The 111,623-nt window shown below is 52.3% G+C and overlaps 9 protein-coding genes and 1 pseudogene across 19 annotated transcripts; 5 read left to right on the forward strand and 5 right to left on the reverse strand.

Annotated features, from left to right (window-relative positions):
• The first annotated feature begins 3,309 nt into the window (after positions 1 to 3,309).
• On the forward strand, positions 3,310 to 20,620 carry SMG9 (SMG9 nonsense mediated mRNA decay factor). 3 transcript variants are annotated; one of them, XM_081119763.1, is made up of 14 exons: positions 3,352 to 3,617; positions 6,908 to 7,063; positions 8,951 to 9,025; positions 9,114 to 9,378; positions 9,462 to 9,559; positions 11,674 to 11,786; positions 14,060 to 14,171; positions 14,977 to 15,072; positions 15,478 to 15,563; positions 16,507 to 16,613; positions 17,587 to 17,694; positions 17,873 to 18,001; positions 18,311 to 18,455; positions 20,114 to 20,620. In XM_081119763.1, exons 2-14 carry the CDS (start codon positions 6,914 to 6,916, stop codon positions 20,190 to 20,192), a joined length of 1,563 nt encoding a protein of 520 aa, XP_080975889.1. In that variant the 5' UTR covers positions 3,352 to 3,617; positions 6,908 to 6,913; the 3' UTR covers positions 20,193 to 20,620. The 3 variants fall into 3 exon arrangements, with proteins under 3 accessions (XP_080975890.1, XP_080975889.1, XP_080975891.1); XM_081119764.1 differs by lacking the exon at positions 6,908 to 7,063 and having other exon boundaries at positions 3,310 to 3,617; XM_081119765.1 differs by lacking the exons at positions 3,352 to 3,617; positions 6,908 to 7,063 and adding an exon at positions 7,906 to 8,070.
• A 1,400-nt stretch (positions 20,621 to 22,020) lies between these two features.
• On the reverse strand, positions 22,021 to 24,582 carry LOC308548020 (interferon-inducible GTPase 5 pseudogene; annotated as a pseudogene). The gene is made up of 2 exons: positions 23,979 to 24,582; positions 22,021 to 22,664 (listed from the first exon to the last, which is right to left on the reverse strand). The product of its transcript is annotated as an interferon-inducible GTPase 5 pseudogene (transcript).
• A 3,173-nt stretch (positions 24,583 to 27,755) lies between these two features.
• Positions 27,756 to 29,138, reverse strand: IRGC (immunity related GTPase cinema; the record flags this gene model as incomplete). The annotated part of the gene is made up of 1 exon (XM_081119586.1): positions 27,756 to 29,138. The coding sequence occupies one exon, from the start codon at positions 29,136 to 29,138 to the stop codon at positions 27,756 to 27,758; it is 1,383 nt and encodes a 460-aa protein (XP_080975712.1).
• A 3,964-nt stretch (positions 29,139 to 33,102) lies between these two features.
• Positions 33,103 to 44,302, reverse strand: LOC308548021 (uncharacterized protein; the record flags this gene model as incomplete). Its single annotated transcript, XM_081119037.1, has 9 exons — positions 33,103 to 33,895; positions 35,917 to 36,063; positions 36,281 to 36,445; positions 37,333 to 37,464; positions 38,566 to 38,706; positions 40,417 to 40,560; positions 42,714 to 42,851; positions 43,105 to 43,206; positions 44,248 to 44,302. The coding sequence occupies 9 exons, from the start codon at positions 44,300 to 44,302 to the stop codon at positions 33,666 to 33,668; spliced, it is 1,254 nt and encodes a 417-aa protein (XP_080975163.1). The 3' UTR covers positions 33,103 to 33,665.
• A 7,682-nt stretch (positions 44,303 to 51,984) lies between these two features.
• On the forward strand, positions 51,985 to 64,218 carry PLAUR (plasminogen activator, urokinase receptor). The gene is made up of 7 exons (XM_081118243.1): positions 51,985 to 52,193; positions 54,076 to 54,186; positions 55,275 to 55,418; positions 60,685 to 60,840; positions 61,402 to 61,536; positions 62,698 to 62,844; positions 63,664 to 64,218. Exons 1-7 carry the CDS (start codon positions 52,139 to 52,141, stop codon positions 63,915 to 63,917), a joined length of 1,002 nt encoding a protein of 333 aa, XP_080974369.1. The 5' UTR covers positions 51,985 to 52,138; the 3' UTR covers positions 63,918 to 64,218.
• Positions 64,219 to 69,743: 5,525 nt separating this feature from the next.
• On the forward strand, positions 69,744 to 84,556 carry CADM4 (cell adhesion molecule 4). 2 transcript variants are annotated; one of them, XM_081118625.1, is made up of 9 exons: positions 69,744 to 69,866; positions 80,072 to 80,218; positions 80,550 to 80,702; positions 80,955 to 81,089; positions 81,448 to 81,612; positions 81,726 to 81,816; positions 81,964 to 82,136; positions 82,908 to 83,036; positions 83,518 to 84,556. In XM_081118625.1, the coding sequence occupies exons 1-9, from the start codon at positions 69,803 to 69,805 to the stop codon at positions 83,625 to 83,627; spliced, it is 1,167 nt and encodes a 388-aa protein (XP_080974751.1). In that variant the 5' UTR covers positions 69,744 to 69,802; the 3' UTR covers positions 83,628 to 84,556. The 2 variants fall into 2 exon arrangements, with proteins under 2 accessions (XP_080974751.1, XP_080974752.1); XM_081118626.1 differs by lacking the exon at positions 82,908 to 83,036 and having other exon boundaries at positions 83,518 to 84,544.
• Positions 84,557 to 86,473: 1,917 nt separating this feature from the next.
• ZNF428 (zinc finger protein 428) lies at positions 86,474 to 94,409 on the forward strand. Its single transcript, XM_081119953.1, has 3 exons — positions 86,474 to 86,891; positions 88,258 to 88,460; positions 93,745 to 94,409. The coding sequence occupies exons 2-3, from the start codon at positions 88,385 to 88,387 to the stop codon at positions 94,254 to 94,256; spliced, it is 588 nt and encodes a 195-aa protein (XP_080976079.1). The 5' UTR covers positions 86,474 to 86,891; positions 88,258 to 88,384; the 3' UTR covers positions 94,257 to 94,409.
• Positions 88,499 to 90,447, reverse strand: SRRM5 (serine/arginine repetitive matrix 5; the record flags this gene model as incomplete). The annotated part of the gene is made up of 2 exons (XM_081118990.1): positions 88,499 to 88,503; positions 88,836 to 90,447. The coding sequence occupies 2 exons, from the start codon at positions 90,445 to 90,447 to the stop codon at positions 88,499 to 88,501; spliced, it is 1,617 nt and encodes a 538-aa protein (XP_080975116.1).
• A 1,286-nt stretch (positions 94,410 to 95,695) lies between the features above and the next one.
• On the forward strand, positions 95,696 to 109,746 carry IRGQ (immunity related GTPase Q). 4 transcript variants are annotated; one of them, XM_081119946.1, is made up of 4 exons: positions 95,696 to 95,812; positions 102,736 to 102,858; positions 103,317 to 103,848; positions 105,091 to 109,746. In XM_081119946.1, exons 3-4 carry the CDS (start codon positions 103,319 to 103,321, stop codon positions 106,424 to 106,426), a joined length of 1,866 nt encoding a protein of 621 aa, XP_080976072.1. In that variant the 5' UTR covers positions 95,696 to 95,812; positions 102,736 to 102,858; positions 103,317 to 103,318; the 3' UTR covers positions 106,427 to 109,746. The 4 variants fall into 4 exon arrangements, with proteins under 4 accessions (XP_080976072.1, XP_080976073.1, XP_080976074.1 ...); XM_081119947.1 differs by lacking the exon at positions 95,696 to 95,812 and having other exon boundaries at positions 102,678 to 103,007; XM_081119948.1 differs by lacking the exon at positions 95,696 to 95,812 and having other exon boundaries at positions 102,678 to 102,987.
• Positions 95,833 to 102,930, reverse strand: ZNF576 (zinc finger protein 576). Of its 4 annotated transcripts, none has more exons than XM_081119952.1 (3): positions 102,809 to 102,930; positions 101,770 to 101,870; positions 95,833 to 100,219 (listed from the first exon to the last, which is right to left on the reverse strand). In XM_081119952.1, the coding sequence occupies exons 2-3, from the start codon at positions 101,852 to 101,854 to the stop codon at positions 99,792 to 99,794; spliced, it is 513 nt and encodes a 170-aa protein (XP_080976078.1). In that variant the 5' UTR covers positions 101,855 to 101,870; positions 102,809 to 102,930; the 3' UTR covers positions 95,833 to 99,791. The 4 variants fall into 4 exon arrangements, with proteins under 4 accessions (XP_080976078.1, XP_080976077.1, XP_080976076.1 ...); XM_081119951.1 differs by lacking the exon at positions 102,809 to 102,930 and adding an exon at positions 102,387 to 102,565; XM_081119950.1 differs by lacking the exon at positions 102,809 to 102,930 and adding an exon at positions 102,238 to 102,565.
• Positions 109,747 to 111,623: the final 1,877 nt, after the last annotated feature.

Below are 111,623 nucleotides of genomic sequence, written 5' to 3' on the forward strand. Positions count from 1 at the left end.
TAAGTATCATCCCTACATTAACAGTTCCAAAATTTAGCATACTGTGGTTATTGATAAAATGATGGCACATCTGAGATTTGCTTTAAAAGAAAAACTGTAGGAAAAAGTGTGCTTGTGTGTAAGAGGGGAAAATAGAAGAAACAAGACAAGTAAAATGTAGATGACTGTCAATACTGGGTGACGGGTATGTGGGTGTTCTTTATCATAATACTTTTGTGTATGTTTCTAAAAAGTCAGTAAAAATTCTGTATCTACAAGCCCTGGCTCCTCCCCGAAACTGTGACCACTTACTTGATGTCCAATGTGCAGCTCAAAGAAGTTCAAAAACTGTCAATTTCCCATCAAGACTACTCCTCCCAATCTCAATAAAAAGCATCACTTTTCATCCAGTTAGCCAGTTCCAAAACCTTTAGGATAACTTGTAAGTCATCTCTGATTCATGCTTCCTCTCACACAATCCTCTTCCTGAGTCACCATCATCTCTTGCCCAGGCAGGGACATCAGCTTCCTCATCTCCTGTTTCCACCCCTGCCCAGCTGCAGATCATTCTCCTCAAAGCAAGCAGCACTGTTTTTATTTAACTTTTTTTCAAATAGATAATAATCATATGGTTTAAAAACATAAAAGTCTTAACAAGACTTCCTCAAAGCCCTGATCCACATCTGTCTGTAACCCTCACCTCCACAGGCAACCACCATTATTAATTTTTGGTGTTCACTAGAGAAATCTTTACAAAACATACATCACAACACACTGGTCCATGCTCACAGCTCTCCAATGGCTTCTTGTTACACTTGTAAATTAATTGCAAAGCCCTTACGGTGGTCTCCAAGATTCTATATAACCTAGTTTCTCTCTGTATCTCCATCCCTAAACAACCCTGCCTCTCTTCCCCTTCCTCTGCTCCAGCCACTCTGGTCACCCTAACAATCCTTAAATAGTCAGGCCCGTTCCACCTCCTCAGGTCTTTCCACTTCCTGCTCTTCTGCATCTTCATATGGCTCTTTTCCTTACCTTCTGCTCCAATGTCACCTCCTCAGAGCAGCCTTCCCCAACCACCTGTCACTCTCTGTGACCGCTGTCACTCTCAATTCCCGTAACCTGATTTTCTTTTCTTCCCAGCATCTTTTACCTGACATCATCTACCCCACTAGAATATCTGCTCCCAAAGGGCAGGTGCTCTGTCCCATTCACTATAGGATCTCCAACCTACAGCCATGTCCGGCAGATGACTAGAGTTCCATAATTCATTCAATAGACTGAATTAATTAAATGAACAGATAAATAAAGAAATGAATAGATCATTTGGCAATGACTCTCTCTTTTTTTTTAAATATATCTTTACTGATTTCAGAGAGAGGGAAGGAGAGGGAGAGAAAGAGATAGAAACATCAATGATGAGAAAGTCATTGATCGCATGTGCCCTGACCGGGAATCGAACCCCGATCGCCTGGATCGTAGGTCGAAGCTCAACCGCTGAGCCACACCCAGCTGGGAGGCAATGACTCTCAAAATCCCCCAAACATCTATCCTTTAACCCAGCAATTCTACTTCAAACAAGATATTCTACTGATAATACCACCATATACATGCAATCAGATGTCCAAAGACATAAAATGAAGCAAATATTTGTAAGAGCAAAAGTTCAGAATACAAGACTCTTTGGGTACTTGACTGACTCACCACTAGGCAGGCTACCCAGTGCCAGGGAAAGAAAGAACGTGGTCTGGCCTGGAGTTAGACAGGCTTGCTGCTTCCTGGTTTTGGTCCTTCAGCAAGGTCCTTCTCCTTCAGATGCATTTTCTGCATGTTGAATGAGGGGGGAAGGTTGTAGTGATATATATAAAATAGAGCCTGGTGCACAGTAGGCCCATGGTCAGTGCCAGCATCCGTATCTTCCCTTAAGTCATTTCTATCTCTGAGGGTTGCCCAGGTGTGAAAGTGGCATGAAGGGTGAGCTGGGGTTGAGAAATTCAAGTAAGAAAAACAGATACGACTTAAGATGAAGATGCTAAAAAGGGACACTGATAGACATAATACAAAGATGGCCTGTCATGTGTATGTCCCTTGAACACCCACAATCTCCTGGAGAATCCATAAATGACAGGACTCTCAACTCAGTCTGTGTGATGGGTATTTTCACCCAGCCCCTGGCAGTCTGGAGAAATGGTTCCACCAGGCACCAGTGCTGAGAAAATGGCAGCAGGGATGAGGCTCGGAGGGGAGAGGGTGACGCAAAACCAATCACTATCATTATCATCATAAATCACAAAACAAGGACAACATATAGTGTTACTACTGTCCTGGGCACTTCCACCCATTTAACTCTACCAATTACAATCCTAAAATAGCTAGGCATAGGTGCTGTCACTTTCATTTTAGAAATGGGGACATAGAAGGCAGAGAAGGTTAAAGAACTTGGCGAAGGTCAGCTGCCTTATATGTGAGCCCAGGCTCAAGCTCTTAACTGCAATGCTTTGCTATAACAGCAGCTCCAGAAGGAAGCTGGGAACCGGTGTTCTAGCAATGTAATAACAGAGCAGAAGACTTACTTTTATTGTGTATCTCACTGGTTGCTTGAATTTTTGTCAGAATGTACGTGTTCCCGGTTCAAATACAATTAAAATTAAAAAAAAAAAAAGATTTCAAATGAAAATGGAACATATGCATATACCTTACATACTTCTCTCTTCTCTTTCATTCACTTGGGGAACCACCCACCCTAGCCAATTTGGGCTGCGCATGCGCTCTCCAAGGGCCTGCCCGCAAGCTTTTGCATTTTCGACCCTTGACTGGATTCCTCTGCCATCGAGGCCCCGGGGGGATTTCATAAGTGGTCCTGTTCCCACCACTCTGCGTCTCTCTGGATCCCTTTAGGGTTCCGACCTGCCCGTCCCTGTCGCCTCTCCTCCCACCTCGGGGAACTCTGAGGCAAAGCCAGTCTGGACCTTTCGTGCGGGGTTCCTTCCGCCTGCAGTGCCCTCGCCGGCCCTTCAGGTCCCAACCGGACCTGCACCCTTTCCTCAGTGCCCTGAACCTCCACAGAACGGGAGCACACGCTTCCAGAGCACACTTCAGGCCAGAGTCATTATTGTACTCTCAGCACATACTTCGCCCAGGACACAGAAATTCCTCCCTGCCGCCCCACCCCACCGTCTCCCGCCGACACCACTGAGGAGGCGGGACCCGAACCTGAAATCTCCGGAGCCGCCCTCTCTCCGGGGCTCTCTTCTCAGCACACCCACGCCTGCCTCCACCCACGCGCACGCGCACTGAGTCGGGGCCGCCCCCGGAATCCGCATGCGTGTTGAGGCCAACCAGCTCCAACAGCGCATGCTCCGCCGGGCGCTCACGCTCGCGGGACCTGAGCTCAGCTAAGGCCCCGCGATAACTCCTCCTGCTCTTCCTCCTTCGGGCCGGCCTTCTGTGGCTGCCGCTTCCGGGGTGCTCAGGCCGGTTCCGGAGTGGCCGGTCCCTGCTTTCTTACTCTCTCTCCCACACTCCTGGCCTTTCAGACGCCATTTTCGAGCGGGGGCGTGCTGGTGGAACCTCCCCACCCCACCCCCGTCACGGAGAAGGCGCTCCGCGTCCTACGAGCCAATCAGCAGCCGCCTTAGGTAAGGGGCCTAGGTGCCCGCGCGCGGCCCGCTCGTCGATGGGGGCACTTCAGGGCCCGCCCCGTTCTTGACCGTTAAACCGCCGCTCGGACGCCCGCGGGTGTGCTGGCTGGAGTACTGAGCCCAGAGCTGCGCGTTACGTGCGGGCGTGGCGGGACTGGGGTGGGGATAGGCGGGAACTTGTAAAGAGGCACTTTGGTTCTGGGAGCTCCTAATAGAGAGGGCTTGTAAACTGGTTACAAAGGATGCGAAGGTCCTTCCGATAACGTGTCAAGAGAAACCGAAGTTGTGGGAGGACCCTCGCAGAGGGCCTGCAGGCAGACCCTTGAAGAGCAGGGAGGTACGCCAGGTGCCTTCAGATACTGTGGAACTGGAAGCTTGAGTCGTAGGGCTCCTCATGGAGGCCGGTGAACAGATGCCTGCATAGGGGAAGTCTCCTGAATAACGTACAGGCTCATCAGTTCTGGTTGCGGCCCCATGTAGGGACCTGTAAAGACATTTAAGTGTTAGAGAGTCCTTAGAAACGCGTGTAGACTCTTGAGTGTTTCATTGGGGTTGGCGTAAATACGGAGTAAGGAACTGGGAGTCTCCCCAAATAATTTGCAGACAGACACTTGGATTCTGAGAGATCCCCCAAAGGGGGAAAGGTGCCTAAGTACTGAGCAGGCCCCTCCAAAGAAATGTGTAATTAGACTCCATTTCTGGGAGGTCACCGTGGAATCCTGTCATTAGACACTTAAATAGATTGGCTTTATACATTTTGGGGGAATCCCCAGAGAAGCTTGGAAACAACATTGAGGGTCCCCAGATTGCATGTAGGTGGACTTACTCTGGGGAACCCTCCATAAGGGCTGTTAAATAGACTCAAATACTGTAGAGGTTTGCAGAGTAACATGCAAATGGATGCTCGTTTTTCTGGGAAAGGGGCCCTCCTAGGTATGTAAACACTTCAGTCCGGGGACAGAATGTCCACTGAGGCGTGAAAACACACTTAAGCACTGCAGAGGTCGTCAGAATAGTGTCAGACACTTCATTGTAAGGGAGAAAGGAGAGTGTCCCAAGCTCTGAGGGGTATCTCCTACTGAGATTGTAAACAGCCATTTAAGCCCTGGATGAATCATTTCCATAAACATTTGTAAACAGGCCTTGTCCTCTCCCTGTCTTAAATCCAGTTTGTGTCTGGGGAAGGGGTCACACAGAGCAGTGAGAGAGGAGCTAGACAGGCCTCTACCTGGCTATCGGAATTACTCCTGCATCCTGTAAACAGATACTTCACTTATAGAAAAAGTCATCTCACGGGGACCTGTTAATGTCACTTTGTACTGTGGTAGGATTGGAGGGGATTCATTGACTGATTTAACAGGCACTTAAGAGCCAGCTAAGCAAGAGTTGGTAACTTTCTCTGTGAAGGGCTTGGGAGTAATTATTTTAGACTCTGCATGGCTACTGTCTCTGTCTCAGCTACTCATCTCTGCCATTGAATCAAGAAGGCAGCCATAGACAGTTTGTAAATTGATGGCCGTGTTCCAATAAAACTTTATTTACAAAAACAGAAGGCAGACCAGATTTGGTCCATAAGCTGCAGTTTGCCAACTTGACCCATGAGCAGCAGCAGATGGCCTTATAGTCCTGTAAACAGACAAGTACTGAGAGTCTTCCCTAGAATGAGGTGTAAACACCTGGCAAAAGTCCCTAGGTACCTGTAAACAGATACTTAAGTGGTAGGGAGTGGGTCATAAAGGTAACCTACGTTTTATAACGTGAACACTGGTGAGACCTTGGAGTGTAATGGATGACGAACCACCAGGAATGGAAGGTAAATAGACACTGAAATTTAGAAGGATACCAGATGAAAATAGGCCCTTAGATGCCGGAGCCCCACCCCACATATGCCAGTAACGGTTAATCAAAATGTTGTAGGGGGCAAGAATGGCACTGGGTGTTAGTCTGGTGGGGTCACATTGGACTTGGGTTCTGGCTAGGAAAGAATTCAGAGCCAAGACCCAAACTACAAGAGAACATTTATTTGGTAAAATTACAGAGGTGGAAGAAGTAATTTCTAGAAGAAATGGGCTTAGGAAACAAGTTATAGAGGCAAAGGAAGGGCCTTTGGGACTTGAGAGTGAGGAAGCTACTGGTAACCTGCCTGCGGGGAGGGGGGGGGATGTGAAGGGAAAGGCAAAGACAAAGGCTCTGAGCTGCTCCCAGAAGGGAGAGTGCTAGGTCCTCTGTCCTAATGGTTTTACTTAGGGGAGGTCCCAGGGAAAGATCTCATAATATTCAGCAGCTTTTCAGGTGTGTCCTTTCAGGGTTGTGGTCTCTACTGATTGTTTGGTCGGTGCCAGGTCCGGGGCCATCATTCAATGCAGCTGGTCCTGAGGTCAGCCGTGGCTAGTTTTGCCGCTTTTCTGGGCCTGAAACGAATACAACTGAGGCCTGGATGTTATCTCTAGGGATGAGAGGTCAGAGGGTCCAAACTGAATGTTGGGGGAAAAATGCTGCCCGGGGGGCTAAGTCCCACCCTATAGTTGTCCTTTGCTAGGCATCCAGGGCTTTCCATCCTGGTGACCTTCTGTACCTGGCCCATCGTCCTTGCTCTGCTCGAGTCTGTCTACTGCCTATCACGAAAAGAGTAGTTGTCTCACTGAGGATCATGTAACTGATTTGTAAGGAAATGCCTGGCAGCATTTTGAGAAACAGAATGTCCCATTTTTATGTGACTCCGAATTATATTTATGTTGAGGCAAAGCAATTAATAGTTGGGAATCGTTTTGGTTACAAGTAGAAATGTATTTGTTTCTCACTGAATCTTGAGGCAGGCAATTCACTGTTAATAGGGAAACCCCGCCCTCATATCCTGATCTACCATACCTTCCTTCCGTTAAGTTGTCTCACAGTCCAAGATGGCTGCTTGAGCCCTGGCCTCCACACCCACATTCCTTCAAGCTAGGAGGAGGAAGGAGAAAAGGCATGGCAAGCATCTGTGACGGAAAGTTTCTGAAAGCTGCCATAACTCACTTCTGGCGTCTTATCATTGGCCAGAAAGAACTTAGTCACATGGACACACCTAACTAGGCTGAGCAGTGTATCCTGGATAGTTGCATGCCTATCTCAGAACTGAGGGTTTTATTTTTTGGAAGAAGTGAAGAATGGGTATTGAGAGCCAGTTGGCAGTCTCTGCCACAGCTAGAGCTCTCTTGAAAGAAAGTGTCTTCTTAAAGTCCTGGGTGAACCAAGTAGAGTGGGGTGAGACTCTCCTCACCGTGGAATCGACCTCTTTTTCTCTGTAGGCGACGATGTCTGAGTCTGGTCACAGTCAGCCTGGGCTCTATGGTATAGAGAGGCGGCGACGGTGGAAGGAGCCTGGCCCTGGCGGTCCCCAGAATCTCTCTGGGCCTGGTGGTCGGGAGAGGGACTACATCGCACCATGGGAAAGAGAGAGACGAGTGAGTTTCTAGTCCCAGGGACAGCATTTCTGTATTCATTCATTCCACAGATGTTTATTGAGCACCTGCCATGTGCCAGGCACTAATCTAGATGCTGGGGATATATCTGTGAACAAAACCAACTGCCCTCATGGAGTAAGAGAGTAGAGAGTGATAAGGGGAGCTCTTAGATGAGGTGGTCAGAGAAGCCTTCTTTGAAGAGGTGACTTTTGAGCAGAGACCTGAATGTGGTGAAGGAACAAGCAATGACAGAAATCCTAGTGAAGACTATTCTAGGTAGAAAGAATGGCAAATGCAAAGGCCCTGAGGCCTATACCTGGTGGGTTTAAGCCAGGAGGCTAGTGTGGCTGCAGTGGATGAAGGAGGAGGGAAAGTGATAGAAGGCTGAGGTCAGAGAGGTAACTGGGACCAGATCATGTAGGACCTGGAAGGCCATGGAAAGAACTTTGGATTTCACTGGATGAAACTGGCATTGGAGAGTTTGAGACAGTAACTTTCTATTTATTTAGCAGCATGCAGTGTACCAACACTGAGCAGAGTGCTTTACATCCTTTGGGTCTTCCCGAACTTACAGCTACCCCTTTGAAGTAGAACCTCTGATAGATGCAGTTCTCACTAAGAAGGAGAATGAGCCTCAGGGGAAGGGACTTACCCAAAGTCATAGTCAGTAAGCTCTGGGGCTAGGACTTCAGCAGAGCCTTAAGCTCAGCACCATTTGCCTGCTGTAGAGAGTGTCCTGGATTGGGAATCAGAGTGTTGGTGTGGGCCCAGGCCCTGCCTTGCTATTCTCCTGTGCTTAGATGACGTACTGCCAGAATGCGCCCTCTGGGTTCTTTCTCCAGGGCCCTGCAATCTCTCCTCCCAACATCAGTGACAACCCATTGGGCCTTATCCTGGACACCTCCCTCCCGCTTCCAACCCAGGACAGTTAGACACCAGTGCTGCACATTGTGCCTCCTGAATATCTCCTACCCATCATCTCTCTACCCTCACAGCCTCCGTCCCAGGTATCATCCGCTCCTCCCTGGACCTTCTCACCTGTCACCCTCCCTGGCCTCCTGGAAGCCCACAGCCTCTCCTCCGACAGCTCTCTCACAGCCATTCCTTCCAAAGCACTTTCATGTCCTTTTTTTCCCTCACCAGAGGCCAGTGTAGAGAGCAGGATTTAAATAGGCATCTTCAGTATACAGGAAAAGAAACAGGACAGTGAGGGGTCAAGACTCCCGGGGTTAATCAGGAAGCCAGAGACAGAACAGGACTCAAACTCACGTCTCCTCTTTCTCAAGCAGGTGGGGGGTGAGTCAGAAGAGGGCAAGATGTGGGTTCAGTCCATGGGCTTGGCCAGCACAGAGCAGGGCTGAGGAGGAGAGGGTCAGAATAGCAGGTGCTGCCAGCAGCTCTCAGTGAGCACCTGCCGTGTGTCAGGTGCCACATGGACAGTTTATGAATTTTGCCCTCTTTCAGAGTCATAATAGACTCACCAGACGAGGAAACAGGCCTAAGCGAGGGTGGTTCCTTACCCAGATTCACACAACCAGCAAGCGGCAGGCCAGGTCTGTCTAGCTCCAGAGTCCTTGCTCCTTCCCCTTAAGCTTGTCTAGCAGAGGCAGCTGGCAGAGCTGTTGACAGCATGGGTTCTGGAGCCAGCTGTCTGGGTTCAAATTCTGGCTCCATTGCCTATTGGCTGTGTATCTTGGGCTAGCCAGTTAACAACCTCTCTGCCTCAATTGCTTCATTTGTAAAGTGGATATAATAGTATCTCACAGGGTTGTTGGTAGGATTGAGGGAGTTCATGTAGGAAGGCATTTCAAATAGTACCTGGCACATAAAGGCTTTCAGAGGAGCATCTAGGAGAGCCAGTGGAATAACTGCCCTCCCTCACCACAGGATGGCAGCGAAGAGACAAACACCTCCGTTATGCAGAAAACCCCCATCATCCTCTCAAAACCTCCAGCAGAGCGGGTGAGCAGGGAAGAATCTTGGGAAGGGGGAGACTGGGAGCAACTGGGGCAAGGATCTCTCCCACTGACTGGAACCTTCTCACTCATAGTCAAAGCAGCCAGCACCTCCAGCAGCCCCTGCTGCCCCTCCTGCCCCAGCCCCTCTTGAGAAGCCTATCGTCCTTATGAAACCACGGGAGGAGGGGAAAGGGCCTGCAGCTGCAACAAATGCCTCATCCCCCGAGGGCACCACCCCACCACCCCCTGCAGCCCCTGTGCCATCCAAGGGGGAGAAGGAGGGGCAGAGACCCACACAGCCTGTGTACCAGATCCAGAACCGGGGCATGGGCACTGCTGCGCCAGCAGTCATGGACCGTGAGTTGGGGCTGAACAGAATCTGGTTGGGAGCCTCACACTGACCCTCGCCTCATCCTCTATCTCCTGCTTTGTGTTTCCAGCTGTCGTGGGCCAGGCCAAACTACTGCCCCCAGAGCGCATGAAGCACAGCATTAAGTTGGTGGATGACCAGATGAATTGGTGCGACAGTGCCATTGAGGTACTGGGGGTTGGGAGTCTCTCCATGCTTGAGCTTCCCCAGGTCCCACCCTCTCACCTCCTTCACCCCCTACCTCCAGCCTCATGGTGGGCAACACCAGTCAGACGGGTTTCAGGCAGTTGCAGCAACTAGAGGGAATGGATCCGAAAGCTCTCACCGGCCAGGGCTGAATTTCAGTAGTGTTCACTAGCTCAGCTGTACTGGTTGGTAACTGAACCACTTTGATACTGGTTGGCTAAGAGGTGCACCCACTGCCACCTAGATGCCCATTCTAACTGGTTTGAATATCATCACTCCCCAGAGGTTCCCTTTCTATCCCAGTGGCCCAGCTCTAGTTCATACCTCCCATTCCTGGACTGACATACCTACCTCCAGTCTCTTAGTCTTCATTTCCCTTCTACTGCTGTTCTCCCCAGCCCCCCAGACCTGTCAGATGAGACTCCTACTCAAATTCACCCTGGTACGTCCCCTCCTTCCCCAACAGCTTGGACTTAATTAGAACAACATGCCAGGTCCATCTATTACCTGCCCCTGCCACCTCTGTGTGTCCTCTCTCACATTGATATCAACTGTGGAGTTGTTTTTTTAAAAAGGAGCCAGTGTCTAGGCCCTACCCTTTAGTGCTGTCAAGTAGAACTCTCTGTAGTGATGAAGATGTTCCATTTTTGTGTTATCTAGTGTGGTGGCCCTTATCCTCATATGTGGCTGTTGAGTACTTATCCATATATCCCAATATGTGGCTAGTCCAACTGAGGAATTGGACTTTTAATTTTGTTTAATTTAAATAGCCACATGTGGTCAGTGTCTACCATATTGAACAGGGCTAGCCCTAGATGTGCTGCTTTCATGTGTCCAGAGTCAGGCCCTGGATTAGCTGCCCTTTTTTTTTATTTTTAAAAAAGCTCTCCAGGTGAGTCTAAGGAGCAGCAGCCACAGTTGAGGATATACAGTGAGTCCTCACTTAATATCTTTGATAGGTTCTTGGAAACTTCGACTTTAAGCAAAATAACATACAACAAAACCGATTTTACCCTAGGCTAATGGATATAAACAAGAGTTTAGTTCCTATGGCATATTTCTGGTCACAGAATCATCACCAAACTTCTAAATAAAGACTCAAAACACTTCTAATATTAAACATTGAAATAAATTTTTTATTGGTCTTAAGAAAGTCAAAGGTTAATAAAAATAAAATCAGATAATTATTTTCCAACCTGCTTATTCCAGTTCAGAGTCATGGGTGAGCCTATTCCTGCAGCTCAGGGTGCCAGGTGAGAACCCACCCTGAACAGGAGCCCTTTCCAAGGCCCGCCCACACCCACACTCACACTCACTCAGACTAGAACAATTTAGACACTCCAGTGCACCTGATGTGCACATCCCTGGGATGTGGGAGGAAACCGAAGACATGTAGAAAACATGCGAACTTTACACAGATGGTAACCCTTGCTGGGAACTGATCTTTTAAATTTTTTTTCATTAACCTTATAACAAAACAATGCTTTTCAAGGACCTGCTGTATTCCTTTTCCTTGAGTAATGTCTCTTATGCCCCCTGGTGGTGAAAGTCAGCAGAGTTGGTGGCCTGGAGGTGATGGTCTCATGAATCTCCAGGACTTAAATCCCACAGAAAGAGCCAGATGGACTGATCTCCTCTTCCTGCACGCTTCTCCCTTTCTCATGCTTCCTTCCCCATGTTTTCCCAACCCAACTGAGCAGAGAGCCTCCCAAGAGTCAGCTCTGATAACCCTCAGTTACCAAGTCCTGTCTTCAACCTGTCCTTCCTTTCCTGTGCCTCCCTTCTCTTCCCCAAGGCCAAGCTTCCCTTGTTTGCACTGTGCTCCAGCCACACTGACTTCCTATTAGCTTCTCAACCATGGCAGTAACTCTCTTTTCTGCTTTGGAACTCTCACAAATGCTGTTCTTTGTGCCCCAAATATTCCACATACCCTCCCCCCCCCGACAGAGGCCCTTTGCCCAATTGGGGGCAAGAATTTTTTCTTCATATCTGATAAGGCAGGTGGGCAAGCCATGGAAGTCTGGGGCCTCTTCATTTCATTCCCTGTCCAGCAGCTGACAGATTCACAAGGGCCGCATTACTGCATCTTCCCACAGTACCTGTTGGATCAGACCGATGTGTTGGTGGTTGGTGTCCTGGGCCTCCAGGGGACAGGCAAGTCCATGGTCATGTCATTGTTGTCAGCCAACACTCCTGAGGAGGACCAGAGGTGAGGGGGCATCAGGTAGGAGTGTGAGGGGCCAGGAGGGAGGTGGCCACCCGCCTGACACTGGGGGGTGGGCCTGGGTGTTGCTAGTGGTGTTACCCAAGGTCTTTGAGGAGTTGCCTCCCCTCTCTTAGCCTCAGTGTCATCAGATGAGATCAAACAGGATTAGACGAAGTTTTTGCGTAGCGCCAAGGTAATTAGCCCCGTTCCTCCCTCCCTGCCTGCCTGGCCCCGGAAAATGGTACAGAGCCCAGCCAGGAACTGGGGTGGTGTACTCATTTGTCTTTGGATGAGGCCAACATCAGTCTCAGCCTGTCACTTACCAGCTGGTTGACCTTGGGCAAGTCACTTCACTTCCAGTGTCTCACTTTCTTATCTGTAAAGTGAGTTTTTGAAATAAGATCAGGAGACAGAAACTAACAAGAGCCTGGCACGGAGCAAATGCTCACAGATGTGGCTGAATTTGGCCTGGGAAGTAGAATGGGAGAGAGATCTGGATGGAAGGCATGGGTTCTAGACCAGCCTCAGTCTGGGTGCACTCTTCTGCATGCTGGGGATACAAGAGTAAACAGAACTGGCAAAAATACGTCTGTGGGACTTACATTTTTAATGGGGGAGATAGTAAACTAACTACTGGGCATGTTAGAAGATGGTAACAAAGTGGGAAGGGATCAAAGAAGGCAGTGTTAGGGCTAGGTTACAGTTTTAAGTTGGGTGGTTAGGGAAGGCTTCACTAAGGGGGCATTTGAGAAAAAGCAGACTTGGAGGAGGGAAAGGATTCCTGTTGGAGGGATGGCAGGTGTGAACCTCTGAGCTGGGATAGTACCTGGTGTGTGTGTGGAATTACACAGAAGCCCTGGAGCTGGAGCGGAACGAACAAGAAGGGGAGCTGGGCATCGAGTCAGAGAGACAAGGGAGGCCCCAGAGCACTGGGCTTGTCAGTCGTTATCCACTCTTTCCACCCTGCAGTCCTCGCTACACAGCGGCAAGGGGAACTTTCCAAAATCCAAACCAATATTGTCACTCCTCTACTTAAACCTCTTCAGGGGCTTCCCCAGGTTCCTGGGCCAAAGCCCCAGCTCCTCCCCATGCCCCTCCAGGGCCTGTGTACCCTCTCCTTGCTCCCAAGCCCAGTGTTCTGTCTGCTCTTACCACACTGCTCTGATCCTTATACAGGCCACCTGCCTTCTGGATTAGTCTTTGCTTCCATCCTCCACACCCCCTGCCTACCTGCCCCTTAAAGTTAATTAAAGTTGCTTAATTAGCTCCCTTGTCTCTCACCCTCAGCAGCATCATTTGCCTCTTAGGGCAATCCTTCCCTGCTCCATAGACAAATTTATTCCCACTTGGAGCGCTACACGCTTCTTCCTAATTTCTGTTGATTTTTAAGCTAGACCAGAAGGTCCATGGAAGCAGAGATTTTGTCTTTCTTGCTCGCTTCTGCATCCTGGTGTCTGGCACATACGAAGTCTTCAGTATAGTGTTAAGTGGGAGGATACCTGCTTTGTGTCAGACGACATACTAAGCACCTCAGGGAGGTGGCAGTTACCCTTCGAGAAGTGAGTACTATTACCGTGATTTTACAGATGGAAAGAGACAAAATCTCGTTGTCTAAGTCATAGAGTGACCAGGTTGAGCTCAGTGGTTTAGGGCAAGGCCCAGCTCTGCCAGCTCTGCTGTCATACCCCCAGCATCCAGCACAGGTAGAAGTGAGAGCGCCTCACCCGACGGGAGCGCTGGGAACCAACACACCGAGCAGCCTCTCCCTGTGGAGAGTTATCCGTGCCTGTTGCCAGTGCCTGGCAGAGAGCAGGTGTGCTTGGTAATTAATGGCTAGCAGTTACAAATCTGTATGTCAGACACTTCCAAGGGCATTACCTATGTTAGCCTTACAGTAACCCTGAGAGGTTCGAGACTATTGTTATCCCCATTCTACAGATGAGGAAACCAAGAAAAAAAGAGATGAAGGAATCTGCTAAAGCCATTCAACCAGGAAGAGGTAGAGCTGAGAGTTGAATCCCAGCAGTCAGGCCTGGTCCCTGTTCCTCAGCACCTCAGGCTACTAACTTTGTTAAATGAATTAATAAATCTACTTATGGGTGGGGGTGGAGTCATGTGGTAAAATATAGCCCTTGCCTCCCAGACAGCAGGGGCTGTGGATGGAAGGCTTTGTGGGCAGGCAGGGAACCATGTCACACATGCTGATTTCATGATCACACTGGAGGTGTCCAAAGCTGAGAACCAGACTCGAACGCTTCCCACCTGCTCCTCCACAGGGCGTATGTTTTCCGAGCCCAAAGCGCTGAGATGAAGGAACGAGGGGGCAACCAGACCAGCGGCATTGACTTCTTTATTACCCAAGAGCGGATTGTTTTCCTGGACACACAGGTGCCAACCTCCACTTGCCCCACCCTGCTGCATGCCACATTCAGCTCTTTCCCAGAATGTGTTAAAACCAGCACCCTGCTTGCTGCGTGTGGTTCTAGCCTAGCCAAGCCAAGGCCATGCTAGGTGCCTTTGGGCAAATTATGACGTTTTGGCCCTTAGTCTCTCGTCAGGTTTTGTCCCCTTCTCTGTGTGTGTACACAACAGCCTAAAAAATCCAGCGTAACAGTTTGAAGTGTGGCCCTAGAATCAGTCTATGTCCAGACCCTGCCTTTAAGTCTTACTTGCTGAGTAACTTTAAGTAAATTTTAATACCGCCCCCCCCTCAGTTTCTTCATCTGTAAACGGGGATGCTAAGCATACTCAGCCTCAGGATTGCAGCAAGGATTCAGTGGAACCAACCAGGCACAGTGCTTGGTACACTAATAATTTTTTGACCTAAATAATTATCAAAGTTTTGAAAGCATTTGAAACAACAACAAAAGGCTCTTGAAGGGACACGACTCATTCAAGTAAATGTTAAATTTATTAGCACTAGGAGCTCTCTCCTGTTTGGGCGTGAGGCACTTGGGAGCAGTGGCGATGTGTAAAAGAGCTGGGGAAAGGGTATCTGCTTTGAAACTCTCCTTTTGCCTCTTGCTGACTAGTGCTGTATTAATTAGAAGCTGCCTACTTGTATTTTTTACCTTATTTTGTCCCAAGAGAGGTGATGTATTTGCCTTCAACGTGGGAGCCTTGGGAAGCCATGCCCCTTAGGATCCCTGCCCACAGCCCCTTCCCTGACCTGTTTTTCTCCTCCTTGCTCCAGCCCATCCTGAGCCCCTCCATCTTGGACCACCTCATCAACAATGACCGCAAGCTACCGCCAGAGTACAACCTTCCCCACACCTACGTTGAGATGCAGGTGAGGGGCCGAGCCAGGCCTAGGGGTGAGGCCCTGCCCTTCCTTGCAAGATCTGTGATGAGGGGTTGGATATGTGTTGATCTCGTTTCTGCTTCATCGGAGCCCCCGCTGTAGGAAGAAGACAACACTGAGAGTCAGACCTGGCTCTGCCCCTCAGAAAAGTCATTTCCCGCCCCCTCCCCCTTCAAGCCTCAGTACCTGTCTCTGAAAATGGTGATTGGTCCAACTTTGCCCTATTTAGGGATGGCCCATGAGGGAAGTGCCAGCACAGTCTGGGCACACAGTAGGTGCTTAAAGGCTCTGAGGCCCTTACCTTGCTGCCTCCTCAGCTGAGTTCTATATCAGGGACCCCTCTCTGGGCAGAGGGGACCTTCATCTCTGTTGTACCTTCCCACCCACCCTCAGTCGCTCCAGATTGCTGCCTTCCTCTTCACCGTGTGCCACGTGGTAATTGTCGTCCAGGACTGGTTCACGGACCTCAGTCTGTACAGGTGAGGGGCTGGTGGGAGGGCCTCACAGGTCTGACAGGTTCCACAGAGCAGCCACAGGGACCCTTTCAAAATGTAAGTGGAGCGGGTCACCACCTCCTAACCCTCCCTCACGTACACACATTTACAACCCTCCACTGACTTTACACATCACTCAGCAAAATCCAAAGTCCTTCCTGTGCCTGGCCCACAGGGCCCTACACAGTATGTTCCCATCTCCTCCCGCTTTCCCTCCCCCCTCCATTAAAGCCGTAGTACCCTCGTGTCTGTTCCTCACATCTGTTCCTCACGCAGCTTAGGCCCTCTGCACTCCTCATCCCTCAATCAGAAACTCTCGTCCCACAGACCTTCTCAGAATCCCTCCCTCATGGCCTTCAGGTCAGCCTCAGGCCTCCCCTGACCTCCTCACTTAGCGCTCCATTCCTCACCCCCCTCGCCCTGCTGTGTTTCCTTCATTGCACTTGCCACCCCTGACAGGATGGTGTAGATCTCTCTATGGCCTGACTCCCCCATTAGAATGAATCTCCCTGGTTGCCAGGGGTTAGGATGAGGGAGGGATGGCTAGGACAGAGTCCCCAGTGCCTCACTCAGTGCCTGGCACAGGGTAGATATTTAATACAAATTTGTTGAATAAATAGCAGAAGGAGTTGACTTGTCATGTCAGTGTAAGTTCATGAATGTTGATAGCAAGGAGGCTGGAGAGGGGGCAGGAGGCCTGTGGGAAATGTCTATGCTTTCCACTCAGTTTTGCTGTGAACTTAAACTGCTCTAAAATATAATAGCATAAACTCATAAAAAATGTATACAGTTTATATAAATCCATGGATTTGTGTCTGAATTCCCTAAAATTGTGTGAGAAATCTGGTATGTATGCGACATCCCCAGGCGGTGGGATGTGGGGTGCCAGTGGCAGAGCTTTAACCCACCTCTCACCCCAAATCCCAAGGTTCCTCCAGACAGCGGAGATGGTGAAGCCCTCCACCCCATCCCCCAGCCACGAGTCCAGCAGCTCATCAGGCTCTGATGAAGGCACTGAGTACTACCCCCACCTGGGTGAGAAACTTTCTAGGGGCCAGAGGAGTAGGTAGAGGGAACAAAGGGACAAGACCAGGGACACTGGGGAAGTGGGGAGCTGGGAGGAGGGAAGTGAAAAAGAATTAGCCCTAGTTTCTCTAACGGTCCCACTTCCTTAGTCTCACCCTGGCCATCAAGGACATGCCCCTGAGTCTGGCTCTGGCTCTTTGATCAGAATGGGAGCCTCTTGAGGACAGGACCCAAATCTCCCTGTTGCTGGGTCTCTTGCATCTCCAAGTGCGGGCCTCAGGGAGTGCGTGTTGGATTGACCCAAGTGACCCTCTGCCTCCGTGCTCCCACTGTGGCCTGTGTGGCCCTCCCACATGCCACTCCTCTGCCTCTCTGGCGTTTTTTTGGTTTTTTTTAAATGAGGATTTTTTTAAATCTTGATTTCAGAGAGAGGAAGGGAGAGAGAGAGAGACAGAAACATCAATGATGAGAGAGTCATCACTGATCGGCTGCCTCCTGCATGGCCCCCACTGGGGATCGAGCCCGCAACCCGGGCATGTGCCCTGACTGGGAATCGAACCACAATCTCCTGGATCCTAGGTTGATGCTCAGCTACTGAGCCACACCAGGCCAGGCTGCCTCTCTGTTCTTACTCTGCTCTATTGATGCCCTGCTTTTCTCAGAGATCTAGGTCATCTGGGACACCCCAGGCAGGGCCTTGCCTACTTCTCTGGCCTTACTAAGACCCTGGTGCCACTTTCTGAAACACTCCTAATCATGGGGCCATCTTCCTCTCTGTCTTTTCCATCTTTGCAGCAGAAACCAGATCTAAATCATCTCTGGGTCCCCAGCATTGCCCAGGGCCTGGTGCTAACGTGAAGTTACATGTCACATAAATATTTACAAGTAATCTGAACTTGAGGGTAAGGGCAGATCTTCAAGATGAGATGGGGGAGTGTACATGGCCAAGCCTCACAGGGCCCCATCTCCCCTTTACCCCCAGTATTCCTACAGAACAAAGCTCGCCGAGAAGACTTCTGTCCTCGAAAGCTGCGGCAGATGCACCTGATGATCGACCAGCTCATGGCTCACTCCCACTTGCGTTACAAGGGTGAGGGTTCCCGAGCCACTCCCAAGCTGGCCAGTGGCGGCCTCACGCCTGGTTCAACCTCACAGCCCAGATTCCCAGACTAGTCTTCTGATCCTAGCTTGACCATTTCACACGCACCCCTCCCCCGCTCCGTCCCCTGGAGCATGGTACCTGCAGGCTCATAGGTTCTCTCCTCCAGGTACTCTGTCCATGTTACAGTGTAACGTCTTCCCTGGGCTCCCCCCTGACTTTCTGGACTCTGAGGTCAACTTGTTCCTGATGCCCTTCATGGACAGTGAGGCAGAGAGTGAAAACCCACCAAGAGCGGGTATGGCTCCCCTCGGGGGAATTGGCCACAGGGAGACGGGTGCCTCCTTGGTCTGGAGGTTGACATGGATCCACCGTGGTTAGGGGGAGACACGGTCTGCCCTGGGCTGGGAGTGACAGGGTCCCACCCTGCAGTGAGGGGAGACTCTGGCCTGTCCCTGAGGTGCTCAGACCCTTTTTCAGGAGCATGTTTCAGAGTCGTGGGAGTACGGGAAGAGCTGGCCCGGGGCTGAACTCAGGTGCTCCTGGAAGCCCAGGATGTTGTTTGACTGGGAGGAAGACCCCTTATCCTCCCACCTCAACTTTCCAGGACCCGGCTCCAGCCCACTCTTCTCCCTACTCCCGGGATACCGTGGCCACCCCAGTTTCCAGTCCTTGGTGAGCAAGCTCCGGAGCCAAGTGATGTCCATGGCCCGGCCGCAGCTGTCACACACAATCCTCACTGAGAAGAACTGGTGAGAGCTCTTGGCAGAGGGGGGCCAGTGTAAGGTGCCTCCCATCCCCCCAGTGCTGATGCAGGCAGAGGATGTTCTCAGAGCTCTCTCCGCGTTCAGTTTCCTTTTCTGGAACATTGATCATTGCTACCAGCTTGTAAGCGCCTCTGCCATGCCAAGCTACATGCTGTTTCATGTGGTGCTTTTTCTTAAATTTTTCTTTTTTCTTTTTTAGGGCTAAAGTTAAAATCAGGGTCAGGGTCAGGGTTAGGGTTTAGGGCAGAGTTTAAAAGGTTAAGTTGAGTGGTTAGGTGAGAGTTGGGTTTAGAGATAGCAGTAGGGTTATAGTTGAGGATTTAGGGTTTAGGTTTTGGGTTATGTGTAGGGTTAGGGTTAGGGTTTAAAGTTTAGGATTTAGGATTAGGGTAAGTATTAGGGTTAGGGCTAGGCTGTTAGGGTTAATGTTAGGTTTAGTGTCAAATGGTTGAGGTTAGTGTTAGAGGGTTAGCATTAGTGTTAGTGTTAGAGTGTTAAGAGGGTTAGGGTTATTTTTTAATTAAATGTATTGGGGTGACATTGGTTAGTAGCATTATCTAAGTTTTAAATGTACAGTTCTGTGATACATCAACTGTATCTTGCATTGTGTGCTCACCACCCAAAGTCTAGTCCCCTTCTGTCACCAGAGATTTGACCCCTTTATCTTCTCCATCCCCCCAACCCCCTTCCCCACTGGTCACTCCCATACTCTTGTCCGAGTCTGTGGGTCGTTTTGTTTGTTTGTTGCTATCTGTTTTATATCCCACATTGTTCCATGGGATTTCAAATCCTCCTAATTAGCCAGTGTAGTGTAGGTTTCATCACCGATTTTACTAGTGAGGACGTTTAGGCCCAGAGAGAAGTGTCACAGGACACACCTGTGGTTAGATGTCATTAGATTGTGAAGAGTAGGACGGTAAGCCCAGTCAAGCTTAAAGAAGATTTATTCTAAGGCCTTGCGTGCAGAAAGTGCAGCCTCCAGGAAAGGAAACCAGAAAGCCGTCAGGAACCACAGGACTGAGTCTTCCAGCTTTCACTGGATGCAGTCTAACTGTTCCCTCCTCATCCTCCTCCTCTGCCAGCTGGCTTTCACTCTTTCACAGAACCCTCCCCAGTGCCAGGTTTATGTGACTTTCCATGTCCACAGCCCACAGCAGGTTGGCCTCCTCTAATTTCTAAGAGAAACAAATTTGAAAAAGGAATAGCTTGGCTTGGTGCAGCCTCTATGGTTCCCTAGGTCTTTGCCGTCAGCTGTGGGAGGGGGAGGGAGTAGCAGCAGCAGGAAGGCACTCAGATGAGGGCAGCGCCCAGTGGGGAGGGGAGAATTTGGGAGGTAGAAGGGTTAGGCAGCTGATCATCACAAGACTCTGGAGGGCAGTAGACTGAATCGCTCCCCACAAAGGCCAACACTGAGTAGAGTGGGGGGGGGGGATTTGGACTTGGAGGTAGGGGCTGAGGTCTTAGTCCAGGTTCCAGACCTTCAGCTTTTCTTACCATGGGGGCACTTAGGGAATTAGGGCCATGTCCCATCAGCATTGGCGTCTTCCCTGTAGCCCAGTTGAGGCTCACATCACATATCATACGGGGGCCCAAGGTGGGTGGGGCCCCAGCCAGGGAAACTGACTGTTGATCTCCTCTCACAGGTTCCACTATGCTGCTCGGATCTGGGACGGGGTGAAGAAGTCCTCTGCCCTGGCAGAATATAGCCGTCTGCTGGCCTGAGACTGAGTGGAGGAGTGTCATGCAGGGAAACCCCTTTTGTGTCCCCAGTGGATGGCAATGGAGCACACATGTCCTCCCCCTGGTGAAGTGGAGAGTGGCAGGCAGCAGACCTGATGGATGAGGAACCGTGACTTCCTCACCCAGAGACATGAGGTGTTCAGGCCAGGCCCCCCCACCCTCAGTGGAGCATTGTTCAGGGGTGACTGAGATCGTACCCTCAACCTGGGACAGGGCAGCCCATCCTCAGTCTCCCACAGGGATAAGTGGTGGGAGGAGTCTGAATGGTTACCAAGAAGTGCAGGTTCCATCTTGACCTTCCTCTGCAGGGACAGGACTCCCAGCCCTTTCCTGTAAGGTGAGGCCCAGCCTGGGGAGCTCTTTATTGGAGCAGATCTGGTGGTTCAAATAAAAACAGTCGTGCAAGCCTATTCTGGTGCTTTTCCTCTGCTCTCGCCAGCATGCTGCCCTGGATCAGGGCACATTTGGGTCCCAACCCTTGTGGGCAGATTATCCTTGGCTGCCCACTGGAGCCTGAATGAACTTCCCACAGGGACTCATTCAGTCTCGGTCATAGAGTTGTTGGGAGCAGATGAAGTCAAGCTCCAGTTAAGGACGAAGCCCCTAGAAAGGGGTGCTCTGTTTTCTGGGATGCCATCAAGCCCCTTGTCTCTGTGTTACAGATAGGAAAATACAGTGACTACCCTTGTATCATCTGCTCTCACTTGGTGACAGTGCCTGTCTTTGGTGAAATGCCTAAACAATGTTCAGTGGTTAACAATAGAACATATCCCTGGTTAGGTACAGTTGGTTAAACATAGTACTTCCCCTTGGTTGAAGCCAATTCTACCCTTGTTCAAATACTCAGACGGCCCTTACACGTGGGGCCTACTGTTGGTTTAAATATGGTGGCTTCCTTCCTCTATAAACCTCATCTACCCTTACTTTACAATAGTCCCTACCTTTCATTTAAATCCAGACCTGCCTCCAGTTAAATACACCATGCAGTTCAATTAGTACCCTCTCTCATCTGCTTAAATACAGTGCATAATCTTAGTGTTTCCCAAAGTATGTCTCTGAACTAGTCTGGCCATCACACCCATCCCAGGTTAGTCCTGTCAGATCGTGCCGCTCCCCCCTCCCATAAAGCAGTTGGTTCCAGTCTGTCCAGCTAGTCTCATCTGTCTACCACTGCCCTGTGCCACTTCTCTGTCTCCCTGGCTTCCCCTATCCTTGGGCAGACCCATAGAGTCCTGGTGTCCATGTCATGGGGATCTAGAGCCTGTCAAGGAAAACACACAACTGAAGGGTGTGGGGCAGCAAAGAAAGCACTCGGAGGCCAGGTCAGGTCTGGCCAGAGGCGGGAGTCTGGGAGGTGTGAGACCCAGGGCAGGCTCTGGCCCTGCCACTGGCCAACTGAGACCTTAAGCAGAAACCTCCCTTGACGACCCCCAGGGCCCTTCAGACCTGTGACATTTGCTGCCCTCTTACAGAAATGCTTCTGCACCCCTGCCCCACCACCCCACCTGCACAGACACTGGTGGCCGCCTCTAGGTAGACAGCTGAGTTCTTGGCCCGAAGCCCCTCCCCTCCCTGCTTCCCAGGTGGACAGCTGGTTGATCGGGGAAGGGTTGCCAGAGTGAGGGAGGTGGGGGCCATGGCCCAAGAGGGCATAAGACTCGGCGCAGAAGTGAGACAGCACACGGGCTGGTCAGGAGAGGCAGACCTTGATTTTCTTCCCATCCCCCATACGCCCAGCCTGGGGACACAGAGCCTGTTTCCTCCCAGCCCTCCGCTTCCACCTCCAGCCAGCGTGGGCTGGAGGCTGTGGCTACTGATTGGAATTATCTGAGAGCTTGTGGTTGGAGTGGCTGAGGAAGGTCTGCATCAGCACGCTCTGGGCATCCTCAACCGCCATGTCCAGGAACAGGCGGAGCATCTGGTAGATGGTGGCGAAGGAGATGCCACAGGTGGCCAGGGCGCCCAGAACAGGCACGTTGAGGAGCTCCTGGGTGAAAGCAGAGGCATCCCTGGAGGCCTGGCCCAGCAGGTCCACCACCAGCTCCTTGGTGACCTTGGTCTTCGGGATGTGTACTTCCTCTAGGAATCTGTGCAGGGGCTGGCCCGTCTGCTCAGCCAGCTTCATGAGGGAGTCCTCCTCCAGGCCGAAGCTGCGGCGGTAGCCTTCCAGGGACTGGATGAGCCGGTAGAGGTCGCACGCCACATCCTGTACTCCCGGCACAGGACTTGGGTTGATGCCACAGGCCACCGTGGCCTCCAACCAGATGTGCTGCCGCAGTGAGGCCGCCTTCTTCTCTAGGATGGACTTTGAGAGGTTGGGCAGGGCCATCAGGAGTGCATGCCGCTTGTGGCTCTCTACTTCATTCACCACCGACTCCTCCAGCAGGCCAAAGTCATACTTGCCCAACTCAAACAAGGAGAGCAGGAAGACCTTGGGGTCTTCCAGGCCCTCCGCTGCAGGAGACAAGAGCACCGTTCAGTGGTCTCCGCACCAGGGCAGCTATGGTGTTCCAACAGCTGCCTGGGCTCAAGCACTTGCCATGAGTCTGCACAGCCCGTGGCTTAAGAGTATGGGCCGTGGAGCTGGGCTGCCTGAGTTCAGATAGGAGCCTTGCTACCCGTGTGGCCTTGAGCAAGTTACCAAACCTCTCTGGTCTGTAAAATAAAGGTGATCATAGTCCCTACTTCCTAGGGATGTTGTGGTGGTGAACTGAGTTCATGAAAATGGTGTGTGGCTTGTGCTGAGCCCTCAGTAAAGGTTGGGTGCCATCAGCAATAGGGGCCAGCAACCGCATGGGCGCGTAGCATTTGCACTGCTTTCTGCCTTGATAACCAGTACACAAGCCAATATACTTTTTTTATTTCTTAATGCAAGTGATTAGGTCTCTGTCACCTGTGACTGACAAGTGTCAACTCAGGAAATGTAGTGTAAGGCCTGACTTATGCTTTGATTGTGGAGGCATCCATTTCAAAGAGAGATCTCGAATAATAAGCTGGCCCCAAGAGCCAAGCCACCTCTCCCCACAGAGGCTCCTTTGTTTTAGAGAGTTTGGTTGATTTCAATACCTACCATTTGGGCTACTTGTTTTCTCTTCCTGCACTTTAAATTCCTGCTATTATACTTTAAATTCACCAACGAAGAGTAACCCCAGAACCCTAGGCCCCCACCCTCAATTCTAATAAAAGCAGCAACCCCAGGCCCCTGATCTCCCCTCGACCTCGCTGTATGGCCCTAGGTGTGCTGTGAAATTCCAGGTGCTGTGGGTTAATAGACCTGCATCCTTTCAAGGTTTCCTGATGGCTGTTGCTGAGGAGCAAGCATCCTGCCATCATCATGAGAACCAGGGGGCTGGTCAGCCACAGTGTTGGCTATTGATGGGCTGCGACCAGCACACAGCACGGCTGGCAGCATTCCACTGCAGGCCCGGTTCAGCCTCAAGGTGTGACCTTAGGTGACCCTTTTCCCCACTCTGGACCTCAGCTGGAAGAAGAAGGGGAAGGGCCAGGCAATCCCTCAAAAACCCACCCTCGCCTGGCCAGGCGTGGCTCAGCAGTTGAGCGTTGACCTAGGATCCAGGCAATCGGGGTTCGATTCCCGGTCAGGGCACATGCCCGGGTTGTGGGCTGATCAATGACTCTCTCATCATTGATGTTTCTATCTCTCTCTCTCCCTCTCCTGTTCTCTCTCTGAAATCAATAAAGATATATTTTTTAAAAAACACACACAAAAACCCACCCTCCCCAGGCCCCCCGGAGCGGGCACCTCACCTTGCAGCCGCTGCCAACAGTCGTCCCGGATCTGGCTGATCACGCTCTCCTCGGAGAAGGTTCTGGGGCGGCGGCTGCGCGAGGCGGCCACGTCCACGTCCACCTTGGAGCGGATGAAGTAGAAGTCCTTGCCCTGCTGTAGGAGCCTGTGGGCCAGCTGGGCATGGTTGGCAGTAAAGCTCTCGGAGGTGATGATGATGAAAAAGTCGTAACGGTCCACCAGCACCCGCTGGAGGTATTTATCAGCCTGGAAGGTGGGTGCGCCTATGCCGGGCAGGTCCCAGATGATGATGTTGGGGTACTTGGGGTGTGGGAACGGCGTGGGATCCACGGTCATTTCTACCACGCCCGTGCAGGCTGAGTTCGGGTCCTCATCTCCCAGCCCCCGGATGGCGTTGACAAAGGTCGACTTGCCTGAGCCTGTTCCCCCGGTTATGCCGATGTCCAGCCTGATGTTCTCCAGCGATTGAAGCGTGGCCTGCAACTTGGCGGCCACTGCTGGCAGGCTCCCCTCCTCAAAGGCCTCCTTCAGAGCCCCGGTGTCCTTGGATAGCTCCAGTATCTTGGACTGGCTGAGGCCTGACTGGAAGATTGGGCTTGCCATGGGCTCCCTGACCCTCAGTTCCACGTCTTTGGGACTTGATGACCTTTGGCAGGACAGGTAAGGGAGTGTTTTCACCGAGTCGCCCTCTCTTCTCTCCAGCCCTCAGCAAGCCCAAGGCATTGGCAGCATCGCCAGTAACAGTACTGAGTGGAACAATATGCCAGGCCCAGTGCTAAATGCTTTATTTTAGTTAACATTCATTCATCGCTGTCCCGCATTGCTGCTGGAGTATCTCATAAAATCCCCAAGAGCCAGAGGAGGAGCTCGATCCCCTTACTCTCCACATTAGGCAGTGAGAGGAGAGATCACTTGCCCAAAGGCCTCCAGCTAGTGCGTGGGGGGTGGGAATGGGACTGTGTTCTTCTGATCCTAGAATTACAATTCTTAAATAACTTTTAGGGGCATGAACCCTGCACCAGGCACTTTGATCAACAATATAGGTCAGTGACTAAGAGCTGGAACCCTCATCATTGCTAATAGTTTATTTAATGTTTACTCTGGGCTGGCCACTGTTCTAACCACATGCATCATTTAATGAAGTCCCCCTTTTACAGAGTAGGAAACAGGCTCAGGGAGGTCAAAGTCCCTTGCCAAATACTTTACAGTCATGGACCAGCTCCCTTTGGTGCTTTTTTCCCCCCTTGTGTTTCTGTCTGATCCTTTTGTCATGCAAACCCCCCATCCTTCCACAATTCAGCACCCATTATGTGCCAGGACCTCTTTGGGTGCTGCAGTTCCAACACCAGGAAAAGAGACCCAAGGGATCTGGTGCATTGGTGGGAACATTGCCCACCCCACTGCCTGGCTTCTGAGTACCTGTCTGCTCAGCAACCACAGCGTGCACCCAGGCACCCCCCATCCTGCCTCTGGGTCTCCAAGTCCTCACTCGTGGGATGGACGGACTGCCAGGGCTGACATGTGGGACTGCATGACTGTGTCTAGTCCCTGCCATGCCAGGGACTTACTGGGTGACGCTGAGCAAGTCATGTCCCCTCTGCTGTCTTTATTTCCTCCACCTGCGAGGGGTGGGGCGTCAGCTTCCTCACCTGTGGAATGGAGAGATGACTCCTCAGAGCCCTCCCAGCTCTGCTGTTTCAGGAAGACCCGGGGTCTTACTGTTGACGAGGTTCAGGCAGGGGCCAGCTTGGGAGGCGCCTGGAACATCAGGCTGAGCTTGAGCTTTATCTGTGGGTGGCCATGGAAAGGGTTTGAGCAGGGGAGGGAGAGGTCTGCTGTGGACATTAGTGTCCTTCTGTGGCCTTATGGGGAATGAGACTAGAGCCTGGGAGATGAGGCAAGGAAGGGGCTGGGGCAGGAGCTGGGTGGAGAGGCGAGGCCTGAGCTGGAACAGGGGCTAAGGGGGTTGAGATGGCAGATGGGGAATGGAGAGATGAAGGCAGAAGCGCCAGCCATGGTGACCAGTTGGAGACAAAAGTAACCCATTCAGTCTCTCTGAACCTTGGGCCCAGTGTGGTGAGAGCACTGGGTACTTGTGCCCAGCCTTCCATCCCAGCCACTAGTGGCCGGTGAGTCCCGTGTTTAGGGTGATGTCTGAGGGCCCCCAGGTGTCAGGATGTGGCTGTGCTTTGAGAATGGATTTGGAAAGGACCATCTGCCTTGTGCATCTGGAGTCTGGGATTCCCCTACCATGGTCCCCACACCCCTTTTGGTACAGAAGGGCCCATGTGAATCCCAGTAGTCCTGGCAGAGCCAATGAATGGGGAGGCTTCCAGGAGGAGAGGAATTCTTCTGCAAAGCAGAGAGCTCTTCGGCCAAGAGAATCAGCACCCCCCTTTCATCGTCCAGGTAAAAGTGGACCCTCTGAGTCGGGAGCTGTTTCCTAGGGTCAGGGGTAATCTGAGGCCCCCAAATGAGGTGAGAACCATCACCAGGTTCTGGAAAAGCCACAGGGTATATTTGTGAGCACCTGGGGGTGAGGCCACCTCCGTGCATCACAGTCCTGACTTTGCTGCCGGCCTTGTACACAGCTTCCAGAGCCTTCTGTGAATTCCTGGGAACTCACCCTTCTCTACCCCTAAGTCTGACCTTCCTTGACCCCTGTCCAAGCCCACAGAAGCCCCGGGCAACCCATCCTGTCCAGAACCGCCCCCCCAGTCTGGTAGTTCTTGAATTTTTTAAACATGTGGTCCTTGAATCAGCCAAAGAGTTTGGTTTCACTGGGCCACCTGGTCCAGACACAGGTATGCGCACCCAATGTGTTGCATGTTCCATCACTCACAGCCACGTGCAGCTTTCAGATCCCAATGCAGTTGCCATCACTCTCAGACCCACGGCCTTTCAGCACAATCCCAGCATTCACACACACACACACACACACACACACACACACACACACACACACACACACACACACACCCGTGCAGACACAGGAAACTCCGGTCTCAGCAAGCTACACTCAACTTAGACCCACAGCGTCAAAATCATGAGACTCACCAGGGTGCCCCCCAGTCACACACGCCAGCATCGGATTGCCACACACAGTCACACTCAGACACACTTGCCATCTTTCTGAAACGACCGTTCTAGGTGGCGCAGTTGTGCCCTCTGCCTCCTCTCTCCTTTGATGCTCAGAGAAATGGCCTGCCCACCCTCACCACCTCCTCACGGAGGCCAGCCCAGGAGACGAGTGGCTCCCCTCCGCCCACCCAGCCCACCATCACTCACAGGCAGCGGGGCTGGCCCAGGATGCCCATCCGCTCATCTGCCCACCGGCCGCCTGTTTAGCCCAGTTGCTAGGCACCATTGTGCTGATCCTGGGCACCGATTGGCTGCCCCTTTCCCCTCCAGAGGAGGCCTTGAGGACGTGGGGTTCTCAGAGAGGGATATGACATTGCAACTAAAATAAGTGCCTTAGCAGGCCCTGACCCCCGCTCAGCCACCCACAAAGGTTGACAGTTGGCTCTTGTCTGGCATCCAGGCTGGGCTGCCCTGCTGCCCCCCAAATCCCTCTTGGCCACTTAGTTCAGTGAATCCCTCTTTCACTTGAGCCCACCTGCCTCCTCTACCCCCCCCAAGGTGGCCTGCCCTTGTCACTCCCTGGGAGCCCTCCCCCCGGCCCTCAGCAGCCGCGCCCCAGTCACCACACTGGCCCCTCCTGTGGTTGGTTGGCTTTGTTAAGGCTTCGTTTGTGGGGGAGGCGGGAGGACGCGCTTCTATTTCTCTTCCAGGTCGCGCTTCTTCCAGCTGTCGAGGATGTACTTGAGGAGGAGGCCGAGCTTGCGGCGGGTGGACAGCGGGGCTTCCTCGCTGCCTCCCTCCCCGGCCCCCCGCTTCTCCACGCTGCTGTCCCCGGCTGCCTCCAGGCTGGCCTCAGGCTCGGACTCCTCCTCCTCCAGGGCCTTGATGCGGACCCGCTGGGCGTCCTCCGCCATCTCGTTGAGGCAGCCCTGGAGCATGGTGTAGACAGTGCCGAAGCTGATGCCACCGGCCACCAGCGTCCCGAACACGGGGATGCCCTTCTCGAAGGCCCGGGCCACCCGCATGGCGCCGTCGGACGACTGCGAGTAGAGCCGCAGGACCGTCTCGGGGGAGACCTCGTTGGCCAGCGGGGAGCGGATGACCGAGCGCAGGTCGCCTGCCTGTTTGCCCACCTGCTCGGCCAGCTTGGCCAGCGAGTCGTCGTCCAGGCCAAAGCTGCGGTGGTAGCCGCGCAGCGAGCGGATGAGCAGGGCGTCGTCGTAGGCAGCCGCCAGCCCGGGCACCGGCAGCGCCTGGATCACGCCGGACACCAGGGCCGTCTTGAGCACCTGCCCCTGGAGCATGTCCTTCTTCCTCTGCAGGGCCTCCAGCGAGATGTCGGGCAGCGACAGCAGGCCGGCGTGGCGCTGGTGCGCCGGCAGGTCGTGCTCCCAGGTGGACAGGAGCAGCGGGAAGTCGTAGCGGCTGGGCCAGAGGTTGGACACGAGGAAGATGCGAGGGTCGGGCACCCCGGCCGCCCGCAGCCGCTCGGCGCAGTGGCTGCGGATGTCCTGCAGGACCATGGACTCGCTGAAGCCCGAGGGCCGCTGGCTGCGGGTGGCCGCCAGGTCCTCGTCTACCTTGGTGCGCACGAAGTAGAACTTCTTGCCCTGGCGCAGGATCTCGGAGGCCAGGCGGGTCTCCACGGCCCCGCAGCGGCGGGGCGAGACCAGCAGGAAGAAGTCGTAGCGGCCGAAGTCCACCTGCTTCAGGTACTTGTCAGCGGGGCAGCCGGGACAGCCGGCCCCGGGCAGGTCCCACAGGGTCACGTCGGGAAACTGCGGGTGCGGGTAGGACGAGGGTTGCATTGTGGTCTCCACAACGCCCGTGAGAGCCGCACCGGGGTCCTCAGCCCCCAGGCCACGAAGGGCGTTGATGAGCGACGACTTGCCTGCGCCCGACTCGCCTGTGACACCCACCTCCAGGCGGGTGGTCTCGGAGGAGGCCAGCAGCTCCCGGAGGCGAGAGGCGGCCTGCGGGAGGTCCCCCGACTCGAAGGCCGTGCGCAGGGCCTCCAGCTCTTCTTTGGCCATGAGGATGGTGGTTTCCTCCTCTCCGGAGCCCTTTGAAGCAGCCATGGTGACCAGCGGCTCAGAGGGCGCTGGGGATGGGAGAGTCACAGGACCAGAGGTCCTCGGTGTCTGGGGAGAGAAGGGAGCCTTTCACGCCTCCTGGGCCTTGGGAGGGACAGGGAGAGAGAGACACCAAGGACTGAAGGAAGTCCCTCTGGCACTCCCCAGCCCTCTCCTTCTCAAACATGTGCGGGGGTGGGCATTTTGAACAGGGCGCTTTGGAGTCTGGCAGGCCCAGGTTCACATCCCACCTCTACCACTAACTTTCTGTGTGCTCTGGGGCCAAACGAGGCACCTCTCTGAGCTTGTTTGCTTCTCTGGGTTCCAGACATAATGACTGACCTGCCTCCCAAGGCACTGAGGAGTCTTTGGGATACTCCAGAAATGGGACATTTTGTGAGCAGCTGTAGGTCACAGCTGTGCAGTCTCATAAGGCCCCCCACCTAGAAGGCCCAGCTCTTAGCTTAATGCTTTTCTGCTGACACTGATTGAAATTCTCAGCATTTGAACCAGGGGCCCTGCATTTTTCATTTGTGCTGGGCCCGTAAATTATGTAGCCAGGCCTGCCAAGGAATGGGCTTAAACCCAGCTCCTGGGTTCAATCAAGGACAGTGGCTGCCCTTCTGCCACCGCAAGCAGCGTGAAGTGAGGGCGAAGGACCCCCATACCTGGGATCGGATCCTGGCTCTGCCGCATACTTGCTGAGTGGATTTGGGGCAAGTTACTTAACTTTCTGCCTCACTTTTCTTGTCTGTAGGATGAAGGTAACTATCATAATAGCAAACTTGCCCTGGCCGGTGTGGCTCAGCGGTTAGAGCTTCAGTGTTAGCACCAGCAGCAGCATTATCATTGTCATTATTAATATTTCTAGCTGTGTGATTTTGAGCAAGTCCCTGCTCTCTCTGGGCCTCAGCTGCTGTATCTGCACCATGGAGGGGAACCCTGCCTGCCTCGCACAGCTGCTGACGCTCATGAACCCCACGTGTCTATCCCTAGGCCAGCTGTGAGGACGTTCTTAGGTTCAGCTGGTGGAAGAGGCCTGACGGGGAAGAGCTCAGACACCGGGGATCCCCCTCATGGAACACCCAGCCCTGCTGTGGCTGGTCTTGCCAGGCCGAGTCCCCTCCCACGCCCTGGAGCCCATCATATGGTCTCTCCTAAGTGCCCGTGTCCTTACCTGGGAGCTTCCCTGGCCCTCCCTCTTCCCAGTCACACTCTCTTCTGGTCCATCGCCTCTAAAATACACTTCCTCATTGACTAAGATTCTTCAGAGAACCTTGAGAGAGACAACCATGTCCAGGGTCACTGTCTCCATCAGACAGACAGGGATGGAGGCTCAGACCAGACAAGTGATGTCTATGTTCAGAGTCACCACCACAACTCAAACCCAGGTCCCTGGCTCCTTCCCCCTCTGAAGAGCTGCTCTGCCTTCAGGCACACGCCTTTACCTCCCCCTTGTCTCCTTGGATGCCCCTGTCTCCACCTCCAACCCCCCAGCCCCACAGAAACGTGTCCTTATTGCATTGTTCCTGCCAGGACTGACCCCCACCCCAGTTGGGCTATTTTCCCTGTGCTATGTCCACTTCCTCCCTCACCCTGTCCCCCTCCCCTATCTCAGGGTGTGGAGCCTGGGAGCCTGGGACAGGTCCCAGCAGCAAGGGGCAGGCAGATCCATGGCCTTGGGGTGGAGTTAGGGCCCAGGGTGCTGGGGTTGGGGGTGGAAGCCGCACCCACAGGGCCTAGCTGGAGAACCCTTCCCTCAGGATGCTCACCTGCCCTGTAGGCTCTCCCTCTCCCCTCACACTCTCCCACTGGTGGGGTCTCCTCCCCTGTTAGCTCAAGGTCAGGCCTGGTTGCTAGGACCCATAATAGCAAGCAGCAGCTTATTGGTCAACCAGCCCTCATGCAATAATGTGACAGTGATGTCAGGGGGTGGGGTCTCACTGTGGGACAAGGTCCCCACCCCGCAGCTGCTCATGGAGTCACCAGTCAGTTACACTGGACCCTCAGTCCCCAACAAGGGATCCAGAGAGAAATCTTTCTAATACCAAAACTTGTTCAAACCTTGATGTAGTCTCCATGTCCAGGACAAAGTCCTCGTGTCTGAGGACTTGGCTCTGCTCAGCATCCCACCCCCTGTCTCTCCTCCATCTGGGGACTCTGTTCCTGAGACAAGTGTGCTCACACTTTCTGCCCTTACAGAAAATTAGAAATGTACAATAAAATTAAAATTTCTGCCCAAGTTAGCTTCACCCCACCTCCAAAATCCCTTTCTCTTCCTGCAGACTCCAGGAAGAGTCATTAAATCCAATTTCCTCTGCCGGCATTTCCTGAGCACCTGCCCACTTAGCCAGGAAGGATCATATCCTGGCCATTTCCCTGGAGTTCCAGTATCACAGAAACAGCTGCTGCCTTTTCCCACCCCCTCCATGGCCACCCAGGCTCCTCTGCACCCTCACCTTAGGGCAGACATCCTCCAGACAGAGGCCTGGCCAGGTAGCAGAAAGGGGCTTTTAGGGTTGACCACATATCCTGACTGCGTGATCCAAAAGGCACTTTGCCCCAATGACAATAGTAAAGGCTACTGTTTACTTGTAAGGAATGCTCCATGTGCACTATTCTGATTTTTGTGCCCGTATGAACTCTTCCATCAATTCTATCAGCAGGAACCAAGTTCTTCTTCTTGGGTCGTTTTGTGCCACCAAGCGTTGAGGTGATTTTTTACAAAGCCCAGGGAACTGTAAGGCCCCCCTTTCTTTCTCTTCAGCTCCCCTCCTCCCCCCTTTTCTCTCCTAGCCCTTCCAAAAAGTGTAGGCCATTCCCTGTATGAAATTCCTTCTGTTGAAACACCTAAGATGCTTTTCCTTGTCCTAACTGATCCCCATTAATCCCCCTTCTTCTTTGCTTATAGGACCCCGTTTTGTTGAGAATCTGAGGCAGCCATGTGCTTTCTGAGAGGCTGGGCCTCTCTCAGCCCCAGGGACTGAATCTTGATTAGAGGAAGTCAGTCGGGACAATCCATTACCTTGCCAGGGACTGGCCGGCCCAGTTCTGGGCAGTGGGCCATGAGGGAAGTAGTCTGCTAGGGGGTGGGTTTGTGGGAAGACGAGGGCTGTAGGCCACCTCTTCCAGATCCACATATGGTTGCACGAGGTCACGGTGCTGGAACTATGGCCACCAGCGTGCTGAGGAGGGCAGAGCAGCAGGCAGGTGGTGGATGACTCCTGTGAGCTGCTCCGTGAATGGCCCGAGCCCCCTACCTCCATTCTCTGTGGTTTGCTGTCCAATATCAGCCAGTCTTTACTGCTGGTGCCTCCGGCCTTTGCTTGCAGTCCCCTCTGCCTGGAATGCGCCCACCCCTGCCCCAGCCACCCGCATGGCCCTCTCCCTCACCCCTTCAGGTCTTTATTCAGATGTCATTTTCCTAACACCCCCACATAAAGTGCAGCCCTGTCCCAGCACTCCCCGTTCCTCTTCCCTGCACTTTCTCCACAGCATGTATCACCATCTGGCCTATGATATGTGACATTTATTATCTTTCTCTAACACTGAAACATAATTTCCTGAGAGCAGAGAATTTTTTACTATGTACCCCAGTGTCTAGAACCGTGCTTGATCGATAAAGGCGATCAATAAATACCTGTCCAGTGGGCGCTGAATTGTTTCAGTTCTCTTACTTGGATTTTCCATTACTTTCAGCTGAGTGGTTCCCTGCCTTCCGTCTCCTGTGAGCTTCCTGGCCTTACCTCTCCGCTCAATCCTTTGGGTCCAGTGCTGGCTCTAATGTGACACTCACGCCAGATGGAGCATTCGATCTTATGCCCACCCTGGCTCCCAGACACTGTCATCTGCAGGTGCCCTCGGGTCCCAGAATCCCCAGCCTCTCTTGGCCCCAGAGGAGAGAGTAGACCACCGCAGGGCCTGTTTGAGGCAGAAGCCGCTAAAAAAGGAAACGCCAGCCACTCAGCTTGTGCGACAAGATTCATTCAGATCTAGCGACAGCGGGGAGACTGAGTCCAGACAGAAGGGGGGCCGTAGTGGGGGTGGAGAGGGTTGCTGTAAAAACCTGAGAAGGGGGTGTATTTGATCCTCAAGCCCCACCTTGACTGCCCAGGACTTTGCTAGACCCTAAAGAGGGGGACAGGAGGAGGAATTGTTTCCCAGTGCTGGGGAGGAAACACAGCCCTGGTCTGCAGGAGCAGCCTGGTGGCGGGGATGCCCGCCCTGGGGGAAGGCGGCCTAGTCTTTGAAACCCTCCCACGTGGCAGTGTAGCCGTAGAGGTGTCTTTAATCTGAAGGAGAAAAAGGGCCTAGTCTGAGGGAGGAGGGATAGCCTTTGGGGCCCTGGTGTGAGGAAGGCTAGCCCTGGGGAAGCCCTAGCCTGAGGGAGGGGGCTCACCCCTTCTCGACTTTCTCACCAGAAGCTTCCAGGCCCCCGGGAGTGCCCGAATAAAGGGGAGCCGGGGCACCATCTAGCGGTGAGCAGAACAAGGGGGGGGGGCTCCCGGGTGAAGGGTGGCCAGGCGGGATTGCTCAGGAGAGTGCCAGGGTGACCAGCGCGGCCACCAGCACCGGCGGGGCGAGGCGGAGGCCAGGTGCTGCTCCCGAGTGGCAGTGGGAGCCGAGGACAGCGCGCTGGCTGGAGCTGCAGTCGGGCCCCCGGGCCAGCCGGTAGCCGGGGAGCCCCCAGAGCCCCCCTGTCCCGGCCGGGGCGCTGCACAGGTCACGAGAGCCGCAGCCACGCACGGTCATGTTCAGGCCACCTGCAGAGACAGAGACGGGGGAGATGGGGACATGGGGACGCGGGGACGCGCGGCACCACTGGCACCAGCCCCGCATCCTCCACCCCAGACTCTGGGGTTTCTCTGACTAAGCAAATTACCCTGAAATTCCCTCCAGCCCCTCAGAGCTGCCTGTTTCGCCGGGTCAGAGCCTTGCGGAGGCTTCGGCAGAGAAAACGGTCTCATCAGATGGGAGCCACGGAGGGGGTGGCAGGCCCTCGAATACAGGCCTTTTGGGAAACTCTGGCGCTGGGGCCTGGCCACAGCTGCTCCTTCCTTGTTATTATTTTTGCCCAGCTGTTCTTTTGACAGCTGTTCTTTTCCTGTGTCCTATGTTAATAAAAACTGACACCGGGAGGCCACTCGTTTCACACACCTCCAGCCAGCTTCGGGGACAGCGTCCCGGTGATTTCCTATGCTTCTTCAGAGCCTCATAATATAATCTAGTGTCATATTTGCATATAAATACAGGTATACAAATGTAGCCAGTTTATTGAGGACTTGGTGGAGGACAGGGAAGTGAAAAAGTCTTATTTTACCAACAAAAAACACCTCGCCACAACTTCAGGCTGTTCCTTATGGTTGAAGTGACAGGATATCTGACTTTGTGTTCAAAATAAGGTGGGGACGCAACAGGACTGGCCACAAGTGGATAATTACCAGAGTTGGGTGAAGGGTATATGGGGGTTTACTAAACTGTTCCCCTTTTTATTTATCTTTGAACTTCTCCATAATACAAAAGCTACAAAGAAATGTAAGCCTCACAGCATTGTCTGCCTTGGTCTCCTTTTGCCCTGAACTGGAATATACTTCCTCAAAGAGCCCTGTTTGTGAGACATTGTCCCACAGCCACCCTCACTCCCAGCCACCACACGTGCCCACACGCACACGCATCTGAGTCACACGCAGTTCCCCTCACGCCCCCAGAGGCCCACACGCAATCAACACAAACACACCCATGCACCCGGTCCACTGACATGTCAGCCCGCCCAGGAAACACACACACACACACACAGCGGCACACACAACACTGTGCCTACAGACCCCAGCTCCCCCGCACCGCCAGGCCCCGAGCCATGTCGATGGACGGCCTGCCCATTTCACTGAAGCCTTACCCGCACGTAACAGTCACGACCACTGCCATTGAATTTCATCAGTTCCAAGAGGCCCCCCCCATCCCCACACACACATTCTGACATCTCTGAGTAGAGCTGACTTCCTGTCTCCCCAAAGATATCGTCTTAGATTTGTTGAAATGCCATATATCACACTTGCTAGGTTCTAGAATTAAGCTGTTCAGTACAGTAGCCACTGGCCACATGGCTGTTGAGCACCTGAGACATGGCTGCTTTGAACTGAGAGGCGCTGTGAGTGTAAAATCCACACCAGATTTCAAAGGCTCAGAAGGAAAGAATGAACGGAAGGCTTATCTCGTTTATCATTTCCTATATTGGTCGAATGCTGGATATACTGCGTTAAATAAAATATATTACTAAATTAATTTCATCTGTTACTTTGTACTTTCTTAATGCGCTACTAGAAAATTTTAAATTATACATGTGGCTCACATTATATTTCTTTTGGGCAGCACTCACCGAGAAGTTATCTTAATTCTCACAACAGTCTTATGAGAGAAACTATTGTTCTCCTCTTTCTCAGATGGGAAATTGAGACACAGAGAGGCAAAGTCACCTGCCCAAGACCACCCAGCTTATAAATGGTGTAGATTCGGGATTTGACCCTTGGCAGCCTGGCCCCGGTCCTGCTTTATGCCCTCTGCTTTGTTGCCTCTCTCGTGAACTCACTTCATCCTCACAAAGCCCTGTGAGGTGTGCTTCCAGCACTCCCATTTACCAGAAGAGAAGAGTGAGGCTCAATGAGATGAAGTCACGGATCTTGGGCCGCACAGAGCACATGATAGAGGTGGGCCCCCAGCTCAGGCATGCCTTATGCAAAAGCAGTGCGCGCGCGCACACACACACACACACACACACGTGTGTTACCTTCTTCAGACACCAGGTCCAGCTGGACGCACTCGGTCTCCCCACTGGGACACCGCGTGTAGGAGGAGGAATTGCAGAGCCCCAGGTGGCCTTCAGCACATATAGGACACAGGAACTTGCTCAGGCTGCGTGAGGCCGGCAGAGTTGCTGTAGGGGGAGGGTGGCGGTCAGCCGGGAGGGCTCTCAGGCCCCCTCGGGGCCCTCTGTGGGCTCGTATAACGGGCTTTCCCACTGAGCTGGGTCAGGGTGCCTTAGGGCAGCCTGGTGGGGAGTGCCTGCCTGCTTCAACCCAGGGCAAATTCTCCTCCCGTCATCCCACCACCTCCTTAGCCACCCATCTGAGTGCTTTCTGGCGGCAGCATACTTAGAAGAGTGGGCTCCTGGCAGTTGCCTTGGCAACAGGTGGTGTTGACCCAGAAACCCAAACCAATGCTGTAGGTCAGGGCAGAGATGGAGCTGTTAAATTTGCAGTCCTTGGGCGCCACGCAGGAACCATTTCTCCAGGCAATAGAGCCACGGTCCCCTAAGGCTGGAGAGATTTGGGGACAGACTTGTGAGGATGGGCGATCATGAGCTACCACTTAACTGAGCCCCCCAATCCATCTGGGTGTCATTGTTGGCATCTACTCTGCCTGAGATCATCCCTGATACACATAAAGCCTGTCATTGTTCATCAGGACATATAGTTCAGAAAGACTTCCTTCCCCTTGCCTTTTCCCCTTGGGGTTCCAATGAACAGGTAGCTCTGGATCTGTGATGTCTCCCCAACCTGTCTTTGAGCACCTCATGCCCTTAGCCAGAAACCCAGAAACTCTGGGACCCCAGAAATGCCTAGGCTTGTACACTATCCTTACTGTTTCTATTTATACTGCTGGAATTCCTATTTATACTATTTCTGTGCGTCTTGGAATTTATGCCAAAGAAAGTCTGGTTTCTAGTTCAACTCCTCTTCCCACTTACAGAAATGCCCAGTGTTTCCCTTCCTGGGGCAGATGGACAGGGCGCTTAGGGGGCTCCCTGCCCAGAACGTTGCAGGAGCTATCAAGACGGTCACACCGTGTCTCCCATTCCACGGGCTTTTTTTGCAACGTGACTTTACCACTCCTGCATCCAGAGGCAGAATCTCTTTCCTCGCCCTATAAATCTGAGCTGTCCTTGTCACTGGTTCTGATCAACAGACTGTGGCAGCCGTGACACTGTGCGGTTCTGGGCTTAACTCTCAAGAAGCCGCCGGCTAATGTGGCATCAGATTTTAAACTCACTTCCTCCCTGCCACCAGCTTCTGTCCTCCAGGGCCGGGAAAAGGCTGCCGTGACTGCAATAAAGGCAGCAGACTCGGGAGGGCAAGGAGGGCCCTTGCTGTGTCTCAGGCCCGCTCTGCCTCCCGCCCCCAGCCCTGTCCCCAGGGACACTCACCCACGATGCCCGCTGTCTGAAGGCAGTAGCTCCTGTCCTCTGGGCAGGACAAAGAGCTGCACTGGCGGCTGTCCGAGCAGGTGAAACAGGTGGTGGCCTTAGCCTTGGTGTGGGTCTTGGTTGCACGGGGATCTGGGGAGAGAGGAAGCTGAGCAGCTGGGGGACAACCTGTGCGTGAGTGTGTGTGTGTGTGTGTGTGTGCGCGCGCACGCACACGGGCCTGGGTATGTCTGTGTTTTGAGAAAGGCGTGGGGTGCTTGGATATACACACTGGCGAACAGATGTGAACATTTGTGGATATTAGCGTGTTTCGGCGTGTCTGTGGGCATTCTGTGCTTTTGTATGTTCGTATGTTTGTACCTGTCTCTTTCCCAGTCATGTCTGCATCTGACAGCTGATGTGTCCCTGCATGGATGTTATGTGTCGGTAGGAACTGTATATGCAAAAATTCCGTGGCCCGTGTTCCAGTTTAGCAATCCTATTTTGCCCTTTCTCCTCTCCATTTGTAAATTTTGAGCTTCCAAATTGACCTCCCCCCCACCCCCATTGTGATCAGTAATTTCATTCACTGCTTGGTTTTGAAAAGGAAAACTCCTAGCACCTGGGGATCTGAGGAAGCGAAAGTGAGAACAAAGCGTCTCCTGTGTGCTTCCCTGGGCCTGAGGAAACGCTGCCCTGCCCAGGTCTGAAACGTCCCTTTCTCACCTCCGGGACGTCTGCGGTTCTGTGCAGATGTCTCGCTTAGAAAGCTGTTGCCCTGGTAAGTACTATCTCAATTAGCCTCTCTCTTTTATCGACCGTGTTCTTCGTTAAGCCGAGAGGAGACTGTTGGCAAATGTCTTCTTTCACAGAGCCAGAAAGTGAAGCAAAGAAGAGACCATCGGGTTTCTTATTTAAACCGAGTTCACATCTCTGATCTCATTTACACAACAGGATGTTCATGGTTAGAAATGTGTGCTCCTCCGTAGGTCAGTTTTGGGTGCCAGGATATAAATGTGGATGTTTGTGGATGTGTGGATATGTGCCAGTGGGGCTTTCTGCTTCTGGGTGTGTCCGGTGGTGTGTGTGTCTGTGTGTGTGCGCACACGTGTGCATGAGTTCGTGCATATGAGTAATTTCACTCCTTGGTAACGTCATAGTGGGGGAAGGGATACCCTGGGAACATGCAGGATTGGGAAAGACAAATGGGATCCAGGGAGGGCGGAGAGAGGAGGGCCTCGGAAGTCAGAGCACCTGGCTGGGTGGGAGGGGTCTCATAGTTGCATTCAGGCGGGGTCCTGAGATGAAATCCAGATGCTTCGGGGCCCAGGGTGCTGTTCACGCGCAGGCTGCATAACTCAGGTGTAGCACAGCCTTTCAGGATTGGGGGACCCCCTGCAGAAACAGAAGGACTCTTCAGGGGGGACTCAGAGCCTGGGCCTCCCACCTTGGTGCCTCTCTCTGTCTCTCTTGATAGTTCTAGAGGATTCACTTTCAGATACGCCTGGTCACGCCTTACCAGCTCTTGTTGCCCACTCATTTTCGTGACCCTGACTTTATTCCTTCAACTCTGTCACCTGCAGTTCTGTCCTGGAGCCGATCGTCACAATGGTTGGGTTCCTCGTGGGTCTACCTCTGTGGTTCATCGTCTCTGCCATCGCTTATGATGGCTTGTTTCCTTGCGCATTTCCTGAGCTCTGGTGGCGAGCTCATATTTGGTCGGTGTTGATCTGGGGAAGTCCTGGTGGCTTTTCTCTGGAGAAGACTTTCTTTGGCTTATACTGAGAGCCGGAGGTACTACCAACCTGGGATCATTTCAGCCTCCTTCCAAGGTTCCTGGCATATGTGGGAGTCTAAGGGCCAGCCCCCCAACTACGCTGCTAACCTAAGAGCTCGGCATCCAAAGCAGACTGTGGCCAGCATTTCGTCTCAGGGCCACTGTGCCTTTCCATGTTTTCTCACTGCTTTCATCCTGATTTCTGTTAACATTTTTATTTTGTCTGAAGACCCTTGGAAATTTCCCTAACTTCCCACAAGCCCCAAGAAGCATGGAGAAATATTTTTGTATGGCATCCAGCTCATCTGTAAACAATGGCATACCAAGGGAGATGGGTAGGGGGAGCAACCTGTCCTGGGAGCAGGCTATAAGGAATCGTACTGTCTGTAAGGCATTTTAAAAGAATAATAAAGCTGAATAAAAGTCAACCTGCCTTTCATTATCACCATGTGCCAGCATTTCTAAACAATGGCAGTGATAAAATACTCCTCCCAGCCAGGGTGGACCACTCCCTCCACCCCTGCCGCCCCTCCGCACCCTCCCAGTGTGCCTCTGTCCCGAGCAAGGAGAGCTTGCAAAGGACCTAGTCCACCACGCTGTGGGGAGCAGGAGCAGGCCACTTCTCTCTGTCACTGTGTTGGCTTCACACTTAGTGTATCCTCTCGTCAGTGTGGATCTATTCTAAGCCTTTTGTTCAAAAAGCCTCTGCTCCAACCATTTGCAAACACGTAGTGAGGATTTCAAAATACATCTGCAAATGCTTTGAAACATCGAGACGTGAGGGTCAGCTTGAAACCGGGTGGGCCTTTGTGGCCGTTTCAATCAATAAAGCACGATAGAAGGGACATGGTGTGACTTCCAAGGCTAAGCTGTCAAAGACCACGCAGCTGCCACTTTGTTTGCTGGGATACTTGCTCTTGAAGCCTTCAGCCACCATGTAAAGATGATCGCAGCCATGGGGTAAGGAAGCCCAAGCTAACCAATGTGGAGAAACCACACGGGAAGGCGCCTGAGTCTACGTGTGTGACAGAGATGCTCAGTAAGCCCCTGGTTGCCCTCAGCCCTGAAGCTCCAGCTCCAGCCACCTTCTGACTGCAACTACGTGAGAGGCCCAGAACTGTGCAGTTGAGTCCTTAATGAATCCCTAACCCACAGAAACCATAAGAGTTAATAAAATGGCTGTTTTTGTGTTAAGCCACTGCATTTGCAAAGGATTTGTTAAATAGCGATAGAGAACCAGAACACACATGCACATAAACTGCTACACTTATTTCTGCAGGTAGGAGGGAGACTCACCATGCAAATGGCCTCTTGAAGGGAGCCCTTACCTCGACTCCATGTCCCTCTGAGGGTGATGCACACAGTCTGGTGTCCAGTGCAGTTCATGACCGAAAGGGCGTCACAGGGGGCCGACTCTTTTCCAGAACAGTAGTGACACTTCACCCCGTTGGGCTGGGCTTCGGGCCCTTCCTCTGGTGGGAGTGGGTATAGTCAGAGTGGGATGGGTGCTGAGGAACTTTTCCCCCACCAGCCCTCTGTTCTTGCTGCCTCCACCTGCCACAATCCAGACATTTTCCTCCCAAGTGGGACCAGCCTGGTCTCAGTCATCTCCCGGCCCCTGAAGACTTATTCCAAGGAGCAGCAACCAGAGCCGTGGGTGGGGCTGGCCCCACACTGTTCACTTGTCCTAAATGAACCTTCGTGCTGGATCCCAAGGGTCCTTTCATTCATTCCACAAGCATCTCTTGAGCACCTACTATGGACCTGGCCCTGTTCTGGGGTCACGGCACTGACCACATAGACAAAAGCCTTCCCTTAAAGACCTCAAATGCCATGAGGTTAAAGGTGATCCTGCTGGTTTAGGTTTTAAGATATTGTGGTATTCTTCAAAATAATGGGCTGCGGCTGTGGCTTCCGGCTTCCCTGCCATCTGACTAATTTTCAGAGCTTTCTTAGAAAGCTGAGACATTTAAGAGGAAGCTGTTCGAGCACCTGTTTCATGAGTTGAATTGAAGTCACGAAGCATTTTAATGTGGGTTTATATAGAAATATTGGCAAATATAGAAAAGCAGACTACAAAAGAACCACAACTATGAACGGTGCTGGCTCCTACAGGGCCACTGTCCACATGTGGCTGTTGGGCACTAGAAATGTGGCTGGTCCCTTTAGCGATGTGCTGCGAGTGTAAGGTATGCTCTCACTGTAGAGGCTTAGTTTGAAAAAAGAATGGAAAATATCTCATTAATAATGTTGTATTGATTATATGTGTGCTGAAATAATATTTTAGGGATGTTATATTAAATAAAATGTATTATTAAAATTAATTTCGCTTGTATCTTTGTACCATTTTCTTTTAATCTTCACCCTAGGACATGCTTAGAGACAGGAAAGGAGAGAGAGGAACATCGACGTGAGAGCGAAACATCGATCAGCTGCCCTCCGGACGGGCCCCAACTGGGAGATCGAACCCACAACCTGAGCATGTTCCCCGAAGGGGACCGTGCTCAACCAACTGAGCCACTCTGGCCGGGATCTTTGTAACTTTTTAATGTGGCTACTGGAAAAGCTTTCGTTGCACTTATGGCTAACATATTTCTACTGGACTGTGCTGCCATAGATCCACTAGCAAAGGCCAGTTACTCGGGACCTGGAGGGGTGGCTCAGTTGGCTGAGGGTCATCCTGTGCACTGGAAGGTTGTAGGGGTGATTCTGGTCAGGGCACATACCCAGGTTGTGGGTTCGATCCCCAGGGCACATACAGGAGGCAGCTGGTTGATGATGTTTCTCTCTCACATCAATGTTTCTCTCTCTGTCCCTCCCTCTTCCTCTTTCTCTAAAATCAAGAAAAGCATATCCTTGGGTGATGATTACAAAAAAAAAGACAATGACTCAAAATATTTTGAGGCAGTCCCTTTGACCCTTCTTTACTCATAAGAGTTTTGTTCAAAGCAGTTTTAGTCAACACTGATGTTTTATATTCTGAATGGCATGCCCACCGCTCGACTGGGCCTTGACTGTGTTTCTGGTTGAGGAGCACAGTTTAGGAGGTGGGACACCCCAGTAGTTTGAAAAGATGGCTTGTAGCCCCGAGTATGGAGCTGCCTCAGGTCTCCCCATTGCTACCTCAGCCAAATGCAAATTCCTTCCTTGGGGAAATTACCAGGCCACAAAGAGTCATCTTTATCACCACTCAGGGCCAGGCCTAGAGTGAGGCCAGAGAGGAGAGGCTCACTGTCAAGGTCACAGGAGTGCAGAGTCAGCACGTGAGAGTGAGCACTTCCTTAAATTGGGCTCCCCAGGGGCCTCACTGGCCTTGCCCCTCCTGGGCCTGTGACCACCCATAGCATTGCTTGTTCTGCTCAACTTGCCTTCAGGGGAGCTGCTCTCCTCAGGAGAACTAAGAGTCTGGGGCTTGTCTCCAGTCCCCCCAATATCTCAGTAAGCACAGCTACAATTTATGGAGTGCCTACTACATGCCAGCTTTGTGGTGGATGCACCCTTTGCAAGCTCAGTTCACACCCATTTTCCAGATGAGAAAACTGAGGTTTTCCTTGCTCCAATTAGCCAGGCAGAGCTTTAAACTGAGGCCAAGTTCCCAGGACACCCCACCGGGCTGTTGACAAACCTGGTCGTGCAACCCCGCTGCAGTTGTCACAACAGGCTGTGCTGAGACTCGAGTTGGGGGCATAGGTCAGGGCGTAGACACCACCTGGACATTCCTGAGGGGCCACGCATGACCCGTTCTTGATGAGAGTCCCATTTTCTAAGGATAGAGGTTGAGGAGGGGAGATTAGAGACCCCCAAGGCCTCCCAGACCTCTGCCCTCTCTGTAGAAATCCCCAGAGGTCAACCTGGGACCTCAGCTGGGGTTGAGACCACTCCTGCTCCCACCCCAGTGGTACTGAGCTGAGCTGTGGGGCAGTTTGGAGCCAGGGTCGCTTGCCCATGCCTCTCCCCTCCAGCCCCTGCCCGCCCGCTTTAACCACCCTCTCCGCCCAGCCCTGTGTGGTCCCCACCCAGCTGCATCTGGCTGAACAAGCAGGAGTCCTTGGCGGGAGGACAAGTGATCTCTTTACATTTTCCCAGCAGAGAGCAGGCTGGACACGTCTTGGAGGTCCCTGTGGAGAGAGAGGAGTGATCAGGGCCTGCGATTTGAGGAGAGAGAATGAACACACACTCACACACACACACACAAATACACACATGACCAAGAACACGACTAAGGGCTGGGGAGAGGGAAGAGATGCTGGGAGATCAAGGAACATTTTCCTGGAGGTGGGCAAAAGGCTTCCGGGTGGGTGACCCGGCCGGCAGAGCCCTGGAGGTGGGACTCAGCATCACAGGCTGCAGCTGCTGGTCTCCCTCTAACCCACCAGTTCTCCCCTCGAAGCTCTTTCCACTAACAACACCTCCCTCCAGGCCCAGATGGGAACGGGTGTGAGTGCGATTCCCCTCCTTAGGCTGGGCTGGGGAACATCGCCTCTGTCCAGTCAGCCTTCTAGACGCCCAGAGAAGCCCTGAGGCTCTTCTAAGAAGCCTAAGGCTCTAGGAAGCAGTCTGAAAACTGCGGCCCTTGTCTCACGCCTTCTTAGAGGGGAGGAAACTGAAGCCAGATGGCCTGGGTCTCACCCGAGATCACACAGTGAGATCCCAGCTGGGCTCTAGGCTGTTTAATTCCCAGCCTGGGCCAATGGTGACAGATTTAGAACCAAAAGGGCTGATAGGAAAGCAAAGTAAAGGAATTATAATAATTACTCCTGACTATCAATGAGAGCTCCCCTTCAGACAGGACTACGTATGGCCTGATACTGCTCTAAGCTCTTAAAAAGCTCCTCAAACATATTAATTCAATGAATGCGCACAACAGCCCTCTGAGGCAGGATCATTATCACCCTCATTTCATAGATGGGGAAACTGAAGCACAGAGAGGTTAAGTGGCTTGCCCAAGGTCACACAGCTAAGAAGTGTCAGAGGCAGGATTTGAACCCAGGCAGCCTGGCTCCAGAACCATGCTCTCAAACACTCCCTTCAGCTGCCTCTGGGAGATAAAAAGCAGAAGTGGAGGGAGCTGGGCCTCAGGCTCAGAAACCCGATTCCCACCACCCAAGTGATGGTGGGTCTACCCTTGCTCTTGGAGGGACCCCACACAATATGCCTACCTGCTGGGGCAGCCAGCGCTCCAAGGAGCACCAAAGCAGGGAGGAGCCGGTGCATGATCCAGGCTGTAGGGGAGGAAGCAGGACACGGGTGCCCTGGCCTTTTATTCAAGGTCCTTGGCCAGGGTGGCAGCCCATGAGGAAGGAGAGCAAATAGGCTGGGGAGATAGCAGCCCCACCTTCCATCCTGGCCCACTGGGACACCTGGCAGGGGAGGGGCTTAGGGAGCACGGGGATGGGGAAACTGAGTCCTAAGAGGCATGTGGGAGAATCCCCAGGCTCCTCAGTGAAGCCGAAGAAGGAAGATGAATTCTGTTGTAGTTATTATTACTACTATTATTTACAGTTTGCCTTGTCATTCCAAAGAGACGTTAACTCACTGGCTCCTTACAACAGTCTTAAATGCCATTATCATTAACCCCAGGAGGGATATTCACAGTATTTGCCCATCAGTCAGTATCAGCCAGGCCATGCAGCAGTAACAACTCTACAGGATTGCTAGGAAAGCATCCTGGTGGCCTCCATTCACCTGGAGTTTCCCTTTCAGTTGCTGGAACATGGGGTGTCTGGAAGAACCCAGACATGCCGGGGGGGGGGGGGGGATTCGTACTAATGATGCTCAGGCTCTAAGGAAACCACACACAGTCCAGAGGGGCATGAGGATTCGGAACCACATGGCCTGGGTTCAAGGTCCAGCTCTGCCGCTTCAAGCTGGATGTCTTGGGGGAACATTCACCCACCTGAGCCTCAGTTTCCTCATTTGTCAAACAGGGCAAGTAGGAGGCCCACGTCCAAGGGCTGTGAGGATTGAGTTGATGTATGTAGAGCGCTGGGAACAGTAGGTGCCCTGTGTCATCCTCGCTACCTAGCAGCAGGCCCTTTAAGCTGGAGGGGGAGGCCTCCCCCCTGGGCTCAGAGGAGAGATCTCAAGCAAGAGAAAGGACCAGTCCAAGGTGACTCCACAGGCCTGTCATGCTTCCCAGACTCCAGGGCGGGGGCCCCAATCAGTGTGTACAGTCAGGGAGCTTACTTTGGAAGGTGCCAACCCTAAGGGGAAAAGATAAGAGCCTGGGGGTGGCTTTTCCTGGTGGGGTGCTGTGGCAGGGAGACATCTGGGGAGAAGGCCCACCTTTTTCCCGGTGAACCCCTGGGTCGGGGGGAAGTGGGAAGAAGAAAGAGCAGGTCCCCCAATCTGGAGTCTGGATTTGGGGAGGAGGGAGCGGCTCTTGGTGCTTCGTGACTAGAAGATTCGTCTCCTGAAAGGGTGGCTGATAACTCAGGCTGGGTAAATAGGCCACAATCTGCACAAACATGAGACTTGTGGGGTAAAGAGTGTGAAGGACAGGGAGGCAGGTGAGGGACGTTTCCCTGCCCTTCGTTGGAAACCCGGAGACAAGGGGACATCATAGGCACTATTTAATGCACATACAAGAAAATAAGGGCATACGTACCCCCTTTTATACACAGACCGCAGTGGACCCTACACTCTGGTGTGCCCCTAGATTTTTCCACTTGACAGTAATGTAACCTGAATTATATGGTTTCCTCTTACTTTTCTCCATAGGGCAGGGGTACCCCTTGTCCAGTTAGGTATTTTCCTGCCACTTACTATTACAAACTATGCTGCAATTTCATGCATGCAACGAGTTCCCCGAGTGGTAAGTGGTTTTGCCATGTCCAAAGGTTTTTCTACATTTGTGATTATGAGAGCGATTGCAAAACGGCCCTCCTGGGGTTGTGCCAACTGATGCCCACCAAAGGCGAAGGGGCGCGTCTGTCTCCCCGCTGATTGGCTGACTCCGAGCACCATCAAACTGCTTTGTTTTGGGTTTTGGTTTTTGGTTTTTGGTTTTGGTTTTAATCTTCACCCAAGGATATATTTTTATTGATTTTAGAGAGAGTCAGGGAGAGAGAGAAACACCGATGTGAGACAGAAACATAGATCGGTTGCCTCCTGCACGTGCCCCGACTGGGGCTCGAACCTGCAACCTTTTGGTGTAGGGGACAACGCTCCAACCAACTGAATCCCCCGGCCAGAGCACCATCAAACTGTTTTCTTTTTGCCAATCTGTTCGTGAAAGGGGCATGCAAATGGCCATGAATTCTATGCAGCTCCTTCCATTAAGAGATGGGGTCCATTTCCCCTCCTCAACTCTGAGCCCGTCTGGGAACTTGCTCTGACCAATGCACTGCAGCAGAAGTGACATCGCGTGCATTCTAAGCTTTGGTCTCGGGAACATTTGCAGCTTTTTTTCTAAATTTCCTGCAGCAGGGAACCCTTTAGCTGCTGTGTGAATGAACTTGCCTCCTGTAGGGTGGGAAAGCATTCAGATTGAGGCTCCAGGCATCCCAGCCAGCCCAGCGGAGGCCCCCCAAGACCATGCTGGGCCCAGCCAACCCACAGCATCTGGAGGCATAGTGTTTGTTGTTCCTCAGTCACTAAATGTTGGGCGGTGCAACACTGCAAGCGCTAAACCGATGCACACGGCATTTTCGTGCCGTTTTTAGAAGAGTCATGTGTACTTCCTCTTCTGTCCTTGGCTAATTTTTCTATTGATTCAGAGCAGCTGCGTGAGTTTCCTGGGGCTGCTGCATCAGTGTCACAAGCTGGGTGGCTTAACACAACAGAAATGTATTGTCTTGCAACCTGGAGGCTGGAAGTCCACAGTCAAGGTGTCAGCAGGACTGTGTTCTCTCTGAAATCACGCAAGGGCATCCTTCCCCGCCCTTGCCAGCCTCTGCTGGTTTGCTGGCCATCTTCGGCACTCCTTGGCTTGTAGCTGCGTAACTCCAATCTCTGCTTTCAGCACTGCATGGCCTTCTTCCATGTCTCTGTCTTCACATGGCCGTCTTCTTATAAAAGATACCAGTTCCACTGGATTAGGGTCCACCCTACTCCATTATGAGCTCATCTTAACTAATTTTGTGGGCAACAACCATATTTCCAAATAAGGTCATATCTTAAGTACTGGAAGTCAGGACTTCAACTCTCCCCCCCCTTCTCTCTCTCTTTCTTGGGGGATGGGGGAGCACAATTCAACCCCTAACAGGAGCTCTTTGTATATTAGTAACATCAGCCCTTGAATTGGATGATTCTCTCTGCTGTGGTGGAGACTGAGCTGCAAAGTGCTAGAAGCAGGGAAACTGTTCTTCTTTGCACAAACTCTGCAAAATTTTTCTGCCCTGGATCCCTTCGTCTCCCCAAGTCACCTTAACCCCATGAAGCCAGAGAGAGGCGTGGCAAAGCAGACTGCTGGAGGAGGGATGGAAAGCAGCTGGGGCTTCTAGCTCCTGGCACTTGTCACCTCAGGAACAGCACCCCTCAGCCTGGTAATTACAAGCATGGGGGGCAGCGCCAGGCTGCTTAGGGCCAAATCGTCCTGACTTTATACTTCCAAGTCATCCTGGGCAAGTGGCTTAATCACTTGTATTAGTTTCTTACTGCTGTTGCCATAAATTACCACAAACTTAGTGGCTTTAAAGCAATAGAAATGTCTTCTCTTACAGCACTGGAGGTCAGAAATCTCAAATGAGTCTTCAGGGGCCAAAATCTAGGTATCAGCAGGCAGAGCTCTCTCTGGAGAGTCTAGAGGGGGCAGGGGTCGCCCTCCTTTTCTAGTCCACAGAGCTGCTCCCCTTGTATTCCTCTGTTCTTTGTTGTTGTTGCTACTCCTCACTTGAGGATATTTTTCCATTGCTTTTCAGAGTGGAAGGGAGGAAGAGAGGGGGAAAGAGAAAGGGGGAGTAACATCGATGGGAGAGGGACACAGCTGCACAAGCAAACCCCCAACCAAGGTACGTGCCCTTGATCGGGAATCGAACCCAAAACCCTTCAGTACACAGGCCGATGCTCTAACCCCTGAGCAACACCAGCCAGGGCTATTCCTGACCACTTTCTCCACCTTCCAAGCCAGCAGCAGAGCCCCTCCTCTCTCTCACCCTGTGTTCCTCTGCTTCTGTCTACTTGTGATTACATTTAGGGCGCACCCGGATCATCGGGGTAATGTCCCCATCTTTAAATCCTTAACTTAACCACATGCACAAAAGGCCCTTTTTTCACATCAGGAAACATTCGCAGGTTCCAGCACTTAGGACCTGGATATCTTCTGGGGCCACCATTCAGCTGACCACCCTCTCTAACCCTCCGTGTCCACTGTGAAGGAGGGCCCTGTGAGGATTCCCCGAGTTCTTTAGGGACAGCCCTGAGAACCATGTGCAGCCTAGCACAGGCACTCGATAAAAAGGACGGGGAGAGCCTCAGTTTCTCTATCTGAAAAATGGGGGCAGAGGTGTGTGGACTCCAGGGATTTCCCAGCTCTTTCACTCCCTAGGGTGATTCCCCTTCTGTCACCCCGGTTTTTGCAGAAGTAAAGCGAGGCCCTGAGAGGAGTCATCAGTGTTGCCAGTTAGGCCTGGAGTTGGGGAGGAAAGGCCACAGCATGCCCCCAGCATCAGCCCAGGCCAGAGGCGGTCACTTCCTCAGGTCGGTGGCACGTCCCAGATGTGCACTCACACATGCACGGTGTCTGTCTCTCTGTCTCCACTTTTCTCTCTTTGAAGGCAATTCATGTCATTCTCTCTGTCTCCCTCTGCCAGTCTCTGTCTCTGTCCCTCTGTTTCTCACTGTCTGTCCTTGTCTCTCATTTGCTGTTTTGTTGGCTCTTTTCCTCTCTGATTTCCCCTGAATTAGTCTGTCTGTGGCCTCTCCTCACTCACCGTTCCTCCCCCCATCTCTAGCCCCATCTCTCTCGCTGTCTCTCCTTCCTTGTCTGTCTCTCCCTCTCTGTGTCTCTGTCTCTATCCCTCTCTGTCTCTGCAGGGGACTCACCTCTTCTCAGCCCGGGAAGTCCCTGAAACCTGCGGGCCTCACCCAGGACCCAGCAGGCAGGCAGGATGGGGAGAGGCCCAGGTGAGTCACCAGCAGTAAGGACATTCCTGCCGATTTTCTGGGATTATGCACGGCCAGGCCACCTGCCTGTCCCCTCCCCTAACTCGTCACTGGACCTCTAGGGTGTGTGTCACTCAAGGGAGAGACTGAGGGAACGAGTAAGAGAGAGAGAGAAAAACAAAGAGACAGAGAGACAGAGATAGGCATAGAGAGAGGCTAAAAACAGACAGAGAGACAGAAAGAGAGAAAACAGATGCAGACACACAGAGGGGTACAGAGAGAGAGTGACAGAGTCAGAGAGGGACAGATATGGAGAGAAACAGACAGACAAAGAATGAAACAGAATCCTGTCCAGTTTGGCTCAGTGGTTAGAGCATCAGCCCTTGAACGGAAGGGTCTCGGGTTCGATTCCCGGCCAAGAGCATGTACCCAGGTTGCAGGTTCTATACCCAGCCCTGGTGGGGGCAACCGATCCATGTGTCTCTCTCACATCAATGTCTCTTTCTCTCTTTTTCTTAAAATTGATTGAAAAATTGGAGAGAAAAAAAGAATGAAACAGAGGTAGCAAGAGAGAGACAGAGAGACACAGAAGAAGAGAAACAGATAGAGAGTGGGGGAGAACAGGGCAGTCTGAGGAAGGGATGGGTGGGGTCCAAGATAATTCCTCTATTCTTCAAATAAAAGAGGAAATTGCGTCAGAGTGCTGATGTCATCCACCCAGGAAGTGGTAGTTCCAGATCACACAGCTTCGTGTGACACCCAAACCTAAGCTTTCCTTTCACTGAGAGATGCCTTCACCTCCCCAGACCCATGTCTCAGCTGGGAAAAGCAAGGATCAGTGGAGTGAAGCCATCTGCCCATGGTCACGCAGGAGCAAATGGCTGAGCGGGATCTTAAGCCCTCCTGAACCAACACCCCAACTTTCTATTTCCCCATCTCATGCACAGCACTATCTCATTCAGTTTTCAGGCAAACCCCAAGAGGGGCCCCATATTCCACACGAGGAAACTGAGGCTCAGAAAGGAGGCTGTCCGCTGGCTCATGGTGTCTCAGCTAGGGAGTGGTCAGCATGACAACCGCTGACCTCAGACTCATGACGCGTTTCCCCCTCCTTTCCACCCCACAGACCAGAAACTAGGGCCAGAGACTGGAGTTAGGTGCAACGATACTAATGACAGTTAGTTTCTTACTGAGCACCTACTATGTACCAGGTACTGTGGCAAGCCCCTTGGGTGCATTCTTTTATGTCCTTAGCACACCAGCCCCGAGAGGGAGGTGCTTGTTATCTCTCCTTTCCAGATAAGGAGCTTGAGGCACAGGGAGGTTAAGTAACCCGCCCAAGGCCACACAGCTAGTGAGAATGTAGCTGGAATTTGAACCCTCACAGTCTGGTGCCAGCCCCCACACTCTTAGTCATTAGGACATACTAATGACTGCCTCTTAAGAGAGGTTTCTTTGGGACTTTTCTACCTCATCTTTAAATCACTAGCTTAAGTCTTCAATAAATAAGAATAACAATAGTTTCATCATTAATATAGTGGTGGAGGTAGCTACTACTTACTCGTAGCCTGTTACTCTCTCCCTTCCCAGTTCCGTTCCAGCCACACTGGCCTCTCTGCTGCTCCTAGATCATCAGACAGGCTCCCACCTCAGGGCCTTTACACTGGCTATTTCCTCTCCCTGGAACTCTTCTCAAACCAATTGCTTGACTTCTTCCCTCACACAGTCAGTCTCTGCTCAAATGCCGGGTGCTCAGGGAGGCCCTCCTGGATCATCCCACTTAAACTGACCACGCCTCACTCGTGCACTTTCTTCAACCTGGTTTCTTTTTCTCCTTTTTGTTTATTACCGCCAGGCAGCCATAGATTAGATAACAGGTATCTACTCCCTGAGGTCACAAGGGCAGGGACTTTGCTTTCTGCTGTGACTCAGTCCTAGACCAGTGCCTGGCATTTAGTAAACATTGAAAGAACTTGTAGAGCCCTGCATAGGGGCCAGCAACTGTTCAAAGATCTTACCTGAATTAAATTGCTCTGATTGGTCAGAAGCAGCCTAAAATGGAGAGACTATTTTATGTTTTGCATTTTATTTTACTTTAAAAAAAAAAAAAGTATTGCCCTGGCCAGGTAGCTCATTTGGTTAGATCCTCATCCTGATATGCCAAGGTTGTGGGTTCAATCCCCGGTCAGGGCACACACACGAATCAATCAATGATGCATCAATAAGTGGAACAACAAATCGATGTTTCTCTCTCTCTCCCTTCCTCTCTCTCTAAAAATCAATAAATTTAAAAAATTATTATGAATCGTTACAAACACACAGAAAAGGAGACAGAATGACATATAAGTTACCTTAATCTAATTGATACAAATATTTTCTTTTTTCCTAAGTTAAAGTAGATGACGACATCAATGACATTAACCTCTAAATATTTCAGTGAGCTGTAAAAATGAAGAACAATCTTCCCACAAAACCATTGTCATAACAGCACTATGTACTTTTGGACCGAAGGGTTTTAAATTAGAGACATATTATTTCAAGCCCAAATATTTCAACATCCATCTCTAAATGATAAAGACATTCTCCCATGAAAAGACCCACAATACCATCGTCCCTCCTAACGGAACTAACAAAACCCCAATATTATCTATTAATCAGCCACGGATTTCCCACCAGGACAAGTTTTAATCTGAGGGGTGAGGTCCCTTGCCCAAGATCCCAGAGCAGGAAGAGGGGGCGGAACGTGCGCGCCGCGGTCGCGGACCGAGCTGTGGCCTGGGCCGCTGGAGTCCGAGCAGGGCCAGCCCCCTGCGCCGCCGGCCACGCCCTGGCAAGAGGGCTTGGCAGGGGGTGACCCGGGGGAGGTGGCGGAGCGCCCACGCATCTCTAGCTGACTCGCGCTTTTGCAAAACGTCTGGGAGGAGCCCCCGGGACCACAAAACTGTCTCCCTCCCGGGGCCAGGCTCAGAGGTGCAGGGAAGCCGCGCACAGGAGCCGCTGCCTGCCATGGGCGCCCCGGGGCTGCTGCCGCTGCTGCTGCTGGTTCAAGCCTGCGTTCCAGGTAGTGGCTGCGTCCCCGCACCTGCTCGGGGGACGGGGGACGGGGTCCGAGGGCGGGAAGGGAGGGGACGCGAGAGGGGGGCACTCGGGGTCTGGCGAGTTGGAGGGGGAGAGGGGAGCTCAGTGCCCCAGCCCCTCCACTCAGATACGGTAACAGCCCTGCTCTCTGCAGCCCCACATGGCGCGGCACCTAGCACACAGTGGGTATTCAGGAAATACTAGTTGAGCGAAGGCATTTTACCGCTGCCGCCGTTGAGTGAGTGCGCTCTTGGTCCCAGGACCTCTTCTGAGCTCCTTACTGGCAGTTTAGAATTGGGAGGGCAGGGCTATTTTTTTAACCCCGTTTTACACAGAAGGGAACTGAGGCACAGAGAGTTTCAGTAACTGGTCCGAAGTCACAGTTCTTGAATACGTGGGACTCACCCCCGCAGGGGCGTCCCATTGCTCCCTCCACTCGGTCAGCCACCCCCTCGGTCCCATTGCTCCCTCCACTCGGTCAGCCACCCCCTCGGTCCCGTTGCTCCCTCCACTCGGTCAGCCACCCCCTCGGTCCCGTTGCTCCCTCCACTCGGTCAGCCACCCCCTCGGTCCCGTTGCTCCCTCCACTCGGTCAGCCACCCCCTCGGTCCCGTTGCTCCCTCCACTCGGTCAGCCACCCCCTCGGTCCCGTTGCTCCCTCCACTCGGTCAGCCACCCCCTCGGTCCCGTTGCTCCCTCCACTCGGTCAACCACCCCACTCCACCCCCAGCACGGGGAGGACGGCGCATTTTACACAAGGTCCGAAGAGAAGCATGGGCTGGAGACCCAGGGCTTGTCTCTCGAGGACCCCGTCACCTGCTTTCCCCGGAAAATGTAGGGAAATTGTTGACAAAACTAAAGGAAACAGAAGGAACTGAGTCAGGGCGGGATGGGAGGGGGTGGTTTGCAGTGAAAGAGTATTTCGGCAATGAATAAACCGGAAAGCGCTCCCAGCCGTTAGACACCAAGAATGAGTAATGATTTTGGAGGACTCCGAATTTGGGGGCCGCGGGCAGGGACACCCCCCTCCTCCCCCCCCCCCCCCCCAGGGAGGCCTGGAGGGCGGGGAATAGGCCATGGAGCCGAGCTAGTCTGTGGCTTTATAACCTCAGGGAGGGGAGAGAACCTGGGGAAGAGCCAGTGGGCGGGGAGAGAACCTGGGGAAGAGCCAGTGGGCGGGGAGAGAACCTGGGGAAGAGCCAGTGGGCGGGGAGAGAACCTCGGGAGCCAATGGGCGAGCAGAGAACCGCCCGGTGGCTGCGGAGCGCGCTGCTGGGTGGTTGGGGTTAGAATCGGAGGGCTGATGGGCGGGGTTAGGACACAGTAGGCGACTGACCGGCGGGCGAGAACTTTGGCGCCCGGCTTTGGAGCGAGTAGAGCCTGGGGAAGTTAGGGGGCGGGGGGTATAGTTAGCAAAGGGCAGGGGGACAGGGGTAGGACGTGAAGCTCCGCCGGAGTCGAGTGAGGATGGAACGCCCCCAGGAGAGCGGGCGGCCTAGACCGAAGGTCGGCGGGATGGGGGAGCAGAGCATGACCGTCCGGATGCGCAGAGAGGGTGGAGATGGGACTTTGAGGACCGGACCTGCACGCGGGCAGATTTCAAGGGGAATGAGCGAGGGCAGGACTTTAGGGCAGGACCTGTGGGCGGGGATAGACTCTTAGGAAAGGCGAGCGGAGATAAACTGGAGGTGCAGCTGGCCTGAACCCAGCGTACGAGCCCCGGGGCTGGCAGCACGTGGGGCATGAACCTGAGTGCACAGGGCTTGGAGACTTGGTCCTGGTACTGGGACATCACGGGGCCGGAGGAGGGATCGTGGCGCTGAGCTATAATAAACTCTCCTCTTGTCTCCTCCCTCTCCCCCCAGCCACCTGGGGCCTGCGGTGCATGCGGTGTGACAGGGCCGGGAATTGCCAGGTGGAAGAGTGTGCCCCGGGCCAGGACCTCTGCAGGACCACGGTCCTGCGGGTTTGGGAAGGTGAGCCCCACCCCCCAACTCCAGCGCCACGGGGAATGCGAGTGACCAAGAAACCTTGTCTCACCAGCTGTCAGGGAAATGCAAACAAAAGGACAAGGAGACCCTGTTTCACGCCCACCAGACTGACAGGCACTTAAGAATCTGACAGTGCTGGGGCCATGAGGATGTGGAGTGCAGACGGTGCTTTTAGGAAGTCAAATGGTGCCCCCCCCCCAAACATTTGGCAAATTCTAGTGCAGGCAAAGATGAGAGTGCCCCACGGTCAGCATTTCAGCTCCTAGGAATATAGAAACACCAGAGAACCTTGGCCGCATGTGCCCAGGGGCACACATACAACAAGGTTCTTAGCAGCGATGTCTGTGATTCGGAGAATTGGAAACACCCTAAAGTCACTCAGCAGCAGAGGAAAACATGGGGTAATCACATAGTGAAACACTATGCAGCAGTTTAAGCGTGGATTTACATGGATACATCTCAGAAACATAAAGTTGAAAGGAAAAAAGCATGTTGCAGAATACGATAGCGTTAAATATAAAGTATAAAATATGTAAAACAGCAGTGTATGTTGTTATTCATAGCAGGTGTGAGAATTACGTACACCAGTGGTTGGCTCTGGACAGGGCATAGGGGAATGTGATGGGGGGGGGGGGTAAGCAGAAGGCTTTCACTGTATATTTTAACTTTAGTTTATTTTTAAAGTATCTGAAACAAAGCAAGATGCTAATATTTTATAAAATTGGGTGCCAAATGCACAGTATTTATTGTATCACTTTCTTATACTTTTTGGGTAAGCTTTGTTTTCCTTTAAAATTTTCTATTTAGAGGCATCTCCCTTCTAAGATCACTAAGCTGGGAGGGAGAGGGAGATGGAGCTAGAAGGTCCCAGTGATAGTGTTGTTACTGAGAGAGAGTAGGCTCCCTGTGAGGGGTGGGGAGGGAGGATAACTCTAGAAAAGACAGAGTTGGACCCAAACAAGAGTAGAGGCCTGGGGATCAGCCACAGGAGTGGGTGACCTTAAGACCAGGAGTGTTAGAGGCTGATTGGGCCCAGGGGAGCCTCTGGGGTAACAAAGATACATTCCTCACAGACAGTGAAGAGCTGAAGGTGGTGGAGACAGGCTGTGCCCACCCAGAGAAGACCAATAGGACCATGAGCTATCGGATAGGCATGCAGATCATCACCCTGACAGAGTCCGTGTGTGGATTAGATTTGTGCAACCGGCCCAACACTGGTGAGTAGGACAGCCCTTACCATGCCTGACCCCAAACTACCTCCAACTCAACCCCAACTCCATGCCTTACCCCAGGACTAACCCCAACTCGACCTCACCTCCAATCTCATCCCCAAAGTCACTTTACCCTTAACGCCCTCCAACTCCAACTCATCCTTGTTCCAAACACACCTCTAACTCCATCCCTAAATCAACTCCATCTCATCTCAAACTGTCCCCAATCCCACCCACAAACTCAGCCCCATCCCTAACCCTATCCCATCCCATACGTGGTTGTTTTTATGGTTGTTAAGTATAAGATGCAACACCTGCCCTTAAGAAGCTACACAATACACCTACTTGAGAGGTAGATGAGGGATCTCACCTGTGATTTGTCATCTAACCTTTTCCACAAGACAGGAGATGGTTCCGGCAATAGATGCTAAGGGACCAGGATACAAAGACCAGAGATACCAGAGACTCAGAATTCTTAAAGGAAGTCAGAGAGGAGGGGATCACAGGCTGCAGTGGGCTCAGAAAGTTCCCTAGAATAGCTCGTCCTTGACTTGGGCAGTGGAAAAAGATGGGGAAAAACTTGTGTTGAGTTTTGTGGCTTCAGGCTCTGGTCAATTTAAGAAAAAGATTTAGAAAGAGTCCAATTCCTCAAATTCCCACAGGAGAGGAAGGATGGGGAAGGAATGGAGACGCGCAGGCAGAGATTCCTCTTTCTGGCCTGATGAGGAAGGAAGTTGGTTAAGGCCTGGCCAGGCACAATGCCAACGGGAAGCAGAGCCTGTGCTTACACTGTTCTCGTGTCGCTTCCCATCCAGCCTGACCTCAGACTTTTCTCTGTCGATGGGATCTGAGTCAGATGCTCATTTTCAAGGAAGTGATGAGAGAGGCGACTCCAGCTTCCTCTCTCAGTTTGATGTGCTTAACAGATGGGTCTAAGTAATGCTTTTAATAAGAGATAGTATTAAAAATATTTAATAAGATCAGTCAGTGCAAAAGGCATTGATCAATTGGAAGAAGCCCTTGGAGGCCCCCTGCTGGGCCTGGTGGTGCTTCTTTAGCTGATAGATTTGGGGGACATGAGGATTTTTAAAGAAAGAGTTGAGAGTGGTATGGGGTCCACCAGAGAGCTTGGAGCAGCAGCTGTCAATTCAGTAATTTAATAACTGACAAATCAGCCCCATTTCTAATGCCATCTTATCCTGCTTGTGGTGACTAGAATAGTTGGTTAAACCACATCCTTGCTCATTTCTAATGCCATCTTACCCTGCTTGTGGTGACTAGAATAGCTGGTTAAACCACATCTTTTATGTAAGTGACACTGGGACACAGCTGTGACCCAGACAGCCTTAGGCCCTGCTCCTATGGAGTTCACAGTCCCGTGGAGGGGGAAGAGTGTGACAGACCCATCACCAGACAGTGACTTCCCAGAGTAATCAGAGGTGGGATGGGGGAAGCACAGGCAGAGAGGTCAAAACCATAATAGGGGAAGCAGAGACCAGAGAGGTCAGAGCTGTCATGGGGAAGCACAGCCCAGAACTGTCAGGGCTGAGGTGGGGGAAACAGAGTGATCAATGTCATCAGGGCTGGGGTGAGTGAAGAGTAGGGGCTGTGGGACCCTCAAGGAGATAATCAACTCAGGTCAGGGAAGATTTCTGACAGGAAGCAGCAGCTAAGCTGGATCTTGAGGGATGAGTAGGAGTCAGACTGCTAAAAAGACAGTGGAAAGGGTTTTCCAGGCAAAGGGAGCAACAGATGCAAAGGCCCAGAGGTGGATGGAAGTAGTATGGCTGGAGGAAAGGGGACAGTGGGGTGAGAGGAGCTGGTGAAAGTGGCAGGGTCACAGTAACAGGGCCTTCTAGGCTGTGGTGAGGAATATAGGCTTCATCCCGGGAATGGTGGGAGGTCATGACGGAGGGATGTGGGGACGGAGGGAAGTGGTGATGGAGGGAAGACAGGGAAGGAGAGAGCAACCTGGAGGTCGGTGAGGTTGTCCAGGTGAAGATGCAGGTGGCTGCGTTAGAGCGTCAGCCTGCAGATGGAGCGGAGTGGATGGATTTCGGGGCTATTTACCAGTGGGTGAGCAAGATCTAGTGATCTGTTAAACATGGCGGGGGTTTTGTAGCTCTGGTCACGATGGAGTCCATTGTTTAACCCCCTGCCGATGACAGCTGTGAAAGCTGAATGGATTATAAACAGTTATTTGAAGTCACTGGAGGGCAGCAGACGGAGAGAAAAAGTTGAAGTGCTACAATCTTTGAACTAGGGAAGCACAGAAGTTGAGTTCTGCAGACAAGCTGGGGTTTTCCTCGAGTACACTTTCCAATTTGCTACTGTGGAGAAGTAGAAATGAAACAGAAAAAGATCTTCGCTAGACCAAGAAGACAGAGGTGGAGTCTGGGGCTGTCAGAGTGTCTAGAAAATGACAGACAAAAGCCAGAGAAGGAAGTCCCCAAATCTACAAATGACTTCTTTGGTCACTGGCAAGCTATACATGCATAAGGTGAGACTCCAAGAAACTCGGCAGAAAATAGTATCTGGGAAGCTAGAGAACTGAGCAAGGATTCCAGCAGGCATAGGATGCTGGGGAGACCCAAGCTGCCAAGTTGGCAAGAGAGGCCTTGGTAACCATCTCAGGCTTTTCTCTGAGACCACGCCCTGGGAATAGGGGCAAAACTGAAACGGACCAGCCCTAAAAATGCCTGCTTCCAATCTGCAGCAGGAGGAAAACCTGACCCTCTTTGGAAGAAGACACATCATTTGGAGCCTTTACAAATTTTCCTCTATAATGCCTGGCATCTAATCAAAGCTTACAAGATAGCCTGAAGAAAATAAAAGGGGCCAATTGATCGGAAACCAAGAGGAAAATCTCACAATAGAAACAGACTCATAATGATTCAGATATTGGAGTTATTAAACAGGGAACTTTACAGTAGCCATGATCAATATATTTTAAAAAATAGAGGAAAGGGTAAATTTTAGCAGAAACCTGGAATCCATTTTTTGAAGAGTCAAACAGGAAATATAGAACAGTGACTGAAATTAAGAACTCAATAGATGTGCTTAATAGGGATTAGAAATAGCAGAGCAAAAGGATTGAAGAACCAGAAGACAGGGCAGTGGAATATCCAGACTGATACCTCGCTGTGGAGAATCAGGAGTCTGCCAGGTTTCTGCCCTGGAGGACTGGATGGGGCGACCTCAGAGATGTGGAATTCAGGAGAAGGAGCCTGTCTGGGGAGAAGATGGAGAGTTTCATTTGGGGCATGTAGACTCGGGTGTTTGAGGGATACCAGGGGGCCTCCAGGAGGCATTTGGGTATATAGGTGTGGAGCTCAGAGAGAAGTCTTGCCTGGAGAGAGACTTATGAGATCCCAGCAGGTAGGCAGAAATGAAGCCATGTCCATGGGCAACATTCCCATGGGAGAGAATGTGCACCACGAGAAATGGAAAGGGCCGAAGACAGAGCCCCGAGGATCACACACATTTAGAAGAGTGATGTAAGCAGAGTCTCCAAAGGGGACCCATGGCTGGTATGAGATTGCTATTTAACAGTGATGGCAATTCATATTTTCATTTTCATGGAGTTTTATGTGAGAAGACATGGGATGGTGGCCTTTTAGTTATCTATCTCTCAGGTTGGGGGAGATTTGATGTCATTGATTTGCCTAATCGCAGCTGCTGGCTCGCCAGCAGAGAGCCTTGGCTGAGACAGCCTTCTCATTTCCCTGAGACTTGGCCCCAACTCAACTTGGATATCTGGGGTCAGGAAGAGCAGGCATGTCAGGCTTGGGGATGGTGTGAGCTGAGGCCTGGGCAGAGGAATGACTGGTGAATCCAGGGAAAGTAACTCCTTCACTTGGCCTGACCTGGAAGGTCCATGTGAAAAGCAAAGTTATCACAGATCAGTCAAGTGAAGCACTGATCCCTGATGCACTTGGGCAGTGTATTAATTATCTATTGCTGCATTACAGATGCCCAAAAAATTAAAACAAAAATAAGCACACATTATTTCATAAAGTTTCTGAAGACCAAGAATCTGGGAGTGGCTTGTTGAGATGGTTCTGGATCTTTCATGTGGCTGTAGTCAAGATGACAGCTGAACTGCAGGCATCTGAAGGCTTCCAAGGTAGCTTCGCTTGCTTGGATGATCCACTCCCTTGGCTTTGGCAAAGGTCTCAGTTCCTGCCATGTAGACCTTGCCATGGGGCTGCTTGAGTGTCCTTACAACATGGCAGCTGGCTTCCCCCAGAACAAGTGATCCGAGAGAGAGCTGGGAAAAAGTTGCAGTGTAGCGCTGAAATCACACACCATCATTCCCACTGTATCCTTTTGGTTGCACAGGTCAGCCCTGTTCTTTATGGGAAAGGACTACACAGGGGCATAAATGCCAGGAAGCAGGGGTCACTGGGGGCTGTGTTGGAGACTGGCTACCACAAGGAACAATAAAAGGGTTTTAAGTAATTGTTCATTCACTCATTCATTCATTCAATAAATATTTATTCAATATCTTCTCTGGCCCAGGCCTTCTGCTGGGTGGTGTTGGGACACAGTAGTGACGAAGACAGCCTTGGCCCTACCCTCCTGGGGTTCAGAGTTCACTGAGGGAAACAAGCCTGTCACCAGACAGGGATGACCCAGAGCTAGCAGGGCTTGGGTTGGGGAGCCCAGAGAGGCACCTGATCCAGCCTAAACGGTCAGGGAGGGCTCCTTCAGGGAGGTGAAATTAGAGAAGATGATGCCTGAAGAATAGGTAGGAGATAGGGAAAGTAGGGAGCAAGAGAACAGCAGATGCAAAGGCTAGATGTGTCGGCATGTATATTTGGGGACTGTGGGAAGTTGTGTGGAGTAGAGTCTGAGGGATTAGTGGAGGGAGATGAGGCAGGAGAGGTAGCCAGGACCCAGTTTTTGATGGGCCTTGAATGCCACACAGAGGATCATGGATTTTATGCTGAGGGCACTGGGGAGCCATGGAAGAGTTTTGAGCAGAGGAGAGACAGGGTCAGAGTTGAGTATTAGAAACATTCTTTCAGGGCCATGAGGGGATGCACTGGGGCTGGGGCGGGAGTGGTGACAATGGAAACCATGAGGCCAAGGAGGATGCTGATACTGAAGGAGGTCTGAGCTGGATCTGGTTATGGGACTAGAAAGAAGGGAATGGATTCTAGAAAGATTCACAATGGCCAGGGTTTGGTGACTGGCTGAAGAGTGGGATAAGGAGCTGGATCTCCAGGACTCTCCCTACAGACTCACCCTCCTGCCCCTCCCCAATCAGGCCGGGTTCCCACCTTTCCCCGAAGAAGCCGGTACCTCGAGTGTGTTTCCTGCGCCTCTTCGGACCTGAGCTGTGAGAGGGGATGGGACAACAGCCTCCAATGCCGCAGGCCTGAGGAACAGTGCCTGGAGGTGGTGACCCACCGGAGCCTGGAAGGTGAGCCCTAACCCGCCAGCAACTCCTCCTCCCTGCTTTGCTCCTTCCGGAGGCTGCACTTAAATCCCCAAAATAAGTGATAAGCAGGTAGAAAATCAGTTCTCTCACAAAAAGTCCAGTGATAGGAAGTTCAGGGCCACAAGGACAGTTCCAAAGTCACCAGGAACCCAGATGCTTTCTCATTTCTTACATATTGCTTCCATTCTTAAGCTTGCCTCATAGTTCAAAATAGCTGCCAGAGTTCCATGCCTCATGTCCAAGTTCCAGGAAGAAGGAAGGTGAAAAGAAGGGGGAAAATAAAGATACCTCTCCTTTTGTAAAGGTTTTTCTTTCTGGAAGTCCCATGAACCTTTCTATTTATATCACCTTGGCCAGAACTTAGCCACATGACTATAGATCCCAAGGCTGGAAAATGTGTCTTTGGCTAGATACATGGCTGCCCCACAGAAAATGAGGCTCCTATCGTGAAGGGTGGAGCAGAGAACGAACAGATGGCTGCTGCGGTGGGCAAATCCAGTCTCAGCCCTCCGACAATCTCACGTCTCTCCTCTGCCTCCACAGGGAGCCCAGAAGATGAGCGCTACTCCCGAGGCTGTGGCAACCTTCCCGGCTGCCCGGGCCCCACCGGCTTTCACAACAACCACACTTTCCACTTCCTGCGGTGCTGCAACACCACCAAATGCAACCGGGGCCCAGGTAAGGGGCAGGGGACCCAGCGTGAGGCCTGGGACGGGGCAGGGAGGTGCACTCAGGGACATTGCTGCTCTCTTGCAGGCAAACCCCTTCTCTCTGGGTCTCCGTTTCTTCCTCGGAAAGATGGGCATAGCAAGTCCTTCCTCAAAGAAGGATTTTGTGGGAATTCAGTGAGTCCATCAGACCTCACCAAGACCCACATTTGATGCCTCCTGCATCCTCTTGAACCCTTCCACTGCCCCCCACCCTGGTTTAAGCCACCAGACCTCTTGCTTAGATTGTTGCAATAGCCTCCTCTCCAGTCCCCCTGACACCCTACAGCCAGTGTTCAACACAGCAGCAAGAGAGATTATTTTTAAATGTAAGTGAGGTCTTGTTGCTCTCCTTCCTCAAGCACTTTCATGACTTCCCCTTGCTCTTAGAATAAAATCCAAAGGCCACACTATGCCCTATGTAACTTGTCACCCACCTGCCTCATGGCCTTTATTTAGTTCTGCAGCTGCCAAATGCTGCCCTGCCTCGCGGCCTTTGCACATGCAGCACCCTCCACCAGGGACGTCTCCCTGGGGAGTTCTCCTGGCTGGCTATTTCTCACCCAGGTCTCGGCTTTAAAGTATCATCCTCAGGGAACCGTTCGCTGCCCCTCCCCTTCAATACAATCTAGATCCGTTGTGTCACTCTGTGCCTAAGAAACAGCACTATCCCACAGAACTTTCCGCAGTGATAGAGGTGTTCTATATCTTTACTGTGCAGTCTGGTCACCCTTACCACAAATGGCTATGGAGCACTTGACATGTGAACTGAATTTTGAATTTTATTTCATTGTTATTAATTAATTTCAGCGTAGATGCAACCACTTGTGGCTAATGATCACTATATGGGACAGTGTTGCTCTAAATTGTAGGTTCTGTCAGGGTAGGGACTGTCTGATCTTACCCAGCTGCTTACCCAGTGCCTGGTCAAACAGGGGCTCTTGGGGACCCCAGAGCTGGCATTTCTCCCACAGGCCCCAGAGAACCCCCAAAGAGAGTGTCACTCCGATGTCGACCACAAGGGGGCTCCATACCATCTCAGGCAGAGAGCTGGGAGTTGGTGTAAGGAAGGGCGCCTCTCCCTGCACCCCCACCCTGTCCTAATTTCCTTGGTCTCTTGTCTTCTCCCAAGTCCTGGAGCTTCAAAACTTGCCACTGAATGGCCTTCAGTGTTACAGCTGTCAGGGGAACAGCACCCATGGATGTTCCTCCGAGGAGACCTCCCTCACTGCCTGCCGGGGCCCCATGAATCAATGTCTGGAAGCCACAGGCAACGATGGTGAGGCTGTGGGGGAGACTGGGAGGGATATTTAATGGGGGGGGGGCGGTCTGCAAGAGGTCGACTTCCAGTTTAGCTGGACTTAACTGAGGTGGATCTTCCTATGGGGCTCCCTTCAGCAGGGTGCAGATTGTAGTAAGGAATTAGGACTTGCCCATTAGGAAATGGATCCTTCGGCCTTAGAAATGTGGACTTTTTCGGGATGGGACCTCCTACAGACATCCGGGACTCCCATCCTGTGACACCCTGGAAAGTCTCTGTTCCAGTAGTTAAACTTTTTGGTCTCAAGATTCCTTTACACTCTTAAAAATCATTGTTTATGTCAGTTATATCTATAAGATATTGACTGTATTAGGAATTAAAACGGAGACATTTTTATAAGATGTATTTATTAATTTATTTTAAAATCACAATTACAAACTCATTACATGTGAACATATTTTTATGGGGGGGGAAGAGACATTTTTGAAAACAAAAAAATTTAATGAAAAGACTGGCATTATTCTACACTTTTGCAAGTCTCTTTACTGTCTGGCTTAATAGAAGACAGCTGGATCCTCATATCTGCTCCTGCATTCAGTCTGTTGCAAGATCACATGTCCTGTTGGTTCTGGAAGCCCCATTGTACGCTCATGAGAATGAAAATGCCAAATGATGTTTTGGCATTATTATGAGAATAATTTTGACTTCACAGATCCCCTGCACCACACTTAGAACTTCTGCATTTTCCAGGTGGCATCCTCCATAGGGTGGTTTGTCACCCAGTGAGAAGCTCAGGCCCGAGAGCAGGGAGTCTGACACAGTTTTCTCTCTCCTCAGGGCTCAGGGCCCCACCCTACATAGTAAGAGGCTGTGCAGCGCCCTCATGGTGCCAAGGCCTCCATGTGGCTGAAGCCTTCAGGTTGACCCATCTCAACGTCTCATGCTGTACTGGAAATGGCTGTAATCACCCAACCAAGGATGCCCAGTTCCGCAGAGGGGGCGCCCCCCGGCCAGGCCCTGCCTACCTCAGCCTTGCCATCACCCTACTTGTGACTGCAAGACTATGGGGAGGCCCTCTCCTCTGTACCTGAACTACACTCTCCCTGCCCTGGCTGGATCCAGGGGACCCCTTTGCCCTTCCCACAGCTCCCAGGCCTGCAGACTTGCTGTGTGACTTCAGGCCAGTGTGCTGTTTCCTCTGGGCCTCAGTTTTCCCAGCTGTGAAACTGTCTGTCTCACAGAATTATGAGAACCAGAGGAGAAAAGCTGGAGAAAGGCTGCGGGTCAGCGGAAGAGTTCTTGTTATTACTAATATTGTTGCCGCTATTGTTGTTATTTTAATTAATATTTGTTTTATTTAATATTTTATACTTACATAAAGATATTCATACCAATGAACAGAGTCAGATCTGCCTTTCTTCACAGCATCTATCTTTCAAAGGATGCATGGGGCACCCTTCCTGAGGCTACTGGAATTAGGGGTCACATGATAGGGCCCAGGCGGTCAAGGCCTCCGCCTTGGGAGCAGTTCAGTGTGAGCTCCCACCCTAAACCACCTCCACATCTATTTCTGAGCTCCAAATGCAACCTTCTAACTCACCCATCTGAGCACTAACCTTCCAGCCTCTTCTCCCAAACTCCAAAGGCCAAGACTAGTTTGATGTTCTACGGAGACATGTCCACATTTCCACGGGCTCTGAGACAGGAGGTGTCTGGGAGACAACCTGCCCGCCGAACTCCCGTGATGCACTGCAGTGAGGAACAAGGACAGGACTACATTTCCCCTGGTGCTCTAGGGCCAGGAGGTAAAGGCTGGGCTCTATTTCCTAGGATACCCTCTGACTCACTGACAAACCAACTACCATTTCAGTGGCGCTCTTGGAGCACACTATGGAATTGTTCACATTTTCTGTGGTTCTCTGAGGCAAACCCATAGAGACAAAAAAAATTACATGGGGCCCTATGGAAAATGAATAAAAAAAGTAAATCATCTTCCATGGTCTTTGGGGCTAGGTGAGCAGGGTTTCCTTTTAGGGACTCCTCAAAACAATGTCACCAGCTATCACTGTGGTGGCTAAAGAGATGGGGGCTCTCTCTACCTCTTGAACACAAGTGGCCCTGTGACTGCTCTGACTGGTGGGATGTGGTGGAAGGTATGCCACACATGGCCCAGGCCCGGGCTTTCGGGATCCGTCGGTTCTGGGAAGCCAGCTGCCATGTGAAAGTCCCCTGCACGGAGACTGCTGTGCCGTGAGGACGCGCAGGCTGCTCATGCATGGATGCCATATGGAGAGAGAGCCGCAGCTGCTCCAGCCCTCGGCCCAGGCACCACACACGGGGGCGAAGGAGCTACCTTGGAGATGGCAGCCCCAGAAGATGTCATGTGCAAGAGGCGGAAACCCAGCTGCTTCCGTTTCCTAGGGCTGCTATAATAAGGTCCTACAAACTGGGTAGCTTCAAACAACAGAAATTTATTCTCGCAGAGTTCTGGATGCTAGAGGTCCAAAACTGAGGTGCTGGCAGAGCTGTGTTCCTTCTAAAGTCTCTAGGAAGAAGCCCCTTCCCAGCTGCTGGGTGCTGCCGGCAATCTGTGGTGTTCCTTGGTTTACAGCGACATCACTCCCACCTCTGCCTCTGTCGTCATGTGGCCTTCTTCTCTGAGAATGTGGCTGTGCATCTCTAAGTCTCTCTCTCCTTATAAGGACATCAGTTATGGATTTGGGGGCCCACCCTAATCCAGTATGACCTCATCTTAATCACATCTGCAAAGACCCTGTTTCCAAATAAGGTCACAGTCACAGATCCTGAGGGTTAGGACTACAATATATATTTCGAGGGGACACAATTCAACCCACAATGCCAGTTAATAGCCAGAAGAAAGGTTTCAGATATACGGTCTCGTGAGCCATCCCCTCTGTCTCCAGCTGTTCAAGGTGGCCCGTATTGGCCCCAGTCCATAGAGGAGCAGATACGCACTGCTCCTGCTGAGCCTTGCTGAAATTCCTGACCCACAGAGTCATAACATGAAAAGGTTGTGGTTGCCTGGCCAGCGTGGCTCAGTGGTTGAGCATGGACCTAGGAACCAGGAGGCTGTCGGTTTGATTCCCTGTCAGGGCACATGCCGGGGTTTCAGGCTTGATCCCCAGCAGGGGGCATGCAGCCAAATGATGACTCTCTCATCATTGATGTTTCTATCTCCCTCTCCCTTCCTCTCTCTGAAATCAATAAAAAACAAACATATTTAAAAAAACACAAACAGTTGTGGTTTTACAGCACTGGGTTTGGGTTATTTTGTTAAGCTGCAGTGATCAACCGGAAAGGCCATTTGATTGCTCACCACTGTCTTCCCGGTACCTAGAATAGTGCCGGGGACATGGTAGGTGTCAAAGGAAGGAAGGTGGGAACAAAGAAAATAAAGGCTATATCTTCTGTGGTACCTTACCACAAAAATTGGGCATGGACTCCATCTCCCACGATGCCCCACAGCAGAGATGAGGCCAAGATGACATTTTCTGAGAGGCTCCATAATTAAAATTGAGGATAGTTTCACCTTTGCCATGATTCCCCAGAAATTGCAGGCTGGAATTATGTCCACCGTGGTGCCAAGATTGGAGGCTAGCACCACACTTCCCATGATGCCTTTCAGCAGGAACTGAGGCTAGGACTGACTGTCCCATGAGACCCAACGCAGAGACTGGAGGCCCTATAGCAGACATCGAGGCTACGGATAAATCTCTCATAAGGTTCTACACCAGAGCTTGTAATCAGGGCCTCATCGTTACTGGCTCCCAAGATTTTGTTCAGGGATCTCGCTTGCAAGAAGTAAAATCTATTTCAGCTGACTTAAGCAAAAATGACAACATTATTAGAAGTTTAGAATCCAGGCAAGAGCTAGGTCTCCAGGTCTCACCAGGGACAGGAAACAGAATTGAAAAGCTGTGTGTGAAATTAAGGTTGTTTCCCTTTTGCAAAATCTCTCTTTCTGAATGTGTGGCTTCCCTCGTGGGCTTCCACTTTATTTTTCCGTCTCTCCACAGACTGCCTTCTTTTGCTTCACACATAGTAGCCAAAGGTGCCCTTGAAATGTCAAGTACCAAGAACAACCGGGGCCCGGTTCTAAGCTTTTAGCAGACAGACTCTGATGGGGTCCAGTTTGGGTCAGGGCTCTGCCTATGACCCCTTCTGCTACTACAGCCAGGGAATGCACATCGAAACCACTACATACAGTTGTTCAGTTGTAAACATGCACCCACTGCTCCTACAGTTCTCAGGGCATGCAGCTCCCTCAGCAAGAGCTGGGAAAACAAGCTCTGTGAGAGAGATCCTATCACACGGATGGGGGAGTGACTGGAAGAGAAAACTATCACTTAGAATGTTTTGATCTGCAAGCAGGGCTGCCTCCATGGGCTCTGCGTGAATCACAGACAATACGGTGGCCAGGGTTGTATGTAACAGGACACACAACTCAAAATGATTGAAATGATGGGGAAATTGATTATCTCAGATAATAAGAGATCATGAGTTAGGGCAGTTCCTGGGTTGACTACTAGTTCAATGTTTCCACTATGTCCAGACAAACCACTCAGGCTTGTCTGTCTCCTGGCCTTAAGATGGCTGCTGCAGCTCCAGACTTCACACCCACATTCAGAGGCAATAACAAAGGGCCATCTCTACTTGGGTCTCTTTTTTAAAACAAAGAAAAATTATCCCAAAATGTACAGCCCGACTTGTCCTCACGTTGTATTTGCCTGACTTGTTACATACACCCATGTCTAGAGCAACCACTGGAAGGGGTCAAGAACCACAGTATTTGGCAAACTATATTCAGACCCCACTCCTAGGGCCTCCCCCACATCATCTGGCTATTAAAGCAAGGTAGATACCTGGCCCAAATTAGGATTTTTTAGGGAGGAACAAAAGGAGAGGGAATGTATATTAGGGGACAAAACATCCAGTCTTCCTTCTGTATAAGAAAAACACACACAATTCTTCCCTACTGTGTCTTTCTCCTGTGTCACTTTTATTTTCACGCTGCTACTATACAACACTTTTGGTCACCAATTGTGGGGGAGGAGGGGTTCTCCACACCAAGCTATTCTTTGCAACACCAGCTGGATGTCCTACAATTTAACTCAATTCTGACATCATCTACCTGGGGATAACATGAGACCCCACAGGTCAAGGGCCTAGTCCCACAAAACCACTCCCCACTTCAGACCCCAGCCATCAGGCAACATGAGGGGAGACATTAATCCTTAGGACAGAGAAGGACAGACCGTGCTGAAGCCAGCCATATCCAAGACTATTTTTATATGTGAAACGATTCTCTCTCCCTTGAGCCAGTTGGGTAGGATTGGCTGTCACCTACCTGAAAACCCTAATGCATAAAGTATCCTGGAGTAGGATGGGGACAGGACCACCACTCTCACGATGTCCTCAGGCAGAAGAAGTGATGGGATCCAAAGAGGAGACATGAGAACCAAAACACCTCACAGAGTGCCCTGCAGCTGGAGCAAGAGACATTGGTTAGAGCCGTGGGCAAGGAGACCTATAGGTTCTTGGGAGCAAAGACGACCATCAGCTCCCCCCAGCCAAATCCAGGTTCGACACCTCTCTCCCACCTGTCCCAACACAGAGCCCCGGAAGGGTTAGAAATGATCCAGTCTGACCACCTCTCTCCTCAGTTTACAGAAGGGTAACCTGAGAATGGAAAAGGAAGGGAATTACTCAGAGCTGTGGTCCTGGGGATACAGAGGTTGAGGGGAGATTTGGTCCAAAAGACAGAAAAGATGCTTGGAGCTGGGCACTGAGGACAGAAAGGGTGTCTGGAGCTGAAGTCCTCTGGTGGGCCTGATACAGAAGATCTTGGTAGTGATGGAGATAAGACGGGGGATTTTCACAGTTGGCATTTCTCGACTTACTTAATTGTCAAAGGGCATGGGAGAGGTTGAGGTCTCCTGCCTTCCATGGGTTCTCACTCTTCTCGGGTCCAAAGGGTGATAATCCTGCACCAGGTCTACAAGGTCCCACAGAAGCGGGCTCGGGGAGACCCGCTCCCCAGGAAGGAGATGGGACCCAAGTCTGCAGGGGTGAGTCAGCACCAAAGATGGGAGGGAAGTAGGAAGGGCACCTAGAGAGACAGGGGCACAAAGAGAGACCGGGGCAGGAAGAGTAGGGAAGCGGGGTGGGGTGGCCTGGGAGGCATCCGCAGGAGCCTCTCCCTCGCTGAGACTCAGGGCTCGGGCTGCCTTCCCGCTGATTCACTTTCAGGGGGCCCCTCCCGGTAACGACGCTGAAACAAGGGGAGGGTGGGAGCCGCCTCCAGCCCAGCCCTGGGAGGTCCTGGACCTGCCGCCTTCCTCTCGAGGCGGCCCAGCCACCGCGCGGCCCGCGACGCCCTCAGCTTCGCCCTCACTCACCTGCCCGCGGAACACCGCTCACTCTCACCTTTCCCACGAAACACGCTCCCCCTCCACGCTCGCACGCCGTCCTCCCGCAGCGCTCTGCCCTTTACACTCCCGCGCGCACCCAGGTGCCGCCCCTCGCCCCCCGACCCCGCACAGCCCTCCAAGCCCTCACACCGCACCCGTCACCCGCGCACCCGCCCTCCCACTGACACACGCACCCCAGGTCCTCACGCTGCGCACACCTTCGCACCCGCACTTCTTGGCTGAACACGCGCCTCGCGCAGCCCGTCCCGCTCGCCCGCCCCCGCCCGCATCCCCCCTCCGGGCGCCGCGCCGCCCACTCCGCCTCCGGGCCCGCGTCCTCTCCCGCGCGGGGTCTGTGGCCCGCGCGGGTCTCGGCGTCTCCGCCGCACCCCCGCCCGGCCCCGGCCCGGCCCCGCCCCGGCCCTGGAGCCCCGCCTCCGGGCGGTAGGGGGCGGGGCGCGGGGCGGGGCGGGGGCGGGGCGGGCGGCGCGGGCGGTGCAGGTGCCGGGCCGGGAGCGAGCGGCGGCGGCGGCGGCGGCGGCACCATGGGCCGGGCCCGGCGCTTCCAGTGGCCGCTGCTGCTGCTGTGGGCGGCCGCGGCGGGGCCAGGTAGGGCCGGGGCCGGGGCGGGGCGCGCGCGGGGACAGCCGGGCCGCCGCGGGGCCGCAGAGGCCGAACAATGCGCGCGGGGCCGGGCCGGGCCCCCTCCCCGGGACAAAGCGCAGCGCGGGCCGGGAGCCGGGGCCGGGAGCGGGAGCCGCGAGCGGGGGAGGGGGCGCGGGCCCGGCCGCCGTGCCGCAGCTCCCCCACCCGCACAGGCCCGCATCCCAGCGGGGACAAAGGGCCCGAGACCCCCCACCCCGGCCCGCCTTCTCCGGGCCGGTCCCGCTGTCCTTCTGTCCGCTCTCTGCGTCCCTCTGTCCTCCTGTCTCTGAGTCCCAGCCTCTCTCCTTGTCCCCCTACCCTTGTCCTCTGTCCCCTGTCCCTCAGTCCCCAAGTCCTGTCCCTCCCTCTGTCTGTCCCCCTTTCTCCTTGCCTCCCTCTCCCCCCACCTCTCTATCCTGCCTTTGTCCCTCACCTCTGTCCCTTGGTCTCTGCTCCTTTTTAGTGGGTCACTTGTCCCCCATCATCCTCTGTCCCCTTCTGTCCCTCTGTATTTCTGCTCTCCCTCTCTGCCCCTGTCTCGCTGTCACCCTTGTTTCTCTGTCCCCTTTTCTCTGCCCCCATCTGTCCCATCCCCTTGTTTCTCTGCCCCCATCTTTCTGTCATTTCTGTTTCTCTAGCCCCCTCTGTCCCCTCTCTCTCCCATTCTCCCTCCTCCAGCCCCCTCTATCTGTCCCCCTGTCCCTCTGTCCCCTGTCTCTCTGCCTCCCCTCTCTACCCTTAACAACCTCCATCCTGGGATCCCGGTCTCCACCCTCCTTCCCTCCATCTCTTTCACTGTGTTCCCCCCGGAGAGGAGTTGAGTCAGGCAGGGCACCCTAAAGGGCCCTGGAGAAATGGGGGGGGCATTGTGTGTGAACCTTGGCATGTGGGCACACACGTGGATTCAGCAGATGCCTCCCCACCCATCCACACACCTAGGCCGTGACTTAGAGAAGCCCCCTCCAGAGCAGCCAGGGAGCCACCCACATACCTTTAACACACGGGCAAAGCCCCTGAGCCTGGGGACAAGGTCAGGAAATGTCACCCCCACACTCACACTCTCACACTGTGTGCCTCGAATGTGCCACAAACCACCTCCTCCCTGGTGGGTAATGCCAATCTTGGGAGGAACGAAGGATTGGGAGGTGGCTGGGCAGGAGTGGAGGGCGAGAGGTTCTGTGGAGATCTGAGAGAGGAGTGTAACCAGATGGCACAGGGCCGGGGGCCTGGGTGTAAATCCTGACTCTTGCCATTTGCCACAGTAGCTGATGGCAAGCACCCTCCTCTCTCTAGGGCTCAGTTTCCCTCTCTGTAAAGTATGGATGTTGAACTCAGTGATCTGAAAGGCAAGGAACTCCAGCTTGAACCCCTGACAAGGTGAGGGGCAAAGCTGACCTTTCACCCTCTACCCTGCCTTCTTCTACAGTCTTCTGACATTGCTTCAGAACCTGCATCATCACCTCCTTTCTTTGCGACAGACACGCCACAATTTCCCAGATGAGCGCTTTGGTTCCTTAGCTACATTTCCATCCAATTTTATGTTCCTTTCTTCATTTTTTAGGCCCTAAACACCAGCCTCATAGAATCCCAGAACTAACGAATCCAATAAACAAAGAACCTTGAGGGTGTTTTAGAACACTGGCATCTTTAGGATTCTAGAATCCCAGAATCTTCAGAACCCTGACACCTTTAAAATTCTAGAACCTTGATGGCACCCGCATTCTAGCCTCTGGACATCTTTAAAATTCTGAAGTCTTGGCCTCTTGGAGATCCTGAATCTTGACATCTCTGACATCTAGAATCTCAACAGCTTGCAACTGTGGGACTTTGGAGTCTCAGAATCAGATAACCTAAGATGACCACCTCCTCAGTGCGAGAATCTTTCATCCAGCACTTCTGGGAGGTAGCTTTACTGGTTTGTCCCTGTCGCTGCATCAGGGTACTCTAATCCCGTCTGTAAACTTCCTCTAAATCATGGGGCTTTACAAGTTGGGAGAGAGCTGGTGTCCTGGAAGCACTCTGGGCTGGGAGCGGAGGAACCAGGCCTCTCTGGTGTAATTCAGTATCAGCCCCTGTCCCTTTCTGAGCCTCTTTCCCCTTCGGGAAAGCGTGGGATTAGGGAGCTGGAATACAGGATCTCAGAGGGCCCTGCCTGCTTTCCTTGTCATTTGATGTTTCTGAATGGCTTTGGCCACTAGATTTCGGGGGGGGGGGGTGTCGTCCCCACATTTCCCTCTTAGTCACCCTCCTTCCTCTCTCACCTGCCCAGCCAGCAGGAGTGGGGATGGGAGATGGCGTCCATTTGTGCCCTTTCAAAAACGTATTCTCTCTTTCCTGGCTCACTCATCTGCCACGAATAGCAGAGGATGATTAGATTTATGCCAAAAGAAAGGAGGGTCCAGGGTGGGAACGAGAAAGAGATGGGTCGCCTGCCTAGGGATGCGCACAGGCAGACAGAGATGCACAGGCCGGAAACGAACAGAAAGGCGCTGAGGAAACATATCCAGATGTGAAGAAAAGAGAGAGGCTGTTGGAGTTGGGGGCCTTTGTGGAGGGGGAGCTTGTTGATCCCGAATAATGTTTTCCTCCCAAGTGACTCACTTTTCCCTTTTCAAGTACTTACCAGCTACTCTGAGAACAGGGGGGCTTCCCTCCAGTGTGAGTCAGCCCGGGTACAGGTCTTGGGAAGTTTCTGTCACTGACCCCCACCTACCCATGAGCTGGATGCCTGAGTCCCTCTAGCTGGGGTCAGATTCTGCAAAGGATTCCAAGACCTTAGACACAGCAGGGCTGGGGCCTGGGTGGGTTAATGTCGTGCGAGCCTGGCCTGTCCCGGTCTTGGGGAACACAAAGACAGCTTTCTCTCTCTGGGTGGGGCGGGGGGGACTTGGAGACAGTCAGACTCGCCAGCGCCCAATGGCCTGTGGCACCAGGACCCAAGCACCCACTGGTTCCTGCCTGTGCAGACCCCAGGCCCCTAGGCCCTCTGGGAACCAGGCACCAAAGCTCCTCCGCAGGCACCCAGTAGGGCAAGAGGGCAGCAGCAGAGCTGGGGCTCTTCTAGGAGTGGGGTGAAGAGTGGGCACTGGGGGTGGAGGATAGGACAGCGAGCGCTCAGTGCAGGCTTGCACCCTTCCCGGAACAGGAATTCCTCCCCTGACCTCCCCAGGGGGAAACTCCAGAGGACTCCCCCACCCCCTGGCTGGGCCTGAGGCCCAGAATCCAGGGAGTTCTGAATATCCCAGGAATGTGGGGGCCACAGGAGAGACTTTGTGTGTGAGGCTGCTGACTCACCCCTATGTCCCCACCTGATGCTTGGTCCCCAGATAAGAGGGGAACAGAGGGCTGGGGGAAGGCAGGACTGCAGTTCTGCGGTTCTGAGGACTGTGGACCTGGAGTCAAAAATTTCCAAGAGAGGAGGGGGCAGAGGGCCTGGACCCCTGGGTCTGAGGGAAAAGGGGCTGGGGACTTAGATTCCTGGGTTTGAGGTAAGAGAAGGCTAGAGGTCCTGGACATGTGTGTCAGAGGTAGGAGGGGGCTGGGGGCCTGGACTCCTGGGTCTGAGGGAGGAGGGGGCTGGGGGCCTGGACTCCTGGGTCTGAGGGAGGAGGGGCTGGGGGCCCATACTCCTAGGTCTTGGGGGGTAGGGGTACAGACTCCTGAGTCCTGAGAGAGGAAGGGGCTGGGGGTCCCCGCTCCAGGTTTCTGAGGGAGGAGGGGCTGGGACCCTGACGCCTAGGTCCCGCGAATACAGGCGCCTTCACAAGGCTGAGCTGGGGAAGAATTGATGCTTTGTGCAAGGATGTTCGGACTCCGCCATTGGTGGGGGGCTGAGGGGGGGTTCAATCAGGACGTAGGGATGTACCACCTCCCTGGGGGAGGAAGTGGGGGAAGGAGGCATGATGCCACGAGCCTCCTGGGGAGCGCATACAGTCGGGGTGGCTGTGACCTTCCTGGAACCATGACCTTGAGACTCCCTTGGGTACTCGCTGACTCAGGACCCAGGAAGTGCTCCCCCACCCCTCTCAGTTTCCGTGGAAACATCCACCAGCTGTACTCTGGACCCCTGGCTCCTGGGTCCTGAAGGAGGAGGGGCTGAGGGCCCAGACTCCTGGGTTTGAGGGAGGAGAGGCTGGGGGCTGGGGACTCCTGGGCTTGAGAGGATGCTGAGAACCCAGACTCCTGGGTGCTGATGGGAGAGGGTGCTGGGAGCCTGGTCCCCTGGATCCTGGGAGAGGAGGCAGTTGGGATGGATTCCCGGGTCTGAGGGAGCAGAGTGCTGGGTCTCTACATGTCACCTGCTCAGCCACTCTTTCCCAAACCCTCCCGTCTCTTTTCCAGGCACCATCCCCATGACGACTCCAGGCTGTCAACACAGTTTAAAGGGCCAGTGCCCTAGTCCCCAAAGCTCAACCCCTCTCTGACCAGAAAGTCCCGCTTCACCACCCCCCAACCCCGAAACAAAAGCTCCTGGGACATTAATATTCCAGGCACAGACACTGTTGGTTACTGAGTCTTCAGGAGGGGGAGGGAATTAGACAAAAGCCCCCCCTCACCCCATGTGCACCCTCAAGCAGAGAGCAGGGAATAAACTTGGGGGGCAGATCCAGAGGTCCTGATGGCTCTCCGGAGATGTTGAATTTCTGCCACCGAGTTGCCTGGGACCCCTGAGCCTCATTCTCCACATCTGTAAAATGGGGGGCTAGCACTGGGCTAGCCCTGAGGTCCAGGATCCATGGATAGGCTTCAAAACGTTTGCTTTTTTTAAGTGCCAGATTAAGCAGGCAGGTCCGTTTTCCTGTGCATGGGCAGGTTTCTGGAGGTTGTAATAATAGCAGTTTTGCAGAGAGGGCCTCCTGAACTCAAGGCACTGGGCTAATCCCTCTGAGGCAGGCACTGGCTTCATCCCCATTTTGCAGGTGGGGCATCTGAGGCTCAGAAAGGTTAAGCCACTTGCCAAGATCACACAGATGGGAAGTGGTCCAGCTGGGATCAACCCAGGTGTTTACGATGAGAATAGTGATGTCACAAAGTTGTTGTGAGGCTGAAATTAGATCCTGCCTGACACATGCCATTCATTCATCAATCTTCCAGACATTTATCAAGTGCCAGGCACACTTCTAGGCACTGAGGGTACAGCAGTAAACCCAATGGTTTATATCCCTGCTTCATGGGGCGTATATCTAGTGATGGGGGACAGTATACAAGTGAGCAAACAATAAAATAATTTCAGTGAAATTTCCATAGAGGAAATAAAACAATGGTGATGAAATAGAAAGTGTTCTGGAGGTGAAGGGATGTGGAGTGAGAGAAAGTCACTCTGAAGAGGTGTCGATATGATCAGAGACCTGAAAGAACAGGAGGTAGTCCTGGGATGATCAAGGGGAAACAACATTCCAGGCAATGGGAAGAGCAAGTGCAAAGGCCCTGAGGTGGTGACAAGCTCAGGGAGTCTGAAGGATGTCAAGGCCTGTGAGCCTGGAGTGAAGTGAGGGTGGTTGGAACTGTGGCCAGAGAGGGCCCAGGCCACCTAGCACCTTGAAGGCCCAGGGAAGGAGTCTAGGTTTTATTCTAAGTGTGATGGGCAGCTATTGAAGGGTTTTAAGCAGAGAAGTGACTTGATCTGATTTACCTTTTTGGAAAATCCATCTAGCTGCTGTGTGGAGATGGCCTGGTGGGAGGCAGGCATGGAAGCAAGGAGGCCCATGAGTAGCTCTAACAGGTTCAAGTAAGAGCCCTGGCCGGTGTGGCTCAGTTGGTTGGGCATTGTCCTGTGCACCGAAAGGTGGTTGGTTCGATTCCTGGTCAGGGCTCATGCTCAGGTTGCTGGCTCGATCCCCAGTGGGGGCCATGCAGGAGGCAGCCGCCGATTGATGTTTCACTCTCACATCGATGTTTCTCTCTCTCTCCCTCTCCCTCTAAAAATCAATTTAAAAAAACTTTGGGGAAAAAGAGGTTCAAATAAGAAATAGTGTCATTGGACTAGGGTTACGGTAGAAGAGGTAGACAATGGTGAATAGATATGGGGTATGTTTTGGAAGTAGAATGGATAGATCTTGCTGATGGAAAAGATGTTAGAGGTGAGGGAAAGGGTGAGAACTTGTATGATTTCTAGGTTTTTGGCCTGAGCAACCAGGTGGATGGTTGTGACATTTACTGAGATTAAGAAAACATGAAGAGGAAAACATTTGGATTGGGCATGTTAAGCTTGATATTCCAGCAGATACTAGATAAACCACTAATAGTGGCTTTAAAACACAAAAAGTTATACTCAAGCATAAAATAAGTCCTCAAGTAGGCATCCAGGGCTTTTACAGCAGCTCTACAATCATCACCAGAGGCCCAGGTGTCTTCCAGGCCTTGGTTCCACCCTCCCTACTGCCCTTGTCCTCATGGTCCAGTATGACTGCCAGAACTCCAGGCATCTGCATCCCAGTTCCAGGCAGCACAAAGGTGACCTGGTGGACAAGGGACTTGCCCCCTTTTTAGGAAATCCTTCCCAAATTACCACATGACACTTTTCCTTACATCCAATTGGACAAAACATTCACATGGCCTCACTTAGCTGCAAGAAAGTCTGGGAAATATATCTTTCTGCTAGGCACAGGGCGACCAGAAAATGCAATCAGGGTTCTTCTGCTAAGGAGAAAGGGAAGCATGGATGTCAGGGTAGAAAGCTAGCTATCTGTGCCTTCATCCCCTGGAATTAATGTTTTCCACCCCTCAGCCCCCAAATGAGGTTACCTATCCTTTTTACAGGGAATGTCACACTCGAGATGGGATATTACAGTGATTTGTGTCTACCTCCTCATAAATCTTGAAAGGCCCTCCAGGACAGGGACCTCATCTGACTCATCTCTGGGCATCCAGCCCTGGAAAACCTACCCACTGCTCAGGAAATACTCAAATGAGTGAATGAGATAGACTGTAAGAGATATGAAGCGATAGTTATCCAACATTTAAAAGTAAATAACCAGATGTGATCATGGCTCTTTCCTGCTTCAAAACCCCCACTGGCCTTCAGGAGAAAAGCTAATCTCCTAGCTTGGCATTTGAGGCGTCCGCTAGCACATCCCACCCCCCTCACCAACGCCGGACACTTTGCACCCAGCCGGCCAGCAGTGGATGCGGATCTAGGATACAGAACCAGAGAGATCTGGATTCAGGTCCTGGCTCTGCCACTCGGGCTGTGACCTTGGGCAAGTCCTTTTCTCTCTCTCGACCAATTTTCTCATCTATAAAATGGGAATTGGAAGAAAACTGGAGATTGATATTAGTGCCTGCCTTGTTCAGGTAGTGTGATGGTTAAATGGAAATTATATAGGTAATGTCCTTAGCACAGAGACTGGCACAGCAAGTGCCTACTAAACAGTAGCTATTGTGATTGTTATTTTGAAGATGACAGTGACAATGATGACGGTGATGCAGATGATGATTAATCTCAGCTTTGAGCTTTATTCCAGGCTGTTTCCTCTGCTGGAAACACCCCCTTACTAATCACCTACCTTGTTCCTCTGCTGGGTTAATCAGGGTAGGTTAACGTCTGTAACAAACAGCCCTGAAATCTCCGTGGCTTTACAAAAAATGTGTATTCCTCGTTCGTGTTACAGTTCTGTGCAGACAAGTCGCAGGGGGCAGTGAGTCAGGGCCCCAGGCTTCCAGCTTGTGAGCCTGCCCTCCTCTAGGCTCCTTGGACTCCTCTCCATTCAGCCATCGAGAAGGATGTGAGTGACGCCCTGGCCGATGTGGCTCAGCAGTTACAGCATCAGCCAGCAGACCAAAGGGCCGTGGGTTCAGTTCCCAGTCAAAGGCATGGACCTGGGTTGCAGGTTCCATCCCCGGCCCAGTTGGGGCGCATGCGAGAGGCAGCAGCCAGTTGATGTGTCTCTCTCACATGGATGTTTCTCCCTCGCCCTCTCTCTCTGTCCCCCTCCCTCCCTCCCACTCTCTCTAAAAAAAAATCAATGGAAAAAATATCCTCCAGTGAGGATTAACCAAAAAAAGAAAAAAAAGAAAAGAAGATGTGAGTGAGATGAGCCAGTCTGGAAGAGGTGTTTCTCTCTTCCACCTACATCCTATTGACCAGAAGTCAGTCACATGGCCCCACCTAAGTACAAGGGGCTCTGGGAAATGTAGGCTAATCCTGCATTGTACCAGTTAACTTTAGGGGGGTAACAGCCCATCTAAAACATAGTGGCTTTAAACAAACATGTTGTTTACTTACAACTCTGGGATCAGTGATTTGAACTGGATCAATTGGGCAGTTCTTCTCTTGGTCACAGTTGGGGTCACTCATATGGCTGCAGTCACCTGGTGTCTCACTGGGGCTGGATGGTGCAGGATGGCCTCACTCACATGGCCGGTGGTTGGTGCTGGCTATTGGCTGGGCTTCTCTCTCCCTGCAGTCTCTCATCCTCAAGGAAGCTAGTCTGGGCGTCTTCACTTGACTGTCTCAGGGCAGCAAGAGGGCATGAGTGAAAACTGCAAGGACTTTTGAGGCCTAGGTTCCAGAACTCATATAATATCACTTCTAGCACATTCTGTTGGTCAGAGCAAGTCACAAGGCGTGCCCACATTCCCAGGGTCTGAGTGTCTCCGAAATGGGTGGAGCAGCAAAGTCACCTTACAAAGGGCATGTACAGGTTCAGGGAAGAGAATTGTGTGCCATCTCTGCAGACAAGCTACAACATGTGCCCAGGTGTGAAAGATGGGGTTCAGTGAACACAGCAGTTTCCCACACCTGGTGAGCTCCTGTTTACTCAAGATCTGAATCCAATAGAGCTTTCTTCCAGAACCTTCTCTAAGCATACATCTCCCTAGACAGTCTTTAAAAAAAAAAAAAAAAATGTTTTCATTGATTTTTAGAGAGAGAGGAAGGGAGAGGGAAGAGAGAAGCATTGATCGGCTACCTCCTGCATGCCCCTACTGGGGATTGAGCCTGAAACCTGGGCATATGCCCTGACTGGGAATTGAACGAGCAACCTGTCAGTGTATGGGAAAATGCCCAACCAACTGAGCCACAGTGGCCAGGGCTTTTTTTACTTTTTTTAGTATTTATTTTATGCTGAGTTTACTCCCAGGCTATAAATTTTTGTTTCTTCCTGGATATCTTTTTCTTTGCAACCTCCTCTTCTGGTTTAGGAACAATCTGCCCTTTTTCAGTAGGATCATCTCAGGGTGGCAGGAGAGCTCTTGTTTGGGTTAATCTGCCCATGAGCTCTGTAAGTTCTATGCTGCATCTTGGGCGCTTTGTTCACCTGGATATGCTCAATGACCAGAGAATCTACATCTAAATCCTTAAGTTCAGCATTATTCGCTGCATTTTTAAGCATGTACAGCAAAAATTCAGCACTCTTTTTGGGCCACTGACCCTGTGTCCAGCCCCACTGTTTGGCCTGGACTCGCCTACCAACCCCACCACTATAATGATGAAATGGTACACGTTACTTCTGTAAAGTGACATCCTTCAGATATTTGGTGGCTTTTCTTCTTTTTTTAAATCCTCACCTAAGGATTTTTTCCCATTGATTTTTAAAGACAGTGGAAGAGAGGGAGGAAGGGAGCAGAGAGAGAGAAAGTGAGAAACATCCATGTGAGAGAGACACATTGATCGGTTGCCTCTGGCATTCACCCTGAGCGGGGCCGAGGATCAAGCCTGCAAGCCTGAAACCTAGGTTCGTGCCCTTGACCGGGAATCAAACCCACGACCCTTCAGTTTACAGGCCAATGCTCTAACCACTGAGCACACCAGCCAGGGCTACGTGGTGGCTTTTCGAATGTGCATATCCTTGATGGCCTAGGCAGTTTCAAGAGTGTTCTTAAAGTGAACACGAAGATTTGAAGCTCTTGATTTGCGTGATTTTGTGAGGTTTTCTGGGTCAAGTGATTAGCAAACCATTTTTCAGAGGTCACCTCTGGCCACTTTCGCGAAGAGTCCCTAGGCATTCTTGGTATCCCTTCTCTCTAGGCTCCCACTGTGCCCTGTGCAGCCCCATTAGAGTCCATCTCCTGGACTCCCGCCTGCAGGAAATGTTGGATGTGATAAACTGAATGTGAGGGGAAGGAGAGGGATTGGAGGTTTGGATGGGAGAGGAGCAGAGAGAGGGAGAAAAGATTGAGTTGCAGCCCTCAACGAGTCTCCTTTCCTGTCTCTCTGCCTGTTGGTCCAGGGACAGGACAAGAAGTACAGACAGAGAATGTGACAGTGGCTGAAGGTGGGGTGGCTGAGATAACCTGCCGTCTGCACCAGTATGATGGGTCCATAGTTGTCATTCAGAATCCAGCCCGGCAGACCCTCTTCTTCAATGGCACCCGCGGTGAGTGCTGGGGTCTGAAATCCTGAGTCTTGAAGGAGGAGGGCTGGGACCTGATTCCTGTGACCTGAAAGAGGGCAGAGCTGAGACTGGACTCCTGGGTCTGAGGGAGGAAGGGGCTGGGGGCCTGGACACCTGGGTCCTCATGTACCATGGAGCTGGGTGGAAGGGCCTCAATCATCCTGGGTCCCCAAGGGCGTAACCAGGTGGGCACCTTAGACAAACAGGTATGGCTGCAGAAAAGAGGCAGAGGGCTGGACTCTAGGCTCCTGGAGGAAGGGCAGAGCCCCTGAGGCCAGGATTCGCCACGTTCACTCCCGGTTCCTCACTCTAGCCCTGAAGGACGAGCGTTTCCAGCTTGAGGAGTTCTCCCCTCGCAGGGTGCGGATCCGGCTCTCAGATGCCCGCCTGGACGACGAGGGGGGCTACTTCTGCCAGCTCTACACGGAGGACACCCACCACCAGATTGCCACGCTCACAGTCCTGGGTAACCACCTCCCCCTCCAACAACCCATCCCCTCTCCTCTCTCCCCCGCCTTTCCCTCACCCCGAGACCCGCCCCTGGCAGGTCTGAAGCTCCTGCACACCTGGGCCGGGCAGCATGGCAGGCCGCCCTGACCTCTGGGCTCTGTGTCTGACCCTTGTTCCCTTTGGTCCCTGGAATCCCGCAGCCTGGTCACTTTGAACCCACCTGGATGCCTCCCCTGACCTCCACCCGTACCCCCTTCTCCCTGCGCAGTGGCCCCGGAGAACCCCGTGGTGGAGGTCCGGGAGCAGGCGGTGGAGGGCGGCGAGGTGGAGCTCAGCTGCCTGGTTCCGCGGTCCCGCCCGGTCGCCGTCCTGCGCTGGTACCGCGACCGCAAAGAACTGAAAGGTATTACCGAAAGTGGGGTACCGGGGTGGGGGAGGTGCCGGCGAGGGGCGGGGCTAGAGAGGGGGCGGGGCTTATGAGGCGGGTTTGTGGGGGCGGGGCTTGGGGAAGAGCGCGCCATCTGCAGCTGCTGACAAAAGGGGTCGATGAGAGCACGTGGAGGGGAAGGGGCGGCGCTCTGGGGAGAGACGCGCGGGATCCTGAGCTTGGCTCCGGGCGGTCGTGGTTTAGCGGCCTGGAGGCGGGGCCTGAGGCGTAGGGGCGTGGCTTAGCAAATAGCTGCTTTGGGATTGGCTGGGGTGTACCCCCCGGGGGTGGGACGGGAGTCCCGGACTGACGGAGTACGGTCCCCGCGTGGCAGGTGTGAGCAGCAGCAGGGAAAATGGCAAGGTGTGGAGCGTGGGGAGCACCGTGAGGTTTCGTGTAGACCGCAAGGACGACGGCGGTATCGTCATCTGCGAGGCGCAGAACCAGGCGCTGCCCTCGGGACACAGCAAGCAGACGCAGTACGTGCTGGACGTGCAGTGTAAGTGACCCGGCGGGGTGGGGGGCCCAACGCCAGCTGCCTGGCCCCGGGAAGGCTCCTTAGCCCGCGTCATGGCCCTGACAACCACTCTCCCGTCTCACTTCTGCCTACAGACTCCCCCACAGCCCGGATCCATGCCTCCCAAGCTGTGGTGAGGGAGGGAGACACGCTGGTGCTGACGTGCGCTGTGACCGGGAACCCCCGGTGAGCTCTGGGGCCCGAGACTCCTGGGAGGAAAGCCTTGTAGGGACCCTCTTATTCGAAGATGCTGCATATCTAGATTCCTGAGGAGTTAGAATTGGGTGCTGGCACCTGCGTCCCTAACTCTAATTGTCCTTTACCCGGGTCCAGGCCAAATCAGATCCGCTGGAACCGCGGGAATGAGTCTTTGCCGGAGCGGGCGGAGGCGGCCGGGGAGACGCTCACGCTGCCCGACCTGGCATCCGCGGATAATGGCACGTACTCTTGCGAGGCGTCGAACAAGCACGGCCACGCGAGGGCGCTCTATGTGCTCGTGGTCTACGGTGAGTGTAGGCAGCGCGGGCCTGGGGGCGGGGCTCAGGGCAGGGGAGGGGCCTTCTGGGGTCACTTTCTTGTCCTGGGTGGGCGGGGCACGTGCAAAGTGATTCCAGGAGGTCAACAGTGCACAAAGTTCTTACAATTCTGGGGCCAGACTGACCGTCTGGGTTCCAATTTGGCTCTGCAACGTCCTACTGCGGGTGACATAGTCTGCTCCTTAGTTTCCTCATGGGTAAAGTGGAAATTAACAATAGCACCTCTTTCAGGGTTTGTGAAGATTATATGAGCTAAATATATAAAGTGGTTGGAATGGCCCCTAGCAAAAAATAAGTGCTACGTGTTTAGCTCTATGACGATGCAGCAGGAATTTTGTGTTTGGGCCCTAGCTAGCATTTTAAATACCTGGAGCATTTTAGACAAGATATGTTAAGGGACTTGGACATGAGGTTCCATGGGGGAAGAGTCCAAAGAAAAGGGTTGTGCTGTTTCTTTTCTCTGGGGGTGGGGTGAGGAAGGGAGGGAGGGCAGGTATTAGCGAAATGACTCAGGGGCCTGTGGGGCAGCGTACAAACCAACAGGCATTCCCTGAGGAAGTGGAGCATCAGGAAAGAGGGAGCGTTGAGAAAGGCCCACGAGGTGGCAGTAATTTGAGGGGCATCGTACGTTAAGGGGCGAGGTTAGAGGTGGTGGGTGGAATGCTTTAACAGGTTGGCAGCGATGGGCCGGGCTAGGACCGTCCTCTGATGACCTGGTCCTGCGCCCTGTTCCTCTGGCAGACCCCGGCGCGGTGGTAGAGGCTCAGACGTCGGTGCCCTACGCCATTGTGGGCGGCATCCTGGCACTACTGGTGTTTCTGATCATATGTGTGCTGGTGGGCATGGTCTGGTGCTCGGTACGGCAGAAGGGTGAGTGGGGGCGGGGTCTGAATTCCGCTAGGGGTGTAGTTGGTCGTGAGATTGGTAAGGGGGCGGGACCTAGAGACTGAATTCCCAAGAGGGCGGAGCCTAGACCCAGGATTCGAAACCCCGCGGGACCTGAAGCCAATACTCCAGAAGGGGCGGGTGTTTCGCCCAGGACTAAAAGGGGTGAACCGCTGAAGCTGAATTAAGGCAGTGGGTTTGAATTAAACGATTCATCTTCCTAATTGCTGGACTCGTTGGGAACAGAGCAAGGGGATATCACCAAGAGAACAGAGAAAGGTTGATCTTTCTGTGAACTTTTGGCGTCTTCCTAATTCTGCTTTACCTCTTTCTCTGCCCATTTTGCTATTCCCTGGTCTTGATTCCCTCTCCCTGTGTTCTGTTTCTCCCTCTTCCTTCATCTGATATGTCTTGTCTGTCTCCTCCTTCCTGTAAATTTCTGTCCAACTCCTGGGTCAACCCTCAGGCTCCTATCTCACCCACGAGGCCAGTGGTTTGGATGAGCAGGGAGAAGCAAGAGAAGCCTTCCTCAATGGCAGCGATGGACACAAGAGGAAAGAAGAATTCTTCATCTGACCCCAACTGTACTCCAGGCCTGAGCCTGGGCTGGGGTCCACCCCACTGCCAGCTGCAAAGACATTTACCAGAGTCTGGGATGGTGGGCATCTCCCCCCACCACTAACACCTCAGACGTTTGGGCAGGGATGGGGGTATCAGATGCCTGGGTCTCTGCAAGGGCCAGGAGCAAGGTCCCAGAGGTCTGGGTCCCCCAGGGGGCAGGGGCCAAAGGTCCAGATCCCCCAAGTCCAGGGAGGGCGGTAGGGATTGGGTTGGGGGAAGATAACTGGGGGAAGGCCAGGGCCCCTAGGCTGCAGAACCAGGTCTTGTGGGGAGGGGATCAGATTCTGGGAAGGGTGGGGTGGGCAGGGAAGGGAAACACAGATTTCTTTGGGGGTCCCAGACCCCATGCCAGCCATTGTAGGAGTTCCACAGAGCTCTGGGCACCTCTTTGCAAAGCCATGTTTGCACGGTGGGGGGTAAGGGTGGGGGGGAGGGTGTGGAAACAGGGATTCTGTGTCTTTGTGTCATAACTGATGGAGGAGGTGAGGGAGACAGCCCCAGCCCTTTTCTCCAAACCCCCTTCCCCAGGTTCCGGTTTCCCTTCCCTCCACCTCCTCCCCCCACATCTGTCCCACCTATATTTGTCTCTCTGTCTACCCACTCCTGGGGGGGCCTTCCCCAGCTCTCCTCCAGGCCCCCCCAGGGAGAGGGAAAGGAGTTTAGGGGGGTGCGTTGGTCTCTATGCTTTTATATATAATATATTAAAAAAATCAAAAATCTGTATGAAAATATCAGATTATGCCCTCTTCCCCCATTCCTGGCTTTTGCCCCTTTTTCTTGTTTTAAAAAAAAACAACACACACCATTTTGTACGGGGCAGGGAGGGGAATGGGGAGGGGGTTTGGCAATCCCACTAACCACCATTAAACAGAGGAGAGAACATGTTTGGGGTGGTTGTGTGTCTGTCCTTCTGCCCAGAGCTGCACCATGCTGGGAGGGGAACTGAGGGAGGCGGGAGATGCTGGTGAAGCATACAAGCCAAGAGAAGGCACCTTGACCCTCCTAGAGAGGGAAATGTGTTTTGTTTTTTTCCTTCAGCCAAATAGTCTTACCTCTTTGGTAACTACTGAGCTACCTACTCTACCCTTACCCCATGGCCTGGACCCTTCCCTTGGCTTACCCCAACCCCAGACATCAGTCTCCAGGACAGCTTTCAATTAGTCACATCTCACCCTGATCCTACCTTTTTCAAAACCTTACCCTGTCTCCCTGTCATCTCTAGATGAAGTCAAAGCTCCTTAGCCTGGTATTCCAGGCCCTTCATTCGTTTCTCTAAATTTTAAATGAGTGATTCTAATTTTAGATTTAAAAATATATTGTCCTCTTTGTGCCAGGTGCTGCTCAAAGGTCTAGAGGTGCTACGGTAAATAAAAAAGGCAAATATTTGGTGTTCTAGACAGCTTAGCACTAATCTGAAGAGTAATACTGTTCTAAGTACTGAGGCCCCAAAGTGAAAAAAGGTGACTCCATGTTTTACCCTCATGTAGTTTTCACAAGGAAAAATAACTTAATTTCAGGTTGCCATTAAGATAAAATGCAGAGGAAGGGGAAGTGGAATACTATTTTATTTTAACTTATTATGGAAAACCTCAAACACATAAGTAGGCAGAACAGGACAATGAAGTCCATGCATCCTTCACCCCAGCTTCAAAAACCATAAATTCACGACCAATCCTGCTTTATCCACAACCCTACTTGCTTCTCTAAAGCAAATCTGGAGGTGCTATTTTAGAAAACAAATAAGTAAACCAACAAACAGGGAATGCCTCTCAGATTGACATCTGTGCCAAGATATAAATGGTTAGCACAAGAGCAGCCATTTGAAGATCGGAGGGAAAAGCATTTTCAGGCAAAGGGAACAGCAAGGGCTAAGACCTGAGAGGACAGAGACGGGGGTTTTGGATGTGAAGTGGATCTAGTCAGGAATGGATGGTGAGGTCAGAGATAAACAGGACCAGGCCATGTGTATAGCTCATAGACCATGATAAAGACTTTGGATTTTTTTCTAAGCATAATGGGTTCCCATTGGAGAGCTTTAAGCTAGAATGTGTTACTTCCAGGAAGTCTGGACTCCTGCAATATCTTCAGCATAAAGTCTGAACTCTTAACATCACCTGTAGAAGCCTTTCCCCTCTCTAATTCTGGGTTCCAGGCATATAATCTACTTTCACTTCCTCAATCAAATCATGTACTACTTTTTTCTTCTTCCCCTAGGCCTTTGCCCTTAACTGGTCCCGCTGCCAGAGTGACTCCCATTCCAGTTGGCTTCTATTAATCCTTGGCTTAAAGAGCATCACCTGGAAGCCTTTTCAGGCTGGGCAGGCACCTCCTATCGCCCCCCCACAGCTTCCTATGCTCCACTTATTCCAAGTGTGACCACTCCAGGTTGTGATTCTGTGTGGACCTCCTTCCTTTGGTTGGGGCATCATGTGGATAGGGGTTCCTTTGGTTGGGGCATCATGTGGATAGGGGCCGGGTATGTCTTGTTCACTGCGGAAACCATAGTGCCTGCTAGCACAGGGCCTGACACATAGAAGAGCAGTAAGTATTTATCCTGGTTGTGGGGAGGATTGTGAGGGTTGGTAAGGGTCCTGGCCCTTGAGCCGCCACTCAGGAAGATGCAAACCCATCCCACTAAGTCAAGGCTGCCTGCTTCTCGCTAGTCTGCAGTCCCTATGCGCACGCGCCTTGCTCAGGCTCGACCCCCACCTCCGCCTCACGTATGCTAATTACTGCGCTCCTTTCTACGGCCTCTCTGGGGAATATGCAAATCATCCCTTTTGGTGCCCGAGGCCTCCCATTGTCCCGAGCTAAGATTATGCAAATAGCGGGCCTCCGGTCCAGGATCCCAGCTGAGCTGGAGTCCCCCACCCCCAGCGCATCTCCTCTATAAAGCGCGTCCCCGCTCCGCACACGCACGCGCGAGCCTGAAGTTTCTAGTTCAGTCCGGCTGCGGACCGTACCAAGTAAACTCGGACAGCGAGGGGCAAAGCCCGGAACCCCCTGCGCGGGCGTCGACGACGGCCCGACTCGGATAGCCCCTCTTCGCGCTGTGCGCCTGGAATGGTCCATCTCGGCGCGCAAGCGCCCTAGGCTCTGCTCGCCCCTCGCGCTCCTTCCTCCCCTACTTGCAGCGCAGGCGCCGAGCCCGGGCGTGCAGCCACCGCCGCCGCCGCCGCCGCCGCCACCGCCGAGCCGGAGCGGGGGCCGCCCTCGCCGGTGAGTGTCCGGGATCGAGGTGCGCGGGGCATGCTGGGAAGTGGGAACTACGGCACCGCTGCATGATGGGAGCGACGGCTCCCGTCACGGAGGAGCTGGCAGCAGTCTTGGGCCCTGGTGGCCTAAGGGCGAAACCTCGGCTCCCTTTTCTACACCCCCCCCCCCCCCACGCGGCTCCATGCCGCCCTGGCGCATCCTGGAAAAACGGGACGCCTTGCCCTAAACGTGTGGAAGTCGGTTCGCTAGTCGTTATAGGCCGCCTGGTGCATTCTAGGAAGAATTACCTAGCTCCTTGCAGGGAACCGGTCCCTTTTGTCACACACGCTCCGCGAAGCATCTTGGAAACTTGGAGTGCTTCGACGAAGAGCGCCCTGGAAGGTGGTCATTACAGGCCTGAGGCATCCTGGGAAGAATTACCGCAGGGCGTTGTGGGAACTGGGCCTTATCGTCCCATGTTAACAGTTCGCTCCGGCCTCCTTACTCCAGCATTGTGGTCAGGGGTGCCTATTATCTTCTCGCAGGGAATCTTGGGAGATGGTTGCTATAGGCTCAGGACATTGTGGGGTCTCGTCCACGTGGTATGTGGTAGCCTCATTTACGCCCCTCTAAAGTCATGGGGCCAGTCTGGCCGCCAGTCATTGAGGAATGGGACTTGTGCCCCAAGGAATGCCTCCACCTCACCTCTGGAATACTTTGGAAGGGGCTTTGTGATGCGGCCCTGCCCAAAGGAGATAATCTGTTTCAACGTGGTTATGAGGAGCACATGAGTTAAGTCCTGGAAGCCCTTTTTGCATGGAGAAGAAACAGGCTAGAGAAGTTAAGGCCTTTGCTTGAAGCTACACAGAATATAGCAGATTTAGGATTCAAATTTAGATACTATCTTGCCAAGGTATAAATTGATACAGAACTAGGGCTGACATTCACAGACTAGCACAGCCATACCAGTTGTTTAAGTATTTAAATACTTCTAGACCACTACACCAAGTAATCCATACCCCTAACCTGCCACATTGGATTCTCCCTCAACCCCAGACTTTCCCACAATCCAACTGATTTATGCCTAGCATAGGACCATGTTCCAATCTCATTCTGATGGTGCCTATGCTAATACCCACTTTTAAATATTTGTAATGTTATCCTTCCCCACCCCATTGAATAAGAACCACAGACAGCTTCGTTGCTCAGATGGGGAAATTAAGGCCTACATATTGGCAGCGCCTGCAGCCAAGGCCCAGAAGGCAATCAGGGATAGAGCTGGGGCCATCTTTGCCTTACCCCCATCACAGATCACACAGCTGAGGCTGGGGAGGCAGACGCTATGTAAAAATTTATTGAGTCACCACACGCCTTTCCTTTCCCTCTCCAGCATCCCTCTACCTGCTGACATCCTGCATTAGAGAACTTGTGTCCGAGGTGTAGCTGTGAAGAGCTGGCCAGGGAGGGACGCTGTGTAGCTGCTGCTCTGCTCCTGTCTCCTGTCCCCTCCTCTGGCCATGACAGAGACTCGTGAGCCAGCTGAAACTGGGGGCTATGCCAGCTTGGAAGATGATGATGAAGACCTCTCTCCAGGTGAGCTGGCTTTAGAGGCGGTGGTGTTGGCTTGAATATCATCCTGGCTTGGGATTGGGGCTCTGCTGAAAAGTCTTGAGGGGGAATCGCTCCTTGTCACGCTAGGTATTCTGTTCTGACTGGGACTCTGTACCCTGCTAGGGGATCCTTTCCAGTTGGGACTTCCAGGGTTTGTAGATAGGTTGTGTTTGCTCTTGCTGGGGGTTCTAGACCGGCTGTGATCTCCCTTGCTGGAGGTTCTAGCTTGGCTGTGATCACTTTCCTTTCTGGGAGTTCTAGATCGACTGCGGCCTCTCTCTGTTCTGGGGGTTCTAGATTGGCTGTGAGATCTCTCTTTTCTGGGGATTCTGGTTTGGCTGTGATCTTGTTCCTTGCTGGAGCTTCTAGATCGGCTGTCATCTATTTCCTTGCTGGAGCTTCTAGATCGGCTGTGATCTCTTTCCTTGCTGGAGGTTTTAGATTGGCTGTGGTATATTCCCTTGCTGGAGGTTTCAGTTTTAGATTGGCTGTGATCTACTTCCTTGTTGGAGGTTTTAGATTGGCTGTGATCTCTTTCCTTGCTGGAGGTTTTAGATTGGCTGTGGTATATTTCCTTGCTGGAGGTTTCAGTTTTAGATTGGCTGTGATCTACTTCCTTGTTGGAGGTTTTAGATTGGCTGTGATCTCTTTCCTTGCTGGAGGTTTTAGATTGGCTGTGATCTATTTCCTTGCTGGAGGTTTTAGATTGGCTGTGGTATATTTCCTTGCTGGAAGTTTCAGTTTTAGATTGGCTATGATCTACTTCCCTGCTGGAGGTTTTAGATTGGCTGTGATCTCTCTCTTTTCTGGGGGTTCTAGTTCGGCTGTGATCTCTCTCCTTGCTGGGAGTTCTAAATCGTCTGTTACCTCTGTCCTTGCTGGGGCTTCTAGACTGGCTATGTCTTCTCATCTGGCTGGGAGTTTCCTTCCGGGTACGACTCCTTGCCCTACTATGATTTCTGTTCCAACTCGGATCTCTCACCCTGCTGTGGGTCCTCTTCCTACTGCGACTTCTTGCCCTTCTCGGTGTTCTAGACCGGCTACGACTTCGGGTCCTGCTAGGGGTGCTAGACTGGCTGCGACTTCGAGTCCTGCTGGGTACACTACCCTGGTTGTAACTCTTGACCATGCTGGACATTGCATTTGGGCTATAACTCCGTTCCCTGCTGGGGGTGATCATCTGACTATAACTCTTCACGCTCCTCAATGATGATGGAAACTGGCTGTAACCTGTCTCCTCGAAGGGAGCTCTGGTGGGGCTGTAACTCTTTGCCCTATTGGACGTTACCGCCAGCTTGGAACTCTTCCCCATAGCCGAGGTTCCTGTTGGGCTACAGTCACTCTTCTCTCTGCTCATATTTCTAGGCTGGCTCTCACTCCTTTCCCGGTTGTTGGTTCTAGGCCGGCTGTACCTCTTCTTCCCACTCTTTTTCTGGGGAGTAGTTCTTACCCTACTGGGTGTGCCTCGTTTGGCACCCTGAGTTCTCATCCTGCTGGGAGTGCTGGCCCTGCTGGATGACCTCTTGGAATTGTTACTTTCCCTTCTGCCAGGAGTTCTGCCCCGGCTGTTTGTGCCTTTCCGGTGGTGGCGTCTTACCCTGCCAGCTTTGTTGGCTTTGCTGGCCCTGGTATCGGTGCTGGCCTTGCTGGGTGTTCTTGTCCTGCTGCGGACTCGGGGCCTGCTGCTGGGCTGGTTAGAAGGGGCTGTCTTTGTACTTTCCCATTTGGTGGACTTGGAACTGCTGGGGCTCATAACTGAGTTGGGGGCTGCTGATTGCTTAGTGGGCACTGAAGAGCTGTTGGGCATTGCTGATTTAGTGGTCTTCAAGGAGGGAGGAGGCTTGGGAGACACTGTGGGCATCGAGGGTCCAGTGGACGCCAGAGACATGCTGGGCTTTGAGGATCTCGCAGGTGGAGAAGGCATGGTGGGCACAAAAGGGCTTGTGGTCCTGAAAGTCACAGTGGACATGAAAGCCCTGGACGACCACCTGGTTGTCTTTCACTGTGTGAAGTCATAGTGGGCATTGAAGACCCTGGAGGGTAGGTGGTGTGAAGTCAGAGGTGGGAGGGTCAGGAGGGGTGGGGCCTATCCCAAGGCCAGAGATGTCTGCTCTGTGCTTTGCAGCCATTCAGCAAATGTTTCTAAGGCTGACTGAGGCTCACCATTGCTGGGGACACAGAGACAGGCAGCCAGGTCGTCCTGACTTCCAGGAGTCTCCAGACCTAGGTGGTCACTGCTTAGGTGGTCAGATTGTGTTGGGGGTTCCAGAGGAGAGAGACACTGACTATCTGGGGAGTCAGAGAGGACCTCACGGAGGATATGACATGTGAGCTGGAGCCTTAAAGAGGAGCAGGAGTTTGCTGCTAGAAATGGAAAAGGCGGCCCCAGTTGGGAAAATAGAGGTAAAGGTCTAGAGGAAGGAGGGAGATCAGGGCCTGGGGCCACCCAAGCAACGAACTAGACAAAGTCTCTGCTTTGGGGGACAAGCAGTAAACACACAACTAAATGTATAAAATAAGTTGAGAAGGAGAGTTAAGGGGCATAGAGAGTGCTGGGGAGGGATTACGGACTAGACAAAGTGACCAGGGTGTCACTGAGGAGGTGACACTTGAGCAGAGATGTGGCAGAAAGTCAGGAGCAAGGCTTAGTCCATCTCCAGAAAGGCTGGCAAGGCCCTGGGGCCGGTACATGCCTGGAGTGTGGAGGGACAGTGAGGAGCCCGGTGTGGGTGCTCAGTTGTAATAGGAGGCCAGCATAAATGCAGGGCAAGTCTGTTGCAGTCCTAGAAGATACATTCAGCAGGTTCCTGCTATTGCACCTAAAGTAGCTAGTTTTTCCCACACTGTTATCAAAGTGGGGGATCCTGCCTCCTGGATCACTGCTTGTATGTACACCCCCCATAATTTTTTTCCTTTTTTTAACCTAAACTTGTCCTAGGCATGTCTTTCATATGCATGAAATCACAGTAATATATTCTTACACACATTTTAATTCACTTAACTAGATATAGATAGATAGATAGATAGATAGATAGATAGATAGATAGATAGATAGATAGATAGATGATAGATAGATAGATAGATAGATAGATAGATAGATAGATAGATTAGATAGATAGATTAGATAGATAGATAGATAGATAGATGATAGATAGATAGATAGATAGATAGATAGATAGATAGATAGATAGATAGATAGATAGATAGATGATAGATATAGATAGAGTCATGTGCCACGTAATGACATTGGTCAACAACTGAACACATGTACCGTGGTGGTCCCATAGATTTTAATGGCGCTGAAAACTTTCTATCGCCTAGTGACATCGCAGCTGTCTTCATGGCATAGTGCAACACATTTACCCAAGTATTTACTGTTGTGTTACAGTTACATACAGTATTCAGTATAGTAACATACTGTACAGGTGTGTGGCCTGGGAGCTGTAGGGGAACAGAATGTCACCCCCAAATACAGTTATAGTATTGAACCCTTGAACAACGCAGGTTTGAACTACTATGGCTCATTCATTCATAAGGGGGATTTTTCTGTTGACCCTCTTAGTCCAAACCTTCACGTTCAAGGGTCTACTGTAGGCCTGTTTAGCATAAGGATTGTCTTAGGCTGGTTATTTCAAGAAACTGCAGCACTCTGAAAAACAAGTAGAAGTTACCCTTTGTAAAAGGCATTTACATTTGTAAGGGTGCCTATTTACTGGAAGGGAGATGACGTTACCTCTAGAAACTTTTGTCTGTGGGGAAGACTGGGACTTAAATTTGCATAACAACCTTACCCTTGGTTACTGCTGATTCTAGTAATCTTCCATAGCTGACTCCCCCCATCCCCAATGTCTTTGTCTTCAACTGAGGAAGGTATTTGAGATGGTGGCTTTAGCCATTTTGTTGAGTTGCTCAGTTTTCCTGGGTCTCTTTCATATATGTATACAGGGGGTGTACGCGTTACTAGACTTTTTTCTCCTGTGAGTCTATCTTTATTACAGGGATGTCTCAGCCAGGAACCCACAGAGCACACCCTAGGTGTGTAGTAGGTAGGCTGAACGGTCTAGATTGTGTAAGTGCACTCTGTAATGTTCTTATCACAACATCACCAGATGATGCATTTCTCAGAGAGTATCCCTTTCATTAAGCAGCGTGTGACTATATATAAAACCACATATATCTCTGAAAAGTAATGGAAAAAATATCCTCAGATGAAGATTAAAAATAAAAAAAATTAAAAAAATAGCCCGGCTGGGTGTGGTTCAGCGGTTGAGTATCGACCTAGGATCTAGGCGATTGGAGTTTGATTCCCAGTCAGGGCACATGCCCGGGTTGTGGGCTCAATCAATGACTCTCTCATCATTGATGTTTCTATCTCTCTTTCCCTCTCCTTTCCTCTCTCTGAAATCAATAAAGATATATTTAAAATACTGTATGATTATTTTAAAAAATTAATTAAAAATAAATTTAAAATAAAAATAAATATATTATCAAAGTACATATATACTGTGTATTTTAATTTGCTTAAATATGTTTAAATGTTTGTCTTCCTAAAATGATCCAGCATAGGCGATCACCCATATTTAGCTTTCCCTGTTAGAGCTGTTTGACTGGAGGCCTAACTGCTCTTTGCCTCAGTGTCCCCATTTGTCACTTAGGAATAATAACAATGCCTCCCTCACAGGGTTGCTCTAAGGATGAGGTGAGTTATTACGTGAGAGTAGGGCTCTTCCAAAAGCGTTGGGCGCTGCTGCTGCTGCTGCTGTTTTTACTGTTCCTGCTTTTATTGTTGCGGTGTTTAATCGTCACCTGAGGGTATTTTTTCCATTGCTTTTCAGAGAGTGGAAGGGGGGAGAGAGAGGGGGAAACATCTATGTGAGAGAGACACATCGATTGGTTGCGGACCAGGGCCAGGAATTGAGCCTGCAACTGAGGTACATGCCCTTGGCTGGAATTTATCCCAGGACCCTTCAGTCTGCGGGCCGACACTCTAACTACTGAGCCAAACCGGCTAGGGCTATTCCTACTTTTACTCCTATTTTATTGTTATTAACCCCCTAAGATGCTGGACACACAGACACTGAGCACCTCCTGTGTGCCAGGCCCTGTTTTATGCGATGGGCAGCCACCTGTGGGGAAGGGCAGGATTGGGCCCAGGCCACCCTCTCCATCTGGTATCAAGCCTGAATGGGGCTTGAGGGGACAGCCACCTGGGCACAGCCCTCTGTCCCCCTGATGCCGCTGTCTTTCCCCACCAACCCCCCTACAGGTCCTGAACATTCCTCTGACTCCGAGTATACACTCTCAGAGCCGGACTCTGAAGAGGAGGAAGATGAGGAGGAGGAAGAAGAGGAGACCACTGATGACCCTGAATATGACCCTGGCTACAAGGTGAAACAGCGCCTGGGTGGGGGTCGGGGTGGCCCGTCCCGCAGGGCCCCCCGTGCAGCCCAGCCCCCGGGCCCCCCAGCCCAGCCCTGCCAGCTCTGTGGCCGCTCACCCGTTGGGGAGGCTCCACCAGGCACCCCACCCTGTCGGCTCTGCTGTCCCACTACAGCCCCCCAGGAAGCGCCAGCCCCCGAAGGCAGGGTACTGGGGGAAGAGGAGGAAGAGCTGCCTCGGGCCGGGGAGGGCCGACCTGCTGGGAGGGCGGAGGGCGGGGAGGGGGACGGTGACGAGGACGAGGAGGGCACCTACCACTGCACCGAGTGCGAGGATTCCTTCGACAGCCTCGGCGAGCTGCATGGGCACTTCATGCTGCATGCCCGGGGTGAGGTGTAGGCAGAGCCCCCACCCAGGAAGCGTGGTGCAGGGGGTGGGACGGGAGGAGTGGGCCGAAGAAATTGGGTGGTGAAGTGGTCCTGGGGGGTGCTGCCGATCTGTGTTGTCTTAGCCGTACGTGTGAAGGCCGGAATAAAAGCCAAATTCTGTGTGTGTCGGTCCAGCGTGTGTTTGGTGTTTATGTGTGCGTGCGTGCGTGCGTGTGTGTGTGTGTTTATGGTCCAGTATGTGAGACATGCGCCTGGGCATCTGTCTGCCCCTCACCCTCCTGGGCTCCTCCTTAGGGGAGCTTTAGGATCAGTGTTGCCTAGATAATCAACATTTCACTAAAGGTTGAATGTTCAGTGTGGTTTACCCATAGACCCCATGATGTATAGGCTCAAACAACAGAATTTTGTCTCTCGCTCACATAATAGTCCAGGGTGGGTATTTCAGGTTGGCAGGCAACCCTGTCCATCTAGTGATTTGGGGACCCAGACCATCTCTTAAGCCTGTTGTTGTCCCTATGGTCATGTCTGGGTGGCCATGGCCTGGGAGCCCGGAGAGGTACACGTGTTCTCTTACAAGCCCTAGCCCAGAAGTGGCGCATACTGCTTCTATTTACATTCCTTTGCTGAGAAATTTGTTGCATGGCCACAGCTCACTGCAAGGGAGTCTGGGAAAGGTGGCCTAGCCAAGTGCCCAGAAAGCAGAAAATGGTTTGTGGAGGACAGCTCATGTTCTCTGCCACTTCGCCTAAGAACCTTCACAAAGAGGACTTCCATTATAATCATAGCTTCACTTCCTGGGTGCCAAGTGCTGGTCCAAGAGCTTTACACATGTTGTGTATCTAGGAACTTACAAAAATAGAATCTTAATTTTAATCAGTTGCCATTTTCCCAGCACTTACAGAGTTCTGCATTTTATTTGCATGAGATCATCAGGTCCTTAGAATAACTGAGGTAAGGACTGTAATCCATTAATTCATTTCACAAACATCTTTTGAGGATCTGTGTGTTAAGCATTGGGAATATGCCCATGAATAAAATAAAATCCTTGTCCTCATGGAGCTTACATGGGGGTGGAAAGGGGCTACTGGTGGGGACAGACAGTAAACAAGATGTAGCATATGCTAGATGGTGGTGACTGCTAGGAAGAACGTTCTAGGTAGGGAGAGGCAGGAATCTGCCCTAATCAGGGAGGCCAGAGATGCTGGAGCAGAGGGAGGAAGGGCAGAGCTGGAGGGATGAGCTCGGAGGGAAGCAGGCGGCCAGCTCCTTACAGCCATGTCCAAACTTTGGCTCTCGCTCTAAGTTGGGAAGTACTACTTCACAGAAGCTTGGCACCAAAGCTGCTTTGAAAATAGAAGCCTAATTATAATGATAGCTACCATTTACTGTATGCCAAGCCCTGTTCTGAGGTGTTTTACATGTGTTAACTCATAGAAGCTTGGCAACTAAGAACCTTCAAGAATAGAACCTGAATTACTCTAATGGCCATCATTAAGTCATCGCTCACAGTGGACCAGGCCCTGGGCTAAGCGCTTTATGTGGACAGTCACCTTGGATTCTTATGAGGTAGGGACTGTTATACAATGATTTATTGAGCACCTACCTATGAGGTGCAGACATTATTTGGGGAGTTGGGAATAGAATGGTGAACATGATGAACAAAGATCACTACCTTTGTGGAAGTTATACTGGGGGAGACAGATGGACACTTAATTAGATATTTAAGTAAAATATAAAGTATATACTGTTAGAAGGTAATAAGTGCTGGGGGAGAGAGAGAGACATCGATGTGAGAGAAACATTGATCACTTGCCTCTCCCACACTCCCATACCGGGGGTTGAACCTGTAACCTGGGTATGTGTCCTGGCCGGGGATCAAACCTGCCACTTTTGGTGTACAGGGTAACACTCCAACCAACTGAGCCACACCGGCCAGCGTGACCAAAGCATCTTTCAAAACTCATACTTTTCATACTAGAAGCTCTGAACCTCAGGACCTGACATTTATCCCCGAGACTTTCATATCTACTATAACTTTGCATTATTGAATCTCAGAATCATCAAAGCAGAAATGCACAGCTCATTAAAACAACACGGATGGATTTTATTTCCTGGGGCAGCATGTGTAAGCCCTCTTCTGCCCTAAGACAGGGCTTTCTTTGTAAGCACAGATGTAGAGAATTATCCATTCGTCAGCAAAATTTTCTAAGGATCATGAGAGCCTTTGAATCAGGATACCCAGTCTGCTACCAGTGGGGTCTCTGTTTTCAGGGCCCAGTCAGAGCATGGAAATCAAGCTAGGAATGCCAAAGACAGGGTTTAGTACAGGGAGTTGGTCACACAGGTGTTAGAGGCTGGAAGCACAAACATGAAAAAGTGAGATGACCGGGTAATGTGTCTGCAAGAAGCTCCCACCTCTGGAACTGGAATACAGAAAGAGGTGAGATTACCAAAATCCAATAGGTGCTTGGAGGGCAGGCCACGTGTGGCTGGTGCAGGGACCAGTGACAAGTGCTGGTGCTTAAACCTCAAGAGGGGCATAGTGCCTTGTGAGAGTATAGAAAGGTACTGGAACCCGAGCTGCTGCTGGAGGTGTTCCAGCAATAGCCCAAAGCAAGGTGAGGCCCTTGCCCCTTCTTCCTACCTTCCTTCTGCCCATACCGCTCATGGGCAGAACTGAGAAGCCAGCCCCTGAAGGCAGGCTGGAGGCCAAAAGACACTAGGCAAACACACATAGTCAAGGAGTATTTTTTGATTCTCCTTGGTAAGCACTGTCCTAAGTGCTAGGGATGAAGCAGTTGCCCTCAGGAGCTTGGATTCCAATGAGGACACAGATAAACAAACGAGTGTGATAATTCTGAGGATTGAAGAGTGCTGGGAAGAAATTAAATCAAGGTAAGGGTTGGAGGTGTACTTTAGCCAATCAGGTCAAGGAGGGCCTCTCTGAGGAGGTGGCCTTGCAAAGTTCTGGGTAAGACTCCCAGGAGAGGGAAGAGCAAGTAAAAAGTTCTTGAGACAGAAGCCAACCTGGCATGTGTAGCTGGAGAGAGGTAAAGAAGATAAAGCAAGGAGGGAGCTGAGATTACTTAGTGGGCTGGGGCTCAGTTGTTGGGTTTTGTGGGCCTGGATAAGGTCTTTGGAAGTTATTTATGGGATGCCTTTGGAGGGTGTTAAATGAAAAATGGCATAAGCTGATTTACATACACACAGCAGGTTGTCTGTAGTAAAGACTAAAGGGGGCCAGTCATAGCAAGGGGAGCAGTTTGGAGAGTAGGGCTGGGGGAGAAGTAATCAGATTCTTCAGGAATTTAGAAGTACAGTGCAGTTTACTAATACGATGGCAGTTGTGGAGGTAGGGGGTGACCCATTTTAAGTTTGCGACTCCCATTTGTCATCCAAGTGGCTGTATCTCATGGAGGGAAGTCTGAGTTTTGGGCTGAAGGAAGAATTGGGAGTCACCAGTGACACTATTTAGTCTTGGGAATCTATGACATCTTGAGAGTGTAGAGAGAACAGGAAGCCCAAGGGTGTACTTGGGCAAGCAGCTATCTGTATTGGGAGAGCATGTGGGATTAGATCCTTAGGTGTGGGGGTGGTGTGAAACATCTGGGTCTGAAACTTCAGGGCTTTTTCCAGGTGCCAGAGGAAATGTTTGGCTTTGGTGAAGTTGGTGTATTAGAAAAAATTGATGGCCAACTGACTCCAAACCAGTTTCTCCAAACTGTTTCTTCCAGCAAAGAGATCCAGGCTAGCTAGCCCTGCCTCAAATCCCACACACACAAACAACCCTGATACAGGTAGTATTTCCCAGGTCAGGAATCCTGCATCCAGGCTCAGAGTAGGTTATATGTCTATTAGTTAGAGAAGGGGTTGGCAAACTTTTACTGTAATGGACTATATGGTAACTATTTTAGGCTTTATGGGTCATATGATCTCTGTTACAACTACTTGAATCTGTTGTCCTGTGTGAAAACAGCCATACATAATATATAAATGAACAAGCATGACTGTGTTCCAATAAAACTTTATTTGCACAACCAGGAGGCAAGCTGGATTTGGCCACAGTTTGCAGACTCCTGTCTTAAGCTGTAAATTATGCTGTGTGTGACAAAGACCCACGCTAATGGCAGCTTAAACAAGGTAGAGGCTTATTTCTCTCTTATATGACAGTAGGGAAGAGGGTGTTCTAGGGCTGATATGATGGCTCTGCTGCATGAAGTTGACCAGGGACCCAGATTCCTGCTATCTTGTTGCTCTGCCATCCCACCTGTTGCTCTCATGGTCCAAGATGGCTGGATACCATGTCCACATTCCAGACAGAAGAAGGTGGAGGAAAGGCATGTCCCTTTCTGAAGCTTGAGGACTCTACCTATGAATTTAGCCAGAACTTAGTCACATGGCCACAGCTAGCTGCAAGGGAATCTGGGAGATGTGGTCTCTGTAGCCATCATATGCCTAGCTAAAAATTGGGAACAGCTGTCAGTCTCTACCACCTCCATCCCAACTGTGGGCTTTAAAAACATCTCTCAATTTAAATGAATTTATATATATAGGGCATCAACCATTGTCTCTAGGGGCAAGGCAGGTAATGCAAAGGAGTAAAACTGGCCTGGTGGGACTCAGCCAAGGGTAGGCTTTTCAAGAGCTGAAAATCGGATCTTAATGGGAAATCTCCCAATGTTGGCCAAGTACAACGGGAAACAGAAGGTATCTCTGTTTGATACCAAACCAGTTTCCTCACAGGGCAAGGCCGGCTCAGCCCTGAGCTCCCCCCTCCTCATGCCCTTTTCATGTACTCTGGGAATTCCTACTGAAAAGCCAGAGTTCCTTGTTTAGATATCTTAATGTAGAGTTTTTCTGTTTTTAGATACTATTTGTTAGTTTATTCATGCCATCTCACACGTATAAAAAATATTCCATGACCAGATGGTACATAAAATTATTTAAATGGGCAGTAAATGACAAAGCCACCCGCTGCCATGGCCCCTCAGGTGGAAAAGGCTGGCAGAGGGTGGGGAGGAGACAAGGACTTGAACTGCAACCCCCACATTACTCAGTACAGCTCCTAACTTTGCTGCCCATCCCCAAAGGCTGGAGCTGCTCCATATCTAGGACCCATCTGGTGGCATTAGAGGCCAGCAACACCTCACCTTCCCTGCCCCCCTTTAGGCACAGAACCAGGGCAATTTGCTCCTACAGCCCATGGCATCCATCAGGGAAGAATTAAAGGTGATTACACAATCTGCAGCTACTGTGATTTCAAGCTACTTAATTGGGAATGCAGGAGATACAAATAACTTTCCCTCTTTCTTACTCATTTTTTTTAAAACAAAAGATCTCACTCTTGTCTGATTTCACTGTTTCCCTAAAGGCCTTTCTGTCCTCCAAAGACTGAAGCTCTAAAGAGCATCTGGGTTCTATTTATTAGGAGCCCTTTGCCTTTCCAGGGAGGGAAGCAAATTCCTGCAAGGGCCCATCCCATTATCAAATGTGGGTCCCACCAGCCACACAGCCCCCGTTACCCCGGGGAGGGCTGAAGCTGCACTCAGAGCTCCCCACGGGCATGCCGGATGTAGTGTTGATGCAGCCCAGCTTCCTGGGCAAAGTCCTGACCACATTCAGTGCAGGCAAAGGGGCCAGGAGGGGAGTGGGCTTCATGCACCTGGCGGTGCTGCCTCAGAGAAGCGGCCTGCCCAAAGGTCTTGCCACAGTCAGGGCAGGGGAAGGTGGGCTGGGCAATGGTGGGTACAACCGGCAGGGAAGGCCTGGTGGCAGGACTGTGGCTGCGCTGGTGGGCGATCAGGGCCTTGGAAGAGAGGAAGGAGCGGGCGCAGGTGAAGCAGATGAAGAGGGCCCCCTGCAGCTTCTGGGCCACGAAGTCCGCTGGGTGTTCCCGCTTCATGTGGCGCTCCTGGAACTTGGAATTGGCGAAGGTGATGAGGCAGCGGGTGCACTGCAGGGCCCCCAGATGGCCTGAGGGACGTGGGGAGAGGTCGGGGGAGGCCAGCAAGAGTCTCTAGGACCTTTCCCAAGCCCCAGAATCATGCCAACAATTAACATTCAGTGCTTACTATGTGCCAGGCTGTATGCCAGGGCTGGACAGCAGTCCAGGCAAGTTATTATTGAACCTGTTTTATGAATGAGCAGACTGAGGCTCACAAAAGTTAGGCAACTTGCCCACAGTCACAAGGTTAGGAAATGAAATGGAGTTAGGACTGGAACCCAGGGAGTTTGTCCTTCCAATACAGCTGTGTGATTAGAGCATAGCCTCTGGAACCAGACCGGGTCTACTACTTCCGAGGCAGGTACAATAGTCCTCATCTGGAAAATGGGGTCATAACCATATCAGTATCTACCTGATAGGGCTATTGTAAGTAATGAGTGAATTTATATAAAGTGCTTAGAACACTCTACACAGTGGTTTGCAATTATTACTGTTAAGGAGAAAGGCAGCCCCACAGCCAGGAGTTGGCCTGGCACTACAGATAGGCTTTGGCATTCTCCTATGCAATATAAACAATTTCACAGGATGTCATCAGACAAGCCACACTGACTGAATCAAGACAAGTCCATGCCATAATAGCATCTGAACACAGACAAAACATTAACATTGTCCAAGCCACAAAAATGACCAAACACCCCAAATGTCCTGGCTAATATGATTGGCAGTGGCTGCTTTACCAATCACAGCTTGTGCCTTGCTTTGTTCTCTGCCTTCTAGGTAAGATTTATTAAGATAGTGAAGCATAGAGTTGCCCTGCTTCCTAGCACCATCCAATCCAGAGCAAAACCCTTCTTCCTTGAACCCTCCCCAAAATCACCTGCCACAAACCCAAATCCTCTAATCAGTCCTTTGTAACACTATTACTGAGATGCCCCCCACGGTGCCCCTATGGTGTGTGAGCTTCCTCAGTGCAGTAAGCAATAAACCGACTAGTTGACTACATGTGGGTGTGTTCCTGGGGGTCTTTGGCTGAAGGGCATTGACACTGTGGCTGTCAATGTTACAAATACTTAACCTCTCTTTGCCTCAGTTCCCTCATCTGAAAGTGACAGTAACCAATATCATAGGGTCTGTTAGGAGGACTGAATGAAATAACCAGTGTTAATGACCTAGCACATAGTAAGCATTCAGCGGGAGTTGTTGCTATTATGTCAAACTGGCTACTTTCATTACCCTCAAGCTTTCCTCTTTTCAGCCCTTAATCCCCATAACAGCCCTGTGCAGTGACTAGAGGTCGTAATGGCAACCCTTTTTCACAGATATAGAAACCAAGGCCCAAGTCGCACTGAACGCCTGGGGTGGAGTTGGAACTGGAACCTTGGGGTTCTTCTCACAGCCCCTGCTGTTTCCCAGCCACATCTCCCACCCCAAGCCTGTCTGGATGCCACTTTGTCCCTCTGAACTGCATCCCATTCATACTTATGTGGACAGAACAGGGTGGGTACAACTGAGCAAAATAAGGGTAAGGATCTCTTTAGCATCAGTTCCTGCACCCCACCCTCTGGCCAGCGGTACTCACAGATGTCGCCTCCTGCATTGCGGGGACTCCTCTCTTTGGACGAATCCTGCTGCTCCAAGGTCTCTTTGGGAAGCGGGTCCTCCATGGTGACTAGGACCCCTCTGGTCAAGAGAGGAGCACGCATGATAGAACAGTAAATCAGGTGAAGTCGCTCATCCGTCGCCTGCCTCAGAGAGCCCGCTAAGCCTCGGACCTCTGGCATAGAGGCTCTCCTTGCCAGCCTTTGACCCCCTCGAGATACTATCTCCTTGAACTCTAACCTGATGAAGCTCTCACTAGAGAAACTTCAACCCTCCCAAAAGACTCGCCTCCCGGGGGTTGTGACTCCCCTTAGAGCCATCGCACCTGTGTGAGACCCAAGACCTACATCAGACTAGCGCTCTGAACTCAGAGCGCGGAACCCTTTCTGTCTGACAGCCTCCCCACCCCGTCCCTCCCACAAGTCCCGAGGCGGGTAGCGGTACCCACGCTTTAGCCCGCCTCTTCCCGGCAGACAGCCTTCTCCGACATCCTGTAACTCCCGTTCCACCCAGAGCCCCCGCCTCTAAGCGCGCTTCCAGCCGCCGGTCCGGCTGCCTCAGGCACCGCCCTCGGCGCGCCCCTTCCCGGGCGGGTACCCAGGCCTCTGCTTTTCTCCAAACAGCACAAGGCTGCCTTTCGCAGCGCCCGTCAGTCGCTCGTCAAGGCGCCGCCACGCGGGGGGAAGCAGGGTAGGGCCCACCGAGTCTCAAGGCCCCGGTGGTTTCCACGCCCTCTCGCCTGTCGAGGCGGAGACCCCGGATTGCCGTCCGGCAGTGGTGCGGGCGTTCCCACCCGGTCCTGAAAAGAAGGGGAGGGGTCCTTCTCTGCACTGCGGTGCGTTATGATGACGTCGCGAGCCACCCGTGCCGTACAGACCTAAGCTCACTGCGCAGGTGTGTTAGGCGCTCCTGGCGCGCAGGCGCTCTGGCTTCCTTATTGTTTAAGGTTCTGCGACCGCGGGAGTTGGGGAACGAGTGCCCTGGACCATTCTGCGCAGGCGCCGCGAAGGGCTGTTTACCTGAGGTCACGCTTCCAAGACACACCGCCTCCTAAAAGGAGTGACGTCAGGTGAGAGGTCCCGGCACGCGTCTTGACGTCTCCAAATCCCCGCGCTCCAGCTTCTTCAGGCCCCGACCGTCCGACTCCAGGGGCGGGGCTTCTCGGCGGCGGACCGGCCGCGAGCAGCTGTGCCCTTTGGTGCGCCGCCTCTTCGCTCGGTTGGTGATTTGGGAGGGAGGAGCGCGGGATAAAAACAAATGTGTCCCTGAGGGAGGAGGGCGAGAGGCCGGATTTCTGAGTGTTTGAAGTAGAAAGGGAAACACATCCATAAAGAGGACCGGACAGGACTCCAGGTCTCTGGGGAATAGGATCTAGGCGCCGGGTTTCTAGGTCCCTGGGAGTGATAGCGGAGAATGGAAGAAGGGGACAGGGTAGAGGATTGAAGTCTAGGACCAGAGCGGGATGACTAGGACAGAAAACGGCTGGGTGCTCCCTGAGCCCGATCTTACCCATCGCTTGCTTTCCAGCTATGCCTCTGCCGCGGGGTGACGTAACCGCCTTGTTCCTGGGACCTCCGGGCTCGGGAAAGTCTGCGCTGATTGCAGCGCTGTGCAACAAGGGTGTGGAGGTAGTAGAGATCCCCGATGGACGGCCCGACCCCGGGATCCCCAGCCTGCGAACTGCGGGCCCAGGCCTCTTCCTGGGCGAGCTGAGTTGCCCACCCGCAGCACCGGGGCCCTGGGCAGCGGAGGCTAACATGTTGGTACTGGTGCTGCCCGGCCCTGAGGGGAACGAGGAGCCCTTGGCCCCAGCACTGGGGGAGGCAGCACGGGCCGCAGTGGCCCGAGGGACCCCGCTGCTGGCTGTGCGGAACCTCCGTCCTGGGGATTCACAGAATGAAGCCCAGGCCCGGGATCAGACAGCAGCCCTGCTGGACAGCGCAGGGTTGGGAGCCGTGCCTCTCTACGTGCTGCCGGCGGATTGCCGCAGCAGCGACAGCTGCGAGGAACTGGGGCGCCTGCAGGCGGCGCTGCGGAGCCAGGCGGAGGCGCTGCAGAGGTGAGCATGACGTTTCAGGGTGGATTGGGGAGGCCTGGTCCTTTATTCAGTCAAGACCTCACCCCGGAGGTGTTAAGGTCTTCCAGACCCCGCCCCCAGCGAGTTTGGGGCAAGCCTTAACCGAATATCTGCTGGAGGCCCTGCTCCCGAATCCAGGCCCCCTCCCTTCTCGGCGCAGGTTTTGAGGTCCAACCATCAAGCGCTCTGTGTTTGGCCTTCTTTTGTCAGATAGGCCCCACCCTAGCCAAGCGCTGGCAGGAGGTCATCCAGGTCCCGCCTCCTGAGAGTGCTTTGAGGTCACAAGCCCCTCTCCCTAAGGAGGATTCTAGAAAAGTCTGGGACCTATCACCTAAATGCTGACCCCAGGCAAAAATGTGAAGAGCTCACTCTTCCCACTAGCTTGTGATCATCACGATTTTACCTGAAGACTCATAATCTCTAATCTTCCTCAACCTCCTCATCAGCTTGGTTCTCAAGTGACCCCAGTTACCCTAAAGAGACCCCTCAGTGAGCTTCACTATTTCTGGGTACCCTCCCCCACTGCCTTTCTTTAATTTTCTTTCATTTTTGTGCCCACTTGCTCGCTATCTCCTGAGTTTTCTTCCCCAACCCCCAGCTGCCTCACTTCAGAGTCAAAATGAGGCTCGGGGAGGGGCAACCTCTCCTCCAGGCCGGTCGCTTCTCTATTTTACTTAGCCACGTCCCCCTGGTAAGAACTAGTAGTTGAGGTTTCTCCTCTGGTCTTTACTCCCCTCCTTACACCTAATGTCAGGAAAGAGCCCTCTTGGTGACCTTGCCCATGTCGAATAGTGAACAGGGCTACACTTTTGTTTAGTTGACAATACAATGGTGATTCTCTCTTTGCTCTGGGCCCCACCTGCCCTGTGTTTTGCCTCACCCAGCACAGCCTTTTCTTAACCTTGCAGGTCCCTAGGAAAAGCCTCACCCCCAGAAACTATGCCACGGAAGACTTAGCTGAGTCTGGTTTTAGGCTCTGTTGGAAACCTGAGCTCATTCAAGCCACCCCATCCCTGCTTTAAGCCTCTCACTTTTCTTCATAGCCCTGGTTTCTACTTGCCTGGACCATCAAGCAGCCCCTTCCCTTTCCTGCTCCTTCCCCACTCAAGATTATTCTGAAAGTTCCGCACTTGTTATCATAGCCCAGTCCTGTTCCCCTAGCCCAGCCCTCTGGGGCTTTAGTCCCTCTTCTGCCCTTTACCCCATCCCTTCCTGTCCCCACAGGCTCCTGCCACCGGCTCAGGATGGCTTCGAGGTGCTGGGAGCAGCTGAGCTGGAGGCTGTGCGTGAGGCCTTCGAGAGGGGTGGCCTGGAGGCAGCGCTGTCCTGGGTTCGTGCTGGCCTAGAGCGACTGGGCAGCGCTCGGCTGGACCTGGCCATAGCCGGCACTGCTGACGTGGGTTTTGTGCTGGACATGCTGCTGGGGTTGGATACCCATGACCCAGGCCCTGAGCCTGCTTCTGCGCCTGCTGGGCCCACACCCTACCCTGCCCCAGAGCGCCCCAATGTGGTGCTCTGGACAGTCCCTATGGGCTCCTCGGCTCCTTCTGCCGCCCCCCACCCTACCCACTACGACGCCCTCATCCTTGTCACCTCTGGAGCCCCCACTGAGGAGGACTGGGCCCAGGTCCGGCCCTTGGTGCTACCGGATGCCCCCCTGGTCTGTGTGCGAACAGACGGTGAGGGCGAGGATCCAGAGGCTCTGGAAAAAGAGGAAAAGGCCGAGAAGCCTGGCGGGGAGAGCTTAGAGAACGCATGTGGAGGAGGGTTGGAGAATGCGCGCAGCGAGGGAAGGGAGAAACGTGGCACTGGATCGCAAAAAGCAGGCGATGGGGAAGGTTCAGAGAAAGCAGGCAGTGAGAGTTTGCAGCAGGTTGGCATCGATGCAAAGCAGCCGGGCACTGGGGACTCGGAGCATGCGGCTGCCTGGAGCCCCGAGGATGAGACGTGGGAGGTGCTGGAGGAGGCGCTGCCGCCGGTGTTTCCCTTGCGGAGGGGCGGACTCCCCGGGCTCTGCGAGTGGCTGCGGCGCGCGCTTCCCCCAGCCCAGGCAGGCGCGCTGTTGCTGGCGCTGCCGCCCACGTCCCCGCGTGAGGCCCGAACCAAGGCCGCGGCGCTGCGGGCTGGGGCATGGCGGCCGGCCCTGCTGGCTAGCCTGGCGGCGGCAGCAGCACCAGTTCCCGGGCTCGGCTGGGCCTGTGATGTGGCACTTCTGCGCGGTCAGCTGGCGGAGTGGCGGCGGGCGCTGGGGCTCGAACCCGCAGCTCTGGCCCGGCGCGAGCGCACGCTGGGCTTGGCTCCCGGGGAGCTGGCTGAGCGGACGCGCTTCCCTGGCCCGGTGACACGCGCAGAAGTGGAGGCGAGGCTGGGGGCATGGGCCGGTGAGGGCACTGCCGGGGGCGCAGCGCTGGGTGCACTCTCCTTCCTGTGGCCCGCAGGCGGTGCAGCGGCCACGGGTGGCCTGGGCTACCGCGCGGCCCACGGGGTCCTGCTGCAGGCGCTGGACGAGATGCTGGCGGATGCGGAGGCAGTGCTGGCACCCCAGGCGCCTGCTCAGTGAGAGGTGGGATGAAGGCCAGGGCTACCCGGGGGCCCAGCGTCCTGGCTACTTGGCTCTGCCAGGGGCTGAGGACTCCAAGTCTGGTTTAGAAGAGGGGTTTGGGGGTCCAGACTCTGGCATGGGATGTCTGGGCCCCTGAGATAACAGAGCAGGCATGCTCCCACTCTGAATCCTGGGTGCTTGAGGGGGATGAGCTAACTGCTGGTTAGAATATGTGACTTCTTGTCACCTGGATTTCTGGGTCTTAAAAGGGAATAGAATCTGGGGGTCAGGACTCCTGATTTCTCTGGGGATCATGGGGCAGGACTCCCAGACTTGTGTCCTGAAGGGAATTGAGGGGTTGGACTTCTGGAAGGGGGCATTATCTTAGTCTCCAAGGGAGTAGTTACTGTATGTATTGGATATCTAGTCCTCTAGGGGTAGGTGGACAGGAGCCCTGATTCCTTCCTGATGAGGGACTTCTCCATCATACTGGGGATTGCAGGATAGAGGAAGGGGTCTGGGTACTCCAGGGAGCTGGAACTCTTGGACTTCTGAGCCACAAAGGAATATAGGGTCTAGCTTTTCTAAGGGGATTAGGTCTGCCCACAGCCTCTCAGATCCTCAAGATGCAGTGGACTTTGAACCTTCGTGGGGGGAAGGGCAGTCTCCAGGGTCTTAGACTCCTGGCTCCCAGGAGGGCTGTGGACCTTGGTTTCTAATTCCTGGATGATGGGAGGTCTGCAACTAGAGAAGGGAATGGGGCTGTGTGGCAGAGCTAGAAACCCTTCTATTGGGGAGTAGAGAGATGTTCAATATTTGCTCCTGGGGGAGGGGGACCCCAGCTTTGTGGGGAGGATGGCCACACAAAAATGAGAGGAGGAGGCAAGAGGGCCATGGCAGGCTCGGGGGGTAGCCAGACACCAGGAATGAGGCCTCCTGGGTATGGAAGGGCAGGAACTCATACCTCAGAGGTATCTCCTGCAAATCCCTAATGGATTTGGGTCCTGGAAACTGCCCCTCTCTGTGACTTTGACAGGGAAGGGATAAGACTGGCCCCATTTCATAGGTGCCGAGTGATTTGGAAGCTCTCTGAGGAGTCTGTTCCTCTGCCCCGCTCTTCGTTAGTGGTTTCTACTTTTGAATTTGGTTTCTGCTGCCATTAAGCCTGAACCCTTTCTGGCCTTGGTATTTTCATACACCTTCCTTTTTGGAGAAGCAGCTGTACTGCTGCACTAACCCACATGTTTCTGAGTTGGCTCCCTTGGTGTACACAGTGCCGCAGTGAGCAAGGGATCTGAAGGATAGCTGGGCAGGTGTTCCAGCCTGTGGGGATGTGCCACAAGTGAGGCAGAGGCAGAAACTGTAATGCCTGGAATGTCTTAGGCTGCCGCCTACATGTAGAGAGGAGCCACAGGTCACAGAATTCTTCAGTGTCAAAAACAGCAAAGGGGACCTGAGAGGCCATCCAGTAGAATCTTTTATGGTGGTTGGGGATAGCAAAGCTCAGAGAGGGCAGACTCTAGGCCCAGCAGAACACAGAGGCCCTCTGTGGTCTGGCCTTTGCCTAGTCTCATTCTCTGCCCCACCCCATCCCCCAACCAGCTTGCTAGATCTTTCTTCTGATGCTGGAGTGGGCCACCTGGGGTCCTGCCTTAGGACCTTGGCACTTGCTGTTCATTCTGCCTAGAATGCTCTGCTCCCCAGATTTCCATGAGTGGCTGGCTTCTTCTGTCAGTCAGGCCTCAATTCAAATAACCCCTCACAGAGGTCTTCCCTGACTGCTCTAACTGAAGTAGCTCACACCCCAAAATATTCATCTTAGCTGGTTACTTTTCTTTGTAGCAATTATTACTGTAGAAAATTATTTATTTATTTACCTATTTATCAGCTATTATCCCCTTGTCTGTCTTGTTCTCTGCTGTACCCCCAGCACCCAGAATAGTGCTTGACACGCAGTAGGTGCTTAGCAAATATTTATTACTTTAATTTACTAGTCAGTGGCAGAATTAGGGCTGGGATGTAGACTGTCGGTCTCTTGCCACAAGACAGGGAAAAGGACTGAGATGAGGGGAGAAACAACCATCTAATGGGAGAGAAAGTGCCTGTCTGAGAGGTCAGGGGACCTGGAAAGCAAGCACAGTTTTGCCACTGTCACTTGGACCAGTGCCTTATTTTCTCATCTGTTAAATGAAAGTGCTGGATGACAACCGTAACTAGTTCCAAGATGCCATTTCCTTTGACAGCTGAAGACAAGGCTAACGGATCTGAGCGGCAGATACTTGAGGGCTGGCTGCCCCATCTCAAGCTTGAACTCCCACCACTGGCACAAGTTTTCCCATCCAAGCTGAGAGAGCGAAGATGGGAAAAAGCATTTGGCTCTGTATAGAATGGCTCCAGGCATTGTCAAAGCTCTCAGCCTTAGGGGAATGCAATTCTGTTAGCAGAGTCCTAGGGTCAGACAGTCCTGCTGACTTTGGGGGTGACCTCAGGCAAGTCACTCAGCAAGTGGTATCCACCTCACAGGGTTATTGTGAGAATTCAGTGTATATATAGGTACACACATTCTCTCTCACAAGTCAACATACTACAGTCCCTGCCGAGAAGCCTGGCACACTGGGAGCTCAAAAGAGTCTGGTTGCCCTTGCCCACACAGCCTCAGCCCTGGGCAACACCAAGACTAGTCTGGGCACCTTTGCTCACAGAGTGCCCCCTTTTCTGTCACTTTGATACCATCTCTGATTTGGTCCTGACATCTCTGTTCCCCTGCTCCAAATTCCCTCTGCCCTTAGGACAACAGGGATCATGCCAGAGATCACATCTGAGAAAGCAAAAGCCAGTTTTATCTGCGTGTGTCTGCCACTGGGGAGTGCTGGTTGTGTTAGTGTATATAATTGTATATTGATATTCTTTGGAGTGGTTGTCTTTTAAATCATGACTTTTGATGGCATTGACTTTTAGACTTTGTGGAGGTATAAGGTTGCTAGTGAGGTATCTGTCTCTGGGAGCATCCAAGCAGAAAAACTGAGCCTCCCTTGTGGACAGACCACTGGTTGCCATTGGGGCACGTCTATGTGGCACCTCCAGGCTGGAAGACCCTGAAAGGCAAGAATTCAAGGAAATGTATGATGAATCTTGATGTTACCATCTGCCAGAAACTGAACAGACACAAAGAACTTGAGCAATGAGATGATCTCATCAGCTTAGCTGAGTTTCCCACACTTCTTCATAATGATGGAGGGACCTACGTACACTGGGGTGGAGAACTGTGAAAGGAATCACGGGTGTGGCTGGCCTGTGGTGCTTTTTGGAGGAGTGAATAAAGATGAGTAGAAATGCCATTCTGTGTCTGTTCTTTTGGGATTTGAAAGGGGTGGAGATACTTGGGATTTTAACTGGAGGGACTCCTGGGAGGGGAAGAACAGTGGGGGTTCTGTACAGGAAAGACTCCCTTTGGCTGGAATCAAGAGACTTTATCTGTATCTGAGTTTTGCCTCCCTGGGGGTTGGGGTGGACCAGTGACTGTTTTGACCTCAGGGGCTTGTGATGTAAAGCACCTTAGATCTGGAACCTGCTTGGCCCGTTAATACCTCAGCCTGTCTGTAGCCATGCCCTCGGATAGTCCCTTCTCATTCTGACTCTAGACCTGGCCATGTGATTTGCTTGGCCACTGTGACAGTAGGAAACATGATGTGAGCAGAGGCTTGGGAAGTGCATCAAGAAGCCCCGGCTAATCTGCTGGGTCATAAGAGATGTGGCCCAGTCAGCCTTAACACCCCAACCCACAGCCCCTCCAACCCTCTGAAACAGAGCTGCCTTGCCAACAGGCAACTGAACCCAGCAGGGACCAGCGGGAGAACCACCCACCTGATCCCAGGCCAAATTGCCGACCCATAGAATCATGAGCAAAATAAAAGGTGATTGTTCTAAGCCTCTAAATTTTAGAGTGGTTTGTTACATAGCAAAAGATAACTAATACAGGCTGGTTCCCGCTGAGATATGGTTTCTTTTCCCCCTTAACATAACCCAATAAATAAAATCTTAAGCTCTGCCACTTTTTAGCTGTGCAGCCTCCAATGGGACATCCCTTCTCTGAGCATCAGAGTCTTCCTGAAATAGGAATGAGAATAATAGTGTCCATCACATGGGGTTGTGAAGACAAAGTGAGAAAGTGCCCATAAGAGGCCATAGTGGACATTCATGCTGTTGTGAAACATGTCACAGGATAGGGTCACACTTCCTGGCCCCCATGACCAGGTTTGGTGGGGCCATGTGACCAGCTCCTTCCAATGAATTGTGTCAAGTCACTTCTGAGTTGCAGCATTTAATCACCCACGTGAGACTTTCCTGGGCTTTTTCCTGCGCACAGAAGTGGGCAGTGTTGGAGTTGGTGGCTGCTCTATGATGGTGAGCGGAGCACCTGTGGACGACGCCAAACGTGTAGGTGAGGGAAGAACCAACCTTTTGTGAGCGGATACTTGTTCAACAAACACCATTCCTCTCTCTCCCACTGGAGGGGGAGGATGCTTCCCTGCTCCCCAAATGTTGGCTTTGACTGCGTGATTTACTTTACTCACCAGAATGGTAGCAGACCTGACCTCAGCAGGAGCCTTCAATGCAGGTGGCTTTTGTGCTTCTGTGATCGGCCAGGGAGCCATCGATCCCAGATTGTGGAACCCCAAGGAGGAGAACTTGAATCCTCTCCAGACTAGAGCCACGTCAGCCAATGCACAACCAGAAGCAGAGCCACCCAGCCACCCACAAACCATTAAAAAGAAGAATGCCTGTTGTTATAAGTCTGTTTTGAGATGCTTTGCTGCGCAGCATTACTGCACGTGAGTTGACTAATACAGCTTTGTTGTTTTAAACCACTGAGATGAGGGACTTCTTTGTTACTGTAGCATAGTCTAGTCTGTCCTGATCCAGGACAATATTTAGCACCTGTTAACTAATGACCGTTCAGTAAGTAGCAGCTATTAACGATGATTACTATTTACTCATATTATCTCTAGAAGCAACACTTAAAGGTGCTGGGCACTGCACTAAGTGCTATCTTAGTTTTCTTTCATTTTGCTCTTATAACAATTCTATGAGATTATAACTATTAATATCCACATTTTGCCCACATGAAAACTAAGGCAAAAACAGGGGAAGGTTACTCAACAGAGGCGATCATGGACTCTGGAGTCTGACCCTCCCTAGCAGTTTGACCCAAGGC

Source organism: Miniopterus schreibersii (assembly GCF_964146895.1).
Source record: "Miniopterus schreibersii genome assembly, chromosome: 18".
In the NCBI taxonomy this organism is placed as follows: Eukaryota; Metazoa; Chordata; class Mammalia; order Chiroptera; family Miniopteridae; genus Miniopterus; species Miniopterus schreibersii.

Excerpts from the sequence above, each read along its gene's own strand:
- SMG9 (XM_081119763.1), top strand. The coding sequence starts at position 6,914 with ATGTCTGAGTCTGGTCACAGTCAGCCTGGGCTCTATGGTATAGAGAGG. Across the intron at positions 15,564-16,506 it reads ACGGACCTCAGTCTGTACAG|GTTCCTCCAGACAGCGGAGA; the intron begins GTGAGGGGCTGG and ends CCAAATCCCAAG. Across the intron at positions 16,614-17,586 it reads TGAGTACTACCCCCACCTGG|TATTCCTACAGAACAAAGCT; the intron begins GTGAGAAACTTT and ends CTTTACCCCCAG.
- PLAUR (XM_081118243.1), top strand. The coding sequence starts at position 52,139 with ATGGGCGCCCCGGGGCTGCTGCCGCTGCTGCTGCTGGTTCAAGCCTGC. Across the intron at positions 55,419-60,684 it reads GTGCAACCGGCCCAACACTG|GCCGGGTTCCCACCTTTCCC; the intron begins GTGAGTAGGACA and ends CTCCCCAATCAG. Across the intron at positions 61,537-62,697 it reads CAAATGCAACCGGGGCCCAG|TCCTGGAGCTTCAAAACTTG; the intron begins GTAAGGGGCAGG and ends TCTTCTCCCAAG.
- CADM4 (XM_081118625.1), top strand. The coding sequence starts at position 69,803 with ATGGGCCGGGCCCGGCGCTTCCAGTGGCCGCTGCTGCTGCTGTGGGCG. Across the intron at positions 69,867-80,071 it reads GGCGGCCGCGGCGGGGCCAG|GGACAGGACAAGAAGTACAG; the intron begins GTAGGGCCGGGG and ends CTGTTGGTCCAG. Across the intron at positions 80,703-80,954 it reads TGCCACGCTCACAGTCCTGG|TGGCCCCGGAGAACCCCGTG; the intron begins GTAACCACCTCC and ends CTCCCTGCGCAG.
- ZNF428 (XM_081119953.1), top strand. The coding sequence starts at position 88,385 with ATGACAGAGACTCGTGAGCCAGCTGAAACTGGGGGCTATGCCAGCTTG. Across the intron at positions 88,461-93,744 it reads TGATGAAGACCTCTCTCCAG|GTCCTGAACATTCCTCTGAC; the intron begins GTGAGCTGGCTT and ends ACCCCCCTACAG.
- ZNF576 (XM_081119949.1), bottom strand. The coding sequence starts at position 101,971 with ATGCCAGAGGTCCGAGGCTTAGCGGGCTCTCTGAGGCAGGCGACGGAT. Across the intron at positions 100,220-101,769 it reads CAATGCAGGAGGCGACATCT|GCCATCTGGGGGCCCTGCAG; the intron begins GTGAGTACCGCT and ends CACGTCCCTCAG.
- IRGQ (XM_081119946.1), top strand. The coding sequence starts at position 103,319 with ATGCCTCTGCCGCGGGGTGACGTAACCGCCTTGTTCCTGGGACCTCCG. Across the intron at positions 103,849-105,090 it reads CAGGCGGAGGCGCTGCAGAG|GCTCCTGCCACCGGCTCAGG; the intron begins GTGAGCATGACG and ends CTGTCCCCACAG.